The 135056-nt window shown below is 33.6% G+C and overlaps 21 protein-coding genes and 1 non-coding gene across 37 annotated transcripts; 12 read left to right on the top strand and 10 right to left on the bottom strand.

The window, feature by feature from the left end:
* The first annotated feature begins 3216 nt into the window (after positions 1-3216).
* Positions 3217-12505, top strand: LOC107928922 (E3 ubiquitin-protein ligase UPL3). 2 transcript variants are annotated; one of them, XM_016860220.2, is made up of 18 exons: positions 3217-4352; positions 4911-5021; positions 5129-5245; positions 5331-5501; positions 5584-5745; positions 6028-6276; positions 6402-6523; positions 6609-8037; positions 8270-8365; positions 8462-10024; positions 10135-10359; positions 10446-10550; positions 10692-10772; positions 10861-10929; positions 11030-11158; positions 11644-11733; positions 11823-12038; positions 12294-12505. In XM_016860220.2, the coding sequence occupies exons 1-17, from the start codon at positions 3468-3470 to the stop codon at positions 11886-11888; spliced, it is 5670 nt and encodes a 1889-aa protein (XP_016715709.2). In that variant the 5' UTR covers positions 3217-3467; the 3' UTR covers positions 11889-12038; positions 12294-12505. The 2 variants fall into 2 exon arrangements, with proteins under 2 accessions (XP_016715709.2, XP_040942528.1); XM_041086594.1 differs by lacking the exons at positions 10446-10550; positions 10692-10772; positions 10861-10929; ... (2 more) ...; positions 11823-12038; positions 12294-12505 and having other exon boundaries at positions 3238-4352; positions 8462-9896; positions 10135-10324.
* A 2268-nt stretch (positions 12506-14773) lies between these two features.
* On the top strand, positions 14774-17852 carry LOC107928903 (basic leucine zipper 23). Of its 9 annotated transcripts, none has more exons than XR_001692724.2 (5): positions 14823-14942; positions 15474-16333; positions 16940-17058; positions 17443-17502; positions 17585-17852. XR_001692724.2 is itself a non-coding variant. In XM_016860192.2 (3 exons), the coding sequence occupies exons 2-3, from the start codon at positions 15550-15552 to the stop codon at positions 16963-16965; spliced, it is 798 nt and encodes a 265-aa protein (XP_016715681.1). In that variant the 5' UTR covers positions 14774-14942; positions 15474-15549; the 3' UTR covers positions 16966-17243. The 9 variants fall into 9 exon arrangements, 3 of the variants coding, with proteins under 3 accessions (XP_016715681.1, XP_016715679.1, XP_040942526.1); XR_001692723.2 differs by having other exon boundaries at positions 17581-17852; XR_005909131.1 differs by having other exon boundaries at positions 14824-14942; positions 16952-17058; positions 17581-17852.
* A 421-nt stretch (positions 17853-18273) lies between these two features.
* On the bottom strand, positions 18274-20796 carry LOC107928902 (WD-40 repeat-containing protein MSI3). The gene is made up of 6 exons (XM_016860189.2): positions 20332-20796; positions 19829-20155; positions 19581-19724; positions 19354-19478; positions 19061-19156; positions 18274-18690 (listed from the first exon to the last, which is right to left on the bottom strand). The coding sequence occupies exons 1-6, from the start codon at positions 20641-20643 to the stop codon at positions 18462-18464; spliced, it is 1233 nt and encodes a 410-aa protein (XP_016715678.1). The 5' UTR covers positions 20644-20796; the 3' UTR covers positions 18274-18461.
* Positions 20797-21839: 1043 nt separating this feature from the next.
* On the top strand, positions 21840-23355 carry LOC107928905 (E3 ubiquitin-protein ligase BOI). Its single transcript, XM_016860193.2, has 2 exons — positions 21840-22344; positions 22673-23355. Exons 1-2 carry the CDS (start codon positions 22168-22170, stop codon positions 23147-23149), a joined length of 654 nt encoding a protein of 217 aa, XP_016715682.1. The 5' UTR covers positions 21840-22167; the 3' UTR covers positions 23150-23355.
* A 1541-nt stretch (positions 23356-24896) lies between these two features.
* On the top strand, positions 24897-28611 carry LOC107928830 (uncharacterized). The gene is made up of 5 exons (XM_016860108.2): positions 24897-25249; positions 25371-25541; positions 27335-27646; positions 27733-27901; positions 28400-28611. Exons 1-5 carry the CDS (start codon positions 24899-24901, stop codon positions 28546-28548), a joined length of 1152 nt encoding a protein of 383 aa, XP_016715597.2. The 5' UTR covers positions 24897-24898; the 3' UTR covers positions 28549-28611.
* Positions 28612-35652: 7041 nt separating this feature from the next.
* On the top strand, positions 35653-36656 carry LOC107928876 (aquaporin PIP2-7-like). The gene is made up of 3 exons (NM_001327293.1): positions 35653-35932; positions 36014-36450; positions 36537-36656. The coding sequence occupies exons 1-3, from the start codon at positions 35653-35655 to the stop codon at positions 36654-36656; spliced, it is 837 nt and encodes a 278-aa protein (NP_001314222.1).
* A 1172-nt stretch (positions 36657-37828) lies between these two features.
* LOC107928878 (uncharacterized) lies at positions 37829-38643 on the top strand. The gene has a single exon (XM_016860152.2). The coding sequence runs from the start codon at positions 38094-38096 to the stop codon at positions 38499-38501; it is 408 nt and encodes a 135-aa protein (XP_016715641.1). The 5' UTR covers positions 37829-38093; the 3' UTR covers positions 38502-38643.
* Positions 38644-38973: 330 nt separating this feature from the next.
* Positions 38974-46201, bottom strand: LOC107928875 (RNA-binding protein 39). The gene is made up of 14 exons (XM_016860149.2): positions 46062-46201; positions 45182-45743; positions 43615-43696; positions 43458-43514; positions 42961-43016; positions 42532-42757; positions 41600-41683; positions 41289-41363; positions 40919-41008; positions 40595-40659; positions 40272-40518; positions 40110-40198; positions 39668-39782; positions 38974-39242 (listed from the first exon to the last, which is right to left on the bottom strand). The coding sequence occupies exons 2-14, from the start codon at positions 45724-45726 to the stop codon at positions 39198-39200; spliced, it is 1776 nt and encodes a 591-aa protein (XP_016715638.2). The 5' UTR covers positions 45727-45743; positions 46062-46201; the 3' UTR covers positions 38974-39197.
* A 1804-nt stretch (positions 46202-48005) lies between these two features.
* Positions 48006-57978, top strand: LOC107928955 (transportin-1). Its single transcript, XM_016860271.2, has 29 exons — positions 48006-48422; positions 48604-48891; positions 49443-49532; positions 49625-49702; positions 49782-49862; positions 50236-50286; positions 50378-50463; positions 50871-50937; positions 51041-51097; positions 51185-51214; positions 51326-51385; positions 51496-51609; positions 52498-52611; positions 52778-52876; positions 52976-53101; positions 53264-53338; positions 53508-53579; positions 53751-53861; positions 54223-54306; positions 55294-55401; positions 55521-55622; positions 55723-55785; positions 55860-55934; positions 56042-56113; positions 56621-56748; positions 56854-56905; positions 56984-57052; positions 57138-57197; positions 57482-57978. The coding sequence occupies exons 1-29, from the start codon at positions 48234-48236 to the stop codon at positions 57563-57565; spliced, it is 2685 nt and encodes an 894-aa protein (XP_016715760.1). The 5' UTR covers positions 48006-48233; the 3' UTR covers positions 57566-57978.
* A 317-nt stretch (positions 57979-58295) lies between these two features.
* Positions 58296-64299, bottom strand: LOC107928793 (serine/threonine-protein kinase STY46). Of its 3 annotated transcripts, XM_016860061.2 has the most exons (16): positions 63885-64299; positions 63309-63423; positions 63079-63155; positions 62773-62871; positions 62332-62386; positions 61865-61975; positions 61462-61512; positions 60724-60896; positions 60534-60641; positions 60218-60291; positions 59930-60105; positions 59746-59841; positions 59359-59439; positions 59175-59228; positions 58668-58799; positions 58296-58577 (listed from the first exon to the last, which is right to left on the bottom strand). In XM_016860061.2, the coding sequence occupies exons 1-16, from the start codon at positions 64076-64078 to the stop codon at positions 58515-58517; spliced, it is 1659 nt and encodes a 552-aa protein (XP_016715550.1). In that variant the 5' UTR covers positions 64079-64299; the 3' UTR covers positions 58296-58514. The 3 variants fall into 3 exon arrangements, with proteins under 3 accessions (XP_016715550.1, XP_040942523.1, XP_040942524.1); XM_041086589.1 differs by lacking the exon at positions 59359-59439 and having other exon boundaries at positions 63885-64244; XM_041086590.1 differs by lacking the exon at positions 58296-58577 and having other exon boundaries at positions 59315-59439; positions 63885-64246.
* A 7932-nt stretch (positions 64300-72231) lies between these two features.
* Positions 72232-73965, top strand: LOC107928828 (cytokinin riboside 5'-monophosphate phosphoribohydrolase LOG5). The gene is made up of 7 exons (XM_016860106.2): positions 72232-72472; positions 72586-72683; positions 72790-72820; positions 72932-73031; positions 73125-73195; positions 73292-73435; positions 73566-73965. Exons 1-7 carry the CDS (start codon positions 72353-72355, stop codon positions 73668-73670), a joined length of 669 nt encoding a protein of 222 aa, XP_016715595.1. The 5' UTR covers positions 72232-72352; the 3' UTR covers positions 73671-73965.
* Positions 73966-76543: 2578 nt separating this feature from the next.
* LOC107928827 (putative NAC domain-containing protein 94) lies at positions 76544-77773 on the top strand. The gene is made up of 3 exons (NM_001327292.2): positions 76544-76820; positions 76901-77166; positions 77330-77773. The coding sequence occupies exons 1-3, from the start codon at positions 76652-76654 to the stop codon at positions 77612-77614; spliced, it is 720 nt and encodes a 239-aa protein (NP_001314221.2). The 5' UTR covers positions 76544-76651; the 3' UTR covers positions 77615-77773.
* A 3250-nt stretch (positions 77774-81023) lies between these two features.
* LOC107928946 (protein LAZ1) lies at positions 81024-86958 on the top strand. 2 transcript variants are annotated; one of them, XM_041086586.1, is made up of 9 exons: positions 81026-81399; positions 81485-81541; positions 82245-82353; positions 83157-83341; positions 83433-83521; positions 83822-84083; positions 84253-84453; positions 84734-86130; positions 86625-86958. In XM_041086586.1, the coding sequence occupies exons 1-8, from the start codon at positions 81262-81264 to the stop codon at positions 85091-85093; spliced, it is 1401 nt and encodes a 466-aa protein (XP_040942520.1). In that variant the 5' UTR covers positions 81026-81261; the 3' UTR covers positions 85094-86130; positions 86625-86958. The 2 variants fall into 2 exon arrangements, with proteins under 2 accessions (XP_040942521.1, XP_040942520.1); XM_041086587.1 differs by lacking the exons at positions 84734-86130; positions 86625-86958 and having other exon boundaries at positions 81024-81399; positions 84248-84453.
* A 7-nt stretch (positions 86959-86965) lies between these two features.
* LOC107928948 (cytochrome b-c1 complex subunit 6-1, mitochondrial) lies at positions 86966-88867 on the bottom strand. 2 transcript variants are annotated; one of them, XM_016860257.2, is made up of 5 exons: positions 88763-88867; positions 88357-88410; positions 88116-88200; positions 87263-87352; positions 86966-87179 (listed from the first exon to the last, which is right to left on the bottom strand). In XM_016860257.2, coding segments are annotated over exons 2-5 (210 nt in total). In that variant the 5' UTR covers positions 88359-88410; positions 88763-88867; the 3' UTR covers positions 86966-87146. The 2 variants fall into 2 exon arrangements, with proteins under 2 accessions (XP_016715746.1, XP_016715747.1); XM_016860258.2 differs by having other exon boundaries at positions 88357-88406; positions 88763-88854.
* A 1434-nt stretch (positions 88868-90301) lies between these two features.
* LOC107928884 (actin-100) lies at positions 90302-92652 on the top strand. Its single transcript, XM_016860161.2, has 6 exons — positions 90302-90462; positions 90573-90646; positions 90915-90982; positions 91089-91482; positions 91565-92178; positions 92293-92652. Exons 3-6 carry the CDS (start codon positions 90926-90928, stop codon positions 92356-92358), a joined length of 1131 nt encoding a protein of 376 aa, XP_016715650.1. The 5' UTR covers positions 90302-90462; positions 90573-90646; positions 90915-90925; the 3' UTR covers positions 92359-92652.
* A 320-nt stretch (positions 92653-92972) lies between these two features.
* Positions 92973-95994, bottom strand: LOC107928886 (uncharacterized). Of its 2 annotated transcripts, XM_016860164.2 has the most exons (3): positions 94861-95994; positions 93462-93590; positions 92973-93134 (listed from the first exon to the last, which is right to left on the bottom strand). In XM_016860164.2, the coding sequence occupies exons 1-2, from the start codon at positions 95509-95511 to the stop codon at positions 93504-93506; spliced, it is 738 nt and encodes a 245-aa protein (XP_016715653.1). In that variant the 5' UTR covers positions 95512-95994; the 3' UTR covers positions 92973-93134; positions 93462-93503. The 2 variants fall into 2 exon arrangements, with proteins under 2 accessions (XP_016715653.1, XP_016715652.1); XM_016860163.2 differs by having other exon boundaries at positions 92973-93590.
* Positions 95995-96149: 155 nt separating this feature from the next.
* LOC107928887 (pinin) lies at positions 96150-99674 on the bottom strand. Of its 2 annotated transcripts, XM_041086585.1 has the most exons (11): positions 99467-99674; positions 99255-99365; positions 99103-99168; positions 98826-98984; positions 98615-98728; positions 98083-98154; positions 97750-97833; positions 97555-97655; positions 97145-97229; positions 96908-96987; positions 96150-96751 (listed from the first exon to the last, which is right to left on the bottom strand). In XM_041086585.1, exons 1-11 carry the CDS (start codon positions 99542-99544, stop codon positions 96691-96693), a joined length of 1011 nt encoding a protein of 336 aa, XP_040942519.1. In that variant the 5' UTR covers positions 99545-99674; the 3' UTR covers positions 96150-96690. The 2 variants fall into 2 exon arrangements, with proteins under 2 accessions (XP_040942519.1, XP_040942518.1); XM_041086584.1 differs by lacking the exon at positions 96908-96987.
* LOC121214361 (small nucleolar RNA snoR135) lies at positions 96837-96986 on the bottom strand. The gene has a single exon (XR_005909944.1). It is a non-coding gene; the product is annotated as a small nucleolar RNA snoR135 (small nucleolar RNA).
* Positions 99675-101293: 1619 nt separating the features above from the next.
* Positions 101294-105339, bottom strand: LOC107928966 (uncharacterized). The gene is made up of 7 exons (XM_016860280.2): positions 104655-105339; positions 104038-104181; positions 103354-103426; positions 102719-102824; positions 102544-102640; positions 101869-101964; positions 101294-101790 (listed from the first exon to the last, which is right to left on the bottom strand). Exons 1-7 carry the CDS (start codon positions 105225-105227, stop codon positions 101635-101637), a joined length of 1245 nt encoding a protein of 414 aa, XP_016715769.1. The 5' UTR covers positions 105228-105339; the 3' UTR covers positions 101294-101634.
* A 9691-nt stretch (positions 105340-115030) lies between these two features.
* Positions 115031-116406, bottom strand: LOC107928969 (elongation of fatty acids protein sre1-like). The gene has a single exon (NM_001327294.2). The coding sequence runs from the start codon at positions 116352-116354 to the stop codon at positions 115497-115499; it is 858 nt and encodes a 285-aa protein (NP_001314223.2). The 5' UTR covers positions 116355-116406; the 3' UTR covers positions 115031-115496.
* Positions 116407-125072: 8666 nt separating this feature from the next.
* On the bottom strand, positions 125073-126168 carry LOC107928814 (elongation of fatty acids protein sre1). Its single transcript, XM_016860091.2, has one exon. The coding sequence runs from the start codon at positions 126120-126122 to the stop codon at positions 125265-125267; it is 858 nt and encodes a 285-aa protein (XP_016715580.1). The 5' UTR covers positions 126123-126168; the 3' UTR covers positions 125073-125264.
* Positions 126169-132567: 6399 nt separating this feature from the next.
* On the top strand, positions 132568-133390 carry LOC107928798 (uncharacterized). Its single transcript, XM_016860068.2, has one exon. The coding sequence runs from the start codon at positions 132810-132812 to the stop codon at positions 133251-133253; it is 444 nt and encodes a 147-aa protein (XP_016715557.1). The 5' UTR covers positions 132568-132809; the 3' UTR covers positions 133254-133390.
* Positions 133391-135056: the final 1666 nt, after the last annotated feature.

The following is a 135056-nucleotide window of genomic DNA, read 5'->3' as shown; positions in this document are numbered from 1 at the left end:
TTTAGGAACATAACATCAACGAAAGTCATTGTCCTCTGTGACCCATCAATAATACCTCCAGAACCATTTCTAATATCAAATATTACGATTTACACCAGTTCCTAAGGAACCATCTATTTTGATGCATCAAGTCTTATAATTTTGTTCACAAAAGACGCATCGCAATCTAAAGGTAGATTTTATAATTGGAGAAAGAGCCATCAAGATTATTAAGTTTTTAAGGTTTAATTTAGGTTTTAAGGTTGATTTGATAAAAAAATAATTGTTAATATTAATAGGTTTAAATTTTCACAGTTTTGTTAATATTAAAATGTATAACTTTTGTCAAATACAAATATCACATTGAACAAATAAACATAGGTACCAAGGGCGAATACAAGGGCAAGCAATGGCTTTGGCCCTCAAAATGGAAAATTACAATTCTAACCCTTAAAAACGATCAGATTATAAATTAATACAAGGTAAAATAATGTTTCCTCCCAAAAAAATTATTTAATCCCTTTAAGGATAATATAGTTATAAATTAATGCATAATAAAATTTATATTTTAACATCTCAAAATTTTATAATTCAATTTTAGTCCTAAAAATAATTTTATATTTATCCCTAACATATATCTAACAAAAAAATATCATTCTCAATTACTAAATGCCATTTAGAATCAATATCATAATTAGATAACGGATATTCAAGCCGCCATTTAGAATTTTTTAATAAATTAAAGTATAATCGGCTTTTTAATTAAATTAACCCAAAAATTTAATTAATTACATAAATGACCTATTATTTTTATTAAACACGTAAATAACCTAAAATTTACACTAAAAAAAATTTATTTGGTACTTTGACAAACTTTACAAATTCCATGTACGGAACAGATTATACCGGCTTTTTTTATAAAATTAATCTCAAAAATTTAATTAATTACATAAATAATTTTTTTATTAAACACATAAATGACTTAAAATCTACAATAAAAATTGGTGTAACTAAAGAGTTTGACGCCACTAACATGCCACATCAGCAACCAAGATAAAAAAAAAAATTTAGTGGAATCATATAAAATGATGCCACCTATATAAATATTAGAAAAATATTACAATTTTTGAAAAAATATAGAGACTTTAAAATAAATTTTTCCTTTTTTGTGGAACCAAATAAATTGGCCCCGCCAATTTCCAAAGTTGCCACCCCTTTTTCCTTTTAAAATTTTAAATATATTAATTTTTTTTATCTTTACCTATTAAAAAATAAATTAAAATTTTAAAATTGATTATACTTAAAAAAATTTTAATATGTTCAAAATTTTAATATATTTAAATATATTAAGTATATTAAAAATTTTAAATCGGTTATACTCAACATTTTCTTTAACATATTTAAAATTTTAATATATTTAATTTTTTTAAGTTTTTTAAAATTTTAAATATATTAAAAAATCTTCTCTCTTTATCTATTAAAAATATATTAAATATATTAAATTTTTAAAATATATTTTGAATATATTAAAATTTTAAAATTAGTTATACTTAACATTTTTAATATATTTAAAATTTTAAAATTTTTAAAATTTTTAATTTTTTTAAAATTTTAAATATATTAAGAAAATTTTTTTTGTCTTTAAATATTAAAAATATGTATTAAGTATATTAAAAATTTAAATATATTAAACTTTTAAAATTAATTATACTTAACATTTTTAATATATTTAAAATTTTAGAAAAATTAAAAAAAATCATTGGAAACTGGTGGCACCAATTTATTTGGCTCCACCAAATAATAGAAAATTTTTATTAAAGTCCCTATTTTTTCAAAAATTATACTATTTTTCTGATATTTATATAAGTAGTACCATTTTAATTGGCTCCACCAAAAAATTAATTTTTTTATCTTGGTTGCTGATGTGATATGTTGGTGGCGTCAAACTCTTTAGTTACACCAATTTTTATTGTAGATTTTAAGTCATTTATGTGTTTAATAAAAAAATTATTTATGTAATTAATTAAATTTTTGAGATTAATTTTATAAAAAAAGCCGGTATAATCTGTTCCGTACATGGAATTTGTAAAGTTTGGGTTGTTTAAAGGGTGTTACGGCACGTGGATTGAATCTTCTTTATAATAATTCGGCTTGCCAGCCAAGGAAAACGTGCCCACAATTCGCTGACTGCGGATTCAAGTTGCCAAAGTACCCATGTTGTTCAATTAAAATATAAAATTAACATGGGTATTCGTGTCTTTCACTGATAAATCCACTCTACGCCGAAAATAGGATTCCCAAGTGAAAAGGAAAACTCAGTTTCTGGGTGCATCCATTAATGCTATTATATCTATTTTGTGACTTTCATGTTTCCTTTTTCACGTCCACGTGTCGTGTTATTGACCTTCTCAATTAGTCATTGTTGATTGTCCTCGGCCCTTTTTTTGCCATTATTTTATTTATTTTATAGTTAGTTGTAGTTGTTTTTTTTATTTAAATAATATAAAAATTAAAAAGTATTTCTAATTATAGAAGTTCAAGTAAAAGTATGAGGAAACTTTTCTACAAAAACTTTAATTATATTTTGTCTCTTCTATTTAAAAATAAATAAATTTATTATTGTATATTAAATTATAAAATAATTAAATATATGTTATGACATAGTTAATAATATAATTAAACAATGACACAGAACAATTTATATGTACTTCAAGCTAACCTAGGAGGATTAATTTATTCAATTTTTGAGTAAAAAAATAAAATTTAATCTAACTTCTAATATAAAAACTTTCATAATATTTTACCTCATATTTCAAATCTAATCAATACCATGTTTAATAAATTAGGTATTGAAAATATAACTATTAAAAAAATGAAGTAATAAAATTTATTTGGTATATTACTTAAAATAAAATAAGGAGTATAATTAAATTGTTTAATAAAACATAATATAATTTTAAATAAAATAAAATAATAATTACATTTATTCTAGGTAAGTTTTTATCTAATTATTGATAATTTTATTGTGATTATCAAACAAGTTTAAATAAATAAAATTGTTAGAAAAAATATTAATTTCCGAAACTTTTCAACACTTATTAAATTTAAAAAATATATTTTAAATGAAAAGAATTTAACCGGGCGAACCCGGTTTGGATTTAAAAGGAAAAATCGAAATACCGACTCATTAAAAAAAAATAGTAATTAAAAACTTATATATATTCCTATAAAAAGGCTACTGTCAAAAATAAACTTACTTATTTTCTGAACCAACGACCGGTTTCGTTTTGGCCTCTACTTCTTCCAATTCCCTCAATTAATCGTCGAATTTCAACTTTGTTAATAATAATCTTTGGTTTCTTGATTGTTAATTACATTGTTCTATTTCTCCACGACGATAATTTCCTAGGGTTCGGACTTCGGATCAGGACCCTGTCAGATTCTGTCTCGGTGACGGTCCGATTACCAGGGGTGGTGGTCCCCTTTGTATGGAATTTCGGACCCGGAAGCGGGCGGAGGCATTCACAGCTGCCCCTTCTTCTTCTTCTTCTTCCTTTGATCCTACAGTTCGCTCTAACAAGCGCGTTCGTTTGTCTTCCTCCTCTGCCGTTGCTACCACCACCGGGACTCGCGTTTCACGGGCTTCCGGTTTCTTAATGGACTCCGTTACAGCGGAATCTTCATCTGGTTCCCGCGGAGGTTCCGGCGAAGACAACCGAACCGTAAGTGAAAGTCTGAATCTCGTCTCCGATAAAGGTAAGGAAAAGGAGGAGGATTTAAGGATTTCGGATAGAGAGACTGATAGGGATAGTGGAGATAATAACGAGAGTAATTCGAATCATCTTGAGGGAAGCTCAGGGTTAAATATGGAGACCTCTGGAGGCGATGAGGATGATCATAATGACAACAGAGGCGACGTGGGGAGTTTGCAACAGAATCTGACGTCAGCGAGCAGCGCATTACAAGGCTTGTTGAGGAAGTTGGGTGCCGGAATTGATGATTTTCTTCCCTCATCGCCAATGGGCTCATCGTCGTCATCTCATCAAAATGGGAGGTTGAAGAGGATTCTGTCTGGATTGAGTGCTGATGGGGAGGAAGGGAGGCAAGTTGAGGCGTTGATAGAGCTCTGTGAGATTCTTTCAATTGGGACTGAGGAGTCATTGAGCACGTTTTCTGTGGATTTGTTCGTTCCCGTTCTCGTTGGAATGCTTAATCATGAGAGTAACCCTGATATTATGATTCTTGCGGCAAGGGCGCTTACTCATTTATGTGATGTGATGCCTTCTTCCTGTGCTGCTGTGGTGCATTATGGTGCAGTTTCATCTTTTTGCGCTAAGTTGCTTACAATAGAGTATATAGACTTGGCTGAACAGGTTGGTTTATTTTTGGTTATGTTGGAAATCATTGATTTTAGAAAATGATAGTAATTGAATATTTGATTCAACATTAGTTGCTTCCTATGTTTGCTCCAAAAGAACTACCTCTATGACTGGACGACACACATGCCCGACACATATGGGTGTGGAGATATGATTCTCCGGGGACAAGGATCCTAAAAATAGGTGGAAAATAGTTTGAACATGCTTTTGACACATACCCATTTCCGACACTAACACTCCAGTCTGTGTTTTATGGTTTGATTCAATGGTATCTTGCATTTCCTTGCAAAGTAGAGTGCTTCTTTCTAAATGTATTAAACATTGGGTCAAGTTGGCGTGAATCGAGATAAATTCGTGATCGTTGATTAAGCATTTTGCTGGCAACTTGTGTTAAGTAAATTTGCTTGCTCTAACTAACTGTTAAAAATTCACTTTTGAGTTACTTGCTCATGCCAAAGGGTATATACTACATTGTTCATGGCTAAACCTGAATTAGAAAGTTCAAAATGGTATGTTTGGGTTCTTATATTTTGGTTGAAATGCTGGGAACAGTCTCTGCTAGCCTTGAAGAAGATATCTCAAGAACACCCAACTCCCTGTTTGCGAGCTGGTGCTCTCATGGCAGTGCTTTCATACCTGGATTTCTTCGCCACTGGAGTTCAGGTAATTAACTTATTTAAAACCTTTTAGCTTAATGATATACAGAGTGAAGAAAGTTTTCTTTCTGTATATTCTTAATGACCTTGTTTCTATTTAATCCTGTGTTCCAGCGTGTGGCTCTATCTACTGCTGCAAATATGTGCAGGAATCTCCCTTCAGATGCAGCTGACTATGTAATGGATGCTGTACCACCATTAACAAATCTTTTGCAGTATCATGATTCAAAGGTAACTTGAGTGTTGTATTAATGACAATTAGTTCATTGTAAAATTATATTGCTTCTTCATCTTGTACGTTTTGTCATGCTTGTAGGTGTTGGAGCACGCTTCTGTTTGTCTGACCCGTATTTCTGAAGCCTTTGCATCTTCCCCGGATAAATTAGATGAGTTGTGCAGCCATGGGTTGGTTACTCAAGCTGCATCTCTCATTTCCACAAGTAATTCTGGCAGTGGTCAGGGATCTTTGAGCACACCAACATATACGGTGAGTAGATGCTGTTCCTATATTTTAACTATAAGCCAATGCTTTTGCGTGCAATATCATGACATTTGGGCTTTTGAATCAGGGCTTAATCCGGCTGCTTTCAACATGTGCAAGTGGGTCTCCTGTTGGAGCAAAAACTTTACTTATGCTTGGGATCAGTGGTATCCTGAAAGATATACTGGTAGGTTCTGACATCTCTGCTAACTCAGCTGTTCCACCGACGTTAAGCAGACCAGCTGAGCAGGTAATACTATTTATTCAACCTGAAGAGATGGTAATTTTCAGTTCCTTGTTGTTTTTATGTGTAATGTGAAAAATGTTATATTAATAACTCAGGCCGTTATACCCAGTTTTAGAATCAGTTTACGCGAACCTTGCATGTCTTGCTTTTTTATTGTGGTTAAAAGTCACTTATTTGAGCCTATCTGCTTGTTACTTTCACTTTGTTTTATAATAGGCAAGATAATGGCTTATGCATATCACGACTTTTTGTTTGGTGGTCTGTAATTCTCATCTTATTATGTAGATTTTTGAGATTGTCAATCTGGCAAATGAGCTTCTTCCTCCATTGCCTCAAGGAGCCATCTCCCTCCCTGCCAGCTCTAATATATTTTTCAAAGGATCTATTGTGAAGGAGTCTCCTACTAGTAGCTCTGAGAAGGAAGACATCACTGATGGAAATGCTTCTGAGGTTTCAGCCCGAGAGAAATTGTTGCATGAACAACCCGACGTTCTCCAGCAATTTGGCATGGACCTACTTCCTGTTCTTATACAGGTAAGCTTTTACTGATGATTGTTCTTTAGTTTTCTCTTGTTTTCTAGTATTAATGTCTCCTGCCTCTACCATGATTTTCTTTTGGTTTGTTATAACTGATAGTCTCATATCCTTTTGTCAAGCAGATTTATGGTTCCAGTGTCAATACCTCTATTCGCCACAAATGTCTCTCAGTTATTGGAAAACTTATGTATTTCAGCAGTGCAGAGATGATTCAGAATCTATTGAGTGTGACAAATTTATCAAGGTATCCACCTTAAATGAAACATACCAGTTTAAATCTTAATGTAATGTTTGGTTATAGAAACTTACTATGTTTTTTGGTCTTGTAGCTTTTTGGCTGGTATTTTAGCATCGAAAGATCCACATGTCTTGGTTCCTTCCCTTAAGGTTGCAGAGATCCTATTGGAAAAGCTTCCTGCAACATTCTCCAAAATGTTTGTCAGAGAGGGTGTGGTTCATGCTGTGGACCAGCTTGTATTAATTGGTAATCAAAATAACACTCCTTCTCTAGCATCTTATGTTGAGAAGGATAATGACTCTGTATCTGGAATGTCATCGCGTTCCAGGCGTTACAGACGACGCAGTTATAACTCAAATCCTGAAGGAACTTCAGTGGAGGAGTCTAAGAATCCAGCATCTTTAAATATTGGTTCTCCTCCTAGTTCAGTCGAAACCCCTACAACAAATCTTCGTACCGTTGTAAGTGGATGTGCTAAAGCATTCAAAGATAAGTATTTCCCCTCTGAGCCTGGTGCTGTTGAATTTGGTATGACTGAAGAGCTTCTACACTTAAAAAATCTTTGCATGAAATTGAATGCTGGTGTTGATGATCAAAAGACTAAGGCAAAAGGAAAATCTAAAGATTCTGGGTCTCCATTGGCTGATATTTCTGCTGCCAAGGAAGAATATTTGATTGGGGTGATCTCTGAGATTCTAGCAGAACTGAGCAAGGGGGATGGTGTATCCACTTTTGAGTTTATTGGTAGTGCTGTTGTTGCAGCCTTGTTAAACTATTTTTCTTGCGGATACTTCTCCAAGGGGATAATTTCAGATGGAAACCTGCCCAAGCTTCGCCACCAAGCCCTTAAAAGATTTAAATTATTTATCAGTGTTGCACTTCCTTCTAGTGTGGATGACAGAAGTATTGCTCCTATGGTTGTCCTGGTTCAGAAGCTTCAAAATGCTTTATCATCAGTAGAGCATTTCCCTGTAGTTTTTAGCCATGCCTCCAGGTCATCTGGTGGGAGTGCACGCCTCTCTTTCGGATTTAGTGCATTATCTCAGCCTTTTAAGTTGCGTCTTTGTCGAGCCCATGGAGAGAAATCTCTTCGTGATTATTCATCAAGTATTGTGTTGATTGACCCATTAGCAAGTCTAGCAACTGTAGAAGATTTTCTTTGGCAACGAGTTCAACGAAGTGATACTGCTCAGAAGCTCTCCATTTCTGTAGGAAATGCTGAATCTGGGAACACATCTAGTGGGGCTGCTACTTCTTCTCCATCTACCACAACTCCTGCTTCGGACACTCGTCGTCATTTTTCAAGGTCCAGATCATCTGTTAGTATAGGAGATGCAGCCACAAAGGAACCATCATCACAGGAAAACAGCACAAGATCGTCAAAGGGAAAAGGTAAGGTAGTTTTGGAGATGGCACAAGAGAGGTTGAGAGGACCTCAGACAAGAAATGCTGCTTGTAGAAGAGCTGCTCTGGGTAAAGATGATCCAATGAAACCTGTAACTGGTGTCTCTACTTCTGAGGTATTCTTTATGATTCTTATTATGAACCATAACATGGCTGGGCTTATTTGTATTGTGTAAGCTCACATGCTCACATGCTGAAGTTAGTTTAAACGATCATTTGTTAATGTTCAACATTAGACTCTGTATAATTAAATTGTGCTTCCCTTTCTGTTGTTTGCATGGAATTGTAGCTTCCCCCCTCCCCCATTTCCTGTTTGTTGATTATAATTTTGTCCCCCTCTTTTGGTAGGATGAAGAATCGGACACATTTCCTGTGGAGGTTAATGATGTTTGGGGGGTTGAAGATGATGATATTTCTGATGATGAAGAAGATAGGCATGAAGATGTAAGTGATCTTGTGCTTGTATAAATGCAAAGCCCCTTAATGTTTATTGTAAACTTCATTTAATCTTACTTTTGCTTGATGGAATTATTGTCCCAGGTGCTCAGAGATGATTCTTTTCCTGTTTGCATGCCAGACAAAGTTCATGATGTGAAATTGGGTGATTCAGCTGAAGATGGCAAACCTGCCTCGGCCATTAGTGATAGCCAAATAAATACAGCTTCAGGATCTAGCAGCAGAGCAGCTGCTGTTAAGTGCTCAGACTCTGCTGATTTTAGGAGTGCTTATGGCTCAAAGGGTGCTATGTCGTTTGCAGCAGCTGCTGCCATGGCTGGGCTAGGAAGTGTAAATGGTAGACGTATTAGGGGAGGTAGAGGTCTAGAAGGGCAGCATCCATTTGGTAGTTCTAATGAGCCTCCAAAATTGATATTTACCGCTGGTGGTAAGCAGCTCAAAAGGCATTTTACAATCTATCAGGCCATCCAGGGACAGCTTGTGTTGGATGAGGATGAGGATGATGAAAGATGTGCTGTTAGTGATATTTCTAGTGAGGGAAGCAGACTGTGGAGTGACATCTACACAATAACATATCAGAGGGCAGACAGCCAAGCTGACCGATCATCTGTTGGGGGATCAGGTTCTACTACAGAATCCAATTCTACTAAATCTGGTTCTTCCAGCTCCAACTCTGTTCCCCAAACTCATAGAATGTCACTTTTGGACAGCATCTTGCAAGGGGAACTTCCTTGTGATCTAGAAAGATCTAACCCTACTTATAATATATTGGCACTGTTGCGTGTGTTAGAGGGTTTGAATCAGCTTGCGCATCGATTAAGGTTTCAGATATTTTCCGACAATTTTGCTGAGGGGAAAATTTCAAATCTAGATGAGTTGATTCTCACTGGTTCTAGAGTTCCTTCTGAGGAATTTATTAATGGTAAGCTCACTCCAAAACTGGCTAGGCAAATGCAGGATGCCCTTGTTCTCTGCAGTGGAAACCTTCCGTCCTGGTGTTACCAGTTGACAAAGTCATGCCCCTTTTTATTTCCTTTTGAGACACGAAGGCAGTACTTTTATTCAACTGCCTTTGGGTTGTCTCGTGCATTATATCGTCTTCAGCAACAGCAGAGTGCCGATGGCCATGGGTCAACTAATGAGAGAGAGGTGAGGGTTGGTAGATTACAGCGGCAAAAAGTTCGCATCTCCCGGGACCGCATTTTGGATTCTGCTGCAAAAGTAATGAAGATGTATTCTGTTCAAAAAGCTGTTCTTGAAGTTGAATACTTTGGAGAAGTTGGAACTGGATCGGGTCCTACTTTGGAGTTCTATACACTTTTAAGTCATGAGTTGCAAAAGTTTGAACTTGGAATGTGGAGGTCAAATTCTACATGGAATAAGTCATTAATGGAAATTGATGGTGATGAAAAGAAAGAAGGAAAAACTGCTGGTTCCACTACCATTGATGGAGTTATGATTCAAGCTCCTTTAGGGTTGTTCCCTCGACCTTGGCAGCTAAATGCTGATGCTTCTGAAGGTAGTGAATTTTCTAAATTAATTGAGTATTTCCGGCTGGTGGGGCGTGTGATGGCAAAAGCTCTTCAAGATGGACGGCTTTTAGACCTGCCTCTATCAACATCATTTTATAAACTTGTGCTTGGTGAAGTAAGCTGATTGCATTAGATCGCATATTTTAATACCTATAAAATTTAAGTATTGCCACAATGATCTTTCTACTTTTGTGGCTAAAACTGTCATTTTATAATCCATTGCAGGAGCTTGATTTGCATGATATCCCGTCATTTGACTCCGAGTTTGGGAAAATTTTGCTAGAATTACATCTTATTGTTTGTCAAAAGAAATATTTAGAATTGATGGGTGATGACAGTGGTGATGCAATTGCTGATTTACGCTTCCGTGGAGCCCCAATAGAATTCCTTTGTCTGGACTTTACACTTCCTGGCCATCCGGACTACATATTGAAGCCAGGGGATGAAACTGTATATTTCAAATTCTCATTCTATTCTCCCACCGTTTTTTTTTTGCCTGTTAATAGATTATTCTAAGTTTGGGTTAAATACATCAGGTGGATATCAACAACTTGGAGGAATACATATCTTTGGTGGTTGATGCAACTGTCAAGACTGGAATTATGCGGCAAATGGAGGCATTTAGAGCTGGATTTAATCAGGTCCGATTGCTTTCCTAATTCCGGAGTTTTCTTGATTAACCACTCATTGATTTTCATTGTGGATTTCCTTCTTAATTATTTGCATTTATGGGGCTGTGTTAGGGATTTCATTGCCAGGCTAATATATTAGTTAATAAGCAGGTTTTTGATATTGCTTCATTACAAATATTTACTCCGCAAGAGTTGGACTATTTGCTGTGCGGTCGCAGAGAGTTGTGGGAGGTAATGTGATACTCGAACTGTCTGATAATATAGTGCTTAGAACTGGTTGTCTGGTATGATTTAACAATTTTAACTTCTACTTATGTAGGCTGAGACACTTGCTGATCACATAAAATTTGATCACGGATATACCGCAAAGAGCCCAGTGATCATTAATGTATATTTCTTCTTAGCAGTCATTTAATTATTTTGACGTATAGTTACTGGTTTAAATCTTTATTTGATCCTTAATAATGTTTGGTTTTGTGATTTTGCAGTTACTCGAAATTATGGGAGAATTTGCACCAGATCAGCAACGGGCCTTCTGCCAATTTGTTACTGGTGCCCCCAGACTTCCACCTGGTGGTCTGGCAGTGCTGAATCCTAAACTGACCATTGTTAGAAAGGTGACAAGTTAGATTGAAAAAGTTTTCAAGTTTCTTTCCATTTACATTGTTGTTTTGATGTTGACATGCCGTCTTGTGGTCTACAAATTTTAAGATAATTTTGAAAGTTGTGTCAAAGTCGGATTTAAGTATTGATTTCTTCATGCCGATTTTAAGATAATTTTTGGAAGTCAGGTCGAAGTGGGATTTACATATTGATTTATTCATGCCAATTTGTTAAGTGCATAGAACGATTGTGCTTCTTACATGCACTAGCTCCAATGTTTTTAAACACATATGGGCAATGTTATGATTCAGGCCAAGGCATCTTTAACCATAGTCCTGTTAGCCTTTTTATGGTGTCTGGTTCTTAGGAATTGGAAGGTGTCGGTCTACTTGTTATAATTTCTAGCTTAACTGTAAATATTTCATTCAGCCTGTCTAGATCTCTTTTTTCTTTCTTTTTATGTTCATGGTTCTTTACGCTTGTTGTTATGAATTCACAGCATTCTTCGCCCTCGGAATCAGTTGATGACGACTTGCCCAGTGTCATGACTTGTGCTAATTACTTGAAGCTTCCTCCATATTCTACCAAGGTATGATCAGTTAGTAACTAGATTGATCTTTCATGATTATCCTTATACTACTCTTACTATCTTCATTTCAACGGATGCTATCTGAACAGGAAATTTTGTATAAAAAATTACTATATGCAATCAGTGAAGGGCAAGGGTCTTTTGATTTATCATGAATTCGTAAGACAGAGACCTGTGTATACTCTCGACACAATCTGGTCAATTTTTTCACCTGCGATTGTTTGATGTTTCAAAGCGGCTCGTTATTTTTTGCTCAAGCTATGGCTACTCATCGCTGCTCTTCCATATTTTTTCGCATTGGCAAGGTTCGTTGCAACTTTAATGGTAGATCATCTGTTCATACTTCATGCTCATAGTTGCTAGGGATGTTATCATGCCGAGTTACGGACTCAACTCGATAATAACCTTGGCTGAATTTGTGTTTATTTCGAGCTGATGCAAGTACACGTGTCTCGTTTATACTCCAACTCAGAGCCCTAAATGCTGTGTGTAAATGATTGATCTCAACCTTTTTTAATTTTTCCCATTTGTGAGCATTTTTGTTTAAATTGTGATCTCAGGTGAAATGGGGACTGCAACACAAGCACATCCGAGGATTTTTGTGACGCGTTGTTGCATGCAGTTCCAAGAGTTTTGTATATAAATAGAAATTATATTTGAATATATATATTGCATAAATGGTGGAAGGAAAATGAATAAATGAGGAAATTCGATACAATTTTGTTTTTGTTCCGTTAGAAGAAAAAAAATAAAAGGGTGTACATTCCATTTATATGAATCTTGTTCGTTGATATGCTCCGTTAGGTAGTTTTAATTTTTAATGTAGGGTTGAATCTAGGGGTAGGTAGGGGTCTCGGTTTAGACAATTTTTTTTTAATATTAATAATTTAATTGAAGTCTTTTAGTTTTTTGAATAAATAGAAATTTTGTTTTTCTTTTCTGCTACTTTTAAACATTAATTATTAATTTAAGCTCTTTCAAAATAAAATTTTTATTTTGGTATTTTTATATTAAGTCGTATATTTCGTTTTTATCGATGGTAATGCATAAACAAAGCGTTAAAATATTGAAAAACAACCATTTAAATAAATCAGATGCGGTTGCTTGCACTTTTGAGTAAACTACATTCTTTATTAATTATTCAAATTTAAAAAATTATAAAATAATTATTAAATTATTTAAAAAATTTTAATTTTCATTTGAATCATTGGATTCTTTAGAAGTTATTATTAGGACATTGAGATAAGTTTTTTTTCCAAAACTAGTTAGCAAGTTATAAGCGATAATTTGACAATCAATATAGTTTTTCAGTCCTAATTAACAAGTAGAAAATATGTTAGATATAAATTGGTATAATGATTAGTGTCGAAAATTGGAGAAGGTTATTCTTCGAAAGTTGTTTGGATTTTAGTTAGTAGATTTGCGACGTTCGATTGATGAAGGTAGTGTGAATAGAGAAGGTCATACAACAACAAATAATTTAGTGATTACTTAATAAATTTTTAAAATTAAATGATTGAAATATAAATTTACTAATAGAGTAATTTATTGTACGTGGTTGCTTGATCTTCGTGTCTTCAAACCATTATTCAAAGGGCTCAAAACTGCAAATTAGCTCACCAAACACTCTGAAATTAAAATCCATGTGTAGAAAGGTAATAATTTCAGGGTAGGGCAGCTGGGTCTTTGTGCTATTTCTAGGTCAAACAATTAAAAACAACCAGCGCTTTCTCTTTCATTTCTCATTTTATTTCTAATGATAGATTGAAGCATAATTAAAATATGCTTGACTCGCAGCTTTATATTATATGCTATTTCCCATCTACCTTGTTTAATTAGCTCAAGTGTCAAGTCCCACATCACCAAGGAAAGCTATTGTTTCATTATTTCAAAAGGTAGGAGATAATTTAGTAATCGATAATTTATTTGTCAGAACTTTTTTGTCAGCAATAATTTTCAATTAAATTAATTTCTTAAAAAGAATTACATAAACTTCATTAATAAGTGTGAAAGTTTATTTGGCATAGTAGTAGACTTTTTAAATGGTTAATAGTATTCATTCGGATTTGTATGAAAGTCCAACTCTATTGCATTGTTAGAATTCATGTTGTATATTTGAAAGAGGTTGACCTCTTTGCTTCTTTCATGGTACAATCCTCTTCCCGCTGAGCTCCCTTTCTCTTTGGTCCACAGAGGCAAATGGAATGTAGGACTAGGACTAGCGCCAACAGTTAATCATGGAAGAAATGACTCACGGAGGCGGGATCACTAACTAATACTAATCTAATACTAATAGAATAGAAAATACTAATATAATAGGAAAAAAAAGAACTATCTTTTTTGTATAATTTTCTCGGTTCCGTTGCTACCGCGGGCTTTACGCAATCGATTGGATCATATAGATATCTCTTCAACATAAGATAGGTCGTCGAAAGGATCTCGGAGACTCACCAAAGCACGAAAGCTAGGATCTTTCAGAAAATGAATTCCTATTCGAAGAGTGCATAACTGCATGAGATGAAATTAGTTTCTTATTTATTTTTAAAGTTTTTATGATTTTATAAATGAGAATTTTTTATTTAGAATTGAATTACAATTGAAAAAATAATAATTTTCAAGATATTTTTTAAATAACAGATATTAGCTCTATTTCATTTTAGCATTATTTGATTTTTTTTAACAGTATGAAAACTTAATTGATCTATTTAATAATAAAAAGATTAATTCGAGAATATCCATATAAATATAATAGAAAGACCTCCAAAATATATTGATCGGGGGAAATTTTATTGTGATATCTTATTTAAGGTATAATGAACTAAAAAAAACATGACTTGTGAAATTAGTGGGAGTGGGGGCCAAAGACTTTAAACATTCACATTATATAGGGCCCAAAAATCCCCAATTTTCCACAATTGACCCAAAGTTCCTTCGATTTTTCGTTGCCCACAAACAACCCCATCATCATCATTCACGTGGAAGATAATTTAATATCAAACGGTAACAAACCTGAGTTACACCTTCCAATTCATAAACAACGATACACCATAGTATTTCACTGAATATAAATTTTTTAAATTTATAACTAAGTCCCTCAAGTACGTATAAATTAAGAGCAACAAGGACTCCACAATTTCAGACCCAGAAAAAAAAGACAGGGGAATCTCTGCAACTTTCAGCTCTCCATTTCTTCTTCCTTTTTTTTTCCGGTACGTCCATTTTAGGAATCTTTTCAAAATTGTATGAATTTTCCATTTTTTCACCAATATTAAAAGTAAAAAGAACCCCACTCTCTTCGTTTTGTTATTTAGCTTTGTAGTTATTTTCATTATATCTTTTTGTAAAGCAAAGGAAAATGCATAAAAGGGGATGCTGATTATTTTCTAGGGTTTCCGATTTGTCGAATCTATGATTACGATGCTCGTTTTCGATTCATTGTCCTTTTGGCTTCTTGTTGAACCTTAATTATATCGAATTGTTCGGATCATCCCAGGTTGTTCAACTTGCTGTTTTTTTTATATTTTTAAACAAAGGCTTTCTTTTGTCTACTTCCTTTTTGCTGATTATGATTGGTGATATTTGTTTTGAGTTGAAAATTCCTCTTAATCTTGTAATGGGTGCTTTGAAGAATATATATATATTGTATAAAGTATGCATATAGAAATTATTAGGATTTTTCCATTTATATATATATTGGTGTTGTTACTTGCTAATTGGGTGTGAATTATTGTTTGGTTCAGGTTCAAAATCGTAAATTTGTCTCTCCTTCAATAGATTTAAGTGTTTCCCTTTCTTTGGGGGGGATTTTTAGTTGTAATGGACGAAGGGGAGCTCGATTTTTCAAACCACGAAGTGTTTTCTGGTGGCAATAGCATGGGTGATATTCCAAGCAGTTGCTCGATGGACAGTTTTTTCAATGAAATACTCAATGATTCTCATGCATGTACGCATACACACACTTGCAACCCACCTGGCCCTGATAATTCTCATACACACACCTGTTTCCATGTTCATACCAAAATCGTGCCTGCCTCAACTGAAGATGAAGCTGCTGCTGATGACACAGAGGGTTCTAGGGAGAAGAAACCAAAGAAACGATCTTTGGGTAATCGAGAAGCTGTTAGGAAGTATAGGCAAAAGGTTAAGGCACGAGCAGCCTCGTTGGAAGATGAGGTTGTCAGGTTGAGGACATTGAACCAGCAGCTGTTGAAGAGATTGCAAGGGCAAGCTCAATTGGAGGCTGAGATTGCACGGCTTAAGTGTTTGCTTGTGGATGTTCGAGGAAGAATTGAAGGGGAGATTGGTTCGTTTCCTTATCAGAAACCAACAGCTAATAATGTTAACACCTTGAATTTGCCTGGTGCTTATTTGATGAATCCATGCAATATACAATGCAATGATCAGATGTATTGCCTTCAACCCGAGGTCGAAGGTAATACAGGAGAAGCCACAGCGCTGGACGGACATGGATTTAATGGGTGTGAGTTTGATGATATTCAATGCTTAGCAAGTCAAAACACTGGAGCAAAGGAGCTTCCTGGAGGTGGGGTTGGAAGTGCAGCGTCCAATGGCAATTCTTCTGGCACAAAAAGGAGAAAAGGTAAAATTTAGGAGTTCTTTCTCGTAATATATGATAAATATTGGAAAGTTAATGTGTGATATGATATATCCAAACTTTATTCTATCACCTTCTGTAACTAGTATGTCAGCTTTAGTTATTTGCTTCACTATTTTCATGCTTCGAATTTCCAATCCAACATTTTAATCTTCTAGAGAAGATATCGTGCTCGATTTTTGCTTCGTGTACCTTGTTAGGGTTGCTGAAAGTAGTTTTTTCTCCTGTGTGTCTAGAGTTGAGTATTGTTTTGAATATATCATCATCTAGTACACATCTACCATTCGAGTTTAGAATTATTAGTAGAGGAATGGCAAAAGATTTACATAAGATTTAAGAACCACCACGAGTCGCGGATCATTATTTGTATATTTAGGTGTTGACATGGACGTGTTCAAGTCTTTATGGTGTATGAGCTATAATCTAAGCGAGGCCTTTTAACAGATATTTGAACTTGTTCATGCAATATTCCAAATATTATAAGCTGTATTGACCAATGACTGTTTAAAAACGGAATATAGCTGCATGCAATGTGTAACACTGTTTTTGATTATGTTGTGGCTTTGATACTGATATTTATTTTCTTGGGAGGTGTTCGTCCAGCTACAGCAGGTTAAAGAACTGTTGAGGCGAGCATTATCCATATTCTATGGGGTACATATTTGTCTTCCAACAAGCAGGTTTCTTTTGGATCCATCACCCTCCCTCAGGTTGCATTGCTTTTTCATTTTTATCAATTTTCATTTCCCTTTCATGTTAATTCCGTAGTTATGGTTTATCTGAGATGGTTTTATGGTTTTAAAGACGACAAACTTGTAAAGTGGAAACTTCTGGATTATAGCTCGTAGAGTCTGGGAGCTAAACTCAATAAATCTCCTTATCCCTTTTTCCTGCCTACGATGTATGAGATCTATAGCTAATTATGATTGATGATGCTATGCTTTGCCGATGAATTTAAAAAGTTCATAGGTGCTTTTGCGGATTAGTGTGTTTTTCATTATACCATTTTGCTGTTATTGAAGTTTGCCCTCGTTTCGTTGAGTTCTAGTTCCGTCTTTCTGAGCTATATGAATTCTTTTATTGCTGAATTACAGAATTTAAGGTGGAATATCTATGATGTTTCAAATACTGTGAGGTGTGAGCCCCCATAGCAGGTGAGTTTCAAGTTTTCACTCCCTGCAGTCCCCTAGCTTGCGATTGACATTGGTAGCTTACAAAGTTTTTGGTTTTAGGAAGGCCGGAGATGCCTGCTCAAAGAGGGTAAGTGCCATCTTTTAACCGAGGTTTTGATCAATGAATGTCTGATGAAAAACTCGTAGTTGTAGAACGGTGAGGGAGTCGTTGAATGTTACAGTTTTTTCCTGTAACTGCTAACTGTGCCTAACAATAGCCGCCTTCGAGCTTGTTAGTTGCCACAAATATGGCTCTCAAATTGGAAAAAAAGATGGTTGAACTGTTTAGTTGGCAAAGATAAAATGAGTACTTGATCTTGAATTTCCTTTTAGATGTGTCTTGTTCATTGCAATCTGGTACAAGTCCTTTTGTTTTGTTAAAAGGGATTTTTTTTTTGTTATGGGTTAATTAGCCACCCAACTATTCAATTCTATCTTTTTTTTGTCACTCATTTATCAAAAATTTTTGGGTATTTTCACTTTTACATTAACCAATTCGTGACAAAAAAGTTAAAATTGAATAGTTGAGATATTACTTTATAATTTTTCAGTCAGTTAATAACTGAGTGACAAAAAGATTTACTAGTAGTTAAAAAATTATTTTGTAACTTTTCATTTTTGGTAAATTTTGGTAAATAAGAAAAGAGAAATAAACCATAATCGAATGACAACTAATATAACGTAGCCTTTTATATATCCGCAATAATACAAGTTAAATTTAAGTTAGAGGGTCAGCGATAAAACTCAATCAAGTTGAAACCAAACTTCAGTGTCTTAAGTTTTACATCAAATTTAGTTCAACAGCAGGCACAAGGTTTAAATATTAAGTTACATGTTAAAAGACTCCTAAAGCTGTTCACATACAAAACATTATTATAAACTCACAATGATCTTACTTAAAAAGGTCATATCCTTAAAACTCTAAATCCAACTTCTATGGCCTATGGATGGTCTTCGGCAGTTTGAGTGTCATCCTCGTCTCGATATATACTCTCTGCCAATTGCCACACCTGAAGTGTGTTGTCTTCAGCTACACTAGAAATAACCCATGGCTCATTTTTGTTCCACGAGAAATCTGAAATCTTAGCTTTATGGCCTCCATGAGAAAAGAGAAGTTCGGGAGGGCCATCATCGGCATCTAATTCAATTTCTAATTGCTCTTCTCCAATCCTGCAAATCATTGAGAATAAGCCAATTATCGATCCTGAGGGAGAGCACAGAGAAGGAGAAAGTTTATGAATGAAACAATGCTAAAGGTGGACATGATCGAATTCCATGAGAACAGAGCAGTTCGGGAGCATGGTTGAGGATAGGACCTCCAAGGTTCCTCCAAATACATAAAAGAACCATGAAAGTACGAACATATCCATGTTTAACAAAGACTCTGTATCTCACACTCACACTCACACCCAAGTCCGAGTAACATAATGATCACAAAAAGTTTGGAAGCAAAAACGAAGGGAAAGCATAATAAGTGATATATGACAGGCAAAATAAAAGCCTTTAACAGATTCCTAGTATCGATCCAAACATGAACTACCTGTTAAGGTCCCAAATCATCAATCTCCTATCATCACCAGAAGATGCCAGCACTGTCTCGTGATTAGGATCCCATTCTACCTGGAAGACCTCTCCACTGTAAAAGACAAACCCGAGGTTACAAAACCTATTTCAATGATTTCAAGCACCATTTGTGCAGTAAAATATTTCTTTACTAATGGAGTTTGGATGCAGCTAGAACTATATTACTGCATATACTGAAAAAATAGAATCGAATTGTAACTAGCTTTGGCATATAAACACAGGGATCGATCTAAGAGGCAGTAAACTCACCTGTGGCTGCTTAAAACATGCAAAGGTACAGTCAGCTTTCGTACATCAAACAAACCTACGGTGGAGTCGGACGATGCTGTAGCCAGAACCCACTCATTATAAGGATTGAACGACAAATAATTGATCTGAGACCAAAAAACGAACATTTCTTATCCGATGATCAAATGGAAATGGAAACATAATACTACACAAAGACTGTAATATTAGGGTAAAATTTGTTAATTCACCTCTCTATCGTGAGCTTTAACACGATGTTCGGTTTGGTTGGTGCGCAAGTCCCAGATCATTAACATACAATCATCACCAGAAGAACCAAATATATTCTCATTCTTCAAATGCCATGACACATCTTCAACCACACTCTCATGGGCCTACAAGTACATTCAAAGATACTCACAATCAAGTAATAAATGTTTTCAAGGTCAAAAAATCCGAGCATTTCCTATGAAACAAAAGAGCAAAGTCCTATAAATACCTCATAAACATGGGTTGCATCAAGAACCTTATCTTGAGGCCAAGAAGACAAGTCCCAAAGGCATATCTTATGGTCTTGTGAACCACTCAAAAGATAACCCTCCTTAAATGGACTCCATGATAATCCATACCCTTCCTTTTCATGACCCCTCAACCTCAAATCAGCAACACAGTCACCCTCTTGCTCTTTAGCTGCAGCCTGCTTGGCATAATCAAACACGAAAACGTCGGAGCCACTGGTCTTTGCGCCGATAATAACCGGGTTTTGAGGCATACATCTAGCCCTGTTGACTTCCCCATCAACACGCATTTTCTGTGTTATCTCAACCTATCATCAGCAAACAAACTCCAGCTAGTAATTTCATCAAACAATTGGTAGCCAAAGAACACTGCTCATAAACAAGAACTATAATACGATACAATTCAATAAATATCAACGATGACTGAGACTGCCCACGAAATTAAGTAAATGAAAACCTAAAAAACTGAAACAAAATAACAAACCTTAGGGATAACTGGGTCATCATTTTTAGCAGCGATATTGGATTCAGAGGCGAGAGTGGGGAGAACTGCGTCGGCGATCATTAGAAAATCGGGGGCGCCGCCGCTGGTGTGAGTTCCGAGGACGAGTTTGTGAACGTTAAAAGTAGGGTCAGGTCCGTAAGGAGTGGGAGAAGAAGGAACCCAATGGACAGTCAAAGAAGGCCATTCGAGAGGGTGAGAAATGACGAGATCGTAAAGGAAAGGGGTGTTCTTCTTCCATACGCTGAACTCTTCTTCTACCTGCTCTGGGTTCATCTCTGAATCGCCCGCCATGGATTATTCGCAGAGATCTCTCTCCTCTATCCTCCCGCCAAAACTGAAAGCAACCAAAGCGAAGCTATAAGGGTTTTGGATTGTTTTCTTAATTTGTGTATGTATTTATGTTTTAACGTGAGAGGGCTAAGCCTTCATTGAAAGGCACGAAAGAACGCACAGATAGATAGCCCAAAGTCCCATGTTAGAAGCCACAATGGGCTGGATCCTTGTGGGCTCTGTCGGGATCTAATATATTATTAGGTTAAAAAATGTCATATATCCCTCTAACTCTTTACAAATTTAAAATTTAGTCCCTATACTTTTATTTTCCAGGATTTTAGTTCCTCTACTTTTTAAAATTTAAAATTATTCTTCTATTTTTAACACTTTTAAATTTATTGGTGTGACATTTTAAAATTGAGAAAATACTCACCATCCATCTAACTAAAAAATGATGTTATAATGAACGTGAATTTAACAAAATAAGTGTTAACAGTTGCATTTAAGTGTTGAAATATGAAAATAGAGAGATTAAATTAAAATTTTATAAAAATTACAAGAACTTATGATATATTTTAACCTATATATTATGTCGCAATGGCAGATGGGGTGAAAGAAAATCAGAGGTGGATTGATAAAATATTTGTGTAGATTCCTATTGTTTCGAATTCAAACTCTATTATTTGGTTTTTAATTGTTTTATTTAAGTATAAAGACGGTGAAAGACAAAAACATCATTGTTTAAATATTTTATTATTTTCTTAAAAGATTATTTTTAGATCATATTTTTTTTGTATTAAATTGACTAATGACACTAAATTTAACAAGTAGTTTAATTATAATACTAGTTATTATGATACATCGACATTGAGGGCGTAAAAAATTTAATACAGGTAGATTAAAACGAGTTTTGATATTTTTATTCAGGTTAAGTTTGAATAAATTTTTAGAATATTTTTTGAGATGACTCAGAGAATATGAATTGAGTCTAAATTTTTATTAGACACCAGCCCGACCTTGGACAACTTTAGAAACAAACACGTGGGTATCATTTTATGTTTTACCTAAAAAGTAAAACACAACAGTTTGTGAGTTGTTTTGGTAATGTTAATTAAGCACCACTGGATTCCATATAAATAATTGCTATATATAAATAAAAGTTGAAATGTGACTTGGCAGGAGTTGTTATAATAAATCCTTTTCTTCAGGCTTTTCAATTGTGACTTAAACTGACATATTTGACATTTCTATGAGCAATTAGTAGCCTGTCTTTTTCTCTGTCTTTCCTTTTATGTATTTTTTTCAGTTACTTTAATACATTGTGCATTCAAATTTCGTGTATATATATTCATCTTCATATCTTTGACTTCATCACCCTTTTCACTTCCTTTTTGTTCAAAAAAGAGTTTTCTTTGATCCAAGTGAGAAAAAAATGATAAAAATATCTGAGTTTTTTATCTGATTTTGAGAAGAAAAAAAGAGAGTTTGATTTGAATTCTTGGTTTGATTTTTGAGGGAGTTTTGTTTGTTGATTGGAAAAGAATGGCCATACAAGAAGCTCAGTTCTATTCTGACAATGTTTGCTTTGGTGGTGGTGGTGGTAGCGGCAGCGGCGACAATGGTGGCCTTGGAAGTGGCGCGTTTAATCAATTCCGTTTTGATCATCAACAGCAACAGTTGCAGCAGCGACATGAGATTGATCAGTTCATCATATCACAGGTAAAAAAAAAGAAAGTAAAAACACCTTTTCAATTGACATTTCAATTGGTATAATAACAAATGTAATCATCAAAGTTTATATAATCTTTCAATTTGGTATTAAATTAACAAATTTAATATGTAAAATTTGTGTAAATGAGTAAATGTTAAAATTTAAATTTATTAAATCTTTTAAAATTAAGACTAAATTGATAATATATGTAAATATCAAGAGTTAAATTTATTATTATTCTGGTTTTTTGAATTGAAATTGAAAGAAACTAAAAGATGATTTTAGATCTTCATTGTCGGTTTTTCTTTTATGATTTTCTTGTTTCTTGTTATTCAGAATGAGAGATTGCGATTGTTGCTGGAACAACAAAGAAACCAGCAAATTACTATGTTTTTAAACAAAATAGAATCGAGGGCATTGATTTTACTGAATCAAAAAGACGAGGAGATACAAAAAGCAAAAAACAAATTAATAGAATTACAAAATCTGTTGAAGAAACTAGAGATGGATAACCAAGGATGGAAAAAAGTGGCTTATGAAAAGGAAGCAATGGCTATGTGTTTGAACAACAAGCTTGAAGTGTTAAAGGATCGAGCTTCGCGTTGTTTCATCAATGGAGTCGACGATGCAGAATCATGTTGTGAAGATAAGGATACAAGAATGGTTTGCAAATGTTGTAATAGTCGGAGTAGTTGTGTTTTGTTCCTTCCTTGCAGACATCTTTGTTCATGTAAGAATTGTGAAGCCTTGCTTGATTCTTGTCCTGTTTGTAAAACAGCAAAGAAAGCTAGCATAGAGGCGTTGGTTTCTTAGTCAAACAGAAGAATTTCCCGGGGAAAAAGGAAAAAAGTTTCCCATGAGGGGTGAACTCAAGTTACAACAATCAATGTTGATTTGTTTTTTGGTCTTGTTTTTTAGGTAGTCCCTAGAGTTTAAGAAGCAAAAGAACTATGAAATAGACAGAAATTTACAACAAGATGACAATGAATATATATATATATATATAATTTCAGATGTCATGGAAATTATTTTGGGATAAATTACAAATTTATATATGAGTTTTAGTTTAATATGTAATTTTATACAATTTTATATATAAAATTTTAATTTATTGTAATTATACACAAAAGTTTGATTTAGTGTGATTATACACATAAAATGATGCTATATTAATAATTATATAAATTATTTGTGAGAATTGGATGAAATTAAAATTTTATGTATAAAATTGTAGTGAATCAAAGTTCACGTATAAATTACACATCAAACCAAAGTTAATATGTAATTTTGAAATTTATCCCAATAATAATTATCAAATTGGTAAAATAATTGAATATTTGCAATATATATAATCCAATTGTTTTACAAGATATCCAGATTCTTATATGAAACACTTTATCAAGATTTCCTTTTTGTAAGATTATGATGTTGATTCTTCTACCATATTTAAATTGAGATTTAGCCCCTAATCATATATTTTGACTCCCTATTTTTACAATGTTTTAAAAAAAAACAAAGAAGTTTTGATCATTCAATAATCAACATAGTCCACTACATAGAGTGTTCAATATCTTAGGATCATTCAGATTTGGGCAAAAAGAGCACCTAAAATCGAATAAATACTAGCAGCAATAACAACAATAAAAACCTCACGACAGCCACCAAAAGACCATTTCACAAGAACTAGAAAAACTAACAATAAGAACCTCACGACATCAATAGGATCTTCATAAGACAAACTCACGACAACCACGAAGTACCATTTCACAAAAATTGAACCCCAATCAAGCTTATAGCAACTAACACAACTTCTAATCCATATCTAGCGTTGCACCAATCCTAACAAAAATCGGTTTACAGCAGCAAAATAAGTGATCACATAGCAACAAAAATCAAACATATATAGAATCAATACCACACCACAACAATAGTGAGCCTCTACTTTTATAATGTCATTAATTGATCTAAATATTTAAACATAATTAATAGAGATTAACTTTAATTTTTCTTGAAAATTTTGCTCTTTAACTCATTATATGATGGTTTTATTAAATAAAAATATTTTCTAATTTTTTCGAGACATCTTTTCCTGCATATTATTCAATATGTTTTCCAGTGATGGACGAAAGTAAGGTCACTGTTCATTGATCATTGCAGCCGTGCTACTACTGTATTCATCGTGTTGTTATATTCTGGGAGATAGTCAACCGACGTTTCTCTAGCAGCCAAAAGAGCGGCCAAATCTATCTTAAGGAGATTGTCTAAACAGGCCTCAAATACCAGTATAATATTTTGTTTTCTATTTTCCAGTTATATATATATTAATATTGTTACTGTTCTTGTAATTAATATAAAAAAATTTATATTAGTGTTATTTTACTAACAATTGTGGAACAATTTTAACCAATATAATTATAAGTATTAATTAATTAAAGGTATGATATAGAATTTCAAATCATGTGAAATCCAACTAGAAGTTATTTTATTATACTATTCAAATTCAATGACGTATGCTAATAGTTATCCATCTATAAATACCTTACGAGTTTCCCTCACTTTTTTATGATCTTAAGCCTTCGATTTTCGCGATCACTGTTTGGATTAGGGTTTCTTCAACCAACAACAATGGCGTCGACTTCCAAGAAGATTATAGTGAAGAGCTCCGACGGAGAGACTTTCGAGGTGGACGAAGCGGTGGCGCTTAAATTGCAACCTATCAAGTGCATGATCGAAGATGACTGCGCCGACGGCGAAATCCCTATCCCCATCGTCACCGGTAAGATCTTAGCCAAGGTCCTCGAGTATTGCAACAAGCACGTCGATGTTAAGTACGGTGTGGTGAATACTGAATTTGAAGATTGGGAAGCTGATTTCGTCAAAGTTGACCAGAACACCCTCTTTGATCTCATATTGGTCTGTTTTTTCTCTCGTTTTTTTTTTCTTGTTTATGATTCTGCCATTGTTGTGATTCTTAAGCGATTCTGAAATCGTGAATGATAATAATAATTTTTTGAAATTGAAAATTGGATTTCAGGCGGCTAACTTTTTGGAAATAAAGAGCTTGTTGGATTTGACGTGCAAAACGGTGGCGAACATGATGAAGGGAAAGTCGCCGGTGGAAATTCGGAAAACCTTCAACATAAAGAACGATTTCACCCCTGAAGAAGAAGAAGAGATAAGGAGGGAGAACGCCTGGGCTTTCGATTAGGGATTGCATGCATTCAAATCAAAGTGTCGATATTACGATAGGATTGTCGATCTTTTTTTTCTTTTTTGGGGGCCGGCGGCGGTGTTTTTCCAGTAGGTTATGAAGTTTAGGGAAAATCCAGTTAAATTATTGGTTTTTATTTTATTTTTATTTTCGTTATATTTTCAGGGTTTAGTATTTTCTGGATTATTAGAGTATTTTTTTTCTTCAATTTAATGCTTTTATTATTTTCGTGAGTGTGACATTGGTTAATGTATTTTTTTATATACAAACACAAATATGATAACATTTTTTATAATGTATTAAAACACTTTTTTTTAATACTAAAAACAATGTTAAATTAAATATTTTTGTCATCAGAAATACATTTTAAGCATGCTTCTCAAATATTAGTCCATTACATTTTTGTCCGCTGAAAATTATTTTATTATGAATAAATTATAAAAATAGTAACTTAATTATGATTTTTATTCTATTTTAATTATCTAACTATTAATTTTTTTAATTTAATCGCAAAAATTTTTAAAATTAAATAATTTAATCACTCTTAATTGATGTGGCCTTTTTTTATTGGCCTAATAATAAAATTAGACTTCTAATGTTTAGACATTTTATCAATTTGATCCTAAATGTAAAATATTTCAACAAATTTAGCTCATTCTAGTTCTAATTCTAAAGAGTTTAATAAAATTTGTCCTCAATAATGTTTACAAAATCTATCAATTTAGTCTTAACTCTAAAATTTAAAAATATATTAAATTTATTTAGGCCCAAATTGAGAGTTTTATATTTACTAGAATAACTCATTGGTTTGTGAGATATTAAAATAAAAAAAATAAGTGTACCTTTCAAATTATTTACATTAAATTTATTTAGGGGTTAAAATTAAATTTTAATTTTTACGATAGTAAAAATAAAATTTAACCATTTGAATAACTTATATTTTTATAATTTTTAAAGGATTAAATTAATTTTTATCATTTTTTGGGGGTCAAAGTACAATTATATCTTTATTAATTTAAATTTTTTAAAAATTTAAAGGGCCTAAATAAAAAATTTTCTATTTTAGAGAGCAGAGTCCTAGCTAGCCATATAAATAGTTTAATAATTTATACAATTAATATTTTAATAATTCAATTTTTAAATTTATAAATATAATTGTGTTGATTATATTCTATCGTATCGATAGGGAAATGCGTAAAGCAAAGCATGCAAAATACTAATTGCCAATTGTTAGTAAAACAATTGAATATGTACAATATAATAATCCGATCGTTTTTACATGCATAATATTCAAATAAATTTTTTACTATATTAGTGTGTGTTTTTATGTAATATATGGGGCAGTTGTATAAATTAATTTTTTAATAAATTTTGAAAAAATCATTAATTAATTGAAAAGGCAAGTAATTTACAAAGCATTGTTAAATGTATTTAACTAATTTAGAATAAATTATATTAATGTTATTTAATTTTAAAAATATTAATGTTAAAATAATACAAAAATTCAGTCATGATTTGAATATTAATATTAATATTATAATTTAATTAGTTAGTTTTATAGGCCCAAATTGAGAGTTTTATATTTACTAGAATTTACATGCACTTATTTTATTTTATTCATTGTAAAATCCTAGTGTGAGTAGAATTAGGTTCAATTCAGTACGTACGTACGTACGCTAAATCCTTCTATAAATACCATACGAGTTTCCCTAACTCTTTGCATAAACTTTCCCTCAGTCGTTATTAGTAATCTTAAGCATCATATTTTCGCTCTCTGTTTGGATTAGGGTTTTCTTCAACCACCAACAATGGCGTCGTCGACTTCCAAGAAGGTTACATTGAAGAGCTCCGACGGAGTGATTTTCGTGGTGGACGAAGCGGTGGCGCTTAAATCACAGACTATCAAGAACATGATCGAAGACGACTGCGCCGACGGCGAAATCCCTACCCCCGGCGTAACCGGTAACACCTTAGCCAAGGTCCTCGAGTTTTGCACCAAGCACGTCGATGATAGGGACGATGAATTGCCTACTAAATTTAAAGATTGGGATGCCAATTTCGCCAAAGTTGACCAGAACACCCTCTTTTATCTCACATTGGTTAGTTTCTTTCTCTATTTACGATTCTGTCATTATCGTGCTTCTTAAACGATCTTGAATTTTTTAAGTTGAAAATTGGATTTCAGGCGGCTAACTTTTTGAATATAAAGAGCCTGTTGGGTTTGATGTGCCAAACGGTGGCGGACATGATAAAGGGGAAGTCGCCGGAGGAGATTCGAAAAACCTTCAACATAGAGAATGATTTCACCCCCGAAGAAGAAGAAGAGATAAGGAGGGAGAACGCCTGGGCTTTCAGTTAGGGAATGCATTGCATATTCAAAATCAAACTGCTGATATTTTAATAGTAATCTCATATTCGGTTTTCGCCTAAAGCTTTGGTTATTATTATTAGGGTAATTTTCTAGGGTTTTTTTTTAGGTTTAGTTGGGTATTTTGGTTTTTCAATTTGACATTGTTTATTTATTTATTTATTTTTTGAAAGTGACATTGTTTGTTTATATATACATATTAAAAGTTAACATTATAATGATTTCTTTTCTTTACTAATATGCATAAGTGCTAAAAAAAACTTGAAAGCACTTTTATATTTTACCTTACGATTAAATGTTAATTTCTTCTAAAAGGAAATTAAAACTCTATCATTAGTACATATATTAATACGCTAATTGAGTTTATCTCACCAACTTATTTGTATATATAAAATTAATAAAATAATAACAGTATCATACGATTAGAGGGCCCAAAGAATTCGAGTTTTTCTATGGTTAATGTGCTTGGGTAAATTGTTAACAGACAATGAAAGGAAGAGAAGGCATATGACTATCGATGCGAGGTGTGAAGTGTGCGAAGTTGAGGATGAAACTTTGGACCATGTGGCTTCATGGATGTATTGTAGCATCGGTCATTTGGAAGCAATTGGTTTGAGAGGAGAAACTTGTTGAATTCATGACAAAGCAGATTCCTGATGGATGAACGTGAATCTTTCTAATCCTAGTTACGTTGCTCGAGATAGTTTTGGTTGTGATATCCTCTTTGGAGGATTATGTTGGAACCTATGGTAGCGAATGAATAGAATATTCATTTTTTATGGTAATTTTGTGGAGCTTGAATCGGTATTGCAAAGGAGTATGCAACTGCAGCAACAATGTATTGGTGCGATGGAGAATGCTAATAACAATATCATAAGTAGCCGCTCGAGGAATGTGAAATTGGCTTAGTTGGAGGAAACCTAATTCGGGATGGTACAAGTTGAAAATTGATGATGCTTGTAAGTCTATTACTATTTTTTTTTTTTTGAAACAAGTAAGTCTTACTATTTTTTTTTTTTTGAAACAAAGTAAGTCTTACTATTGTGTCTGCTTGTGGGGGTCATATATGGGTTTGGAATAGAGAATGGGTTGTTGGGTTTTCTAGTCTCAACGGCTCATGTTCAATATGGAAGCGATGATGTGGGGTGTGGTTGAAGGACTCATGCTTGCTTGGATGAGTGGACAGCGAAGTATTGATGTTGTTAGCATGCTGACCAGCGATGCTAAAGATGGAGAGATCAATTTAATTCGGAAAGCTCGACACTATTTGAATGAGTGGGATATGGTTATCCAACATGTTTACAGGGAGGGTAATAAACTTGTTAATAGCCTAGCATTGATGGCTTGGGGACAAGCACTGCAAAGTGTTTTCTATTATTCTCCTTCAGTGACGTTTCTTGATCAACTTGGTACTTATGCTATTGGTGTTATGACACCAATTTTTTCTTCTATGACTAAAAAAAAAAATCTTAAAATTTATAATTTTCAAAATTTTAACTAAGACTTAATTTTGTTGTTATATAAGCTTTCTTTTAAAAATATTTTTTTGAAATAACTTTTTTTCATAGTGGATTGGACCTCCAAGAAAATTGTCATTTGAGTCTATTAGTTAACTATTTACTGCTCATTTTGATTCTTTTGGGCCAACCACTAATTTGAGATTTCAATGGGCTAAAATATTGTCCCAATTCTTTTACGCCTCTTATCTAAATTTGGACTGATGGGGCCAAAGTTAATATTAAAAAGAAGGTTTAATATAATGATTGGCTCCTGAACTTGTCAACGTTTCTCATATTGGTCCTTAGACTTTTATTTTATCAGATTGGCCCTTAAAGTTGCCAACTGTTACACAAATGTTGTTTGGCAGATTTGTTATTAACATCTTCAATCCAATTGGGTGATGGTATCATTTAAATATGGTAATATTGTACATCTATTGTAATCATCTTGTTACTTTTATTTCTTGAAAGGGTTTGGAACAAGAGACCTTTCTTTTGTTGTTACAATGCCCATGTCAATCAAGCTATAATTCAATCGGTTTTTTTGTCTCAGTTTGTAGGTTTTATTATTTTCAATATTTGAATTATTTTCAAAGATATTTTAATTTGGATTATTAGTTCTATTTTGTTTTGTAGTATTTAATTTATAATTATAAGTCGAATATAGACTTAATTTATTCCAAAATTGAATTCTTGGATAGAGATTGTGAATAAAATAGGATCTACGTTTGCAAGGCAATAGTTGCTATCATTTGGTCATTAAGGGGCCACAGTCTATCACTTTATTCATGTTTCCAGCTATACTTAAATTTATTTATTCCACATTGATTTATTAATTATATATTCTAAAATTTATCCAATAATCACTTTTTTTTATAACAATTCTATTTATTTATCAAAATTTAAAATTATATAGAAAGTCTCACTAGTTAAGTTCATGCAGGCAACGTAGGATAATACATGATTTAATAAAAAATATATATTAGACAACTTAACCTAATAAAAAAAATATGTAATCGACTGTGAATTTTACAAAAATAAATATATATTAATATGTGCTTCATGTATTTTTGTACTTTACGTTGAATTTTCGCAAACGCCTTCATCCTCCTTTTCTAAAACCATAATGATATTAATTTGTTCTTATATTATTGTTTTCTTTTTCTTTTTCTTTTTCACAATTATTTATGTTGAAAGGCTTCTTATCCTAATTATTTGTAAAAACCAATAGCTAGCTTTTGATTCGAGTTGGACTTTTATTATGTTTTGAAATATTTATTTTAACTGTCGATTAAATTTTAACTCGACTGGCATATGTATTGTTGTCAATGTAGGAGTAATGGCGAAATTAGAGGGGCTACCAGGGGTCCTGACCCTCTTAAAATGAAATTTTTTTCTTATGACTCCTTTAAAATTTTAAATTAGTAAACGTAAAATTACATTTTGGCCCCCTAAAATATAAAAATTTGATTTGATCATTTAAAAATTATAAATATATAATCTATTAAAATGATGAAATTGTATTTCTATCGTAACAATTACAATTTAATTTTGCCCCCTAAAAAAATTTCTGGTTTCGCCCCAATGCAGCTATAGATAGTTTATGGGTTGGAAGTGAATATAGATAGTTTTAGGCATTACGTCAAAAATAGCATTTATGATAAAAAAAGTTTATAATGAAGTTATTAAAAAAATATTTATTTTAACTTATCACAATGAAATAATTTCTTTTTGTTAGAATGCTATTTTCTTAAAAGAAATCTACACTAATATTATTAATTATTTAATTTAAATTAATAAAGACATTATAAAATTAAAAAAATTAAAACTTGATCCTTTTCTAATGTTAAAAATAGACAATGCTGATAGGATTATTTTCATGTATATATGGATTTGATATTATTTTAAAGTAGAACTTGAAAAAGGAAGTGAAATGATATGAGAATCTTTCGATTTTCCCAAGAACCAAGCAGAAGAAAACAGCCTTACAACTAAGTGGGGGAATTGCGGCAAGTCATTTTCCTCACCTGCATCAAAGACATTTTTTATAAAGTTCTATCAATATACATGAAAATAATTAATGTATTTTTAGTATAATCCTAAATTATCGAGTGGTTTTTTTTAAAAAAATTAATTTTATTTATGATTTTAAAAAATTATATTAAAGTATGCCTCGTTTTTATTGTGACGACCTTAATGACATTATACTAAAAAAACCAATTAAATAAAAATAAATAGATTAATTTATTAATTTAAATGAAAATTTTAAATAAAAATAACTTTTAAAATTTCAAATGAAATCATCAAAATATAAATATAAACTTAATGAAGAAATGATAACCGGGTAGTATTCCAATTCAAGAGGTTTAAAATTTAAGAAATAATGGATCCACGATTTAGACGTGCTAAAAGCTTATATAATGAAATTTGTAGTTGCAATAACCGTTGTGTTGCTTTAAAGCGAAGGAAAACGGGTCCCCCATCCCTTTTCTTCCCGTTATTCCAACGGCTCCAACTGAACAATCCGGAAACTTACACCCGTTTTCATCGGACTTTGCTTACGTGGCAGATGATTTGACTAATACCAAACTACTGCTTCCCTTTCCCGACTTTGCTTTTCTTTTTCCCGTAAAAAGTAGAAGCTTCTGGATTTCTCACAAATCTTTTTTTTTTGATAATTTTCAGGTGAAAAAAAATTCATTATAATTTTTAAATAATTTACTTTTAGTGCAGTTAATGTATAATACGAAAAATTCAATATAATTATTGTAAATAGTTTTATTTTAAATAAAATTTAAAATATACGTTAAACAATTCTTTTTATAAAAGTTGATAATATAATATTGAGATAAATCTCAAAATTATACATAAATTTTTGATTTATTATGCAATTTCATATATAAACTTTAATTTGGTGTGATTATTGTTTAAATGTATACCTGAAATTTTAAATTTGATTCATCATATACATTTAAATAAATAAATATTATATTGTATAAACATAATTAATTATGTATGTAATATATCAACATAAAATGATGTTATTCGATAATGACACAAGATTAAAACTCATGTTTAAAATTACACATTAAACTAAAAATTATATATAGTTTTGAAATTTATCTTAATACTAATGCAAAGATCGTATTTATGAAAATTGAGCTAGACGGACGTTTTGTAAATGTTTATTAACTAGAATAACTCAACCCTGATTGTATCAATAAAATTGAGATTTAGAAATTTTAACGTTGAAGTTCAAGTTACATCACGTGCAAATTATATGTGTGGTTTATTTAAATTTATTTCGAGTTAAATCATTCTATATTAAAAGTCTATTTAAACTCTAATGTTATTTTAATTTATGTTATGCTTTTTAATAATAATTAAATATAATTTTAATGATTTATATATATTTTATTTATATTTGTCAATTAAAAACTATTTAGCTTATTTTCATTTTGACAAAAATAGTTTTTTTTTTAGTAAAATAAGTTGTATTTGGTTAAAAGAATTGGTTGGAAAATAAACGGTCCTAGCGGAGGAGCGGGTGGGACCGTGACGTGTCCTTTTGTGTACATTACAGGTAATAAAGATGATAAGATCAATGGAAAGAAAAATCCAGAATGATGCCGCAGCATCATCCATGATACTCTTTTTTGCCAGCTGTTGCCACGTTATTCTTGATTAATCCAACTTACACCGTCTGATTTTATCAACGGACCCCACAAAAGTATTATGTTTTTAACTTTAAATCCGAATGCAAAACCATCAAGTTGGCATCCTACACAAAAGTTGGCACAATTTTTTTGAAAATATTTTTCAGGTCTATTTTATGGTTTATGTTCGGGATTTATGATTGTTCTCTTAATAATGTCGTCTTTAAAATGTAATTTAAGTCTCTCATTAGAAATGAAATGTGCCTTATCATTACACTCGATACATAAATGATAATTAAGTTGTATATTCTAATTAGAGTTAAAATAAACTTTCATAATTTTAATAGCTTATATTAATTTAATTTTTAAATTAAATAAAAAATTTATCACTTTTTAGGTAAAATGTAAATTTGTTATATACTACCTTAAAATTTTATCAATTTTAAAGGATAAAATTAGATTTTCTATTTTAGAAGGTCAAGGTCCTTGTCAATCATGGGCAAAGTCAGAAGTTTTTTAAGGAGACCGAAATTAAATTATAATTTTTACGATAGTAAAAATGTGTTTTCACCATTTTAATGGTTTATATCTTTATAATTTTTAAAATATTAAATTAAATCTTTATAATTTTTAAGAGAGATTAAAGTGTAATTTTATTTTTACTAATTTAAAATTTTAATTTTTTTAAGAGGAGGAGAGCTACCAACCCCTTGATACGTCCAGTGCCAACCTCTAATATTGCCCTTCATTATGTATTCATTATTCATTATCCGTGACAATGATTTTATTTGATTGCGCATTTAAAGGATCTTTTAAAAGTGATGCGATTTAATGAGTATTTATTTTTAATATGAGGATTTCAAATAAAATAATTATTTTCGCAACTGGACACTAATTTTTATTTAATTTTCATTTGTTATTTCAATCACTATAACGAAGTTTCCATTTACGTAATTTAGAGTTAACGTAAGAACTTAGAAAATATTCATCTTAAAGTAAAAGAAATTAATGGTTTTCTTCCAAGTATGCATATATTTATTAGTTCATTTTCAAAATAACTAGAAAGTTAAATAATTCACCTATTTATCTTATATTTATATACTATATATATTTTGTCTCATAAATTTTATTCTTATATTATTTTATGATAAAATTTATTGTATCAATTTTAAAGTCACAATAAACTGAAAAGAGAAAAAAGGAAAATTGGATGTGAAAAAATAAAGGGTAAATTCTACCCAAGGTTCATGTGTTGGTCATTTAACTTCAAAAAGTTACAAAATATCACTAAATCATTTAAAAGTTTTCATTTAAGTTATTAGGTTATTAAAATCGTTATTGTATGGCTTTTTTGTTTACATCGGCAACACTAACCAAAAGCTCTCATTTCATTTCATTTCTACAATCAAGTTATTTTTTATTAAATAATTTTGAACGTCATGGATTTACGAACTAAAATAAAAACTTTTAAATAGTTTAACTATCAATTTATAACTTTTTGAAGTTGAATGACTAAAATGTAATCATTATATTATTTGATTATTTATGATTAATTTATTGTATCAATTTTAAAATTAATGTAAACTAAAAAAAAGGGAAATTGAAAGTTTTAGAAAAAAAAATCAATTTTTGGGGCTTGGCAACTTTTTTCAAATTTGATTTGAATTTTTTTGTCTAAGTTAAGCCCTGAATTTGACAATTATTCTTACATTGAGGTTTAAATTTTTTTTTCATCATGTTAGCCCTTGAAATCTTGGACAAAAACAATTGTCTAGTCCAAGCTCTAATATGAGAACAGTTACCGAATTTAGGGTTTAACTTAGTTAAAAGAAATTAAAGCCTCAATATGAGTAATGTTACTAAATTCAGGTCCAAATAATAATTGAACCAAAAAGGGAGGAATGAAGTGTCACAAGCAAAGGAAAAGGGGAAGGAGGGGTTGCCCAAAATGGAGACATGTAAGGGACAGATGGGGAAAATGAGGAAAACAAATTCGTGGAAATTTTATATTTTTAAAAAAGACAAGAAATAACCGTTGAAGGGAAGGGGGTGGGTACGGTTGGATGACAGAGCATTGAACCCTACATACAGAGAAGCATAGCTCTCACACTCACATGGTCTCGCTGTACACCCCTTTGTCCCACTCTGTCCTTCATTATTACCCACTGTCCCCCCTTTCTCTTTTTTCTTTTCCCTTCAACAAATAAAATACCATTAAAAAAAACACTAAAAATGTAGTCTTCAATTCAATTTTTATATCATAAAAATTATTTTTTTAAAGTTAAGAACTTAAATTCCTTTTATAAAAATATCATTACACCTAATATTTATTGATTTATTTGTCCAAAATATAAAGTTATTATTATTTTTATCTATAAAATTGAAAATGGTTTATAATACTAAAAAAAATGATCATATTTGTTCCAAAAGTACCCTTTATCTTATCCGAAAATGCACAACTATGGTGGCATTGAAACCAGTTTATAAAAGGGAAGTGAGCATATCCCAAATAGACGGCAGTACCATCAACTCAGAACAGCTCAAAAAAGCTTCCAACATTTTGAAGAAACAAAGAATCAAACATGTCGAAGGAAGTGAGTGAAGAAGGGATGAGCCGAAAGGACTATGTGGATCCTCCACCGGCACCGCTCATCGACGTGGCTGAGATCAAGCTTTGGTCTTTTTACAGAGCTCTCATCGCCGAATTCATCGCTACTCTCCTTTTCCTATACGTCACCATAGCCACCGTCATCGGCCACAAGAAACAACACGATGCATGCGATGGTGTTGGTCTTTTGGGTATTGCTTGGGCTTTTGGTGGCATGATTTTCATTCTTGTTTACTGCACCGCCGGTATCTCAGGTACCTCCCCCCCCAAACAGTGACTTTATTGATATAGCCAGTTAGCCATTTTTGTTGAATTTTGGTTGTTTTATGATGCAGGTGGTCACATTAACCCGGCGGTGACATTTGGGTTGTTTTTGGCTAGGAAGGTGTCGCTTATAAGGGCGGTGGCTTACATGGTAGCTCAATGTTTGGGTGCTATTTGTGGTGTTGGGTTAGTTAAGGCATTCATGAAGAGTGAATACAACTCCCTTGGCGGCGGTGCTAACACGGTGGCGACTGGTTATAACAAAGGGACTGCTTTGGGAGCTGAGATTATTGGGACATTCGTGCTTGTTTACACTGTTTTTTCAGCTACTGACCCTAAAAGAAGTGCCCGTGATTCACATGTACCCGTGTTGGCTCCACTTCCTATAGGATTTGCAGTGTTCATGGTTCATTTGGCTACTATTCCCATCACCGGAACTGGTATTAACCCTGCTAGAAGCTTCGGCGCCGCCGTTATTTACAACAACGACAAGGCTTGGGATGACCAAGTAAGCTTCTTTTTCTAAAAAAAATTTCAGAGTGTATTTTGTTCATTTAGTTTGAGAAACTAACAAAAATGGTGACGAATGAACAGTGGATATTCTGGGTTGGACCAATGGTGGGAGCACTTGCGGCGGCAGCATATCACCAGTACATCCTTAGAGCGGCGGCTATTAAGGCTTTGGGATCTTTCCGGAGCAACCCCAGCAATTAAAAGCTAAAAAGAGAAGAAAACCACAATATGTTTGTCTCATTGTGTTTATAATGTTTCTTCATTGTTGGTTCCTGTGTTTGTATTGTATTATGATTGATGATTATTAATTCAGACCTTTTTATTTATAATTCTTTATTGTTATTAGCCTTTGCAGCTTCTATTATTGTCCTTTTGTGGTGTTGATATTTTAATATTGTTATTTCAAGTCTTTAGGATTCTTTCTTTCTTTTTCATCTTTGGGCCAAAAAACATTAGAAAGAATCTCAATTTTAAGGTTATTATCTCTTTTTTAACTTTAAAGGTAAATTATAAAATTAATTATTTTTATTTGTTCTAGATTACATTTTAGTCACATTATCGTTTTATTTTTCAGTTCAAGGTGTAATTTAAAATTTTTAATTTAATTAAAAATATATTCTCGTCCCACTTGAACATTCAAGTTGGCATTTAAAATCTATTTTGACTGCCACATAAGATTTTCGTTAGGGAGGTAACGACAGAGTGACCACTTCGTAAGAAAACGATAACGTGACTAAAATGTAACCTTTCAAATATAAGTGATTAAAATGTAATCTGAGGTAAATAAAAATGACTATTTTTATAATTTACCCAACTTTATATTTGATTTTATCTCAAATATCATAACTTTATTTTCTAATAACACTATGATTAAAAAAGTAGAAATAATATAATATAAATATTTATTTTAAAAATTATGATAATTTATATTATAATCAATAAATATTAAAAATAAAAAAATTTAAAATAAATATGAGTTAATATAAAACTTGAATTACTTACCTATTTTTAAAATGATAGAGAACTTAAGTATCGGTAAGTTATGAAATTTAACTATTTAAAATCTTTGAAATTATATCAATATGTTTATGATTTAACAATATAATGTCTAAACAAATATCAATAGTCTAAGAAATTTAATTTTATTACGTTTGAAATTTATCTGAATGCAATTTTTTTAATTGACAACTCAAGCGAATAAATATAACACTTAATTTCTATAAACGAAGTGAACATAACAGTTAATATGATATTTTATAACATTCACTTAACTTTTTCAATATGATTCACGAAGTTATGGAACATTCACATTCTGCTTAATATTTTTTTTAAAATTATGAATGGTAAATTAAAAATTCGGACACATTTAAAAAAACTAATCTAAAATATTATATATGTTGTATGTAATTAAATATCATTAATAAGGTGAAATCTAATTAAATAATTTTGAAAATTCCAAATGAACAATGATAGGGCAAAAGGAAGAGAACGATGAAATGGATCCATCAAAGCATAGCAAGTACGGCCCAAATGTTCTCTAATCTCCATAGCTAAAACCAGAAACTTCATAACAGCAAGCGAAGCAAAAGGCAAAAGCAAGTGAAAGTCCAACCCTAAACGCCTCCACCCACCCCAAAAATGGCTATTCTCAGTGGAAGCCGATTCAAGGAGTTTGTCAAGAAATACGGCAAAGTAGCACTGGGTGTCCACTTCTCAGTTTCCGCCGCTTCCATAACCGGTCTTTACGTAGCCATCAAGAACAACGTGGACGTCGAATCGTTGTTCGACAAGTTCCATCTCCCTGACTTTTCCAAAGGCCAAAACCCACCTCCAGGATTGACGGACCCAGATGGGTTTTTGATCGATGAATCGACGGTGGAGGAGACGCGAAGAAATCGAACGGCTGAGCTTGCTGCTTCTACCGGCGGAGCTCTTGCATTGGCTGTGATTTGTAACAAGGCATTGTTTCCTGTCCGTGTTCCGATTACTATCGCGCTTACGCCTCCGCTTGCTAGGTTTTTAGCTCGGAGGAGGATCGTTAAGTAGTGTATGATTTCCATTTCTTTTAGTTTTAAATCATCTATTTTTCTCTTTGACCGCCTTTGGAATTAAGAAATGGATCGAGAGCCTACGCTTTTTTGTACTTAAAATGGAAATAATAATGATTGAGAAACTGAGATTGGACAAATGTTGGTGATTAGCGTCCTTCTAAGATCTGGTTTGGTGCTGATTTTAACACGAATTTTTTGTCGCAACCTAAAGATGTCTGTGAGATTAGATTGACTGCCTTAGGCTTACTAACAAATTGGAAAAAAACACAATGATGCCCATCCTCCTAACTACCCCAATTATTGTTGTTTACTCTTAATTTTTATAAAATAAACTTGGCACTATTGTAAAGCCAAATACTCAAATTAAGATTAAATTGCTCACTTTTAAACCCATCATATAAGGATCTATCCCCTAAAAAAACCTCAAATAAATTATAGTAAAATTCGATAAATGCTCAAAAAGAAAATGAGAGAATCACCTTAAATTAAAACATCCAAAGACCTTATAGGTATTCCATTGTCATGGCATGTATTCCGAGTTATACAAGAAAAAAAAAGGGTACATAAGTGGTGTATCAAACATGGCAAAATAAATCTAAAACTAGTAGCAATAATGCCATCTAATTTTAACAATAGATGTTTAAAGTTGCGAGGAGATTTTGATTTTAAGGTTGAACGAAACATCATCCAACTATCTGTTGCTGCTTGGAAACTTTGCCTCGTAAGTTTGTGGCACCTGTGAACCCCATTTTTATTTTTATTTTGAAAGTTACAAGAAAATTATTTAGGGCAATTTCTATTAGAGTACCATGAAGGCCCTTGTACTAAGATTTGGATTACTTTTTGCCCCCTATACTCAAGAAATAGGTAAATTAGTCCATATATGTTTAGATCAAAGAGCAAACTAATCATTTTGTTAAAATTTTATCCATTTCTATCGTTAAAAACTGGTCACTGTCAACCTGTTCCATCAACCACGCCAGTTTTTAATAATATAAAATGATGAAAGTTTTTACACAAAGGATCAATTTGCTCTTTGATCTAATGTACGAAGACTTGAATAAAAGGGTAAAATGCAATCTAACTCCTAGTACAGAGGCTTCCACGGTACTTTTACTATACATATATAAAGGATTAAACTAAAAGGAAATGATATTTTACCATGTATGTTGCGGTGATCATTTTTCCAGCAAACCATCTCCCATGTAGGTTCCGTTGTGCATTGATTGCACCTTGTGCATCTTCAAATCGTAAGTACACAAAACCAGCACTGTCCCTGTTTTAACCAAATAAATCAGCCACGCTATCACAGTCATCCAAGACAATAATAATGAAATTATGAAGAAAAAAACTAGGCAATGGGATCATTCTATAATATTTGTGTTTGGAATTTGTATCAAATACAATTTGGACATATGTTACAAAGGTTAAGCTGTTTTTTTTCCAGATGCATGTCCATATTTGACACTTGCACTCAGTCTGAGCAACGTAGAACAAAAGTATGATAACAAAAATAAATGACATTGATATCCACAAAAATCAGACAAGGCTGCTGCCAGAACTAACAAAGACATAGCAGTAGCTGGTCTAACTAGCAATTTACCTGTCCACGTGTATATGCTTCAATTTTCCAAACTTGCTACATTCTTCCTGAACATCCTCTTTGATATCCAAATCAAATTCTGGTTCCGTCTGTCACAAGAATATGATACAATTAGACAAAGACATGAAAAGGAAAGAACACACTTTGTGTGCAAGCACCAACCTCCAGGGTTGGATCAAACATATTCTTTAACAATAGGCATTCGCTTGGACTTCCGATTGTGTCAATAACAGGGATGCCATTCGTAGGGAGTTGAAGACCACCTGGAAGTCCAGGAATGGTAGAAATAGAGGTCGGTATTGTAGGAGGAACAAGGGATGGCAATGAAGGTGCAACTCCAAGAATTGGTGCTGTTGAAGCAGTAAGGCCAGTGCTATTATTAGCAGGCATGCCTACAGAGCCAGCAATACTGCAATAATGGAGGCAAATGCAGTTTCAGTCAGAAAACTTATAAATTAAAACATTACAAGATTGATGAGGCAAACCTTGATGCAGTGCCACTGCGATCCAGCTTTGCCATAAGAAGTGCTCGAGATGATGAATTCAGAGACTGGAATTCACAAGAATGTGTTATCAGCTTACTAAAACGTCAAGAAAATGCAAATGCCAAAACTATATTTCACCAAATACTGATAAAGCCAAGCAAAACAAAAGACAAATGTGAAACTTAAGCAGATGAGAAAGTTACATCTCTCTTCAAATGCAATGTCAAACAACAGAAGCCATTCTTTTACCAAAATGATGCATCTTTTAGAAGCATAAAAGAAGTTTGGATCATAACAGAAAAAAGGGCCATGGATGATACTCACCAAGCCACCACCATCATCATCATCAAGATCAGCAGCAGAAGCATTTGTTCCAAAATCTTGCGATACACCTTGATCAGTAACAGTCGATACCTAAACAGATAGGAAAAAGAAAATAATATATGTGTATATATGAACACTCTTTGTCAAGGCTGTTTGGCAGCTAGAAAATTGATAGATACATGGTCAATCGATCGGGAGCTAATAGAGAAGTTGGTGGCAAAAGAATATTAAAGGTCACATGCTTAAAGAATTGCAGTCAATTAATTTACTTCAGTAGTAGAAGGGTCAAATGCAGTAGGAACCCTAAATCAGAAATCAATGAAATAGGCATACGCCGATACAAAACTAAGACAGCAACACCCATTAGTACCTTGATTACTCGACCCCCAATCTCCAGCTGTCCGTTCAAATTCAATGCATTCTTTGCATCTTCCAGACGGGCAAACTGCAAAAACAGTTAGTTCAATATCTTTTCAAAACAGAATCCTTGCTGTCAAGAATAATTGAAGGATTATACCAACTAAAAGGCCTATTTGATTACAAACAGTTGATTGTAGTTAATCAACATGTAGGAAAAACAGAGTGATCAAATTCCAAAGCAGAACATTCTATAGAATATGGATTAAGGATTTGCCAAAGAATAATCACAGTAGTTTCTCAGGTTCCTTTACTAAGTATTACCTGGACAAAACCAAAACCTTTAGAATGACCAGTTTCATCAAGAGGCAACTGAACGAGCTCCACAGAACCAAAAGGTTCAAAAACCTGAGCATTTTAAACAAGTAAATGAGAAATATGAATCCAGCAAAAAGTACAAGGATCCCAAGGAAATTGGAAAAAGAGATATTATCCCAATTAAGAGGACCAGACAGAGAAAGAAAGGAAAGAACGAGGGACATATAATCCTCATAAAAGATGACCAAGAGCAGCTATGTAATAAAAATATCTCCAGGGTAAGTGGACTAGCAAATATTACATGAAAATCATCAACTAACAAAAGCACATTCAAGAGCTTATTTCATATTGCTTACTAAATTATCTGATCACTCCAATCCCAGTGAATAATCATTGATGCATTTTTTCAAACTGATACAAATAAATGGAATCCTCCTTATCTCTCTAGAAATGGAGAAAACTTTGAGTTGAAGAGCTAAAACATTGTCATCAGAAAAATTGCCAAGACCAACTTGGTAAAGAAACAAGAAAAGGAGCAGTAATTCAGTTTATGTGAAGTGTCCTTGTGGTGAGTAATTTCTCTCCAAGTCCAATTTGCAGCTAAGGCATTACCATGTCTAAGTGTGTTTCTCAAAACTATTTAAGAAAATCCTTCGAAGCCCACATGTTATTGCAAGGCATCTAATGCAATACCTAGATTGGAAGTTCAAAATCGCATGAATGCTGTCTCTAGGTTTTGCCCTCTCATATTATTGAATGGTTTGCTCCTTAAATATTTAATTTAACTACTCTTAAACTGGATTAAGTGTTATTTGATTCCTTAAATAAACCTTTCAGATTAAATCCTATCCCTGAGTGATTAAAAGTTAACAACATTCAAAACCAATAAGCAAGACCCAACTCAAACATAGAATGTTCAGCGGTCCCTACAATTTTACCTGACGCAGTTGATCTTCTGTAATGTTGAAATGTAGGTTACCAACATACAACTTTCTACCGCCAGCAGCATATGGACCAGTCTGTCCAGCTGATGCAGATGTAGTTGATTGAACTAGATTCTTCTCAGCTTCAGATGGTTTCACCATCACTGGTTGACCAAGAAGAGGCTGTCCTGAGAGTGCTATTGCCATAGGGACAGACATAACATCATAGAACTCAATATACCTGCATTAAAAAGTTATAATAAGATCCATAAGGACTCAGATAGAAAGATGCAGGCATAATAACCAAACCAGCCTTGGACCTCTTTGTCCAAACAAGAATTTAAAATTTTAACAATTTTGCGTGATGTTTTTAACTTCACCAGGAAAAAACACAACCAAATAACACCTAAGAAACAAGTTATAGTCAGAAGTTTTAGCACTCACCCAACCCCTTTAGAACGTCTTGAGTTTCGATCCATTATGAGGCGAACATCTCGTACCTGAAAATTTTGATCAATAGTTATTCAGGACCCAAACACACACAAAAAAATCATGTGAGTATCAATCTGTATTTGCCTGCGTCCATGATGATTTGCATAAAACCAGATTAAATAAGGGATCATAAGCAATTAGAATGCATGATTTGTATTATTACTAAAGCAAACAACTCCAGCCCTATAGAAACTAATAACAGTAGAGAACTAGAGCACAACATTCTGGAAGTTTACCTCAATTTATATATTTTCATACAGATTACAACTGCTAAAAAACCCCTAAGCATGAATAAAATAGTAACTAAATGAAAATGAGTTCCACCATAACGTAAAATGAAATCTTAAGCATCATATAGATGACATTTAAGAACTAAATGAGTCTTTGCCTAATGTAATCTGTATAGAAGAAATTTTGAGATGGGACCATGAAATAAAAGTAGAGCTCACCTTGCCAGCCCTAGAGAAGAATTCATAAACGTCTCTTTCACTAGCCTTCAAGGATATCTGTTGAAAATTTTGCAAAATATTTCACACCAGCAACCATGAGGAGAAATGTGAGGGCCACAAAAACATGATAGAACAAGCATTCTAAATGCATCCTTACCTGATAAGCAAATACAGTTCTCTGATCCCTTTCTGGATCAACCTCAGGCTCTGCCGCATCTTCCTTTTTGTCTTTATACCTCCTGTGAAAAAGAGGAAAAACATAAAAATAACCATTTATATCATTTGAAAGATAATGAGTTAAATGGAACCGCTCAGAAGTATAAAAATATCTGGGAAAAAGAAGGGAAAGGTAAGTAGAAAATATATATTTGCTTCTGGAAAGTGAAGAAATCTCTCAAATGTATGCTTCATGCAATCACTGCAAAAACACAAACAAAAAAGGAAAAGAGCAAAATCCAGCATTAAAGTTTCTCTCCGACATGCATAAAAATGTCAAACCCCTGTTACATGGTCCTGCAGGGAACTAAACAAAGTCAACATAAGACCTTGAGTCTATAAAGCGAATCAAACATAGACTCTATAACAGTGAAATCAAACATAAGACAATGGAAGTAAGTACTATGGTTACCTAAAACCTAAAACTTCAAGACAACATTTTAATGATTATATCCTGCAAAAAGAAAAAAGTGTGGCCAATCTGGCATCCATTGAAACAAAGATGAACTGGAAGCTTAAGCAAAGCCCATATCACCCTCTAGCATTTCTGCAACAGAATAGATACGATTAAGCAACTCATCTTTTAAAGTTGGAGGATAACGGAAATCATAACCATGATATCACCACTCAGGTCAAAACCTCCAAGATCGAAACTCCATTCTTGCAATGCAAGCTTTCATATATAGTCTAGGAAGAAATATTTAAAACCCATGACCTGAGATCCAGTGCCTGGCCCAATTGCCAGAAAGACCATCTGAAGATTGCTCTAGCAAATCTGCGAGTTTCCAGAATCTAATGTTTAATATTCAGAATTGAGGAGACTGAATAAATTGAACAACCATATGAAACTTAAGAGCGGGAGAAAAAAATGTATTTAGGTAGCCGTATAAAACCCATTAAGCAAGCAAGAATTCCACTAGGAGGAAACAATTGATAGAGCCTAGCTATGGCAGGAAAAAGGGTTGATTATCTAGATATTCTATGTGGTTACTTGTGGAAGGCAGGAGCTATGTTGAACGAGCTTGACAGATAGCAAGGCCAACCTTTGGAAAGCTTTTTGGGAACAGGACACCAAGTACAGGGAGAAAAATCCACATCCAAATTGACCACTAGAGCGACACAGATTGCAGAAAATGAGCTAAGAAATTATTGATTCACATCGCAAAAAAAAAAAAAATCACCACCGAAATTACAACTCTAGGCTGAAACTTGCCATCAACAATACAATTACAATCTAAAAGTGAACCCATATTACATCCAAACCAGTACTGTATGAGAAACACTACGATAACACTCATCATATAGTGTACACGCTCGCAAAGAAATAGAAAAACTGCATGTTAGAATTACGTATAAAATGTGAAAATTTACCAGCACCATAATATTGTCTCAAATTAATGATTGCAACTACGCATCAAAGTAATCCTCAAGGCAAATATGACAAGAACAACATGCACCAAGAAGCCAAAAGCTAAACAACCCGAAGTGAAAATAATATGCAGGGGTACCTGATTCCTCTGTCTCGTTCCCTTGGTTCTCTCTCCTTTTCTCTTTCTCTGAACTCCATGTCACGACTCTTGTCTGGTTCTCTTTCCGATCGGCTCCTGCTTCTCCTTGACCGCTCTCTCTCCCTTTCCCTTTCTCTATCCCTCTCACTTTCACGATCACGCTCTTTCCTATCTCGATCACGTTCCTTCTCTCTTTCCCTCCCATTCCTATCCTCCCTATCCTTGTCCTTGGACCTGTGCTCTCGACTGCTTCGGTGCCTATCCTTCTCTCCATCTCTAGACCGTGACAGCTGAGATGAGCCTAGTTCCTTGCGCTGGTCATGATCACGTGATGACTCCTCTATCGACTTCGAGTGTTTGGAAGGATGATGATAATCGTCAGAACCATCAGCTCTCTCGTCCCTCTTATGCTTCGAACTCCGACTTCGATTTCTCTCCTCAGATTTGACAGTATCAACGCTGCCATTTCCATTTTCTTTCTTTGCCTTTTGAGGCTCAGGATTCTCAACTGTGTTCTCTAAATACTCATATTCATCAAAATCCATATTGAATCCCTACTAATCTGCAATCAAACATTAATGAATCAAACAAATAAATAAAAAAAACTAAACTCAGCTCAGATAAGAAAATAAAACATTAATCAAACAAGGAAAAACCACTAGTTTCACTGAATTAACCAAAATGTTGCTCTAATTTGAAACAGCTGATTTTCTTTTTTTTTTAAATCGAAAAACAGGACGTCAAGAGAAATTAACAAAAACGCTAAATTTTTCAAAAAAAAAAGCCCATCAAAATTGAAATTGAAGATTTACTTTCTCGGCCGTCGTAATTAAGCAGTGGGAAATGGAAACGATAGTGAAAAGGGAATCTGTGAAAATACCTGTGGAGAAGAAAGCAAATTCAAAATATTCAAGGCGAGTAGCTAGAGAGATTTTTCAGATGTTGGAATGTACCGCCAATACTAGGGCTGACTGCAGTGAAATTTTGGCGTACGGTAATTTATAGTTACTCGAATTAGTGGGTGTCTTTTTTTTTCTCGGATCTAATTTTAGTTGTGTATGGATTTGGGTTAAAAAAATTCCACGGCCCATTCAACTTTTTTATTGGCCTAACATTTAATGTAGGCATAATTTTAAATTTAGCCTTCAATATTTACATCTTTTATCAATTTGACCTTTACTCTTTTCTCTTAACTAATTTTGACCTTCAATCTTTTAAATAAATTAAATTAAATTTGACCATCAAACTTTCAAAAAGAGCTTAATTGTTGTTTTCAACAGAAATGTTGACTAAAATGTTAAAATTTTAAACAAAGTAGCTCGCATGGCAATCCACATGTAACTCATGCTTTTTTTTTAAAATTCGTGAACTTTTTTATACGTTTCCCTTGAATTTTTATTTTTATTTAAATATTTTTATAATTTTTAAATTATTTGTTGACGCGAGTCAAGATAAATATTGCCATGTCTGTATAAAGTACATGAGGATTGACACACCAACATCGTTAATAATTTAATGTTTTAGTAAGCATTTTCATTAAAAAATGTGATTTGCCTCTTCTTTGAAAGCTTGAGTGCCAAAAAGAAATTAAGGCCAAATTGACAAAAGATGTAAACATGAAAGACTAAATTTGATAGCGTACCTTTAATTTACATTTTAAATCCTTCTGTTTGTTTTATTTTAAAATGCGGATTGAAAATTAAATTATTTCTCAATTTCATGCTTTCCATTGTTACACAGACTCTATTCTAGAGGAAGATTATGTTTCCTAATAATTTTGAGCACAAATATAATTATTGATTGACTAAATTTTAATTCGATTAGTACCATTATTATTATAAAAAATTAAAAAGTTGCTGATTTAAATATATCTAAACGTGTAATATGCTAATGCTACAATGTATAAAATATTACAACTTTTTGGACTCTATCTCGTATTCTAAGATGGTTGCAAGCAATTGTGGGTATAGATGTTCCATTGATATAAAACGTGAAAAAGGATGTTTTAGTTTGGTGGGGGATTTAATTTGCAATTATGAATATTAGTAAGTTGTAATTTATTTGGATTATGAATATAACAAATATTATGATTCTTCAAATTTTTAGACAAAAATAATCTGATTGCAACAACTGTTGTGAGATTAAATAATTTGACAACATTTTTTTAGGTGAAACTACCATCCAAAGACAGCAATGGCCTTTTGTTGTGTTTCAATGAAATGTTGTGTAATGATAAAAATTTGGTCATTATATATCCCATGTTGAAGGGCACGAGTACCGGTTAAAATTAATGCCCAGAAAATTTGCTGGGCCTGGGCTGGCTCATTACATGTTCCCCCACAAAACAACACAAGATCTGGCACTGGTTTTCACCGAGTACCTTGTTCCACGTACAAAGGCCGAAGGGTATAGCTTACTACCCACACACATAATAATTCTTTGCATGGACCATGCAGGCTTCATTCAAAGACAAATATTTTAATAAAAGATGAAAAATTTTGCAATGGAGGACAGCAAAAAACCAAGTTTCCTTAAGAATTTGTGGTGCAAATGGATTCCCTTTAAACAATCCACTGATCTCATCTACTTTATACATAGTTTGGGTTTTTTATGTTTTAGCCCAATTCTGCCTTAGCTTTGAATGCTAATAATAATGCTTGCTTTGGGTTTTCTATTATATTTTAGACCCAACTTTAATGGAGAAACTAAAATGGCTGAAAAGGGAAACTCGAAGAAACCCAAAATCTGTGTTATTTTGCAAAAGTATAATGGCTTTCGAATATTGCTTTTTACCTTTATATAATATTACTACTACTTTATTTATTGTTTTGCTTACACTTCGAAGCAAATTCCCGTCTTCAGTCTCTTTTCTTCTCTTTTTGTCCTCTTGTCCAAAATACTTGGGAATTTCCTTGAAGTAGTGCTGCCTTAACTGAAATTAGAAAAAAAAAAACAGCAAAAGACCATAAACTCTGTTATCTTTGCAAATTAATCCATTGGAACTGAGATCAAAGAAGTTGGATTCTAGTAGAATTATATTCTGGTTAATAGAATGGCGGCGGCTGGGAGTGCTTCGTGGCAGCCACAAGAAGAGGGGTTAAAGGAGATCTGTGGATTACTAGAACAGCAGATTTCGCCATATTCTTCAGCTGATAAGTCTCAGATTTGGCAACAGCTTCAGCACTACTCTCAGTTCCCTGATTTTAACAACTATCTCGTTTTTATTCTTGCTCGAGCTGAGGTTTGTTTCAGCTAGTTTAGTAGAAATTTTCTCTTATTTCTATTTGAATTTACGTGTTTCTTGAGGAACTGGATTTCTATGTACTTTGATCAAACATGTCTACTATGATGTAGTTTTGCTCATATATTAGGTGTTTAATGCACTAGCATATTACCAACACTTGTCTACTTTCTATATGCAGGGAAAATCAGGAGAGATTCGACAAGCAGCTGGTTTGTTGTTGAAAAATAATCTCAGGACAGCATACAAGTTAATGTCGCCTGCACACCAGCAATATATAAAGTCTGAATTGTTACCTTGTTTAGGAGCAGCTGATAAACATATTAGGTCCACAGTTGGGACTATTGTAACCGTGGTTGTTCAACAAGGGGGAATTCTTGGGTGGCCTGAGCTGTTGCAAGCTCTTGTCAATTGCTTGGATAGCAGTGACTTAAATCACATGGAAGGTGCCATGGATGCATTGTCAAAGGTATGCAATGCGTAATCTTCTAATTTCTATCATCATTGAATGGAAGTCGTCATATTGGTAATTATTGAGAACCTTAAGTTAAATCAATGAAAACATGTCACTGTAATTTAGTCTATAAGCTATTTGAAAATATTCAGCATCTAGCAATGTAGCAGATGATGCTTTGACCTTTTAGAACTAGATTCACTTACATATAAACATGTATTGTCAGTGGAACAAGATTCTTGATCTTACATTGCACCAGAGTTGGTGCCTACAAGTTCTACTTATTTATTTTCCTAGTTCCGGTCTTCTCTTCTTAAGATGCTTATAGCTTATGCACAAAGTTTCCTTATGAAAATCCATGATATTCTAAATATTGGAAACCTGTTTCAAGTACTAAGGTTCTTTTGTCACTCAAATACAAGAAGCTACGAACCCTGGATACTGCTTTCCTATGATCAAACTTTTAATCTAGCTGAGAAAAGCTCCTACAGCAAAGACATGTTTCAATACTAAGTATGTACCATACTACTTACACTTAATTCATCAACCATTGTTTTGTAAGACAGATTTGTGAGGATATACCACAAGTGCTAGATTCAGATGTGCCTGGGTTAGCTGAAAGGCCTATCAAAATATTCCTTCCTCGTTTATTTCAGGTTAAATGTAGTTCCTTGTATTAAAATTCCATCATGCATTTATAAATACTCTATTTTTGTTGCTAATTATTATTATTATTTTCTATGAGCAGTTTTTTCAATCTCCACATACTTCTCTGAGAAAGCTTTCATTGGATTCTGTAAACCAATACATTATGTTGATGCCTTCCGTAAGTTTTAACTTGAAATTTTGTATTCTTACTGATACTTTTGGGGCAGTACTTGATACTATACATTAATATCTTGCAGGCTTTATATACATCCATGGATAAATTCCTTCAGGGTTTATTTGTCCTTGCTAATGACCCTGCTGCAGAAGTGCGGAAATTGGTGAATTGTTTTTCTTTCTCCTCTTGTATTCTTTTTTATAGTTATAATTAAGTCTTTTGCATGGAACTCTTAAATCTGTTGTTAGCATTGATATATAGAATGCAGTATTAGAGTTAGACATGTTTTAAAACTAGTCTTTGATGTTAATGGTGCTATTTCTTTTTCCTGCCATGAGACTATAATCTTGCTGGACTCTGCTAATACATGTATTAAATGGGATACTACACCAAGAACTGTTTGTCTCCTACTAAATTTTCTTCTGTATAAAATTGGCTATTTTTAGTATTTTGAGTCAGTGATGACTACAAAATGCAATATTGTTTTTCTAAGATTAAGCATATTTAGATCAATGTTTTTTTTGCCAAATGGTCAGGTTTGTGCAGCATTTGTCCAGCTAATTGAAATCCATCCATCCTTTCTGGAGGTCGGTATATTTTGTTGTTATATTTTAGTCTATATGCAATTGTCTTGTCTTCTTTTGCCAATTCACTGATGTGATTTTCACTATTTCTCAGCCACATTTGAAGAACGTAATTGAATATATGCTGCAAGTCAGTAAGGACACTGATGATGAAGTAGCACTAGAAGCATGTGAATTTTGGTAAATTTCTACTTTATGCATTCCATGTGCAAATCTCTGATATGTAGACTAGGAGGTATTGTAAAACCATATAATTTTGATTGCTTTGGCATATTGACAACTTCTACTTAATAGTGCCATAATGTGAGTTAAATATGTCAGAGATCTTGGAGGTGTGCTTACTCCTGCATGTCTGCCTCTATGTGCCATTTATGTTGTAAATTGAACTGTAGTTTCCAAGATTTTGAATATCATAGCCATTATCCATCATATTCTTAATCCTTTCTGTTAGAAATGTAGATTCATTTTCTTGAATCTGCACAGGGACAGGAACGAAGGCCATGGATTTAATTGGATTTAATTTTACTAGCTTTAAGCCCCCCTTCCCTGCCAAGTGTTTATGATTCAACATTGATCGTGATTGGCAGGTCTGCATATTGTGATGCACAGTTACCATATGAGAGTTTGAGAGAATATTTGCCACGTCTAATTCCGGTATGCTAATACTTTGCTGTCTTTCATATTTTGATTCTTTTTCTCTTTGCATAACCATACAATGTCCTTATGATTGGTTTTCATGTATCTGTTTTTTTTGTAGATTTTATTGTCAAACATGGTTTATGCCGATGATGATGAGTCACTTGTTGATGCTGAGGTTATGTCTTGTTAGCTTCGGCTTTCAGATTATTTGACTTGGCAATTATAATTTGATAACTTACTTGGGAACCGTTCATTGTTGTAGGAAGATGAGTCTCTTCCAGACAGAGATCAGGTTAATATAATTTATTTTCAGCTCTTAGTTTTCTAGAATTTGTCACATATCTGCATTCTGTCTTGCTGAAATTGCTTCCTAATATATCCTCTCATGGCATTTCCTCTTCAGGATCTAAAACCTCAATTTCATACACCGCGATTTCATGGTTCTGATGATGCAGAAGATGATGTAAGCATTTTTTTTCCTTTCAGCAACTAACATAGCTAAGTTCTATATGTCTGTTAGTTTTAGAAAAATCGGTTCCTTAATGAAACTGTTTCCTGGATAATTCGGTACAGGATGATGACTCCTATGGCATATGGAACTTACGGAAATGCAGTGCAGCGGCTCTTGATGTTCTGTCAAATGTGTTTGGAGATGAAATTCTTCCTGCTTTGATGCCTATTATTGAGGTAACTTACCTATTGGGGATGTCAAAGTATGATCATGAAAATTGTAACTGTTTTAACGTTTCCATTTATGTTATTGGCCATCCATCATCACCAATTGGCATGTTGCATTATGTGTTCATCTTGGCCAAAAGATTTTAGCTCAGTTTGTTGCATGAACATTTCAGAAGATCAGCTTGTTTCTTTCAGAAGAATCTACAAACTTGAGTAATTTGCTATGATATGGATATGCTAGCTTGAATCACAATGTTATTGCTGTTAACAACAAACTTTTCTTGTATGTGTGCATGGAAATTAGTTATGGAAAATAGTGATATTTGAAAGTCAGTTGACTTTTGTTGAGGGGGTCGGCTCTCTTTTTGTGAGAAGTCTTTGAAGTGTCGTCCATTGAACAATCGACCGGACCTTCAAATAGTGGAAGTATTGTGCCTAGGATATCTTTACTCGGTTTTATCCCTGAGTGTTTGTCTCCTGACTTTGCGGAGAGCCCTCGATGGGTTCACAGAGTTTAGTGGGAGCGCCTGGTCCACCAAGGAAATGTTTAGTGTTTGGCCTGGTGGGGTTCAAACCCATTCCCTTATATGGCATTGGTGGGTAAGAACACTACCACTTGGTTAGATGGTGGCGAGGTGCTCCCCAAACTCCGTTAACCTGTTGGGCTCTCGTTGGAATCGGGAGAAAAAACTCGGGGATAAAACCGAGCATAGACACCTCGGGCACAATACCTCCATTGTTTGAGGGTTCGATCGGTTGCTCGACGGACAACATTTCAAAGACTTCTTCTGAAAGAGAGCCAACCCCCTCAACAACTTTTAATAGGAGTTTGCATTAAAATCTATTCTTTTGGTGTTGAGCTATTTAGTTACATGGTCTTAACTGTTGAATCTGCAGGCCAAGTTATCTGCTAGTGGTGACGAAGCTTGGAAAGATAGGGAAGCTGCCGTGTTGACTCTTGGTGCAATTGCTGAAGGTTGCATTAATGGTCTTTATCCTCATTTGTCTGAGGTAATTATTGTTTTTGTCTACGTTTTTGATTCATCTGTTTTCATTAAATAAAATTGTGCTCTTAAATTTATAATCACCGCTTTTAGCAATGGTTTTATTTTACTCCTATTTGTCATGCTGCTTGTTGCATACTTGCATTGATAGAAAAACATATTTATATGTGCAGATTGTAGCATTTCTAATTCCCCTTTTAGATGATAAGTTTGCACTCATAAGGAGTATTTCTTGTTGGACACTTTCTCGATTCAGCAAATACATTGTTCAGGTACAGATGAAATCTTTTTGGCTATTATTCAGCTATTGTTCTTGGTGCATATCACTTCACAGAATTCTGTGGTTGTGACTAATGTTTCATTTATCTCAGGATAGTGGTAATAAAAAAGGGTATGAGCAATTCGACTCAGTTCTTACGGGTCTCCTGCGAAGAATATTGGATATTAACAAGCGGGTGCAAGAGGCTGCTTGTTCAGCTTTTGCAACACTTGAAGAGGTTGTTATGAATCTGCTGCATGAATTGTTGGTTTTAGGATTTAAATTCTTATCGATATCTAATAGCGTAGTTTATAGAGGTTTATATCAATAAATCAAGTGGAGTCATTTCATAATCCTCCCATTACTTCAATAATATAAAAATTGTTTTATTTATTTTCAGGAGGCTGCTGAAGAGTTGGCACCGAGATTGGAAGTAATTTTACAGCATCTTATGTGCGCTTTTGGCAAGTATCAGGTTTGTTTGATGGCCACTACATTATAATAAGCTGTTTTTAGTGTTGCAATTATGACTTATATGAGACCTGGTACTGTCAGTTGTTGCCTTCCTTTAATACCATATGCTGCTTTATCATCACCATCGGATAAAACTTCTTGCTTACTTATGTGTGTATAAACATTTACAGAGACGGAATCTTAGAATTGTTTATGATGCTATTGGAACTCTAGCAGATGCTGTTGGAGAGAAATTGAATCAGGTATTTCAGTATGCTACTGCTAAAGATGATAACCATGTTCCTCAAACTTTTGTCTCTTCCTTCTAATCTATATTAGCCTTGTTATGCTCAAAAGTTATTTCACTTTTTGGTGGGTTTTATTTGTTTGTGGTAAGATGATTCTCTCCCATTGACTGGCTTTATCATTTGCAGCCAGTTTATCTTGAAATTCTGATGCCACCACTCATTGCGAAGTGGCAGCAGGTTTCAAATTCTGACAAAGATCTCCTTCGACTGCTGGAGTGCTTCACGTCCATAGCACAGGTCGGTTAACTGTTCTTTCACCTTTTCATTTATTTATTTCTTTTATAAGTAGTTATTGCCTAGATGGGCAACTAAACATAGAAGTGAGTACAAACAATCAGTGTACGTAATTCTTTTAATCTGCAATCAGCTAATCACCATAACTTTTCAGAACAATTTATTATTAGGATATATCACTCCGGTTTTATGCATTTCTAAGCTTTATTCATCGATATACTGATATTAGCAGATATATTTTGTCCTCCTTGTTCTTGTAATCTAATCCCTTGTTTAAGAAATTTGCTATATTTTTCAACAATATGATGTCTGTACAAATTTTTAGTAGAGTTACCATTAGGATTAATGTATTTTACTTTTTCAGGCATTGGGTACTGGATTCTCTCAATTTGATCAGCCTGTATTCCAGAGGTGCATAAATATCATCCAGACTCAACAACTGGCCAAGGTTTTTATAAATCGACTGTTAATTTCTACTAATCGACAATCATGTTGAATTAGTTTTTCATTTGTGTTCTCTGCCCTTCATGGTTGGCCAATGATTTCCTATATATTTTTTACTCAAATGTGATTGATCTCTTCCATTAAGCAGTATATTGACTAGTGCCTTGCGGAGTGGCTTGTTTTCTGTTCCGTTACCTGGTTAATTTTATTGATGATATAACGGTAGCATGTGTTTGCTTTTGATGTATAGATGTTTAGACAATGCATGTGAAATTACATTTTGTAGTATATATATTAAGTACAGTGGTAAAAGTACCATGGAGGTCCCCTCTATGAAAAAAATGGGCAAATTAGTCCTTGTATGTTAGATCAAAAAGCAAACTGGACATTCTGTTAAAAATTCTTTCCATTTTTACTGTTAAAAAACTGGTCTATGTACGTCAGTATGAGGTGCACGTGGCATGCCATGTGTAACTGTTTGGTTATTTCGTCAACCACATCAGTTTTTAACAGTAGAATTGGATGAAATTTTTTACAAAAAGGACCAATTTACTCTTTAATCTAACATACGGGGGCTAATTTGCCCATTTTTTGAGTAAATGGGCAAAATGCAACCTGGCTCTTAGTATATGGGCCTCCATGGTACTTTTACCTAAGTACAGAACCTTTCTTTCAACTTGTGCTACTTCCATCTAATTAGCATTAACAGTAAAGATACTGTAGATATTGAGAGAAATTAAGAGCATCTATCCGTAATTTCAAACATGTCCAACAGCTGAAATTCTTTTTGCATAATGCTGTTGTTAAAATCACTAGTTCTGATGAATCAGCTAGAAAGTTACTACAATCTCTATCTTTGGAATCTTACCTCAGAACAACTACATGATCTGCCATGCAACATACTATTCTATTTGCATAATAATGTTACTACAACTACCGTTGTTTCTCCGACATAGTTTTTTGAAGACATTGATAGAAATTTCTATTGCAGGTTGATCCTATTTCAGCTGGAGTTCAGTATGATAAGGAGTTCATTGTGTGCTCACTTGATTTGCTCTCTGGACTTACAGAGGGCCTTCAAGGTGGAATAGAGAGTCTGGTACTTGCTTTCTCCTTTGCTCTTGATGAAAAAAACATGTGGTCTAGATATTGGTAAATATGTTATATTACAATGTGAACTGGTATGTTTTGTGCTGTTCACGTAGACCTTATATGCAGGTTGCACAGAGCAATTTGAGGGACCTGCTTTTGCAATGTTGTATGGATGATGATTCCGATGTGCGACAAAGTGCCTTTGCACTTGTTGGGGACCTTGCAAAAGTAAGTTCAAATCGAAACCACCCTTTTTTCATAATCCCCCCTCCCCCCTTTTGGCGTGGTCCAAGCTGATCCACTTTATTCATATGTTGAATTTGATTAGGTTTGCCCTGTTCATTTGCGTCCTCGTTTGTCTGAATTTCTTGATGTTGCAACTAACCAATTGGTAAAGTTTCATTTTGGAATTCCATATCTCAGTTTACCATCATTATAGTGTTACATAGTATATCCCCCATGCAGACCACTCCCAAGTTAAATGAAACCATTGCAGTGGCAAACAATGCATGTTGGGCCATTGGAGAGCTAGCAATTAAGGTATGTGTGCTCTTCATTCACCTTCTTGAGTTTACACCCCCCTTTGGTTTCTTTGATGTCTTGTTTTCCCTCATTTATCGTCACTGACTATTCGACTTTAATTTCAGGTTCGTCAAGAAATTTCTCCGGTTGTCATGACAGTGATCTCATGTTTGGTTCCTATCCTTCAGCATGCAGAGGTAATCTTCCCTTTTTGTTGGTGAAATTTGTTGGCTTGCATGCCCATATAAACATAACTATGGTAAAAGTATCATGGAGGCTCTTGTACTAGGAGCAGGATTGAATTTTACCTATCTACTCAAAAAATGGGCTAATAAGTCCCTGTACAATAGATCATAGAGTAAATTGGTCATTCTGTAAAAATTTCATCCATTTCTACTTCTAAAAACTGCTCTCTGTCGTCAGCATGAGATACATGTGGCATACCATATGTCATTGTTTGGTTATTTTGTCATCCATGCCAATTTTTAACAGTAGAAATAGATGAATTTTTTAACAAAAAGGATCAATTTGCCCTTTGATCTAATGCATAGGGCTAATTTTCTCATTATTTAAGTAGAGGAGGCAAAATCTAACCTGACACCTAGGATAGGGTCTCCATGGTACTTTTACCACATAATTACGTGTTTGTGCATTAGTGCCTTGACGATCATGTTGATACCATTATCTCATGTGTGTATGATCAGCAAGGGGTAAACAAGTCAGTTGTTGAAAATACTGCAATTACTCTAGGGAGACTTGCATGGGTGTGTCCAGACCTTGTATCACCACACATGGAGCATTTCATGCAACCATGGTGTATTTCTTTGTCTATGTAAGTATCGATTCATTTCCCTTATGATTTCTTTTCTTGATGTACTGTTAAGCTACTCTCGTGGTGCGGTTTAGCATTGTCTTTATATCAAACAATTTGTGGCAGGATACGTGATGATATCGAGAAAGAAGATGCCTTCCGAGGTCTATGTGCAGTGGTATGCATCTCTTGTTCTAATCATCATCATTAACTCAAAATAATCTAATTTTACCTGGATGACACCCAACGTTTTCAGGTCCGAGCGAACCCATCAGCTGCTCTGAGTTCACTTGTTTTGATGTGCAAAGCTATTGCAAGTTGGGATGTAAGGATGCTGTTAATAAATGTTTTAGAGGGTTGTATATGTTAAACTGAAGTTGGAGCTTTTTGACATTGTTGTATGCCTGTAGGAAATAAGGAATGGAGAACTACATAATGAAGTTTGCCAGGTCTTGCACGGTTATAAACAGGTGGGGGGTTCTTTGTTATTTCCTGAATATTTTTGTCTTTATATATATATGTATATGTTAAAATGCTAAAAATCCTTTAAATATTTCTGACTGCATGTATTACTTCATTTGGGGTAAATGCAAACACACACCTATTTAGCAAAAGTTGTCTTTTTCTATAATTTGATAGGATATCTTAATTGCAGTGAATTAATATTCATTCGAGGATGATCTATATTTTGGTGTATTTATAGAAACAAATTATATTATGCATTAGACTAAGTTCATTCACTGAATTGTTGCAGATGCTAAGGAATGGGGCATGGGACCAATGTATGTCTGCATTGGAGCCACCTGAGAAAGACAAACTATCAAAGTATCAAGTATAAGATCTCGATTATCATCCATACTTGTCAGTGTTGTACGGTCTCTGTTGGTATATTTCATGCCTTCACACGGTGGTACTGGCAAAAGAGATGTTTTTTCCAAGGCAAAAAACATCACTGCTCTTCGCATTAATTCATTGAAGCAAACTCATTAAGAAAATTTACACGTGGAGCTTGGTTTCAGCATTTGAGGTAGGCAGGCAGGCAGCCCCCAAAGCTTCATTTGTTTGGTATTTTTTTTTTTGTAATTGAAGGATTGATTTTTTTTTTAAAAGCATCATATTCAAGCATTGCATCATTGTTTTCGATTGATGAAATGTTGGTGTTTAGTTAGATAGGGTTTTGATCTGTGAATTCTTACAGGCTTTTTTTGTACATGGGCTTTGAATGTTGATATTATTAGAAGTTCTGGGGTCTTTTTCTTTTTTGCATACTTAATAAATAAATAAATACTTAATAAATAAATATTAGGTGTTTTGAAAAAAGCCTTATTTTCTTAGGTACTCTATTTTTCTAATTATATGTTTAAATTTGTATTAATTATTTTTTATTTTATGTCTAACTATTTTAAAATATATGTGTTAAATATTACAAAATATTAAATAATGTGTTAATAAGTAGGATGGTAGACACATGCTAAGTTAATAAATAAATAAAAACTCTCACAGCAAAAATAGCAATTTATTGGGTTAAAGCAGATCCAATACTTTATCAGTAGATGTGGACAAATTCATCAAAAACATGACCCATTGTTATTCGAAATAAAGAAAACAAAATTGGTTCAGAAAAAGAAAGAAAAATACTAACTGTAGAAATAATCATGTCACAAAAGCTCATTTTATACCAGCAAAAAATGGGTTAAATAATGGACAATAATGCTGTACAGAAGTGATGAAAATGCTGGGAGGGAATCGCCAACATAGTTGAAAAGCCTATGTTTCTATAACTTTATCTACTTTGCTGCCTTTCTAAGAGCTGAGAAAAATCCTCCAGAAGATTTCCCTTCATCTCCTACCTGTTTTTATAAAATTCGATATCAATGTTCATTTCGTTCGAGTTATTGCAAGTATATAAACTATAACATGTGCACAGAATGAAAACAGACCTCGGAAATTTGCTGTAAAATGCCTATGATTTCAGAAAAATCAGGTCTTAGTGTTGGATCTTGTTGCCAGCATCTCTCTAGCAGTTGAGTGAGCTTCGGGTTAGTGTTCTTTGGGACTGTGGGACGTAATCCCTGGAATCAATGTCAATGACAAATCATTACATTTATAGGTAAAAGTATCATGCTCATCTTTGCATTGCATTTTGTCCCATTTACTTAAGAAATAAGTAAATCAGTTCTTATACATTAGATTAAAGAGCAAATTGATCATTTTGTTAAAAATTTCATCAATTTTTATTGTTAAAAATTGGCCCACTCTTTTATCTAACATATAAGGACTAATTTGTTATTTTTTTTAGTAAAGAGAATAAAATACAATTTAACTTCTAATACAAGTCCTCTATAGTCCATAATACTTTTACCACTTTTACGTGATAATAATTTTGTTCTCAACCTATGCTATGAAAAATCATTATCAACATTGCATTGAGAAAAAAGTTGACGAACCTTTTGAACCACTCCTACAGCTGCTTGTAATGGGGTTAAGTATTCATATGGAAGCTGACAATGGAAACAAAAGCAGCAAGGTAACCATGGGATTCAACAACCCAAAACAAACAAAAACACATATCTTAATGCATGCATACCTTAAACATATAATCAAAAGAAAAGATAATTGATCCAGCAATACCTTTCCAGTTAACAACTCCCATAACATGATTCCGAAACTGAAAACATCGGCCTTGTGATCATATGGCTTATGTTCAATGACCTTCAATGCAAAACAAAGTGTTGTAGGATATCCAAGATGACAGCAATCTCAATTCAAATGATCGCTACTAGCTACTACCAATTAATTATCTAAAGATGAAAATAAAAGCAACAATGAATAAAGAGATATCCAAGAGGCAAGTAAACCGGTTCCCTAATGTATGTTTAGTGTAGGGTTGTAAATGAACACGGCGTTTGATAAATAATCCAAATTTCTGTTTGTTTATCAAGATAAATGAACAAATATAAATAACATTTTTATAATCATTTTTATCTCGAAGAACAAAAAGTAGGGTTAAGAGCACACCTCTGGAGCCATCCATCTATATGTTCCAGTTTCAGCTGTCATAACTCCAGATTGAACTTTCACTCTAGCAACCCCAAAATCAGCAACCTTAACCACCTGTAATATGAAAAGCATGCCGTAGAATCACAATGAGAGGAACTTGGAAAAAGCTGAGGATAAACTTAAGTAAATTCTAGGGACTGACTTCATTTTCATCCATCAGAAGATTTGCAGCCTTCAAATCCCTGTGGATTATATCATTTTGGTGCAAGTAGTTCATTCCTTTGGAAACATCTATTGCAACTTTAAGCAATGATGGAAGCTTGAAAACACCCTTCTGTTTATGAAGATAGTCATACACACTTCCACCACACATAAATTCTGCAGAGAGAAAGAAAATGAAAGAACATTTAGAAAAGAGTATATCCAAGGATGAAAGAACAATAGTCTTAAAATTCACTTTCATCTAGTCAATAAAGAATCATCAGAATACCTGTTACAATACACAAGGTTGGAGGCTTGGTACATGCACCAATAAATTGTACTACATTTTTATGCCGAACTTTCCTGAAAATTTTGAAGGAATTTTTTATTAAAGGAGCAAATTAATAATGCAGTCATCCAAAAGAAGGATTCTATTTTGATCAAGTATTAAAAAGCAGTGGAGTTCATGATGAAAGAAAGGTAAAATATTTGAAAACTGATCAAGGATGTCAGGCAAGTAACTGCTTCCTAAATGGACACTGGTATGCATCTATAAACATAAAGAACAGCAATTAGAGAAGCCTGTCATTTCAGCCAATACAAACCTCATAATAAAGACTTCCTGGGCAAAGTCTTTCTGTATATCAGTATCTACACGCTCTGGCTTGAGGACCTTAATAGCCACATCCTGACTACAGTAAGTACCTTTATACCTGAAACAGGATAACAAGGACAATGTTATTAATGCTCAAAAGGGAGAAAAAGGATCAAATAGAAAGTAATTAATTCACTTACAGATCCCCATATGACCCAGATGCAACTTTGTTCTCAAACTTTAAGTGTCTAGGATCAATTTCCCAAACATCACTCCCATCATTAGGAATTGCAACATAATTCTGATCACCTTTGGTCCTAGTCTCCTGGCCCTTTGTAGGAGAAGTGGGAAGTTGTTTCAGCCAAGATTGCTTCTGCATAAAAACCAGTTGAAAGTAAAGTCTGATTAGAGTTGCTCATAATATAAAGCCCAAACTTTCAGTTAATAAATTCTGACTCTCACATCAACATTTCCATTTCTTTATAAACATTTTGCATTTAAGCATACTGTTAGGATTGTAGTAAGAATTATTTTGTCACCAAGCCTGCCAATCATAAAATTAGTTAAACCTTTGTTTAGCATTGGATTCACAAATTAGAAAGAATTATCATGCAGAGGGGGCCGTTTACAGCTGATCAATTTTATAAGCATCATCATCCAGTGCTTACTTGAAAAGATAGACAAGACGAACAAAGGCCAGGAACAAAAAAGTTTCATGAAATTAGTCCTAGTAACCAGTACTTTAGCATAATAGGGCACGACAAAATGATGAGTACATTCAATGCAAGTGAACTGTAAGCTTTGCAGATAGAACTAACACCATGACATTCCATAATCACTTTAATTGTGGGAAGAAACACCTTAGCAAAAGGAGAGATCTTTCACTCAAAAGTCTCACACGTAATATAACACACTTTAAAACTGCCGTAATGAATTACCTCAATTTTTAAGAGATCCTTTTCCAAAGCATCTTTAAGCTGCTCCGTTTCCTGACAATTTCATATCATAAGTCAAGCAAGTCTAAAAAAATTATAATATTCTGATAGGTCAATGTTTAAGCTTAATCCTTCTAATTGTGCAGCAATCATGAATCATATAGTTCCCCAACGGAGTTTCAATGACTCCCAAGAAAACAAAAACAATTACCATCTAAACTAACAAATGACAGAATTCATAAATTGGGAATTTTGAGCTATAATAAGGATACTTTGTAGACAGCTAAAATAAAATATACAAAAACCGATCTCCAGAGCTGTTATTCTTTCTTTTTTAGTTAAAGGGTCATTGTAAAAAATAATTATGTCCTTGGCTACTGAAGTAAGATATTAAAATGAAAAGTACCTCATATGGCCAACCATCAACAACAAAAACATCTAAGGAATAACCATCAACTGTAGAAAATGCATGTGCTTCCTGGATGTTCAGCCCAATCTCAGCAAGCAATGCTGTCAACTGCAAATATTGCATGGTTATGGCCCAATGGAATTAGAAGTAATATTACATAGTCAAAAATCTAAAACTATGTGCACTTCACATGTAAGCTCATAGACTCTCTAGAGGAGTAATTCAAGCATGGGTAACAATATAATGATTGTAGTTTTGACATGAAAAAAGACTAACCAGTAGCCAGAGAACAATAAGCTTCCAGTTACTTGTACCAAGGACCCAGACAGACCCTAAGGCTTACTTTTTTATCAACAACTTCATTCCTAAATAATATAAAAGTCTAACCATCTCGATTTCATGAAGCATCAAATTCAAAATAACAAGTATATTCTTGTAATTCCACGAATAAACATATACTTTACCTGACTGAGAAGTTTTGGTTTGTCTTCTGTTGAAAATGTAATTTCATGCATGGGCCTGCATCAGCAACAATTGGAAAAGAATGCAATTTTGACCATCCAAAATGATAGAAAGTATTTACAAAGATTCACCAAAAAATTATCCAAATATCAGTAGAAAAATAAGCCAGAGGGACAGAAGCTGAACATGTCAATCACAAATGTGCATAAACAACTCAAACTTAAGTCAATAAAAGATAGCACGTGTGAAGCACAGCTCTGAGGTAAGAAAACTTGGTCCTATACAAGAGTTTGTCCATTAATGTGCTCCTGAATATTTAAAAGAACCAATACATGATATTCAAAAATGGTAAGTTTATCAAGTACAAAAACAAAGCTACCACTAAGACACTAACTTAACCAATCATCGCTTGCATAAGGACATTTTAAGACATAAATAAATACCTGGAAAAATGTGAATTGCCATGTTCAGAATTATCTCCATCTTGATCAGCAAGGGATCCGAGATTAGGGGAGGAGCCAAAGGCAGGTGGCGGATGTATGCTGACAATTGAAAAGCCAGTCAAGAGTTGTTATCATCATTAACACCAGCCAATGTATAAAATGAACAAGCAAAATATTGAAAGAAAAATATCAAGAGGCAAATAGATTATACAAGCCTTAAAAACAAGTAGACATATGAGAGCTGTTTCTAAGAAAGTAATACATGTAAATTATGGTATGTATCGTAAAAGCTTTTCTAAAGCATACCTTTGTCTGTTAGACGATTTCCTAGAACTTTGAGCAGATTCCTCACTTGGAGAGTTCCCATCAGAGGTAGATTGCACCTACACAAGCAGGTAATCATCATGGTACATTTGATTATGCTAATGTCTAGGAATACAAATTTTTTCACCTATACTAAGAACGTAGAGAAAATCTTAGTTCTTAGTTATGAAATGTAACTAAAGAAAAAAAAAGAAAGAGGAAAAACAAGTCACCTGCACGAGACGAACTTCCATTGCTAGTCTAGTGGCATGATCATGAGCCAAATGCAGTAATCTTTGGTGCATAAGAACATCTTCTGCTCTTTCCACATTCACATCCAAAGCATAGCTGCAATATATAATCAGCTCAGCTTAGTTCAAACAGCTATTTATAATTTGTTCAAAAAATGGATTTTCTGATCAATGAAAAGAAAAGCAAACTATCAAATCTGCTTCAGTTATTACTTGATTCTGATATCATCAACAGCAAAAGAAAAAAATACGATATTAATCCACTGATCGAAACTAACAACAAAACCGTAACATATAAATTTTCTTATTAACCGCTAGAGAATTTTAACCATAATTTTAATCCAAACAGTTCCTTAACTCCAACGCTATCTATAATTCTAAGCACGAAAGGCAAACAGGAAAAAAAGAACGCATCTGAGATTCAGTATCTCGATTAAAAAAATCATAATTACAAAAAAATTATATAAAAATAAAAAAGACTGAATACGTTGCCTTATTTCAGGTCGTATTTTATGCATGTAGTAAATTATGAAGAAAAAAACATATATACTATTATACCGAGTAGGAAGGCGATCGAAGTGAGTCCAGAGTTGGTGGTCAAAGCCGGGCCGATCAGCCTCTTCTTTATCGGATCGTCGAAGCCGTCGGAGCACGTCATTGTAGACGTCAAACTTTAGCCGCTGTTTCTGGCTTTGCAACGGCGGCGTATCGTTAGCTTTGCTCCCGCAACTCTCGGTATCCTCCATCACCATTGGTTTGAGAAAAAAAAAGCGAAAGCAATAAAGAAAAGCGTGAATGTGATTGTGATTGCGATTTACGTTCAGTTTATATCATACATGGAGACGCATATTTAAAGAAAAAGAAGAAAAGGAGAGATTTTACTTTTTTGGTTTTATTTCCTAATTGTTTTATTTTAGTTCCGCGGGTAAACTGTATTAACAAAACAAGCTGAGGTGGGACAATACAATACCATAACCTGATCCTTTTTTAGATATTCTATTTTATATTTGCTTGGGGATATTTAATGGATAAGATTTGAGAGTACTGTCGGTAACGCCCACGTATCTCATTTCTGGAGGATTAACATTGTGTTTTAGAGTAATCAGTAATTAATATAAGATTATCAATATCTTTTTAATTACTATCTTATACTCAAATCCATCCCCCATTCCGTGTGAAATATAATGGATTTGTATTTTCATTTTATAATTTTATTAATTAATTTAAATACTTAATATAATAAAGTTTAATGCAATAATCCACATATTTTTGTGTGCCAACTACATTCTTAATCAATAAAGACACTAATTAATCACTTGTTATTTTGGATAGCTGACTGTTTAAAATATTAAATTATGCAAGGACACGTGGTTGGAGGAGAGGGGAGTTAGACTCTCAAGGACGCATTTTGATAAAGGATTATTCCAGTCTGATGAATTACTTGACGTGGCAATTTGGCATTTAGACCTCACCCACCCTCTTTATAAATTTTTATGATCACAATTTGGAAAACGTAAAACATGCTAATTAATTGGATCAAGGTTTTATAAGGAATCAATATATATTCTCCTCCTTTTAAAACTTCATAAATATTCGTTTTGATTTGATAATTATTTGATCCAAATTCAAATTTGGTAATAATTGATTTGAATGAATTAGGTAATAATTGATTTGAACTATCTATAAATTTTATTGAATTTTTTTATTTTTGATATTTTTATTATTAAATTATATTATTATATTTAATATATATTATTAATTCTAAATTTAACTATTGAGCAAAAGTAATTTTAAGTATAAAAATTAATAAATGTACTTAAAAATAAATATTCAAAAAGAGTGAAGACCATAGGAAAATCCGAGCAGGCCAGCGACACTATAGTTTAGCCCAATTTGCAGCATTTGGGCAACTCATGGGTGAACAATGTTCGGAAAATGGCGGTAACAATCAATTGAATAAATTATACTAAAGTGATTAAATTTTTAGTATATTTATATTTTGGTTATTTATTTTAAAAAGTTATAAAATAGTCATTAAATTATTTAAAAGTCATAAAGTATTCATAAGTTTTTCATTTAAATCATTCAGATTTTAAGTTCTTTTTTTATAAAATGTTTGGTTACGGAGCTTTAATAAATTTCGTAACCAAAATGTAAACTCAGTAAGAGTTTGGCGACCTTAAGTGTAATTGACCCTAATAAATTTCGGGGACAACATGGAGCCAGCCAGTGTCAATTAATGAAAGCAACTCGTCTCCAATCTTCTTACCACAACCACGATCACTTGGAACCCAAGAAGCAGGGAACACAGTTGAAGCAAGCATTAGCAATGAAGTCAGCAAAAGCATCGGCAGTAGAGCTCTACCGGGCAGGGAAGGCATGGAATATTTGATAGAATGGAAAGACGATGATTCGGCCTCTTCATGGATTTTATAGTCAGCCAAGAGACCCATGGAGGACAGCGGCTGAGCGCAAGGCTTTCTTTGGCGGCAGGGTATGTAAAGCCAAGCTTTTGTTAGATCCTAATGTGGAAGATGACAGGGGTTTGAGTCACACCATTACATTCATTAGCTTTAGCTAAACAGATTTTAAAGGGGCTTGTGTTGGTGCAAGAGGCAGCAGCAAGCTGATTTCAACTTTGCTTAAACAGCAAGTCTCGAGGCTTGCAGCAGAAACAATCAAGGAAGAAAAAAAACTTACAATGGAAAACAGAAAAGAAAGAGAGAGATTTGAATGAAAATGAGCTGAATTTTCATTAACATTTTAAGAAGACATGATGCCAATACATATAAGGGATTACAATAGCAAAACAAACAAGTTACCACCTAATAACTTACCTAACACCACTAATTTGCCTAGTAACTTGGTAAACTTGTTTAAATACATAAACAGCTACCTAAACTTGTCATTCATCACTTAGTTACATCAAAATGCAGCTACCAACTAAGTTTGATCCTAACTAAATACAAAACATTCATTTAAAGAAACTAAATGAGTAGCTTCAGCTTGCTGCACCAATTTGCTGTTGAAGCACGTTCCCTGCATGGTCACCTTTGCTGCTGCATGGGAGCTGACTTCAACACTCCTCCTCAGCTTCTATGCAGCAGACTCCTAGTTCCCTCTTTAGGCTTAGAAATCTTGATACACCAAGAGACTTTGTGAAGATATCAGCAATCTGATTTTCAGAGCTGCAATGAATCAGCTCAATTTCTCGAGCTTGTTCCATCTCCCTTATCACATGCAGTTTAATATCGAAGTGTTTTGTCCTACCATGGAAGACAGGATTTTTGGCAATAGCAACTGCTGACTTGTTGTCACAATGTATCACAGTTGCTTCATTCTGCTGTAGGTTTAAATCACTCAAAATTTTTCTCAGCCACACAGCTTGATTAACAGCATTAGCAGCTGCTACATACTCAGCTTCAGCTGTTGACTGAGCCACCATTGTTTGTTTTCTTGAGCTCCAACAAATCATTGCAGAGCCAAGTGTAAAAGCATAGCCAGAGGTGCTCTTCATGTCATCTTTTGAACCAGCCCAATCGCTGTTTGTATAGCCAATCAATTTCAACTCCTTGACCCTTTTGAAACATATACCATGGTTCAAGGTACCTTTGATATACCTCAGAACCCTTTTTCCTGCTTTGTAATGCTGCAGATTACAGCAATGCATGAATCGTGACAGCATGCTCACAGCAAATAGAATATCAGGTCTTGTTGCTGTCAAATACAACAAACAGCCAATAAGGCTTCTATAATCTGTTTCACAGACAGATTCATGTTCCTCTTGGCTCGATAGCTTCATGCCAATAGCCATTGGTGTGCTCATTGGTTTACAATTCTCCATTGAGAATTTAGCCAGCACTTTCAAGGCAAATGTCTTTTGTTTCAAGAGGATTCCTCCTTCTACTTGATTGACTTCCATTCCTAGGAAATATGTCATCAATCCCAGGTCTGACATCTCAAACATTTCCTTCATTTTTGTTTTGAAGTCAGCCAACATGAACTTGTCTCCTCTAGTCACTAGAAGATCATCAACATACAGTGACACAATAAGCTGTGTTTCAGCTCCATTCCTCTTAACATAGAGTGTTGGCTCACTAGCGCTCCTTTCAAATCCCAAACTGACCAGGTATGAGTCAATTCGAGCATACCAGGCTCGAGGGGCCTGTTTTAGGCCATACAAGGCCTTTCTTAGCCTATACACCAAATGTTCCTTACCAGGCACTATAAAACCTGGGGGTTGCTCGATGTATATCTCCTCTTCTAAGAATCCATTGAGGAATGCAGACTTGACATCCATTTGGTGGATTGTCCACTGGTTCTGAGCAGCAACTGCAATCAGCAATCTGATTGTATCGAGTCTGGCTACTGGAACAAATGTTTCCAAGTAGTCCAGACCATACCTTTGACTGAAGCCCTTCACAACTAGCCTGGCCTTTAGCTTGTTTAAACTTCCATCTGCATTGTGCTTCACTCGATAGACCCATTTTACACCAATGGTCTTTCTGTTGGCAGGCTTTTTAACCAACTCCCATGTCTGGTTCTTCACAATCATGTTGATTTCATCAACCATAGCCTGTTTCCAACCTTCATCTGCTTCAGCTTCTTCAAAACTACTAGGTTCTGCTATAGCAGCTTGTGCTCTTTCATAAATCTCATCTAGGGGTCTTGTGCCTCTCACTGGCGCATCATCAACATCCATTTCAGGACCAAGGTGCTCGAGTTCAGCTTGATTAGGCACCAGGTCTTCTGAAGCAGCTTCTGGTTTACTCTTTTCCCAATTCCAGCAAGCCTTCTCATCGAAGATGACATCTCTGCTCACTTGGACTTTGTTTGTCAAAGGATCCAGCACCCTGTAGCCCTTCTTGACTGAGCTATAGCCTATAAGAACACCTGGTTGAGCTCTTTCAGAGAGCTTGTCTCTGTTTGCTGTTGGTATTTGTGCATAACACAGGCAACCAAACACTTTCAGATGTGCCAATGAAGGCTTGAAACCGAACCAAGCCTCAAAAGGTGTCTTGGATGCAAGAGCTTTGGTAGGAAGCCTATTTTGAAGGTAGACAGCAGTGTTTACTGCCTCAGCTCACATGGTCTTGGGTAGTTTCTTCTCAAACAGCAGGCACCTGGCCATATCCATCAAGCTTCTGTTCTTTCTTTCTGATACCCCATTCTGCTGAGGTGTGTAGACATTTGAAAGCTGGTGATTGATACCAGCATCATTGCAAATGGCTTGAAACTGAGCTGAAGTGTACTCAGTGCCATTGTCTGACCTTATCGATTTCAGCTTGCAACCTGTTTCTGTCTCTACTACAGTTTTAAACTTCACAAACACTTGAGCTACCTCAGACTTGTGTTTTAAGAAGAAAATCCAGCAAAACCTTGTAAAATCATCAATGAAGAGGATGAAATACCTATTTTTGCTGAGTGATTCAGTCCTCATCGGGCCACATACATCAGAGTGCACCAGCTGCAGTCTTTCAAAAGCTCTCCAAGCTGAATTTTTAGGAAATGGCAGTCTTGCCTGTTTCCCCATTTGGCAAACTTCACACACATCATCATGCTTTACTGAGCTGGTAAAGTTTTCTGCCAAGCCCTCTTTGGCCATTCGAGCCAGTGATCTGAAGTTGGCATGTCCGAGCCTTTGATGCCAAAGCTTGGAATCATCAACAGAAGTTGTGTATGCTGACTTTGAGTCATTTGGCCAGTGCACCTCAAAGCATTTGTCAGTCATTGTGACTTTCATAAGGCTTGATCCACTTGGATCAGCAATCTGGCACTGTTTGTCCTTGAACACAACAGAATAGCCTTTCTCGAGCAATTGAGCTATGCTGAGAAGGTTTCTGTCAATCTCAGGCACCAAAAGCACATTTGGAATAATCTTGTTGCCTGTAGGAGTACTTATCAGCACCTCTCCTCTTCCTTCAGCCCTTATGAACTGACCATTTCCAACCTTGACCTTGGTTTTGTAACTTCTATCCAAGGTTTTAAACAAGGAGGCATCTGGTGACATGTGGTTAGTGCAACCACTGTCCAATAACCAACCTTTTGAGCATTTCTTCTCAGCAGCTAAGCAAGACACAGCAAAGACCTGCTCTTCTTGGTCATTACTGTCCTCAAGTACTCGAGCTTCAACCTTTGGTTGTTGAAATTGGCTCTGCCTTGGCTTGGTTCTATTTTTGCAAACCCTTTCAACATGGCCTTTCTTCTTGCAGTATTGGCATACTGCATCTGGCCTGAACCAGCATCTGCCTTCTGGATGACCTGGCCTTTTGCAATGTCTGCAGGGCTGGTCATTGCTCCTTGCAGCATCAGGCTTAGGTCTGCTTTTCCAAGGCTTTTTTTCTTTTGGAGCATTGATGCTCGAGGCTTCTCTGGCCTTGGCATTGAATGCACCTTCCTGGTTGTCTTCAGTTCTGCTAGCTCTCCTTTGTTTCTGAGCATAGAAGGTGTTGATTAGCTCAGTCAAAGAGATGGTAGCAAGGTCTCTTGAGTCCTCTAGAGAGGATATCTTGGCCTCATATCTCTCAGGCAAAGTGGAGAGGACTTTCTCCACTATCCTTGCCTCATCAAAGTGCTCACCAAGGAGCCTTATACTGTTAACCACCGCCATGATTCTGTTTGCATACTGCTTCACTGTTTCTTCTTCCTTCATCTTCAGGTTCTCGAAATCCCTTCTCAAATTCAACAGCTGCTGTTGCCTTGTTCTTTCAGTGCCTTGAAACTCCTCCTTAAGCTTATCCCAGGCCTGTTTTGGAGTCTCACAGGCCATGATTCTGGTGAAGATGACATCTGACACACAGTTCTGGATGCAGGACATGGCTTTGTGCCTTTTGGTCCTCTCATCAGCATGTTGCCTGATCTGAGCTACTGTGGGATTAGCCCTCAGTGGTGCTGGCTCAGCATCTGTGTTGACAACTTCCCACAGATCGAAAGCCTGTAGGTAAGTCTTCATCTTGACCAGCCATATGTGAAAGCCTTCTCCATTGAAGACTGGTGGGGCTGCTGGTGAAAATCCTGAAGAAGCCATCAGGTTCCTTGGTTTGAAGCAACAGGTCCACTAAGACAAGGGCTCTAGATACCAATTGTTGGTGCAAGAGGCAGCAGCAAGCTGATTTCAACTTTGCTTAAACAACAAGTCTCGAGGCTTGCAGCAGAAACAATCAAGGAAGAAAAAAAACTTACAATGGAAAACAGAAAAGAAAGAGAGAGATTTGAATGAAAATGAGCTGAATTTTCATTAACATTTTAAGAAGACATGATGCCAATACATATAAGGGATTACAAGAGCAAAACAAACAAGTTACCACCTAATAACTTACCTAACACCACTAATTTGCCTAGTAACTTGGTAAACTTGTTTAAATACATAAACAGCTACCTAAACTTGTCATTCATCACTTAGTTACATCAAAATGCAGCTACCAACTAAGTTTGATCCTAACTAAATACAAAACATTCATTTAAAGAAACTAAATGAATAGCTTCAGCTTGCTGCACCAATTTGCTGTTGAAGCACGTTCCCTGCATGGTCACCTTTGCTGCTGCATGGGAGCTGACTTCAACAGCTTGAAAGTGTAATAATGAAGGTTTTAGAAGACTAATTAGTAAACAACTACCTACCGGTAAACTGAAATTTTATTGCATTAAAGAACCTACTACAACACTATAATTACTAATTAAGGCTTTGCTCATTTCATAAGGATATCGAAATATGACATGAATAATATTGTAAGCAAGTCCTTGAGACATAGAAAAAACCTTCCTCTGACATTAACAATTAAAAAATTTCTTGAACTAACAGGACGAAGAGGGAAAAAGAAAATTACATTCAATATAATGTCATTAAGGTTGCAGGAAAATGTGAAGAGCATCAAATAGTAAGTAGTAGATGAGAAGAGAAAGGAAACAGGGCTAAAGAGCTACTGGCTAATGCAATGGAAGGTTCAACAACAGCAATGGCCTTGCTGCAATTTTCTACCTTCAGCTGACAAATGAACATAATGGAATGGATCTTTGATTTGCCATTACTTTAATGGCCATTAAAACACAAGGTAGAAGTGAACTTTATTAACCGCCTGTAAAAACCCAACAATTGTTAAGTGAGAAAAGAGACCTTCCCTTACAGTTTATGCAATCTAAAAAGTTGTGTAGTAAATCATTATGATGATTAAGGATATGATGTAACCCTTACCACCCTATTTAATGCACAAATGCACATAATTTATGCTTCTTTCTTTTTTTCTTTTTTGCTTTGGGGTTTCATTTCTGTGAAAAGAAGGATTTTTCATATTGCAAGCTGCCATTTGCATTATTTGGGTAATGGAAGCTGCTTTTGATAATACAGCTTTGAAGGGAATACCTGAAGCTCTCAAACTTTTAACCTGAAACAGCAATATGCATTTTGCTTTAGTCAGTGGAAAACAAACAAATAAATGCTGTTTTAGCAGCAAGATCGGCTTTTTGGCTCTTTTGTAATGAAAACAAAAGGAACCCATAGCTGCAAAAGCACAGCAAATATAGCTAGCACCTCTTCTCTGGCGAATGCTTTATGATGAACTTATCAGAATCATCAGAAAACCAATCATCAAATAGGTTATAACCTCATGCCTATTCCCTAAACATTGGTTCTTGAATTTTATGATTGAAAATGGAAAATGAATCTTCTGAGTTAAAATGTATGATATTAATGATGATACATATTGTTCCAAATCTTCATGTTTCTTGTATGATATCTATTAGTCCATTATTTTTAGTTTATTAATATGGGTTTTCTTTTTCATTTTTTTTGCATGGGAATAAATTGTAAAATATGGTACGTTAAATTAATATTTTTATTTTTTTTAAAATATGATTTTTGAGAAGAAGAGTGAATTTTCTTTGCTTATAAAATAGGGGCCCGTAGCCTGTTTCATTCTTAATTACTTAGTCCAAAGTGAAGTAAAGGAGCTTGCTTGTCCCTTTTATCCTCTCTCTAGAGCCCACTTTTGGTATAAGAGTAAGCAAACAGGGGAAACATCTGTGGAGATATGGACATGAAAGGGGAAGTTTTGAAATCAAGATTCAAGAGGGTATGTGTGTTTTGTGGGAGCAGTACTGGCAAGAGGAAATGTTACAGAGATGCTGCTGTTGAATTAGCCCAAGAATTGGTATACACTTAAAACATTAAAGCATAGCCCTTTTCTCTTTTGATCACTTTGTTGTTGTTCTTTACTTGTTTTGTTAATGTTAGTTTAATGGGGTTTTGGGTTGTTTTTGAAAGGTGGCAAGAAAATTGGACCTTGTTTATGGAGGAGGGAGTACTGGGTTAATGGGTTTGGTTTCACAAGCTGTTCACCATGGTGGAGGCAATGTTCTTGGGTACACTCACCACTCTAGTGCTCATTTAATGTTTTTTTCTTTTTCTGGGTATTATGTGATTTCAATGCATGGACCGTCAAATTTTTTTTATGTTTGTTGTTAACAGGATCATTCCTAGAACTCTAATGAGTAAAGAGGTGCAAATCAGATACTTTTGTTTTCATTTTTTTAACCATTCTTTTTAAATATTTAATCTTTAGCTTTCCAATGATGTTTTGAGAATGTCTCATTGGGTTGTGGAGCCGTAGATAAGTGGTGAAACTATTGGGGAAGTAAGGGCAGTAGCTGACATGCACCAAAGAAAGGCAGAAATGGCCAATCACTCTGATTGTTTCATTGCCCTACCAGGTCCCCCATTTCACTCTTAAATATTATTAAAAGCAAATTCTGTCCCAAAACATGCCCACATAGTGCTAGTTTTGCTTTCTTGTTTCATTTCAGGTGGCTATGGAACTTTAGAGGAGTTATTAGAAGTCATAACTTGGGCTCAGTTGGGAATCCATGACAAACCTGTAAGAAAAACTTTGCTTTTTTATTTTTTTAAAAAGGAACATACTTTTCAAGGTTATGTCTTTAAAAAGTTGAAACCTTTTTTGGGTATCCAACAGGTAGGTTTGCTTAATGTTGATGGCTATTATAACTACTTACTTACTTTCATCGACAAAGCCGTGGATGATGGCTTTATCAAACCTTCCCAACGCCATATCTTTGTCTCTGCACCAAATTCTAAAGAACTGGTTCAAAAGCTTGAGGTGAGTTATTCATATATAGAAATAGACAATATGGAGGTTTAAAAAAGCAATCTTTACTACATTGGTGACATGTTTTATTGTGTCTTGTTTTGTTTGTAAAAAGATGACAGTGTTTTTTGTTTTTGATTAGGAGTATGTGCCTGTCCATGGAGTCATTGCTAAAGCAAGTTGGGAAGCTGAACAGCTGGCTTTCACTGCTACTACTACTACTTTACAGACTGAGATCACTCTATAAAGGAGAGACATGAAAATGGAATAACATGGAAAAGAAGCAAAAAAAAAGGGTGTTTTAGGCTCTTAGTCTTAGCTTTTTACTTTGATTTTTGGGTCATTATATATATATACCAACCATGCCATTAACAATATGGTAAGGTTTGATTAATGACAAGAGATAAAGAAAGTTGACAGAAGTGGTCTTGTTTTGGTATTAAAAGAGGTAACTCATTTTCTTGGGCATTTAAGTTGTATTTTGGTTATCTATGGTGATGTAAAATATCATATATATAGAAAGAATAGGTATGCTTGCATTACTTTTGATGAAAGTTTTACATATTTTGTTCTTAGTTCGGTTGGGATCTGAATTTCAGACTACAATACTACCATTGCTACATTCTCCAGCTCATTTGCAGGGACAGTGGTATTTTTGAACTATAGCCGCTGATTATGATGTAATTGCTAAACTAGACTTTGACTAGTTCAAGTGGTAAGGTGAAATCACTAGCCATTTTGCCCTGATATTGATGTGTTATTTGCATTATATGATATTAATAAGAGTTTTGTTAGCCTTTGGGGATTGGGGGGACTTTTGCTTGAACATAAATGGAAAGCTTCATATATTATCTTATGATGTGATAGTTTCTACCATGTACATGCATTTCAATGAACAGCTTCAAGAAATCAGTCATTCATCCCTTGGAACTCATTTATTTGATGATTTTTGAGTTCTGAATAAATGGTTAAAAAAATTGTAACTTAAAAATGAGAATTAGTTGTAAATTTAACCAAGTATAATAACATCATTTCATGGCTGCCTGGTCCTACTCCTATAGCAAGGAACAATATAGTACAAAGGTATACGGCCATTGGTTGCCTAGAAGAAGCATGTTATCATCAGGTTCAGGTCATGGGGCCGGAGAATCTGACAACTGTTGCCGACCGGCTTTTAGTTTTGTTTTTTTGTTCTCAGTTTCTGTCTGCTTTTGTGCTGCTCCGGTCCTTCCCTACGCAAAGGCATAACGGTGGTGTGGTGGCCGCCAGCTGCTGCTCATCAACATGAACCACCTCTTTGATTTTGTATTACTAGTGAAACACAACCCAGAATATTTAATTTCTCTCAAGTTTGAGATATTTATTGTCATGTGTCTCATGTTTATATTTTTATATTTATTAAGTGTATTATTATGCATTTTTAATAGTTTTTATTAAGTTTTAACATTAGTGTTTATTCCAAGAATTTAGTCCTTAAAAGTCTAATCATAATTGAAATATTTCATTAAACTAGATTATATTGCAATTAAAAAACAAATTGTACAAATGGTCAACGTTACACATGTAGAAGATCAAAAAAACAAATAAAAATGTTAATATGATCTTATAAATCCTTTTTAATTACTTTATAATCTAATTTAATGAAATTCCACTGATAACATTAAACTTAAATTATTAAAATTCAAATACTAAAGTAATTAAATCTTTTAAATTAAAAAAAAAAGATTAAAAGAGTGCCAGAACTAATAGCGCAAATACACCTATATTAAAATTCATTAAAATCAAACCATAGTTTTTTAATTTTCATTAATATTTTAAAGAGAGAAATAAATTTATAAGTTGTATTAGAATAAAAGTGTTATGGATATATATTAAGAGTTATATAGTTTTTTGTCTTTTCTGTTAAAAATAGATAAGTTAAACGACTAACTTTTAATAATAAAAATAAATAGAATTTTTAAAATTAAATTAATTTTTTATCTAAAATAAAAAGATAAAATGCAATCCTATACCTTGACCCGATCAATTCAGTCATAAACAACTCAACTTCCAAGTCGAAAGCATTCTTCAAAACCACGAAATTTCTTTATTTGTTTCCTAATTAAACCGATCTATAAAGACAAAAATGTTTTTTTTCTTTAAATTTAATTATAAAAGAACATATTTTCAACGTTATAAGTCAAGTCTTTGCCAGAAGATATTAGAAAACAAAAATGAAAAGAAAAACAGAAGTCAAGTCTTTGCCAGTTTCCTGAAAGATGTTATCATTTAGAAAATAATATCCTGGAACATGCATACAACTTTCCAGAGAATTTAGTTATTATGACCAATTCAAGATTCTGGCTTGAATCTGCATCAATCTTAGCTCATTTGTTTTAAAAATCAAATTATGTGGCACAAAGTTACTTGGAAAAGAAAAACCCCTACCGCTCTTGAATTTCCAAGTAAAGAATGTCCAAACAAATTATGAATTTAATCTTTAAATTTTTGTTTGATCATTTTTAATATCTATATTTTTTAAATTGGTCAATTTTTAATTTTTTCATTTTTCAAAATTTAAAATTTTAGTCCTCGTCCAAACAATAATAGTTAAGTTCGTTTGGTTAAATCCAATTACTAGTCTTGTACCTATATTCTCTAATTGGATCATTCTAAATTTCTACACTTTTTCAAATTTTAAAATTTCAGTATGGACCTAAATGCCTGTCATTAATCCATTAACAGAAATTTTAGTGAGAAATATATAAAAATAATAAGTTGATATAGTATTATTACACATATGATAATATCTAAATGGTGCATCAGATTTTATTTAATAAATTTAACTGTTATTGTTTGGTGATAACTGAAATTTTAAAATTTGAAAAATAAGTGATTAAATAAAAGTAAGTGAAGCTTAGCTGAAGCAAGAAGCCAGAAAATGAAGTGGGTGTATACTCACTCAGTCATTGGCCAGTTATCTAAAAGCGTGTGGGTTCCATTGAAAGACCATACTCTTTTTCTTGCAAATTATTTTCGAACACAAGATCAAGGACTTGCTTTTGTTGATGACTTGGTCTTTAGAGTGTTCACTGTCCAAACATTTATAAACCCAGCAATGCTTATCTACCATCCTTACAAAATATCAATCTCCCAAGGCTCAGGCTTTTGCATGCACATACAAATATAGCTTTGATTCAAGCTGACAGTAAGCAAGACAAGTGTTTAGTGACACTAAAGCTAACCACAATGAGCTACCAATCAAACCCAGAGGTTGAACTTCCTGGCTTTAGATTCCACCCAACGGAGGAAGAATTGCTAGAATTTTACCTTAGAAACATCGTTTATGGCAAGATGTTGAGTTATGATGTAATTGGATTTCTCAACATCTATCACCATGATCCTTGGGACCTGCCTGGTATATATATATATGATTTTTCATTTGCTGGATTAATAGTGATTATTTATGTGAGTTGTTGATTGATAATGTTTTGATAGGGTTGTCAAAGGTTGGAGAGAGAGAATGGTATTTTTTTGTGCCAATAGACAGGAAACATGGGAAAGGAGGGAGGCCTAACAGGACTACTAAAAATGGGTTCTGGAAAGCCACCGGTTCTGATCGGAAAATTGTGAGCTTATCGGATCAGAAAAAGATGATTGGCTTCAAAAAGACACTTGTTTTCTATAAAGGGAGAGCTCAACGAGGATGCAAGACTGATTGGGTTACGAATGAGTATCGTCTCCCTGATGCTACTTTGCCCAAGGTATATATATGCACAATTTCTTCAAGTTAGAAAAATCACCCACCCTTCACCCAATTAACAAAATGAAAATTTATTAAAATTAGCTGACTAAAATGAAAACACCTAGTTTGCAAATTTTCTATTTTCATGGTCTGATTTATATCTGCGTGGTTGGTGTTTACAGGACATAGTGATGTGCAAAGTATATAGGAAAGCAACATCCTTGAAAGTGTTGGAGCAAAGGGCAGCAATGGAGGAAGAGTTGAAGAACACATCTCTTCCTTCATCATCTTCATTCTCATCCATGGACACCATCTCTTTCTGCACACCAAAACAAGATTTGGTGGTCTTCAAGAAAGAAGAAGACGAGGAAGCAATGGTGAAAGAGAAAAGATCAGATGGAATAGCAAAGGAACAGAAGAAAATTTCTTCTGCATCTTTGCAATTAACATTAGGCAATGAAAAATAGCCCTTGGTTCCAAAATCTTACACCCTACGTTGCCAATATCCTCAACTTTTAAATCTAATGTTGTACATAAGCTTGTATTAGGTCCCTCTTACTCAAGTTTTGTCAATGAGGGTTTTTTTTTTTCATAAATCTCTCATCATGAAAATTTAGACTCAAGTTAAAAGTACTTAGGAGTTCTCTCTATTATAGTAACTAAATTAAATTAGTCCTTTCTATTATTAAATATATCAATCTAGTTCCTATACTATTAAAAAATTAAATAAGTTCAAATTATAACTGAGTTGACATTTAATTTATTAAAAATATCTTGAAAATTAATTTTTTTCAACTGCAGTTCAATTCTGAACAAAATATTTTATTTACAAAATTATAAAAACTTTAAAAATATTATTTTTTACACAATAAATAATATTGTTTAAACAATAAATATTAAATCTATTCTAATTTAGCCTTATTATTATTTAATAGTATAGAAATTATATTAATTTATTTAATAATAAAAGGATTAATTTAATCAAATCCTTATAATAAAGGACCTATCAAATATTTTCACCCTTATACCATGGATAATGATGCTAAGACAGTCAACATGCACAAATAAGCCTATGAATGCAAAAATAAGCACCAAAAATTCTCTGTGAAGATGATTAAAATCTATCCCCAGAAGTAAGAAAAGAAAGGAAATTTGTGGGAAAAAAGACCATGAAATTTTTATTTAAGATAAATATACATTTTGATACCTGAAACTTAACTTTAAAGTTTAATTTGGTACCTAAAGTTTATCTTGGCCTAATTAGGTAATTGAACTTAATTTCTTGATTCAAAAAGGTATTTGAACTTAGCTTTTTAGTCTGAATTAGTAGCTATGATAAATGACTTACTTGACCAATTTGGACTATGGAACCAAGTTCAAGTACTAATTTGAAGAAAAAAAACAAGTTTAGATACTAATTTGATAAAAAAAAACCTTTGGTACCAATTTGAGCATTGAGGTCAAGTTTAGGTATCAAAATGTGTATATACCCTTTTATTCATGTCAGTACTTGAGAGCAGTGATCCAAGCTTTGATTAAAAAAAAAAAAACCATTGTTGAAAGGAGAGGTGTTAAATATGGTTTCCATTTGTTTCGGATTCTTTCAATGCCTTGCATATATGTTGAAGATAGAGAAAAAGGCCTGCGATATGCCACAAAGGTGGTTGTGTGAAGGGAACACTTAACACTGTAAAACGTGTTTGATTTTTATACAAAATACTGAATCTTTCATGTTAATAGTATGGGATTTGTCTGCTTTGATCCAAAATCTCAAAATCTGTGGTGTTGGCCATCGCTGATAATTTTTCTTGAGATTTGTTTCTGCAACTGCACGAGTGGCTTTGACTGAGAACAATGCAAGCCAGCTTGGGCTGTCTCCTCCTGCTGCCACGCATCTTTCTCAATTGGCAGTAGTTTTTACCATTTTTATGACTGAAATTTTAATTTGAAAACAGGTTACTTTGGTACTAAAATTACAGCCCGAGAAAAGAAAATTGAAGAAATCAGATTCCTAAACAACATCAAAATCTTTAAAAAATTCTATATCAAGGAAAATTTGTACATTCATTCATATACAAGGATTTGATTTTGAGGGCATTGTTTGATCTAGTGATTAAGGATATTAAGAAGGGTGACTCCGGTTTTAATCAAATCTCTGTGCAAGCATTCCAGTTATTGTTCAACATCTTCAAAGCTCAACTCCAGTTTTCCCAATTCGGTTTGTAGATTCTGGTTACTATGTTTCTCTGCTTTATGATCAAGCAACACGTCAATGCATCATCTACTTTCTCGAATTCGTTTCGATCCACATGTTTCGACCGTATCAGATTAGAAACCAAACTCCACATGCCAACCTTTGACTGTGTCTTGAATCCTGTTATGTACAATAGCAGAGATTTGAGTGTTGTGAGAACGACTTGTTGGATCTGTCTCGACATGTCTGCCGTGGCCATGGTGTTGTCGTTGCCGGCTTTGTTGTACGAGGTGGAACAGCTACGTTTAGTGTTTAAATCTTTTGAGACTTTGTGAATCAACTTGTTTGATTTCTTCCTGGAAGCCAAGTAGTGACTGATCTCCTTTGTGAGCTCGAATTCGTTGGCTTTTCTTCTTCGAAACATCGATCGGAGTCCTCGAATGTGTTCTTTGGATTGCAACAACACATCCTTAGCAATGCCGCATACGTCCAGTAGCAAAACAAGTCCGTCAAGCAAGTCATCAGCCCATTTTTCATTACATCCTCAGAGTAAAGCTTGTTGTGTCTGTGACAATAACAATAACTCGTCGAAAATTTCGAGCAGATCTCGAACACCACCGAGTTTGGTGCTGATTTCGGACATTGACAGAGAGACAATTTCAACAGGCTTTAACCTGAAAAGAAGCTCTTGTATTTGAAGAATTTTGGGGTTTGATCGAGAAGGCAAGCTGATAGACCGAGCATGTGAAGTAGCCATTATTGGGTTCAAAGCTGTAATGGCCGTCTTTGCCATATGGATATTATATATATCAGGTGAGGTATGAGGAATCTTCATTTCTCATCAAACACCGAATAATTTTTCTGGATTTGGGGTTTAAATGCAATATCTGCATTGTAGATGCAATGTCTCCTTACAACTCACGACACATTTATTTTGAAGTTAAAAAGATTGGACATGAAATTATGTGCACGAATGGCTTGTCTTGTTCTGCAATAAAAGACAAAACTTGTTAGTATTATAGGATTATGATTTGAACGTGCAGATTAAATTGTACTATTTTGGCTTAACTACCAAAGATTTGGCAACGGGTGAAAGCTGCCAAATTGAGTTAATCTGGATCTATATTGTATTGCTCCCGACAAACCAACCTGCAGCCCATTTCATCATCTTTTCTATTCGAATTAAACATGTGAACCTCGTTCACGTTTTATCAGTGTTTTAATGATAATTTGGACCGAATTAATTAACTACACCTTGATTTTGATAAAGTCTATCTATTCATCAATTTTTTTTTATATAATTATGATTTGAATTCATGTTATTTCTAAAAAATATGAATATTCAATAGAATAAGTTACAACTTAGGATAATTTTGTCCTCAGTGTTAATAAATTACACTACCAACAAATTTAAGAACCATTAGAAACAAATATAAATTTTATACTCTTTACATTTCTAATTGACTTGCTTAAAAGTGCATTAATTCAAAAATAAAAAAAAAACAATTCAATGATATTACAATATCGTTATTGTTACAACATTGAAGAGAACCTAAATTTAAGCAGGTTAAAAATGCATACTGGGTTGGGTTAGAACAGGGCTGTATTAAATAAAACTCTAAAAAGGGTATTATAGTAATAATCTAAGAGATAACAGATAAAACGGATCCACGAGCAGCGTCCGTGCATGCCTCAGTTTCATGTTCCATTCGAGTCACCTTCTGTGGCTTTGGCTTTTACCTCCATATCTTTTCCTAGGGATTCCAATTCTTTTTTTTCTGTTTATGTTCAATTAAAATTCTTTCTGATTTTGAATCATGGATTAACGATGATTATCAGTTGACTTTTAACTTCTTTTTCCCGGAAAGTGGGAATTCAGTTATACCGATTTACCGCCAAAAGTGTAGTCGCTAATCGCTGATGAAGATTACAGATTATCTATTGGGCTATTCGCCACCTATTTGGGCGACTTTGATAGCTGGAGTGTTTGTAGTCGTCACGCTTTCGCTTTCAATGTATCTTGTCCTCGAACATCTCTATTCTTACAAGAATCCTGAGGTAAGGTTTTCTTTTTAGACATTGTAGGCTCTTTCCCCATAATCTGTACTATTTTCTGACTTTGCTTGCGCTTTTGGACCGGCAGGAGCAAAAGTTTTTGATCGGAGTCATTCTTATGGTTCCTTTGTATGCTGTAGAATCGGTGAGTTCTTTGATCGGGTTTTTTGTTTACTTGTTTTTTCAGTTTATAGGGAGTTTTCAATCCGAAAACTTTTGCTAGTTGTTTTCATGTGGTTCAGATCGTGCAAATCCTAGTGTCTTGCACCATTTTGTAATGTGTTTGATAAAAATAAGTGTTTTTTGATACTCTAAGATTAAAATCATTACCATGCCTGGAGCTCAGATAAATTTCTTGTAACAATGCTCAAAGTTTTTGTCTATTATTGCTCAAAGTTCTGCCCTGTTGGGTGGAATTTGGTCTTTTGGCGATTATGGAATGTACAACTGTGAAATCACTAGCATAAATGTTTTACCTTTTTGTTGAAGATGCTTACTGTAGGAAATTTCTGTTCCTAGATTCCTGAATTTGGAATATCATACTTGACTTTTGAAAATTTGAAGCAAAAAGTTGGTGTTTGAGATTACTGAACATTCCTTAAGAAATTGTGTAAAATCATTGGCACAAATCCTTTATGTTGGTTTTTCACTTAATTTCAAGCGGTGTGTTTGGATGAAGTTTGACTTATATTCAGCTTAGGTTAAAATTTTGAGTTTGGTATGCCTTTAGTATGCGAAACTTTTATGGTATAGCTTTGGCAGAGTACTTCAACATGATATTTTGGCAACAGGTGTCTGATTCAATGGTATGTTATCTTCTATCTTGCTTACCCAATTACTTTTAACAGTTTATATCATTGGTGGATCAATCAATTAGTGTTGATTTTTCGATACTACGAGATTGCTACGAATCATTTGCCATGTATTGCTTTGAAAGATACCTTGTTGCTTGCTTGGGTATGTCCATTTCTAGAGCCTCAAAGTTCAACTAAAAATTTTATTTTGTAATTCTGGTTTACTGTTTCTGGAGTGCCATCTTATTTGTTTTTTATATAAATTCTTCTGATGTCTAATATACAATGCCCCTGATTCATTCTAGTTATATTCTAAAAGAGAATATGCTCTACTCTGTTGCTTTTACTCAAGCAAGGTCCAGGATGTAATTATTTGCAGGCCTTACCTTTAGCACTGATGAGAAAATCTAAAGGCTCAACAGTCCACATTCTTCACGGGGGCTGTAGGCTATTTCCAATAGCCTGCCAACTGGTAGTTTTATTGTAAAGTTATCTGGGGCTAAAAATATCATGCATTGAGCTATTGATGACATGACACCCATATGAAATAAACCACACAGACATGCACACACACTAAGGAAAAAGGTACTATACACAACATATATTTCCTTTAAGGGGTGCCAAAAAGTTCTGTCAAACTGAGTATATGTGCTAGTTTATGCATTTGATATTACAGACCTAAAATTCTAATGATAATTTCTATCAAAATATTTAGAAAATTAACACCTTTGCATAGCATGCATTTTTGGCTTATGGACTTTCAAAGGTCCATATAGCGTAAATGTCAAAGTGCAACACTAGTTTTTGAGGTTTGAAAACATAGGCTATTTGTTAAATTACTGATTTGGCAATTTTCTTCTCCCTTGCATTTTTTAACGGTCTTCATTTTTCAGAGTAAACCAACTGTTTATTTTTATGGCTAATGTTGAGAAAATTTCTGTTCTTTACTGCAATTCTGCTTTTAAGGTGGTGAAGATAGGACTATCGAATTCATGAAAAGATTAGGGCGTGCAAGTTCTAAAACTCCACTATTGGAACTTGATTATGAAAAGGGGACTATTAAGCACCCTTTTCCTATGAATTATATCCTTAGACCCTGGAAACTTGGTCAATGGTTTTACCAAGTTGTCAAGTTCGCCATTGTCCAATATGTAAGTGATTTTTAGCTTGAAAAAAATTAAGTATTACTTTTGTTTCTATTATTGTTCCCTGTTTTAACAAAGTTTTATGCTTTGGTGGCAGATGATAATCAAGTCATTAACTGCTCTTTTAGCAGTATTTCTTGAAGCTTTTGGTGTATATTGTGAAGGAGAATTCAAATGGGGATGTGGGTAAGATGATCTTAATGTTGCTTATAATAGCAAGGATTGTGTGAGTTATATAGAAAAAGTAATCATCAATGATTGTGATTCATATTGATGCCTCCTTTAGTGCTTCACCTGCTAAGTAACAAACCTCCTAAAATCAGAATATATGTTGTTGTTTTACTTGCGAGCACAAGTGTTTGTTGAAAATATTCAGGGACTTCGTTGTTTCATTTAAAGTTAACATTAAATACTGAAAACGGATTTTTGCAAATGGGCCCTCTTAAGAAAATTTTCATTATCTTGGCACTGTTTCCTGATTTTCAGGTATCCTTATATGGCAGTGGTTCTCAATTTCAGTCAATCATGGGCTTTATACTGTTTAATACAATTTTATGCTGTCACAAAAGATGAACTGGCGCGCATAAATCCGTTGGCCAAGTTTTTGACATTTAAATCTATAGTATTTTTAACTTGGTGGCAAGGTGTGGCAATTGCCCTTTTTTATGCTCTTGGTCTGTTCAGAAGTCCAATTGCTGAAGGCTTGCAGTTTAAGTCAAGTGTCCAAAACTTCATCATTTGTATAGAGGTAGTTGTCTTCAATCACCAACAAATTTCTTCTTGGTTGAACTCCTATTTATCTATGCCTATGTAAACTGGAATATTGCCCTTTTCGGTCATCTAAATAAAAAAGCTAAATTTTATGGGTCCTTTACTAATATGAAAGTTTGGAATGTTGTGATATTCCTCCAGTACAGATGGGCCTTGCTTCTATAGTTCACCTATATGTTTTCCCTTCCACACCTTATGAGTTAATGGGAGATCCCATTCCTGAAAGTGTTCCAATCCTTGGAGACTATGCATCGGTTGATTGCCCTCTGGATCCCGAAATGAAGGCCGGAAGTGGAATGACCATCAAAGAAAGTGTGAAAGACGTATTTATTGGTGGTGGTGAATATGTAAGTCTTCAGATTATACTGATAATCTTTGTTGTTGGTCCTCCATGATAGCATCTCTTCAGGAGTTCAAGTGGGTAGAATTGATTAAGTTGCTAATTAACATCCACCATCTATCGTTAAAAACTGAAAAGTGCAATCAATGATGCACATTCTTCCACTATGTTTGTTGGGGGCCTTTTTTATTGTATGCAGATAAATCTTTTTAAGACCACATTCTTTTACTTTTTCTTTAGTATGGTGACATTAGTATTGTTGAAAGAATCTACCTTTCCTGGTGCAGATCGTAAACGATGTAAAATTTACAGTAAACCAAGCAGTTGTGCCTGTTGAGAAGGGGATCACGAAGTTCAACAAGAAACTACATAAGATCTCTGAAAACATAAAGAGGCGTCGCAGACACAAAAGGAAGACAAGGGATGATAGTTGTATTCCAACAGCTGCACAGAGGGTAACTCGTGATATCGACGATCCACTCTTAGAAGGGAGCATGAGCGATAGTGGGATTGCAAGGAGAAAGAAACGGGATAGAATATCAGGATATAGCAGCGTGGAAAGTGTAGGAGAAATCAGCAGTGGTGATCAGAGCAGTCGATATCTGATTAGGGGCCATAGAAAGGTTAAAGTCGAGATGAAATATTAATTTGTGGGTGGCTACATCAATGAAAATAAGACATGCTGGTGTGAGAGATACAAAGAGACTTCTCCAGTACCAAGCTTGATTGACATTGACATGCTCAAGGGCATAAATGAAATCATTGCCCACAAGTTTTCATCGTATAATGGCTGTTTCTTTTCTTGTTATGAATATATATTTTGACACTCACATTGCAGTGTAAAAAGTATACATTTTTTGAAAAGAAAAAAGAACCAATTTATTTGTAATATGAAGCTTAGTTAAACATTTTATGATTGGTTATATATGCAAAACTGTGATTTTCAATGCAGGTAAATTTGATGCAGTATGCATCTCTGAATTCTCTCCTAATAAATGCTAAATGCTTAGATGATTTTATGCTATGGGATCTGTCTTTTATTCTGTATAAGCTCATCCTCAGCTATTATGGTGTTATAGGCATGTTAAGGCTACTTCTCAGTGGATACAATATCAGATTGTTTGATATTTTCAAGTACTATTTTGACTGTGAAGTCACCTCTCTTTTTCTTTTTTTATTTATTTCTTGCTGCAATTGCTAGCTTTTACAGCAGTTACTTGTGTTTCAGCTCAACCAACAGCAATCAACCCAGTAAGCGATTGTATCTATCTATTAAAATGGCTTTATGATTCATTGTTTTTTTGTTCACCATTTGGCTTTCTTGCAGGGCTACAGACCAGGGTGGTGTTACTACAGGTACATGATAAAAATGAGTACAATTTGTAGTTCTGAACTTTCTCTACAAAGGGCATGAAGAGTAGTTGCTCGAACAATCAATGGCTCTCTCGAACTTGCTTTAGGACCTTCCTCTATCTTTCATATTTTTACCCTTATTTTTCGTTTAGTTGCAGTTTCAGGAGCACCTGATACTGCTGGTCTGATGGTAAGCTCCATGTGGAAGAAATGTATGCCACACAATTATCACAACTCCAAGAAATGGGTTTCTATGACACAAGAGAATATAAGAGAACTACGTGTTACTGCTGGAAATGTCCATGCTGCGACTTGTGGGAAATTCCAGGCAGTAAGTCCTCAGAACTTGATGCTTTTGGATTTGATCTCATGTAGAGCACGTAAAAGATTAGTTCAGGATCATGCATACTTGCGCTCCTTTACGTACATACGCTTAGAATTATTGTTGTTTTTTTTTCCTTTTCAATTTTAACAGGTCTAGAGGATGCTTCTGGTCTGCTTTGTATTTTTGTTTCTCTTCACGTCTCAAATATATAAAACTGTAAATCTTGCTGCCATTGTGATTCTCGTTTTCTATTCCTGTTGAACAACACAACTTGCAGCTGTTTAAATGTGTGGCATTGATCACGTTTAACCAATAAGGTGTCGTGTTTGCTATATTATATTATTTTGGCATTAATAAGAAATATTGCATCTATGTCTTATTATTGATGAGTATAATAACAACGAATTATAATTTGTTCAAACTAGAATTAAACCATTGTTTAGCATATGAATGTCACCCGGAGCGACTCCGGGCCCTGATGACGATCCTTGTTGATACAGGTTAATGGTGCAGCACTGCTGCCATAAGAGCCAATGCGGTGTCAAACTAGGGTTCAAAAAAGATGAAATTTTGGTTGGAAGCTAAGTTTACGAGAAGATAGTAAAGCTGATGGTGCAACACTTGCTGTAGATTCAAGCCTGAAGTGCGCATAAGAGGTGCCATTGGAGAAAGGGCTCAGCCCCTGTTCAACAATTCAATGATTCATCTATCTTCTTCATATTATTCTCCAGCTTTTACCTCTCTGATTCGAGGGTGTTGAAAAATAGAAATACACATTTTCTAAAACTCAATTTTCTGTGCACATCAACACAATTTATAGTCAATATTTTTGCACTCAAACTTGTCATAACACTTGTGATCCTATTCCCAAGAGGGATGTATCCCAGGATCCAAATTTATTTAAATGCTTCCAAAGTAACACAAAAAAATTTTAACACTTGTCAAGTTTATGGAGCCAAATTGTCTGAAACAATCATTCAACAGCATGACATGATGCTACCGTTGTACAACTCTGGCCCTGGTTATTTCAGTTTTGTGAATAGCGATGGTGCAACCTACATTCCACCAAATTGATATCAGGACAAGTTACATAACAACATTAGCCAAACTGAGGCTCTAAGCAAATAAAGCTACTTACACATTTATCAACACAAGACCAATAGTCAAAATATTGACCAGTGCAATGCTTGTGCCCACTTTCATCACCTTGGATTCTCTTAACACATGCCTGCAGGAAAGCAGTAACTTATAAGTTGCTGCGCAATTATTCATCATAACAGGCAATGTTCCAAACAAGAATTATCAATTATTTAAGACAAGAAACAGAATTTCTCAATAGGACACCAGTCTAAATATAAAATTTAAGGATTCTAGAATTCATTAACAAGAAAAGATAAGTAAATGACCAGTTTAGTCAAACACTGGCATACCACTTTGAGAGTAAATATATATGCATGTGAGGCCTAGCATTTTTATCAAGGAATTTATGTTGTCAGATTTTACTTTAATATTGGATTTTAGTGAAATACAGAGTTAGGTCTGGTTCAAAAGAAGAAAACAACTTGCATTACAAAAAACTTCACATATATCCTCAATAAGCTTATTATTCCTTTAAATATTAGGATGACCAGTTCGTCAGCATCAAAGAAAATACGACTTTAGTCTCCAAACTAAAAATTGGGGTAGCACTTCTTCAAAAAAGTGACTAAAAATGCTAAGTGCTCCTCTAACAAACATACAATAACTAGTAAAACAGGAAATGAATCACTCAAAAGAAAGAGACAGGGAGATATTACTATATTAGAATTTTAGACAACTCAAAAAGACAATAAATCAGCAATCTTCAATGAATCCCATTAATATAAGTAGAAAAAACCACCCCAAGAGCATATACTTATATCAGCAATTATCAAAGTCATATAACTGAAAGAACGGTAAGAACATTCAGAAAATCTTGCTTCTAATTCATAAACAACCGGTTTATTACCAACCTCATATGAACGAAGCTGTTTCACACATTTAGGCTTGCAACCATCTTCAAGATATTTTTTCTGATCAACAGGTTCCTCGTCCGCCCTAAAATAATTATTTAAAGACAATTAAGTGAAATATAGACTTGGTACTGGAAGGCAGTCAATTAATCACTATATTTTACAGATCGAACAAAAAATAATCCAAGTAGGAACAAGCAATAAGAGAGATATTTATACATGAGAAAAAAGATAAACTTACATTGCAAATGAAGTAGAGAACTCAGCAAAATACAGAGCTTTGGAGATCAGCTAACTATCACACAAATAATTAGAGTCTACAAAATCTAAAGCTAAAACAAAATCTAAAGCTGAAGGTTAGCAATCAAGTAAATTCTCAAAAAAAAAACTGAAAAATGAAATATTGAAATATTGAAATTAAAAAAAAAAGAGATAAAGTTTCTGGTTTTGAATAAAAACAAGGAAAAGATGAAATCTACTAAACCCTAAAACCCTAGATTTACAGATCAAGAAAAACAATTGAATGAAGAATTCATTATCAGTTATTATTAAAAATATATTACTATTCCTTATGGAATATGATATCACCTTCACATAATATATTTGACCAAAAAAGAAAAGAAAAGAAAAGAAAAGAAAAAGAGTACCTTGAGACAGGAAGACGAGATCTCGGCTATGGCGATTGGCGAATCCTTACTTGCGGAAAACGCATAGTATAAGAGTGAGCTTAAAGTGCGCACAACTGCCGCCAGAATTTATGGGCTTACCTCTATTTTTGGATCCAATTTTATGGGCTTTCCTAAGCTTATGGCCCTTCGTACTAGTGTGCAATTGGGCTGAAAACTAACCTTTTAAAAGTCGTCCGGCACCGTTTTCGGGAAAAGGGCAAAAGGGAACGTGTTTATATAATAAGAGTTAATTGTACTAGACATCCTCAAACTATAACCCTCCTTTTAAATTGGTCTCCAAACTTCAAAACATTTTAATTACATCCTCAAACTATCAAGTAAATCTCAAAATCAATACTTTTATAACATCCATTTTTCTTTAAAATTTCTATTTAAAATTATGTCACGTAAGATCTGATATCTCATTTAAGGGTTAAATTATAGATTAGCTTTACTATTTTAACTTTTTATCAATACTATTTTCATATATGAATAAATTTAATATTATCTTATTTGAGCGAAAATGTTGTTAGTTAATTATAATAATTATTCCTTGAAATGAATAGTTGTGGCTTTCCTTTGATTAGACTTAAATATAAATTCGTTTCCGTTCTGATTAATATTATATTTGACTTTTTAAAGTATTAAATTGATTGATAGAAACAATTAGGAATATTGATTAGTTATTTTTCCAAATCAAATTTGGTGAGCTGCTTGGTCTTCTTTGGGTTGCGTAAACATAATTAAACATCAACTTCCCCCACTATCAATTAATATAAACAACAAAAAGTTTTTAAAATTTGATAATTCAAAATTTCTTTGATTTTATACATAAAATATTGATTGGATTTGGTTTTTAAAATTCTCTGACAATATTTTCTAATCAACATAATCATTTAATCCAATATAAAAATAGGTATTATGTATTAATTTCTTTAAACGTATACATTTAAATATAAATTTGATATTTATTCATTAAAACAAAGGAAAAAAATATAGTTTAGCACTCAAAGGATGCGAGGAATTTGGAAAACTTCAAAACTACTAGAGGGTGTTCGACTTGTTAAAAGATATGGTCTTAAATTTTTTATTTTTAACTATAAAATGCATATTTTCTTTTAAATAATAACAATTTTTTAGTACAATTAAATTATTTAAAAAATAACACGTTGCATAACTATGAATTTTCAATATTTTCCTTAGAATTCTAACTTTGAATAGTTTTCCCTACTTTAAAAAAAACATTTTGTCAAAAAAAACCCAATCGAATAGGAAAAAGAAGAGAAATAAAGAAAATACCAATCTAGTGTAGTTGTAATTTTAATTATAGAGGGAAATGGAAAGGAGGTGAGTGGGGGCCATTGCCAATGCCACTGCCAAGTGCCAACCAATATAGAAGCAAGCATAGATAGACATGGTCGGCAAGAGACACCACCGCCCACCCTAACTTTAGCCGCCCTTTTGTTGATGTCTCATTAATTACATTTTAGGTCTTAATGTCTACATCATACCTGACTTAACTCCACCATTTGGATCTTGGACGGCTTTTGTTTGGATTCCGACATAAGTCCAGCAAACATCCTCTGGCACGCTCTGTGTGAGAGATTCCCTTTTCCCCATATGAAGCAAACCTTTTATTATTTTTATTTTTCTCAGCTGCCAAACAAGGCTTAACTCAAGTTGGGTTGAATTCCATTTGCATCTCTCTCATTTCTGCTATATATATATTAATCAAGAGTCTTTTACTATATTATTAACGATCTAATAACATTTCTTTTCTCCTCCATAGGCTATATAACTTCAGCTTCTCTGTTATTTTTTTTTCATTTTCAGAGAAGCTCAGTGTTTTTTTGCTTAAACAAGGTATTGGTTATTTTAATCTGTTTTATTGTTATTATTGCTTATCCATGCGTAAATATTTCTGGGTTGACATCTATTTACAATTCATTCTGCTTGGTGTTTGCTTGAGAACATCAAGATTCTGTAGATTTTGTTGTAATATGTGTTTTAATCCTAGAGCTGTTTCAGTTGTATGTTTTTCTTCAATGATTCATTTTGTTAGAAACTTATTTGATTCCTAGTTCAAATTTTGATCCAAGATTTAACTTAAACAATCCATTTCCTTGTTAAGGCTAATCAGAGATGGCTGATGAGGATATTCAACCTCTTGTTTGTGACAATGGAACTGGAATGGTCAAGGTTAGTTAATCATCCATAGATTACAATGAAAAATAGACTATGATTTTAATGCAAATACACACATACACACAAGTGTTGAAACCTGTTTTGTCCCTTGTAATTGCAGGCTGGTTTTGCTGGTGATGATGCCCCAAGGGCAGTGTTTCCTAGTATCGTCGGTCGACCACGCCATACAGGCGTGATGGTGGGAATGGGTCAAAAGGATGCCTATGTAGGAGATGAAGCTCAATCAAAGAGAGGTATCCTTACCTTGAAGTACCCTATCGAACATGGCATTGTCAGCAATTGGGATGACATGGAAAAGATTTGGCACCATACTTTCTACAACGAGCTTCGTGTCGCCCCTGAAGAACATCCGGTACTTCTTACAGAAGCACCGCTTAACCCCAAGGCTAATAGGGAGAAGATGACTCAGATAATGTTTGAAACATTTGATGTGCCTGCTATGTATGTTGCTATTCAGGCAGTTCTTTCACTTTATGCCAGTGGTCGTACAACAGGTAAACTGGTTTTGCTTGGATTTTAATTAGTGTGATGCTATGGAAATTGGCATGATGATGATTTTGTTTTCTTTGAATATAGGTATTGTGTTGGATTCTGGTGATGGTGTGAGCCACACTGTGCCAATTTATGAAGGCTATGCTCTTCCCCATGCCATTCTCCGGTTAGACCTTGCCGGTCGTGATCTTACGGATTCCTTGATGAAGATCTTAACCGAGAGAGGGTACTCTTTTACGACGACTGCAGAACGGGAAATTGTTCGTGACATGAAAGAGAAGCTCGCATACGTAGCTCTTGATTACGAGCAAGAATTGGAGACTGCCAAGAGTAGCTCTGCCATTGAAAAGAGTTACGAATTGCCCGATGGTCAAGTGATTACAATCGGAGCGGAGAGGTTCCGTTGCCCTGAAGTATTGTTCCAACCATCTCTGATCGGAATGGAAGCAGCCGGAATCCACGAAACTACATACAACTCCATTATGAAGTGTGATGTTGATATCAGAAAAGATCTGTATGGAAACATAGTGCTGAGTGGTGGAACAACCATGTTCCCTGGTATTGCTGATAGGATGAGCAAGGAAATCACTGCACTTGCACCTAGCAGCATGAAGATCAAGGTGGTTGCACCTCCTGAGAGAAAATACAGTGTTTGGATTGGAGGTTCCATTTTAGCTTCTCTTAGCACCTTCCAGCAGGTAACTTTCCGATTTCATTTTTTCAAATTCCTCCCCTCTAAATATTCAACATATTCCTGTCATACACGTATTTCTGCAACAACTTACATTTATTTTTATTTTTGGTATGCGCAGATGTGGATTTCCAAGGCTGAGTACGATGAATCAGGTCCGGCTATCGTTCACCGGAAGTGTTTCTAATTTGGATGATATGAATTATCAAGTCTACATTTATCGGCCCGTGTCGTTGCGAGTTCAGTTCGGTTGCCTCCGGAAAGCTTTTTTTTTTCTTTAATCAATCTGGTATATATATATTATATTATTGTTGGCATTGAGTGGCTTGTAAATTGTAATGCTTTGGTCTATATTTCGTTTAGGCCAGAAAGTCTTCATTTTGGGAATTTTCCGTTAGATCATTGAATGATTTTTTTTATTAAAAAGATTGATTGCAAGATATATAATAAGAATCAGAAGTATGTTTTTTGTTTGATTAAATTTTAATTTCAAAAATGTTTTATATCTTTTCCGAGTGTATTTTAAAATCAAAGTTATTCACAAAATATTTACACACCAATAATATTTGATGCATTATGAATGCATAACATTCATGATGCATATCAATGAATCACATTAAATCATTACATCAATGAGCAAATAATAAAATATTTGAAGACTTATAAATAAATACAGATAAGTTTATTTAATTATTAATTACAAATTTTATTTTCTAAATTCCTTCCTTACATATGGATAAAAAAAACAATGGAATAACTATAAATTCCTTTGGCTAAAAGATCAGGTGTGAATATGATAAGTGGAAAAAAACAACAATTATTTTAGCAATGAAGTAAAAAGCAGAACAACACATTGATTGGGCAGAGATGAATTTTTAGATCCACGGGGGCGAAGGCACAAACAAAATCGCGCGTGGTTTACAACAAGGCCCATCTGCCATTATGGCTGAGAGGCACCATCCACTGCACAAGCACAACGATAATTTGGCAGCATTACACATGCTACTAATTTTACAATGCCACTCCAAAAAATTGAATCTTGGGCTTGGGGGGAAACCGACCAACAATTTACAATCTTCTTATCATCGTCTTGTCTTTTCCCAACGCTTTACTTTTTTATATTATAATAATAATAATACACTCCATCCATCCACTTCTATTTCTTCCTTCCCCTGAATTTTACCCCCCTCTTTTGCCTTTTCTTTCCCTTTTTTTTTATTCCAAATTCTTTCACGATCCCATTTGGGGACACAGAATAATAGAGAGAATAAGCAAAAAGGAGGAGAATACCTTTCACCATTAAGATTTTATTAGGCAATGTGAGTTTGAACTTTAAACACTCAATCCATCGAATCCACATTGCTTGTCGGTGATAGACTGCTTCCTTGGACTGATCACTATTGCACAATCCACCGATACCTGCCATTGCCAACCCCATTTCAACACAACAAAACACTAGCTAATCTATGCACCCCAACATATATCTTGCACTGATGTGAGTGAATTGTCAAAATTGGTCATAAACACCAGAGAAAGGGGAATGATCATCAAAGTTTTCTTAAAGCATCATGCCGCAATTTATTGTACATTATCAAAACTGCTTCACGGCTAAGAAATGCTATACTATGGCATCGTGGCAAGAAGAAGCCACAATAATGTATGTTCTCATTATCTACCCCAACAGCTAATAGGGAAAAACATTTTTACCCCACTTTCCTTAAAAGAGACCCTAAAGCATTAAAAAATACAAATCATACAAGAGAGGATTGGAGTTAGAACTTATGGATCACACAAGATAATCTATAGGTAAATGCCGTGGATCCTACATTGTAAAGAACAAAAAAAAGTGAACTCCATATGCAGTCAGCCTTTGAAAAAAAGACATCAAACAAACAACTCAAAGGTTTAATATATATAAATGAAAAATAAATAAATCTCAACATGCAATCATTCTCTTTTAAGAACTGAAATCCATTAAATTGGGTTCAAATCTCAACCTTGTTTAAAATATTGAAAAGAAAAAAAAAACACTAAAGATGGTCGGGTCAGAGTGATAGTCCAGGGGTGAGAAACGAAATAAAAGACATATTTTGGGATATCAAGTAAATAATAATAATCAAAACCCAAAATTATGACATTTATTCACTTCTGTCTTTACCACAATACCACCATGCTACAACACATATCAAGTTATCAACTACTGCTTTCTGTCTCAACTCATCCCACACAAAAATTTCCAAAAACAAAGAATAATAATAATGCTCAATCCAAATTGATAAATAAGTACACAAAAGTCATTGGATCGAGTAGGTAAAATCCAAACCATGGCATCGACTAATTCACAGTGAAAAATGAATATGCTCACGAATTTTCAGAGGTCAAATGATTGCAATTAATAGACAAAAGAAAGCATCCAAGAGGGGAAAAATAAACACGCTTACCCTTCCCTACTAACAATTCTAAGTATCCAAAGAGTGGTGCCAGTTAGTAAAAACAAACGAGAATAAAGTGGAGTGGACAGCGACTAATTGGGGGGTGGGGTGGCTAAGGCAGCCAGTGTGGACACCACCACCTACGCCGCTCCCGAAGGAAAAGGAGTCTGAAACTAAGGATTCTAAGAGAGAAGGGGGGATGAGGATAATGCTGTAATTAGAAAGTTTAAAATAGAAGTGAAAGGAGAAGAAGAGACCTGAACGCCAGGAGAATCGAAGTCCAAGACGCGGATCTTAGCGCCAACATCACCCAAAACTCTAAGCTGAACACGGTCACTAAGTGAAGCATCTCTGATTAAATCAGCTGCATCAGCTTGCATTAAGTTAGCTCGATCAACGGCGATGGTAGCTTCCACATTCCGGGTGCTGTGAGCTTCTTGGTAAAACCCAGGGACGGAAGCTTTTCCCAAAGGAATCCCACGGTACATAACGGTGAACCTAGACTCGCCGTATTTGATGCCGACCTTATTGGGATTCACCGCAGTGAAAAGCAAGTGGATAGTTAAGGACAAAGAAGCGGTTGTTGGGGAAGGCGAGACAGCGGTGCTAGTGCCATCCAAGGAGGAAGGATTAGAAGTGGAGATACCCATGTATTGAACCCCTACTTGTTGGAGATCGAACTGGGGTCTCTCGGGTTTAACAGCGAGGAATATTATGAGAAAAACAGCTAGGACGAGAAGGAGTAAGAAGGAAGAGAGAAGGAAGAGGCAGCAACAGCAGCCTTTGAAAGAGGCAGAAGAAGAGGAAGAGCGAGGGTAGTAAGCGAGAGGTGGTGCGGCGGAGAGGCCGTGACGGCGGTGGTGGTCGCCATTGGGGGTTGGACGTATTTCTCTGGCGTGGGGTGGCATTTGCTTTTTACTCTTTTTAAGTTTTCAAAGAAAAAGCTCCTCCTCTCTCACTAACTCTCTGCTTTCCTAGATTGATTTTGGAACTACACTTGCTTCTAAGCTTCCAGAAGAGATGGATAGATATGGAGAGGGGACTGAAAGTGGGAGACGACTCAGAGAGGGGAGTGTGCTTTTCCGGGGGTGAAACTTGAAGGTGTACGAATATATGGTATTTTTTAACTAAATCATTAATTTCAATTTCATACTTATTTGAGTGTAAATCAAATGGAAAAGCTAGTTTGAATGTAGATTTTTGTAACACTGATAAAATAGAAACTTCGATTATAATCTTTTTCAAGAATATAGATCTTTGTAATAAATTGTAAAAATAAGATAAAGCGACAAAGCAGAAATTTTAACTTAGCTTGATTCGGTGAGGTAAGTTTTTAACTCACGCCCTCTTTCCACCTTACCACTTCTACCTGATCATGGCGCTATAATAAATGGTAAATACTTGGTAACTAAGCAAGTAAATTTAACTTTCACGCCAACTTCACTTTCGAGGAAATACAAGCTTTTTATTCACTTTTTTTCTTATTAATTATTAGCCTGCCTTCTTTTTAACTGACTGCAAAAATGACTTCAACACGAATTTCTAATTTCTGATAACGGCTATTGTTATTTAGATAATAATGTTAAAAGTATTTGGGCATTATAATAGGAAAACGCATCTAAAATCTAATCTAGTAACGGGTTAAAGGAGAAACAAAAAGAGGAATCATGCCATGCCAGCCAAAATGAATGCTAAAACAACCAAAAAGAAAAGACCTACTAGTAAAGATTGACCTGACCTACGGCCTAAGGTTCAAAGCTGATCAACATTATTATCAGGAACTGGACTAGTGTTATCGGGCTCTGCTTTCGCTGTTTCATCTCCCCTCCTACCATTATTATCATCAACACCCAACACATCATCCATCATATCATCTTCCCCAACATTGATATCTTCCACATCTTCCTCATCTTCATTGTTGTTTCCACCTGGTATCTTTCTCTTCTTTGGACCATGCTCCAGTCTATGGCTATCCAATTCTTTGTCCATTGTTTCTTGTAGGTTCATGTCATTGTTTGCTTTCCTAGCTTTCCGAGCATTTTGCCACCTCTCCAACTCCTTTTCCACGTTCCCTACATATTCTTCTCCTATCTGTTTCCGATATTCAGACAGTTCCTCCCTCCTTGCTGTCTTCCATTCCAAATACTCCTGTTATGCAATTGCAAATATATTGATATCACGAGTAATTAGCATCACACGATAATAAGACAGATTGTTAATATTAGTAAGAAAGTGATGTCTGGCAGATGATTGTTGATATTTCTAATTATTAGGATGAAATACAACTGCCCATCTTCCTCTTACAATTGATTTTGCACGGAACTCTTTCGGAAACAGAGTGCATTAATTGTAGCACGATGCTGATACACAATATCCCTGCCACTCTAAAAGACTGAAATTTGAAAATTTGAAATAGCATCCACAAGATAGTTGGAAAGTCCATGAAAAAATGGCACCTTTTTCAGGAATTCTAGCTTTTGACAACAAACTAGGGAAGAAATTTGGTCTTCGTTTTAATAGCATGAGACTTAGACAACTTACTTGTTCTTTCTGCTGCTCATATATGGCTGCATCTTCATGCAATGGTTTAGTTGGTAAATAATATACTGGAGGCTCAGTTTTCGTCCTGAAACACATTCCAAGAGCAATCAAGATGAGTACAAAATTATCCAAAAAATAATTGTTGCAGTCTACCTAGATCCTAGAAAGCAGGAACATTGAAGTCTTCAGATGCTTCAACACTACTATGCACTTGAACAGAAACTTATCTTTGTCTCAATAAAATTGTGAATATGGACACTACTGGACCAAAGTTAAAATTAACCTGCAACAGGCGGAAAGGGTGTTAATACTAGAGCCATTCGTAGCAAAAGCAACATTAAAGCAGAAAATGTTTTATGCCTGAAAGGTGCTGACACCATATCATACTAAAATTGATATTACATATATACCTTATAAAATTGCTAAGCTTTTTGTGGTGCTCACTCCACTGAAGAAACAACAACTCAAACTTCTTTTCTTCAGCCTTGGCAGCCACACGAGCCCTGAGAGTCTGAAAAACAGAAGGGGAAAGCAATAATGATCATTTATTTCTACATCTAACAACTTTTAACGTCAACTAACAGCAATAATGATCAATGACAAACCAGATCTCTCCTCCTCTTTTCTGCTATTTGTTCACGCTCTTGTTGCCTCAGCTTCTCACTTTCTTCGCGAGCTCTTTGCTCAGCCTATGAAGAAATTCAAACATTTAGTGACCAGCAAAATACTTTATCATAGTAAATCCCCAAACTCTACAATGATTATTTCTTTAAACTTTAGACATAGAAAATTAGGTCTCATGGGAACAAAGTCATCCAATGTTGCTCATTTTGTATTCCCTAAGACTTGTTAAGCTAATCATAAGAAACTAACAATAAGAAGTTACTCGATTTACAAATGAAACCAGAAATTCATAATATGAAAAAGCACAAGCTTACTCTTTGCAAGGAATTTGACCGTCTCATATATGCCTCTGTCCCTGAAAGTTGCTTATCTTCTTTCCTGAATCTCTGCAGAAATGAAAACAAAAAAAGATATGCTGTTATGAATCTACAAAAGCCAGCAGGCAGAAATAGGTAATACCAGCATTATGTACAAGGAAATGATATTTTTTTTCCTTTTTTTTTGTGTGTGTTGGTGAGGGGGCACAAATGGGGGCTTTACAACACAAATACCAAAATAAATAGCTTGTAGGGGTTCTAAATGATTGATTTTCCTAGTTCCGGACCAAGAAGCTATTTATTTAAATAAAACCATTAAAACTGGAGATGGGAGGCTGAAATAGAAATTATCCACGAGAAGGAGCTCTACATCGCAACTATTGTTAAACTTCGCAGCTTATGGTTTCTGTTAAAGCCATTTCTTTAGATCCTTGCTGTACTTAGTAAGCTGGTGTGGTTCTATGTCAATCCAAAGTAGGAATTTCAATGATTTAATATTTCACTAAGACAGAAACTACGACATAAATACCTCCAAAGTCCCTAAAAGTTGACCCAACATTCTTTTATTCCTATTAATCAAGCTTGGGTCCTCATCCTTGGGCAAAATCCTTGGAACATGCTCAGCAACCGGAACTTCGGCATCCTAACAACAAAAAACAAGGATAAAAAGAATGTCACAATTCATGGACCTAAATAATCCCACAGCTCAATAAAAATTTAAATCTAGAGTACAGAAAAACCTTCTTCAGTGGTGTTTGATTTACATCCCTTCTAGACCAACCACTTTGCTGCTGAGTCGAAAGCTTTCTATCACTCTCATGTACTGCACCAGATCCTTCGACAGCCATGTCACTGGCATCCTTTGCTACTTCATCATCAACAATCTCTCCATCTTCAACCTTCAGTCCAAAATTAACAAATTAACAATATAAAAAAGAGCATAAGAAAGGCTAGGTGAATCAATAGACTTTTAATAGTTACTAATTGTTAACGAAAATCGAGCAAGAAATGGTTTACCTTGACAACAGCTGATGACAATCGCCTCTTAGCCGGAGGTTGATCTTCTCCATCAATCCTATCCGCCTACAAGAAACAAAAAGAAGAAAACTTAAACCCTAAAAAAGGCGAAAAACAGCAAAAGCGAGAATTAAAGAGAAACAGAAGCATACATGTCGAAGAAAGCCACGCTGGCGAGAACCATTGGCGGCGAAGTTACGAGGACCGATGCCTGACAGTCCTCCTCTTCGGAGTCCTCGAGGATCTCTCAGCCTCTCTGTAATCTATATAAAGCATACACAAATTAATAAAGAAAAGAATGTAGCTTAACAGTATTCGTAGAGTCGTATTTACAAGAAAAAGAAAGAGAGAAAGAGATAGAAACCTCGCGTTGCTGGCGATGAAGCTCATCAATCTCTCGCTGAAGCTCTTCTGCTGTCTTCTCGACGGCGGTGCTTCCCATTTGGAATTTACTTGTTAATTTGATAGAAAAGACGACCAAGGTTAACTCGAAAACCCTCGCGATGGATATATTTTGGTCGAATTTCTTTCTTCTTTTTTTTCTTTTTGGTTTAATTTTATAAAGGGTTTTTAATTTATTTTAGGATTATCAACGTACATAAAATGGTCGATATTTGGACTGATGAGGTTTCTGTTCCGGAAAAGCCCATTGAAATCAAAACCCCATTCAAATCACAGCCCAAAGTTTTTATTTGTTATTTTCTTATTCCTGGTACAAAATTTAATATTTTCAAATATAAATAAACATTTGTATTTAGGCTGTGGAACAAAAGATAATTGGGCATGATGCTTATAACTAATGCATTCGCTTCTTCAATAATAGAGTAACTGAAAACTCAAACGTAGAATGAATGTGTTGGATAAAAAAAAATTCAAGAAATAATCGAATAACGAATGGTTATTTAATCGCAGCTTAAAGTTAAACGAGTTGTTATTCTCTTCGCAATGATCATCCCACATGGAGTTTGATTAACATAAGAAATTCCCTTGGCTATGGTTATAGTCTAATTTTGATCTATATTTGACCTCCAAATTACCAAATGCACGTACTGCATGCCATGCAGCAGAGCAGAAGAAGTATATATGTGTCGATGACCAAGAAGAGGGCGGAGACAGAGTGCGGTTCGCATGGTGATGAGATGTTGAGAGCCAGTATATGAGAGGATAGAAGTATAAAGCATGCAAGAGAGTTCATGGATCAGAAAAAATATATATGTTAAAGAAACGTACAGATCAAATTTGTGAACAAATTCATGGATCAGAAAACTCCAACCCAAGGCAAAATCTGGATGAGATATTAGGTAACGTTAGTTTTCCACCTGAGAAAAAAATGCTGAAGAGATGACCAAAGCAAGTTTAAAGCATTGCCAGCAAACTGGATTCAATAACATATTGAAGAAGAAGAAGATAATACATATATATGCAAGAAAAGATAAATATTAGGGTGTTGGAATTGGCATTTCCAAGACTACATGATATAGTTGTACCCCAACAGATGAAGACATGATGGTAAAGGGGTATTTCATTAATTTCTCTTGGGGTTTCTCAGTGACAAATTTACACTGCCTGTTTGACATACTGACCACCTCCACTACCAAGAATTATTGTTGGAGGTGGACAGAATGCCAAATTGGCTCTGCAACTGCGCCTCTCAAAATCCCCCATAGAGCTGTTACAAATATGTCAGAAAGGGTTTTGTTCAGTTGCTGGAACTTGACAAGATTAAAGGATAGATTTGTTCCTTCTACTGCAAAGAAGAGAAATATCTGGTTTGAAATAAGAAGCCATTTTCGATCATGTCGTGTTTGTTGTAATCAACCAAACAAAAAAATATTCTCTGCCTGTCATAATCGTCCCTTGCAAAGTCAGAATGAATTGAAAAAGCAACAGTCTTAAAGACCGCAACCTCAACAAAGCAAAGCTATGAGATGTGTCGTTGACCACGCCATATGCGGGGGCTTCATGCATCTCTTCAATACCTTTTGACTTGCTGCAAAAGGAGGATACAAAAATGTGGGACTGTTTCTGTCTGCCACTCACCCTCTAATTGTCTGTCACAACTCACTCCTCAGTTCAAACTCTTTCAAATCTGTAATTAAGATTTTTTTTTTTTGGTAAATGATTAGTGCTTTCCAAGATTACTACTTGGATCATCCATAAAAACGAGATGATGTTTAATATGATCCAAGAGTGAGCAACTGCAGTTTTACTGGTATTATACAAAGAAATCCTCAGATTACAAGACAATGGAGAACATGAGATGGATAAGGATGAATGGATTTTGACATCATCCCAGAGTACAATATTATATCCTTATCCTAAATTCTACATTTCAATTCCTTTCTTCCTCACTTACTGTACCTATGACATCTCATGGTCGTTTGACAATTTCATACCATATAAACTTTATATAATCTTGGCTACTATATCTATATTTTAGCCATGGTCTAGCACTCCAAATGAAATTCGATTCTCCTACTTGCCAGGGTTGAGACAGAGTTACCCTGAAATGCTATCCAACCATCTAAGTATTTACTTGGCAGAACCATTCCCAACAAGGGGACTGTTATCTGCAACAATGTCCTTGACAGGGTTCTGCTCTCCCCATACGGCTGCATCTAGATATCCAAACTCAAAGAGCCTATCAAGAATTTCATCATCTGCTGGCTCCAATGCCCAATTGAAAAGCTGTGAGGAGTTGGCAACAAGAGTTCAGAGGTTTATACTTGAGGGAAACAATCAATATTTGCAGACCTATGGGATTACCTCTCTTCCACTAGCCCTATTCTCAGGATTGCAGTCTGGACTAATCCCAATTCCTTGCAACCCCAACTGACTGGCTGGGAAAGCACAGACTCGGACCTGCAAAGACAAATCAGCCATCATATCACCATCAGGAGTAAGTTTGTGTAATCATCATTGCTTGGTATTAGGTCCAGTGGAATAGGATACTACCACTTTTTACCTATCTCAAAGTCAAAAGACTTCAATTCCACAGTTCACTGCAACTGTAAAATATCGGATAAACAAGAGTAATAACACTACATATAAACGCAGGCCAATCTCGTCCTTGTAAATCTTGACCAGTGATTAATAAACTATGGTGAATTACTATACAAGGCTATTTCAAGTCTTAACAATAATCACATGTAAAGTGATATGTGGATCTTAAAACAGATTTGACAGAATCCAAGCTTTGTATTCGACAGCTACAAAGCACTTCAGTAACTTTTGAGACCACATATATTATTGTAGTGCTAATCAGAATATCAAAATGACACTCAACAGCTAGCAATTCAATTCAAAACCATTTATGACTAAATATTCTTGTTTCAAACCTATATCAGATTGCAAATTTCAGTAAAACAGAATGTCTTGGGACAAATAGTTTCCCGGAATTTTTGGAGGCAGGTTCAGTTTTAAACGATCTCAAGAAAATACCGTTTTAGAAGCAGATGTTGGGGGCATAAATAATGTCAAACCCCCATCAATGCATAGACGATTTCGGAACATTGTTGCTGGGCGAGGAGCAAGATACCTGCAAAGATGTTTTGTATCAGGTTCTCGTAACTTCATAGCAAGCGTTTCAATGCAGAACTATGCCTTAACCAATTACCCAGGAATGAAGGAAGATGTAATGACTGCATTGATCAAATCTTCTTTAGAATCAAATTGATCTACCAGTAAACCCCTAGGCCTCCAAAGAATCTGAGTTACAGCAACTGACATTATAGTTGCACAATAAAAGAAATGTTAATTGCTCAAAGTGGTGGAGATTCGCAAGTCAAAATCAGACATCAATGTTATGCAAATTGCTTTATAAAGAATGTCATACACAAAAAAGAGAGAATTTATCTTGGCACAGAGAAAGGTAGATTAGTGAATCTAGTGTAAAAACAACTGAAGTTATAGTAACACCCTCCACCGTCTTCATAATGTGTTTGTAGCTACTTCGGTATTTTAAAAAACAATCTAGACCTCAGCTAGCATCTCTCTAACATTATGATTTGACCAATGCTTTGCATGTTACTATCCCAACGCCTATCTACCTTTTCCTTATTACCAGCTTGATCTGAGCAGCTATCTCAATGTTATCATGATCTAAATGTGTCATTCAAAGATTACAATTGTAGGATGATAATATTATTTTCTCATATGCTTCAAAGAAAATTTAATTATCAGCTCTATGTACTCCCAGTATAAAAGAATATACATACAGTTTCTAGTTTGTTTTCAAATTATCATACTCACCACGAACCCTCCCATTGGACCTAGTATGAATATCATCAGGCAGAAACTTGTCAAGAATATCTCGGAGAACAGCCTGTCGGTTTTAAAAAAGCATAAGTTAACATAAAAGTGAAAACTTATCAGAAGCTGATGCAGAAATATGAGTTCTTTAGTGAGATAATAAGCAAATGGCCAAAAAAAGTAAATGAGATATTAAGCCACTAAAATATCAAAGCTGATGAAATCAAGATCCTTTAAAATCATTAATGATTAAATTCAAATGTTAATCTTTGCATCCGTTTGTGTTGAGCAATTAGATTGCAAATATACATGATTATTAGCAATTAATGACCATCAATCATACACACTATAAAAACATAAAGAAACTAAAATTTATAAAACAAAATAATAATGACACGTGTGGTTACTAGTATAATAACATGAGAAAAATGTTTATTTAATACATGTGTTAAAATCGTTAGACTTAAAATAAAGAATAATTAGTATAAATTTAAACTTGAAGTTAGAAAGATGAGTAAAAACTATAGTAAAAAGCAAGAGCTAACCAAAATAAGCAAAAATTTTCCTTCTCTTTGCCACAAACAAGTCATGTGAGTGGCTAAAAGTTACCAATTGAAATTAGTTTATTGCTAACTCTAAGTGCATTAAGCCACAAATAAGTCACTGTGCTAGGCCTAGGCATACCCCAAGACGAAATGCAGTCCCTTTAAGCCGGCAATCATCCGCCAGGTCCTTAGTAGCTTTTAAGGCTTCATCCATGCTAGCTCCAGAAGCAATCACTGCACATATTATGGCACCAGCAGATGAACCAGCCAAAGGTGTGGTTTCCTGCATCAGAGTGGAAAAAAGGAAATATTAGGTATGGCCAGAGTGGTTCATGATGAAATATTACAGCACAGAGTCATATAAAGAGTTTGTCAGTGTTCTCAAGAACTCAAAGAGTACTCAACATCCAAACTGGACCATGTACATTCGTTAAGAAAAAAACCAAGGTTAACAGAATAGTGATCAAGTTTAATTATGTTTTCAAATTGTTACTTTCTAGAAAATATACGGACTACGGTATCTACTTTAAAATAGGCACCATCAGTTAACTTCATATGCTTGCTTATAGCATAAAATTAGAGCTCAAGAAAGCCAAGATTCTTCAATTCTAGCTTCTCTCAAAAGAAAGAGATTTCTAAATGAATTTCCCTACAAATAAACAAGAACCTGCCAGTTAACAGAAATCAAACTGAATTGATGAACAATCATACAATCTACTTCTGTCAAATGAGGGGGGGGGAAGCAAAAGATCAAACCTTTATGTAACCCTTTTCAATGAGGAACTGGGCTACTCCAAGATGATAAGGAAACAAGAGGCCAGCAGCAGAGAAGCTAAAACCAGGGCTAGTAACCACTCTTCTTTCTTTTTCAGCTTCAATATCCTTGACTCGTTGTTCCCATATCACCTCTGGCTCAATTTCATCCTCCATCACTAACCCAATTCTGTCCTTATCATTGTTTCCAGCCTCACTCCTATTGATTCTCTTTCTGGGTCTGCTGAAAACAGGGATTGTAGAGCCTGAATCTTCATAATTGGAACTGCTTTTAATAAATCTTGACGCAATTCCCAAGAAAAGCTCCCCTGTTGCAGCGGCGAAAGACACTTTTCCTGGAGAAGAAGAAAAAAGTTGATGATTTTTATGTTGTGAAGGTGGAGTAGTGTGGTTTTTGTTGTTTTTAGAGCAGTTAGTGAAGGAAGTGAAAGAATTGAAAGTGTGGGAAATGAAAATAGAAGAAATAGAAGGAGCCATTAAAGGAAGAAAAGAAAAAGGAATGAAACAAACAAACGAATGGTTGCTTGCTTCTTCAATCTCATTTCTGTTTTTCATGTTATATTTGGGTTAATAGTTTGGAAACGTTTAATATGTTGTTTTTGGCCGAACGCATACCCCAGTTTTGGTGCCTTTGTTTTTGTTTTTTCCATCACTCTTCGGCTCACACAAAATGTCAACATGTTGTTACCCCCAAAGTTAAATACAAAAACTCCAAACATAAACTCCTTCACAATAATATATTCGGTGAGACTTAATATTGATACAAAATAAAATAATTATTAGGGTATAAAATATTATTTGAAAGGCTAACAAATATATAAATAATTTATTTTTTAAATTTTAAATAGTGAAATATAAATGAAATTATATTTTTTAAAATAATATGAACATAAAAAAAGATAAGAGAAAGAGAGACAAAAAGAAATTGGTCTCCACTGACTTCTCTTTTTATTGGGGATTACACCAAAAAGCCTTCTTAAAACCTTTTTAATGTATGAAATATATTGGTTTCAATTTTGATATGTAAATTATATAATGAATTTAGATGTGATTTAAACCTAATATAAACTCCTAAATTATTATTTATTAAATAAAATTTATTTTATTTAAATTTAAATATGAAATATTCATAAAAATATTTTTTAAAATAAAAATGAATAGTAAATTAAGGCAAATAAACAAAAATAAATTTAAATGGAGCCCATGATGGTAATTAATGTATGGTTGTCGAGCGACAAAATTTTGAAGACAACAATTGTCAATAACAATAATAATCATAGTTAAAAAGCTAGACTATTCCTCTAAACTCGAGCACCCTTCGAAATATGGAGTAACTAGGACTATTGCGAGGTGAGTTAATAATATTTATTTTTATTTTAATATTTTAATATTATTACATGTGTGAATTTATTTATTTATTTATTTCATGTACAATTAAATTGAAATAAATAATACAAAATCAATGCTTTTAATTTCTACCTAATAGTGAAACGATAATTAAAAGCATAGCCGGATGAGAGCTCAATTAACCCGAGATGTTATTGAGCTTTCGTAAGTTCATAATTAACGCGAAAATATTTATATAACATGTTTTATGCATGAGAGGCTCACATATAGATTTTTATTGTCAAATATCGAATATAATTGTTTGTAGTTGTTTCAACAATGAATATGATATCTTATAGTTCGAACTCGACGATTGGGTTGGGTATGGGGTGTTAAAAACTATAACACTAGAATTTTTTAGAAACAAACCAAAGATGTATCAACTTGATTAAACCACTGAAATTTGCATCCTAGCCTCGCCATCATCAAATTAACCTGACGATGAACACCGATTGACCAAGAAAAAATTGCCAAAAATACCAAACGACCCACGCATTAGTGATGCACAAAAGGCCAAGTCTCAGATGACCTTTTCTCCTTATCATCATCTCAGATCTATCTTATCACTATGATCTATCATGATAATACCTTTCAAGAACGTTCCTAATAGGTCTGGCGACACCCTTATATTGGCAAATCTCACATATACACCAAAACAAGATCGGCAATAAAAAGCCTTTGAACCGACTGTAATGGGATTTTTTTTGGAAAAATATACAAAAATAATAATAATAAACCGAGACTTCAAAGGTGATTTTTCCCTTATTTCTCTGTTGTTTTATTTTACTTTCATTGATTTTTATTTGAATTTTTCCTTAAAATCTAATATAAAAAAAACAAACAGAGTTGAGACATACCCGTCTACTTGTGGCACGCCACCATCATTGGTTCCCTTTGTGTGCCAAAGCCATAGATACCCTTTAGGGTTCCGTTTAGGCTACACCAAAAAAGGGAAACGAGTTAAAGAGGGGAAGATTTGAATTTTTTTTCTTCTTTCCGACATGACGGAGCTGTAGCGGGGCTACGGCGGAGCCACCGCGCGAGCTCACTGGCGTCATGGTCGGATTCCATGAGAGGAGGAAGTGAAAAAATAGAGGTTTTTCAACCTTTTTTTTTAGAGATTTAAGCAGAAATGTTTTTTTTAATTAGTTTAAATAGCACTTTGAAACAACGCCATTTTGGAAGGGTCAGGAAAGCCCCAAAAAGACGTCGTTTTGGGCTCCTGACCCAAAACCCGACCCAGATGCCCTCAGGTACGCGTGCTTTTCTACGGAAGGGCTAATTACACTTTTAGCCCTTCCGCTTTTAAATGCTTTTACAATTAAGTTTTTTTTTTAAATTGTACCCCAGAATTTGTCACGTTTACAGCTTAGCCCTTATTTGAACGGCATCGTTTTGGAGGAGAAGGGAAAATTTTCCTTCCAGTTCCCCCATGTTATTCGCGCGTTCAAATAAGTCCTTTCTTTTCATTTATTTTAAATTCGCCCTATTTTTTTGTTTTTAGTTCAATTTAGTCCATGTTTTTAGCTATTTTATTATTTAATTAATTATTTTAATGTTATCATCATTATTGTATTATACCATTAATCTTTTATTATTATTATTTACTTATTTATACATTTTAAATTTCAGATTTTGTTATATTTATATGCATGCATACATTTTTATAATATACATACATATTTTTTATAATATATATATACATACTTATATATATTATTATATCTTATAATTTATATATATGTACATACATATATCTTTTTACATTTTTATAATTTTATTTATTTAATTATTTATTTATGTTTTCATTATCATTTTAAAATAATGTTTTACTTTTACTTGCTTATATACTTGTTATTTTGTATGCTATTGATTTGTCCTTTTTATTTATCTTATTTTCGTTGCTATTTCTTGTATTATTTTTACACCATCGTATTCATTATTGTTTTGTTATACATATCAACAATGTATTGTTTTCGCATTCTTTTTATTACGACATCGTATTTTATTTTACTCGATATATCAAAATTTGTTCTAAATAAATAGCATTTCGTATTTTGAGATTCGGAAAAGTCGTACCCTAACTTACGGGGTTTTAATTTTCTCGATAAATCCAAATACACGAATCTTCTCAAACATAAATTTTTTAAATAATCTCGGGAATTAATAAAAGATCGTGTTCTTACGGAATATGATCTTTTTTTAAACCCAGATCATCGAATATCTTTCGAATAAATAAATTTTTCGGCATGTATTCTCGTATCGGGAATTCAAGACATTGTGTCCTAACTTAGGGGACATAATTCTCCTTCTCGATTAATGTGAAAAATACCCATTTTCTCAAAAAATTTTAGCATTTTAATAAAGGATCGTATTTTAAATCTCTTCAAAGTTTTCAATTTTCAATACTAAGACATTAATTAATCAACTAGGTACCAATTTTGGGCGTTACGAGGGTGCTAATCCTTCCTCGTACATAACCGACTCCCAAACCTATTTTTTTGAATTTCGTGGACCAAAATCGTTGTTTTAATAAAATCAAACCGCTTATTAAAAACAATCACTTTTCGAGGTGATCCGATCACACCTCATCAAAAAAGATTGGTGGCAACTCCCATTTTCGTTTTCATTTTCAAAATCCAAGTCGACCCACTTTTATAAAAAAAATGGTTTCGACAATAACCATTAAAGCTTTTCTATGAAAAAAAAATGACAAAAACTTACTTTCATGTATTGTTTTTATATATTATTTAATTTAAATATGTAATACTTTAATCGCTAAAAAAAATATGTATAGCTGTTTATGTTTGAAAAACTAATAAAACAAGTATTAAATTAAAAAATATGTATAGCATATTCGTGAATATAAAATCCATACACTCATTCTCAACTCAAGTATGCAACACTCTATATTAACGACAAAATGTAGTTGATTTTTGTAAATACCATTAAATTGTTTTTATAGTTAAATTAAATTAATTGTTCTAGTAGTACTTCATCAATGTACAAAGGCTTTTTGATTAAGGGTCCCTTTGGATCACCAGTGGCCCCTAGTGCGATGAGATTTTGGCCTAAACGCACCATTTTTCTGCCTTTGGATTACATAGCATCAGCACGATTGGAGCACTCTGATCTCACTGGACCCTTATATTTTGACTGAGGGTTTATGTTGCAGTAGAGAAGGTTCTTTCTCACCTAATTTTTAATTTTTAATATATATTTTTATTTACTTCCTATTTTAACCTTCCTTCAATTGTTGTCTTTTAATGTCTTCATTTTATTTTAAAGATTGTAGTTTTATTTATTATTTATTAGTTTTTATTTAAGATCTTAAAATAAAATTTAAAATAATTTAGATAATTTCTATTTTAAATAAATCACTATACTTATTTAATACTTTTTATTTTAATAATATTTAATTTTATATAATTTAATAAATATATGAAAAATAAGTAGAAATATAATTAATAAAAATTACACGTAAATGAATAGATGTATGAAAATAAACAAAAAATATAGTTAATAAATAAGTACAACTTTATTTTTAAAAAATAGATAAAATTTTATTTTATTATATATAATTTAAATTGATTATATAGTTTATTAAAATATTTATAATAAAATATTAAAAGATACATTTTAATATTTTATTAAATTAATTTATAAATTCACATATTTTAATAATTTTATAAAAGTAAAATAATTAAAAAACTTCTATTATATATCAATTCTAATATGATGTCCTTAATAGTAATTTCTTATTCTCACCTCACCGCTACAGCTGCGTTTGAATCCAAACACACACTCCACCATTGTTTCTAATCTCACTGCTACAGTATCCAATCTCACCGCTACAGTAACTAATCTCACCGCCACCGCTGTTTTTAACCTCATCGGAGCTAAACACACCGCCTATCCAAACTAAGCCTAAAATAATATACCCTCAATTATTTATCAAAATGGCATGGAGGGTTGGCCGGGGTGGGCAAATCGGTACCTCATATCACGATTTGGAGGTTTTGGAAATTAAAAGAGTATGGGGAAGAGGGTTGCCAATGAACCATCCCATCGGTTCAAGTTTCGGACAACCCAATTTTGATAATGTACATTGTCGAAACCATTTTTTATTTTTGGAAAAAAAATTAGTTGTCGACTTTAAAAAAAAACAAAAATTGGGAGTCGCCACCAATCTTTTATTAAGGTGTGATTGGATCACCTAAAAACGACCCTGGTCTACGAATTTTAGAAAAACGGGTTCGGGAGTCAGCTACGTATGAGGAAGGATTAGCACCCTCGTAACGCCCAAAAATTGGTACCACGTAGATTAATAAATATCTTAATGTCGAGAGTTAAAAAATATGATCCTTAATCAAATTAAATTATTTATTAAGACTCTCATTTTGAAACAGAAAACATCACACCCAATGCGTTAGGGCACGATATTTTATTTCTTCAAGATGAGTTTATCCAAAAGATTTGTGTGATAAAATTTAAAAAAAAGATTCAATTGTTTAAGATTTATGACAAAGCCGTAGCCCAATACGTTAGGGCACAATTTCTCAACATCCCAAACATTAAATATTTCCTCTATTAATATATATATTTAAAAATCTTTGTCTCGAGAAATCAATACGTCACATCCAATGCGTTAGGACACAACATATTAAATTCTTAACAACAAGCTTTTTCATTTTATTTTTGATCAAAGAGCAATTCTCAATTGTTAGGTTTAACGAAGAAAATCAGAACCCAATACGTTAGGGTTCAATTTTCTTGAAAATCCCAAATACCGAATATCGCATTATCTTGAAAGCCTTTGAACAAAAATGATTTTAATGCTTTGATAAAACCAAATATATTTTCTTTAAAAGTATGATAAAATGTTAATGTATAACACAAAACAAATACTTTGATATGAATTATATATGTATATGTACAATATGTATATATAATAATGGAATATATAGAACAATAAAAATGTTTATAATATGAAAATGTATATATATACTATAGAAAATGAATGTATATTTTAAATTATAAAATATGGGAAACATATGTATATTCTAAAATGTGTATGTATATTTGTGTATATATATATTTGTAAAAAAATATGAAAAAAATACATAAAATACATATGTGGAAATACACGTACATACATATTTACAAAAGTAAAAAAGGATGAAAAAAATTTGAAACTAAAATATAAAAGTATATATATACTAAAATATGTTTGTATGTATGTATTTATAAAAGTTTAAAAATATATATGTTATAAAAATACATATATATTATGAAATGCGTATAAATATAGAAATAATAATAAATGATAATAAATAACATAATAGTAATGATAAAAATAAAAATAAATAAAAAACGAAAAAAAACACAAAATAACCAATAAATGAAATTAAGATAAAACGGAGGACCAATTTGCCACGCGCGCATTATATGAGGGGGCCAAAATGGAAATAATCTGTCTCCCCAAAACGATGCGCAGCGATGTGGGCTGAAGTGAACAAAGGTAGAAACATACGGGCCAAATTAAAAAAAGAAATGGATTTAATTAAAACGCGTTGCAAAAAGGAGGGCTTAATGCGCAAATTCCCCATTCAAGGCCCGAACGCGCGGACCCTGGTTGCGGGTCGGGTCGATACGCGGGTATGGCCCTTTCAAAATGGCGCTGTTTTGTCTTTCTTTAAATTAAACAAAGCTGAAAAAAATATTAAAATCATTCTATTCCTTTTTTTTTAAATACAGTGGCTCTACTAGGGTTTCTTTCAACCGCTCTCTGCGCCGCCATTCAACCGTGCGCCAAGGCTCCGAACGTGACGGAGGTGGCACTGATTCGACGACTCCGGCGAAAGAGGTAAGTTTCCCTTCTCCTTTTTTTTATATTTCAAACGAAAAATAAATAAAAAATAAAAAGAAAAAAAATAACAAAACGAAACTAAGAATGATGAACACTGAGTAAATAAAATGGAAAATCACCTTTTGTATTCAAAAAAAATTTATATCACTCTCCTCTCAGTATTTTTTTTGTATTTTCTTATTTTTTTACAGTGTTTTTTAGTGTGCTTTTATAGCAAACAATGAAACAAAAAAAAAATGAAAAGAAGATCCATTCATATCTGCTTGATTCGCGATCTTCTTGATTTTCTTGCCATATTCGTTGCCTATACTGCCTTGTTTCTTTTTCTTGCTGTGCAGGTGAAGATACGCACGTGGGGGGCAGTGGCTCATGCAGATCTTGGCTGCGACGGCTGAAGATTAGAAACCCTAGGGTTTCTGATGATTTTGGGCCACTGTAATTTGGGCCTTTGTTTTATTTCATTTTGGGCCATATAGGCCCGTTTGTAATTTGGGCTCTTTTGACCCGGGCCAAAATAGAGTATTACATACGTAATTAAATTGACCATTCATAATCATGTGGGGTTGCAATTTTGCAGCAAATTGGCACGATTCGAAATAAGTTAACACTACTCAGCAGTTTCGAGGATTAGGGGTGTGCAAAATTCAGATAAAACCGAAAAAATTCGGTTAAATTGACTGGATTTGGTTAATATGTCGGTTAATCAAAATTTTTCAGTCGAGAGTCGATTAATTATTTTTTTATTTTTTGGTTAACGGTTAATTCGGTTCAAAACTGGTCGGTTAACCGAATTTTTTCAGTTTAACTAAAAAAATTAATAAATAAAATTATAATATATAAATAGGCCCACTATTCACCTAAACCCAATCCAACCCAACCCAACATAATTACCCAACCCAACCCAATCATAAAAATTACAAATAATTTAATAAAAATTACAAATAATTTATGTGTTAATTTCAAGACTTATGTAATATTTTTAATATGTAGTGATTCAATTCGGTTAATTCGGGTAATTTGGGTAATTCAGTTAATTCAGATAATTCGGTTAATTTTTAACCAAATATAAAAAATATATAATTCATGTCCTTATCTTTTGTTCATATTGGTGCAAATCCTCCGTGATTTTGGTCATCTCACGGGTTTTAGACGTAATCCTTTTTCTAGGATTATATAGATTTCAGGGGATGCGAATTCTCATGTCGCTCTATTTGTCATTAGCTGAAACTCGTTCTCTCAAACTCACTTTATTCTTTTAGGTTGTACACTTCGTCGACAAATTGATAGCAATTGGTTGATGATTGACACGTGCAGTGACGGCGTGGCAACTTGGGTAGCGGAATTTTTGAAATCACTCATAATTACATTATCTATTCAAAAGATCAACACGAAATGACCTAGGCAGGATGCTTGCCCAAACGCCAACAAATTCAATCACATGAAAGGTCTGATGGACGTCAAAGTATAGTTGAACTAACATTTTGTTTGTTTTTATTATGTTCACAACCATCGCTTTCCTTCAATCCTCCGAGTAAATGTTCCCTGCCTCTATTTGTTTTTGCTGCTTTGTACACATCAGTGGCACCAACACGACCAACCTATAGAGCATTGTCGAGAATACAATTGAAAATGGTAGATGACGAACTCTTTTAAATATGGAGTTTATTGCCTTTGCTAAATTTGTGGCCATATGACTGTATCGAGACCCATCGTCACGTCAAAACTTTGGGCCCATTGGTAATTGATAATGTTCCGTAGAATTGAACCAATCAATTACCCTTGGCCAACTTCTCCTTAAAGCCTTTCCATCCATTGGTTACACTGGTGCCTTTGCAACTCATAACATGAAAATAACTTCCACAATGACGGGATATTTTTCGTGTCAATCTTTCTTCTTAATTCATCAATCTTAGTATCATGGCTGAACCTTACGCCGACCTTTTGATTGGATTTAAAAACAAAGCCAACTTTAGACCGATAAATTTGGCCTTTCTAGTATACATATGCAATGAAATCATTCTCCATTTTTGCAAGTGGTACTTTTTTTTTTCTCTGAAGATCTTCACAACAGATTTTTTTTATTAAAAAAAAGGGTTGTTTTGAATACAAGCTATTCTTATTAACCAAAAAGTTGTTTTTACTTTTGGATTCTGGCATTTTTTCCCAAATTCCCACAATGAAAGGGCTTGTCTCTGTCAAGGGAGCAAGGAACCCATGCACCGATTAAGCATCTCCCTGCTCCCCTGACACATATAGGCCAATTTGCCCACCCTGGTGAACCCCCATTCCATTTCGGTAAATAGTACATTTGATCATGGGATGGGCTGGATTGAGTCGGTTTGGGCTGTAAATTTAGGCCCAAGCTCGAGCTCGAAAAGTGAACTTAAAATTCTGCTCAAATTTTATCTAAATTAAAAATGTTAAATTTTATTCTAACCCGACTGTTCGTATTTTTATATTATTTTTATATAAAAATATAATACATAAAATACACTAAAACATTAAAATAAATATTTTTTAACAAATTAAAAATGTATTAAAAAAGTCTTTATATTTAAATAATATTAAGATAGTTGCAACTTAGCAAGTAAATGCATATAAAATAGTAATAAAATTAACAATAAAATAAGAGTTATATAATATTCAAACAATTACAATAAAATAGTAACAATATAATAGTAAAATGATGTCAAAACAACAATATAACAATAGTAAAACAATGATATAACAATAATAAAACATGTAAAGAAGTTTAGGCTTATTTAAGCTGGGTTAAGCCGAACCCGAACCAAAAATTTTTTCCGAGATCCGACTTATTTAAAAAACGAATCTTATTTTTTTATCTAAACTTTTTTTTAATTTTATTCCACTTACGGGTTTGGCCAGGTGGCCTTGTCGATAATAAATTCTAATAAATAGTTGGGGTATATTATTTTCGTCAAAAAGCCATATACAATATGGACATTTATTTTTGTTTATGGATGACGGCAGACTTATCACTGCCTTCCACTGACACAGGAAATCTTGTTGGTAATCATTGTTTCTATCTTAGGTAACCAATGAAATAGATGTATAATAAAGTAACGAGTTTTTGGTACTAACGTTTTTGAATAAGTTATAGTGAATTTATTGATAAAAGGATAGCATCTGCCCTTACAAAGATGAAAATACAAGCAAAATCGAAGACTTCAGAGATCATCCTTAAAAGTTGAACACAAAGTTAACTTGAAATACCAGCTAAAGTGATAATAAAACTCGACCATAGAATTTCGGAAACTTCGAAACATTCACCAAATAAAACCGTCCCTCGAATTTCAACTATCAAACAGTAAGGCTCAACTCACAAAAGCCTTGGAAAGAGGTACACAAATGTTTTATCCTACTTATTCATTCAATCAATAAAATAAATGGAACATGAACTCCATCCTCCTTGGTTTGACAATACCAGCTTTCACAATTAAGATTCTATACCAGATTCATGAGCTTGAACGGAATCACTCTGAAACAATTACTACATGTAACAATGGAAACGAAATGGAAAAACAAAAAAAAGTTGGTTTAATTAATTATTAGTTACCCTTGAAGACCTTGGCATTGGTGGAGTAACTCTTGGCATGAAAGTCTGAGAACAAGTAGAGAAGAGAGACGTTGAAGGCTCCATTGAAACACCAACTCAGAATCCCAGAGCAGCCAGAAGCAGTGAAGTGGTAGAACACAAGCATGGCCATGATCAAAAAGCTTAACCGGAACTGCACCAGTTGAAAATCCGTCACCATTTTCTTCCACTTGGGGTGCATCCCCAGGGTGCACAACAGGTAATAGGAGTACATTACGACATGCACCACGCAGTTGGTGATCAGCACCATGGGTACGGAGGACTGAGCACTGTCTAAGCAAATATAACACATGATGACCACCATGGAGTGATGGTAGACGTGAAGGAAGGATAGCCTCTTCATGGATCCGCTGAGGATGATCAAAAGGGTGTCCATGAATTCAACAATCTTGGAGAGGTAGAAGATGTATGCCCAGAAAAAGAGAGGGCCCGATGGGGATGTACCCCTAGGGAAGCAAACGAGGGTGTTGAAGTTAGGCACCTGGGAGAAGATGGAAACGAGGCAACCCAGGGCCATGATGAAAGAAAGGGTAAGGAGGAAGATGTTGTGGACGGCTGCGATTGATTTGAGGAGTGGACGTGAAAGTGAAGGGCGAGATAGTTGGGAGAGAACGAAGGTGAAAGAGATGTAAGACAAGACAGTGAGGGTGAGGAAGCGGTGAGAGGAGGCTGGTGTTTGGCCATTTTCCCATGAAAACTGGAGGATTTTGGGATGCTTCACTAGCCAATCCTCCAAGGTTGAGAACAAGGCTTGTTGCACCACCAAGCCTTTGATACAGGAGAAAAGGGTTGGGAAAAAGGGGACTTCCATCTTGCTGCTGCCTTTACTACTCTAGCACTACGTCAGTTAATAAAGCTGCAGCAAAAAGAAGGAGGGGAGGGGGATTGCCTTTAAAAGCACTGAAAAGTATGACCCAATATTTTCTCTACCTCAACTGCCTACCGGTACTGGATATCATTGATCCATCCACTTCCACTGCATTCCTGTTTATGTTTATTCATTTATGGATAATGGTCCGCCAGTAATGAATTCATTTATGGATAGGGGGTAATTAGCCTACCCCTCTTGTAACTTGTAAGTACATAGATTTTTGGGTAAATCAAACTATTACTCACTGAACTATTAGTAAATTCTTCAACTATTAGTAAATTCTTTTTGTTCACCCAAGTATGAAAAATTATAAAATTAATATCTAACTATTAGTGAAATTTTTTGTCACCTAATTATGAAAAGTTACAAAATAGTTACCAACAATGTAACACCCTCATATCCGACCCAAACATCGGGTCAAAGTACTGAGATGTTACATTAATTGCCGAAGCAACTTCGACTATTTCACGTCAACTAATCATTATAAAACTCAAAATATCAAAACACTGGCAATAACTTGTGTACATGTCATATTCTATAACCAAAATATCAAATTCGTACTCTCTTCAAACCTTGGTTATGAGATGAGATGAGATGAGTTGAAATCTCAACCTAAATCTAGAGCTTTAATTCGATCTTCCATCTACGTGTTTAAAACACACGTTACACTTGTAAAAGCTTAGTAAGTACCCAGGAATAATCTCTTTTTTTTTTTTACCTTAAACTCTATATATAAAAAATTACTACTATTATAATTCTTGAACATATCTTAATAAAGCATATTTTAATAATTAACAGATAATTCCATATTTATATGATTCATTATTACCATAATTTATTACTTTTATCTTTTCATGGATTGACAAGAACAAAACTTTTACCAAATTAATTCACTACATTATCACTTCCCACTTTAATAAAAATTGTTATCAAAATCCATTACTTGTCATCTCACTATGTAATAGGAATTTTTCATCAGAACTTGCTTTATCATATAATTTTTTTATTTAGATTAATTAGAGTTTCATTAGAGTTATTAATTGAATTTGTTGTGATTTTTGTCTCAAATGGTTCAATTGGACACTTATTCATCTAGCCATTATATCAATCGATTTTTTAAACCACTTTTTAATTTTCGTTTTATTTATTTATTGTTTTAAATCTTTATTCTTTGTTCTTAATTTTTTTCTTTTAGTTGTTTCTGTATTTTTTTCTTTATTATTATTTTTAAATCTATTTGACTTCTTCTTTCCAAGTCAATTTTGAAAATTTTTAATCGAACAACTCAAATACAATCTTCTTCCATTGCCTCTTTATTAAGAATAGAGCATATTTCATGATTAATCGTTTATCTCTTTAAAAAATACCAGCAAAAAAATTAGTTACTACTATCAATAATAGATATCTAAAATACAATTTTACCTTATATAGAAAATTGTTATGATTTTATAAAATATGCCATCAACATGTCAAATCATATAAATGAAATATACCCAATTTAAATATAGAATGATATCCAAAGCTGGGCGGTAGCACCAATAACTTTTTCACGTGCAACAATAAATATTGAGAATAACAAAAGAGTAAGAAAATTGAAAAGAGAAATGCTTTATCTAAACTTCAAACAATAAAATCCTGATTTTTCCCTTGCATGGAATTATTATAAAAAAATATTAAAAATGGACATAAAAGGAAATCTTGTAATCTATTTTGGATATATATTTGTATAATATTAGTAAATAGTGTTATTAATGGATTTTTAATTTTTTATGTTAGAATACGACGAAGACTAGAAAAAAAATTATACTCTCAATTTAAAAATAAAAAAGTTTTAGACTCGAGCTTGACATTGAAAAACAAAGAAATAGATAAAAAAAACTAATAATTTATTTAAAAATAGCATGTAAACACGTGTATCCATTTAAAAAACTAACCTCTTAGTAGAGAAAAAAAATTAAAAATTAAGATAAAATTACGATCAAACGAAAATTAGGATAAAATAATAAGATGGAACAATATTTATACAAAAAAAAAACTTGTAACTGAAAAGCTAATTAATATATCAAATATTCTTAATAACAAATATTACCATATACAAAATGTGTAGCTGAAATTAAAGTTCAATTGAAAATTTATTAAATTTTTTTATAATAATATATTAAGTAAAACTAAAGAAACTAACCAATTTAAATTTAGAAGAAAACAAAAGTAAATATGATATTAATACATATAGATACTGATACTGATACTGATACTGATACTACTGCAGATATTATCTTTTGAATAATCTTAAAAATATTTTATTTTTTACTCACCTTTTCCTTTAAAAACATCAACTTACTATCTAAATTTTTTATATACATTTTGGTATGTAAATTCTTGGAATATAGATTTTTTATATTAAAATAAAATTATTAAATTATTAAAAATTTTAAAAAAAAAATTTTGGTAAAAGATTAATTAATTAAGCATAAATAATTTCATTTGGACTTAAAAGAACAATTTAAATACAAATAATTAAAATGGAATAAAAAATTTTAAAATAAGTAATTAAAAAATTTCAATTATCTAAACTTTTAATGTCTAAATTGTGCTTATTAATTCCTAATTACTAAAAGGGAGTTAGTTTTATTAAATTTTAAAATAATTATTTTTTCCAAAATATATAATTGTCTTTAACTTTTACTACCAAAATTATCCTTATTAATTCCTAATGACTCCCAAAAGAATTTGATTTTATATAATAAATAGATTTGAATAAAATTATGAAGTTTAAAAATAGTTTTAGATAAAAATATTAGACTCATTTAAAATATGAATCGAGCTTGAACTCTAATACTCAAAACTTAAACCTAGTTTAGTCCATTTTTTTACTTTGTATTTTATATATATTAGTTTTTAGCCCCACACGCGTTGCACATTATTATTATTATTTTTAATTTACTCTTAATGTTTTAAAACATTTTATATTGTAAATATATTTGCAAGGTTAGTATTTGTTATAGTGGTAGTGTATTTTTTTATTTATTTCACAAACAACTTTAAAATTTTGTTATATGACTCTTTTTTTTTAATATTTTACTCTATCCCTATAACTTGTTAAACTCTCTAACTTTACTTGTGAAAGTTAAAAACTTCACTGATGTACTAAATATTTTCTCATATTTGTATTATAAAAAATAATGTGATTAGATAATCCTAATGACAATCAATATGCAATTGGAGTTAATTAGAAAGTGTAATTTAATATTTATTAAATTTCAACTCATTTTAATTTACATTTTATTATTTTAATATGAAAATAAAATATTAATATAAGAAATGCATCCCATTTTAACACTTTGATTTTGGAATAAAACTTAGAACAATTCTATTTTTATAATTCATATATATATTAAAAAAATTATTTTGAGCATAAAGTTGATTTAATTTGTAATTGTACATTAATAGATAAAATTATTTGGGATTTTAATATATTAAAATTACCAAATTAAATATTAATATTTAAATTTAATTAAGTTAAAACATTAATTTTTAATTTTAATATTAAATCTGTCTTTTTTTACTTTTTAAATATATTTTCTAATTTAAAATCATATAAATATTTTATTAAATAAAATTTAAATTCAAATTGGATCAAATTTAAAAATTGAAGTTTTTCGTATTATGCAAACTAAAATCAATAGAGATTTATCTAATGTTTAATTGAAGTCGTCTATCAGATTTGATGAAGAAAAACACGATGAATTGATTTGTCTTGATTTTTTTACCTTTTATAACACAAGTCATAAGTGATGAAGGTTATAATTTTTTCATTAATTTTGTGTACAACCTTAAGCAAACCTCAAGCAGCAGAGGTTATAATTTTTCATTAATTTTGTGTGTAACCTTAAACAAACCGTAAGTAACGAAGGTTATGAAATTTTAAAATAATAATAAATAATAAATAATTATCATTATAAATTATAATTACAATATGAATTAAAAATAATATAAAGTAAAATTATAAATCTGATAAGATTGAAGCTTTCATATTAAAAAATATAATAATATGATTTTCGTCAAAGTAATTTTCATTTTGAGTAAGATCTCTCCAAACAATTCTAACTTATTAATCTCCAATTTTTTTAATGATTGTTTTAGATGTTACTTGAATTCACCATAAACATTATAATTTTAAAAACTTCAATTTCATTTGATTTGATTTTCATATAAAATTTTAATAAATATATATATTTTTATATAAATCTTATTCGTGTGTCATAACTACATTTTGAATGTTTTATAATTTAATATAGGAAAAATAATTCATTTGGTTGACCTGTTGTCTCTATCAATTTCATAATCAATTACTTTATTTTATTTCCAATTAACTTCAATTGATTAAAACTAATCAGTAGAAACAATACATGTGATAAAGTAGTGTCTTAGGTTTACATCATTTGCATAATTTATTGTTGACCTTATAACCAAATTAATTTGAAATACTGGACTATAATTTGGTGCCCTACTCTCAATTTTTTTTATTACCAAATTTATTTCATGTTGTGTATATATGACACTGGATTTTCTTAATATTCTCTAAGAAAAAAAAAACTTATATAACGCTAAATTGGAATTTAATGGATGAATCATGAGGTGTTGTTCCAAAACTTACTAGACATAAAATATTGGTGTAATGAAAACGACAAAAGCATGCAATATCTTAAATAATACATATGACGATAAAAGGGAGAAGTTAATTTTTGGTGAGGACCTGTCAAACTTATTAACTCACCTGCTTACCATATTTAATGTTGACTGCGACAACAATTTCTATGTCCGCCTTGATTTATTTTTCTCATCAACTTTTTTTTTTTCACTTCACGGTTGTTCCATTTTCTTCGTCATTAGAAACGATAATATAATACAATTGCATGCAGCAGGTGTTGAATATTGGCAATATCCCACATTAGGAAAAGATAGAAAGGGAGGGGGTTTGGTTTGTTATATATAGAACCCTTCCCCCTTAGGTTTTATCATCCCAAAAATCCAAGTAGCTAATTGTAACTTGGTGTTGATCTTCTCTATTGTAATATTTCTAGAGGAAATATTAATTTGGTAGTGTCCGAGGACGTAAGCTAAATTGGCCGAACCTCGTTAAAACTCTGGTATTTTATTTCTTAGTTATTTGCTTATATTTAATAGCTTTATGTTGGTTATATTTATTTAGTTATTATTGCTATAAATATCTAAGTGAGTTCTGTCTAGTTGTTGGGTTTTAAGCGGGACCATTTGTGACCCCTCCAATTTAACTGGGAATTTTCTTAGTATAATTGTCGGCATAATAATTATCTAAATATTTTTGATAATATTGTTATTAATATTATCGTCGCTTCTGCAACAATTGGTATCCGAGCCAAGGTTTTGTAGTATGCTCTGTGTTTGCAGCTTAGTCTGATCTTACACATCAGAAACATTTCCTAAAGCTTGTGGGTATTCCGCATTTGGTGGCTATTAAATAGAAGCTATGGCAAAAATGACAGAAGAAAAACCATCCATATCAACAACTTCCACTTCGTACATTTTGTCGAGGGTTGGAACTGCAAATACGAGATTTGCAGTGGAAATTTTTGATGGAACAGGTCATTTCGGCATGTGGCAAAGTGAGCTTCTAGATGCCTTCTTTCAACAAGGTCTAGATATTGCCGTTGAGGAAGAAAAACCAGAAGGGGTTGATGATAAAGAATGGAAGACCATCAACCGATTGGCATGTGGTACAATTCGATCATGTCTTTCCAGAGAGCAGAAGTATATATTCAGTAAAGAGACTTCTGCAAGTAAATTGTGGAAAGCATTGGAGGAGAAATTCCTGAAGAAGAACAGTCAAAATAAGTTGCATATGAAGAAAAGACTGTTTCGTTTCAGTTATGTTCTTGGTACCACGATGAATGAGCACATTACCAATTTTAATCAGCTGGTGGCTGATTTGCTGAATTTGGATGTGACTTTTGAAGACGAAGACTTGGCGTTTATGTTGTTGGGATCGCTTCCAGAGGAGTTTGAGTACCTTGAAACTACTTTACTTCATAGAAAGTCGGAAGTAACTTTCAATGAAGTAACTGCTGCATTGTATAGCTATGAACTACGCCGAAAGGATAAGTTGAAAGGTTCAAGTGAAGCAGCAGTGGAAGCATTGTTAACAAGAGATCGTCAGGAAAGTCAGTCTAAGAGGAAGAGAAGAAAGTCCAAAGGTCGAGCTGTTGCCAAAGATGAATGTTCCTTTTGCAAAGAAAAAGGACATTGGAAGAAAGATTGTCCAAAATTGAAGAAAAAAGGGAAGACTCCGCAAGATGCAAATGTTGCAGAATGCAATAGTGAAGCAGAGTCAGACTTTTCTCTTAGTATGACATCTTCAACATCACATGCAGATGAGTGGATCATGGATTCTGGTTGTTCCTATCATATGTGTCCCATTTGGGAATGGTTCTTTGAATTTCAAAAACTAGATGGAGGGGTTGTTTACATGGGTAATGATAACACATGTAAAATAGCCGGGATAGGTTCAATTAAACTGAGGAGTCATGATGGATCTACTAAAATTTTGCGGGATGTACGATATGTCCCAAAGTTGAAGAAGAATCTCATCTCTTTGGGGTCGTTAGAATCTAAAGGCCTAGTTGTGACAATACGAGATGGAGTTCTTAAAACAACTTCAGGAGCATTGGTGATGTTGAAAGGCATAAGAAAGAACAATCTGTATTACTACCAAGGTAGTACAGTGGTCGGGACAACAGCAGCAGCAATTTCGAGTACCAAGAAGGACGCTGAGGCAACACAGCTGTGGCATATGCGTTTGGGCCATGCTGGTGAAAAATCCTTGCAAACTCTAGCCAAGCAAGGATTATTGAAAGGTACAAAGACTTGCAAACTTGAATTTTGCGAGCATTGTGTTCTGGGAAAACAACGAAGGGTAAAATTTGGCACTGGGATTCACAATACTAAAGGTATTCTGGATTATGTGCATTTTGATGTATGGGGACTGTCCAAGACTCCATCACTTGGAGGAAGACGTTATTTTGTCACCTTTATTGATGATTTTTCCAGACGAGTTTGGGTGTTTCCTATGAAGAACAAAGATGAGGTGCTTGAAGTTTTCCTTAAGTGGAAAACTAAAATTGAAAATCAGACAGGAAGGAAGATTAAGGTTCTCCGATCAGACAATGGTGGAGAATATAAAAGCGATCCATTCCTGAAGATATGCCAAGATTGTGGCATAGTAAGGCACTTCACCGTAGGTGGAACACCGCAACAGAATGGGGTGGCAGAGCGTATGAATCGAACGCTTGTGGAGAAAGTTCGATGTATGTTATCTAATGCTGGATTAGATAGAAAGTTTTGGGCTGAGGCTGTGACGTACGCTGAACATCTCATCAATCATTTGCCATCATCTGCTATAAATGGCAAGACTCCTTTGGAGAAATGGTATGGAAAACCTGCTACTGATTATGACACCTTGGGAATTTTTGGTTCTATTGTATATTATCATGTGAAAGAATCAAAGTTAGATCCAAGAGCAAAGAAGGCTCTATTCATGGGCTTCAATGCTGGTGTTAAGGGGTATCGTTTGTGGTGTCTAGAGGCAAAGAAGACGATAATCAGTAGGGATGTTACCTTTGATGAATCTGCCATGTTGAATAAGGTAAATCCAGAAGGAGTGAGTAGTACTTCGCAGCAGGTGAAGTGTACTCCGCAGCAGGTGGAGTTTGAGCAGAGAGTGGTAATTCCAGCAGAAGGTACCACTAGTGATTCTTCATTGGCAGATGCAGAGTCAGATGAGGAAGAGGTTTCTACCCAAGAACCTCAACAGCAATCAGAGCCAATTGCAGTCAGAAGGCAGAGACGAGAAATTTAGAAACCTGCTCGTTTCACTGACATGGTAGCTTATGCACTTCCAGTTGTTGATAATATTCCATCCACTTACACCGAAGCCATTCAAAGTTTAGAGAATAATAGATGGTTAGGTGCAATGGAAGAGGAAATGCAATCTCTAGAGAAAAACAAGACGTGGAAACTGGCACAACTACCAAAAGGGAAGAAGGCGATTGGTTGCAAATTTGAAGACACTATTGAAGTTTGTGTTATGAGAAGATGTTCGAAGATGTGGAATATCGCCAAGGTGGAGATTTGTTGAATATTGGCAATATCCCACATTAGGAAAAGATAGAAAGGGAGGGGGTTTGGTTTGTTATATATAGAACCCTTCCCCCTTAGGTTTTATCATCCCAAAAATCCAAGTAGCTAATTGTAACTTGGTGTTAATCTTCTCTATTGTAATATTTCTAGAGGAAATATTAATTTGGTAGTGTCCGAGGACGTAAGCTAAATTGGCCGAACCTCGTTAAAACTCTGGTATTTTATTTCTTAGTTGTTTGCTTATATTTAATAGCTTTATGTTGGTTATATTTATTTAGTTATTATTGCTATAAATATCTAAGTGAGTTCTGTCTAGTTGTTGGGTTTTAAGCGGGACCATTTGTGACCCCGGGAATTTTCTTAGTATAATTGTTGGCATAATAATTATCTAAATATTTCTGATAATATTGTTATTAATATTATCGTCGCTTCTGTAATAGCAGGAACTGTTTAATCATGCATTTATAGTAAAAACATAAAATATAAATTAACAATGAATCTCTTCAATTAATTGATATTAAGATACATATGCACACCGAAGAATTGAAATCGTAAAAGGAATTTATGACAATTATGTTCATTTTTTTCTTCAACTGATGAATCACTCTGAAACAATAACTACATATAAAAATGAAAACGAAAAGAAAAGAAAAGAAAAGGTAGTTTAATTAATTATTAGTTACCCTTGAAGACCTTGGCATTGGTGGAGTAACTCTTGGCATGAAAGTCTGAGAACAAGTAGAGAAGAGAGACGATGAAGGCTGCATTGAAACACCAACTCAGAATCCCAGAGCAGCCAGAAGCAGTGAAGTGGTAGAACACAAGCATGGCCATGATCAAAATGCTTAACCAGAACTGCACTAGTTGAAAATCCGTCACCATTTTCTTCCACTTAGGGTGCATCCCCAGGGTGCACAACAGGTAATAGGTGTACATTACGACATGCACCACGCAGTTGGTGACCAGCACCATGGGTACGGAGGACTGAGCACTGTCTAAGCAAATATAACACATGATGACCACCATGGAGTGATGGTAGACGTGAAGGAAGGATAGCCTCTTCATGGATCCGCTGAGGATGATCAAAAGGGTGTCCATGAATTCAACAATCTTGGAGAGGTAGAAGATGTATGCCCAGAAAAAGAGAGGGCCCGATGGGGATGTATCCCTAGGGAAGCAAACGAGGGTGTTGAAGTTAGGCACCTGGGAGAAGATGGAAACGAGGCAACCCAGGGCCATGATGAAAGAAAGGGTAAGGAGGAAGATGTTGTGGACAGCTGCGATTGATTTGAGGAGTGGACGTGAAAGTGAAGGGCGAGATAGTTGGGAGAGAACGAATGTGAAAGAGATGTAAGACAAGACAGTGAGGGTGAGGAAGCGGTGAGAGGAGGCTGGTGTTTGGCCATTTTCCCATGAAAACTGGAGGATTTTGGGATGCTTCACTAGCCAATCCTCCAAGGTTGAGAACAAGGCTTGTTGCACCACCAAGTCTTTGATACAGGAGAAAAGGGTTGGGAAAAAGGGAACTTCCATCTTGCTGCTGCCTGTACTACGTCAATTAATAAAGCTGCAGGAAAAAGGAGTGGGGATTGCCTTTTTAAGCACTGAAAAGTTACTTATGATCCAATTTGTTCTATACCTCAACTGCCTACTGGTACTGGATATCATTGATCCAGCAACTTGCCACTGCATTCATGTTTATGATTGTTATCATTTATGGATAAAGGTCCACCAGTAATGATTTCATTACCGGCTATAGGGGGTAATTAGCCTACCCCTCTTGTAACTCGTAAGTATATAGATTTTTGGGTAGTAAATTTTTATTTATTTATCTAAGTATGAAAAGTTATATAAGTATGAAAAGTTATAAAATTAATATTTAATTATTGGTGAAATATTTTGTGACCAATTATGAAAATAATAGTAATTTTAACTCTTATGATTTATTTATTGTGTCAATTTTGTCTTAACTCTAAAAAAATTAACTCTCAAAATTTACACATTACGTAATTTGGTCTTAGAGTTTTGCTTTTATTTATGTCCCTTTCAACTAAAATGTTAAAAAAAGACACACTTATGAAGTAAATTTGATTAAAAATATACAAAAAAAAAACTAAAAATCTAAAATAATAATTTTCAACTTTTCTTGTTCTTTTAAAATTAACACTAATTTATAAATGTGGAAAAATATACAAAGAAAAATAAAAGTGCAAAAAAAAGATAGAGTCATAATTACACAATGTGGATTTGTTGATGGTTAAATTCGTTTTAGAATCAAGATTAAATTGACATAATTTATAAATGTTGATGGTTAAATTCGTTTTAAAACCAAGAATAAATTGACATAATTTATAAATGTTAACAGTTAAAGTTATTATTATGTCAATTTTAAAGTTTTCGCTATTAGTTAGATGATGACAAAAAAAAAGAATAGTTGAGTAACTATTTCATTGAGCAATTGAAAAATATATACTAATAATATTTGAGTAAACATTTTATAATTATTAAGTAACAAAAACATATTCCAAGCCATTGCTAGTGTAGTTTTGCTATATTTTACTCAGTAACACCTACCATAGTCTCAACTAGTAGAGACAATTTTACGCAATTGAGTTCGTTCGGTCAAAGAGACTCAACTTGGTTAGATTATTGTGAAATTAAATATGTGTTTTAAAATTTAAAATCCCTTTTAAAAATTCGAATTAAGCATTAATAATTAACTATAAAGTTGAATATTAAAATATATATATTTATACATACAAATACACTAGAGCTCAACTTATACCTCTAAAAATTATATATGTATAGATTTTAAATTTGCCTACAAATTTTAAATCGTTTTAATTGAGTTATTGAAGTTCAATGTTGTATAAATTAAAATTTTTCATTGCTCTTGTCATTAGTTTTGAGAGTTAAATGTTATTTCAAATCTAATATGAATATATTTAAAACATATGAGTAAAACTATAAATATGTGTGTACCTATTACATGAATAATTTGAAGATATTAATAAAAAAAATACTTCTTTTAATTATTTGTTGTTTTAACAAACTAGATCCAAGCTATCATATATATATATGAGATAGGTACAACACACGTGTACTTAGAACCTACCAACCAGCAAGGTACTACCCCTTCTCTTGGTTGTGCTCCATAAGCGTTGTGAGCATAATACAAATATCATCCTCTTTAGGCATCACTGGCACGTCAAAGTTTTGTAACTTTAAGATGCATCTCCTTAAGTTCGAACTCATAATCTCTCTATATAGGAGTCCTTTTTGCAATCGTGGCACGTCCCATTATCTTGCTGTAAAAGTTGCCTTTTTATGTCTTGATCCGTCGACCGATATATACTAACACTTCGTTGAGTCGGATTACTCTAGCGTCATGGCATAATACAAATGTTGTCATCTTCAAGTGTCCACCAATCCTTCAAGATTAGCTCACCCGAAGGTATGCCTCTTCAGATTTGAAATTAAAATTTTCGAGTCAATTCTCAATTATGGCACCATTTGATCTAACCTAGGTTGTGAAAAACACTCATATGTAGCAGGTCTTTGTTTCAAACTTAGGAGGCGCACCTTCGGGTGACAAAACTTTGAGAGGCTGAGAGGCACCCAAAGAATAATATTAGTATTATGTCACTACCGTGACGCAACTTAAGTAAGTGATAGTACATTAACGACTGACAGGTCGTGACATATATTTTTAATTTGATATTTAATACATAATTTAGATACACAATTAAAAATTTTTAATTAAAAATTTAGAAATTTGTTACTATTCAAACCACTGTTACATCAAATATATTTGGAGTAACAGGGTTTTTATAAATGGGGTTTATTCATGATTTTGACACTTCTCAATCAGTCAAGGTATATAAATCAAAGTTACAGAATATATATCACTATTTTAATCGGTTAGATATCCCTGCCACATTTAATGTTTTTTTCTTTCATTTCATTATCAAAATAAAAGATATGTCCGATTGAAAGCCTAACCATACATCTATATATATTATTAAACGCAAAAGCTGTAGAGTTAAGTTTAAAAGGGTTTACAGTCTTCTTAATTTCGCTTTACTATTAGGATATTTTGAAAAGTATGATTTGGAGGCTAAAATACATTAAGAGTTCTAGTTCTTACTTCTTCTTTTTTTTGAGTACTAATGTTTTTTCTCTCCCTTTCCTTGTTGATTAAATTGTGCACTTACACTTAAGTTTGCAAGTAGTACTTTTCTTACCAAAATGAGTTTCACAAATCTACTATTATATCCACTATCTTCATAACTTCTCCCTAATTACTCACTATAAGAAACATGAATGTGATTTCATTCACTTTCAGTACCCGTTATTCTTAACACATTCTTGTGACTTAACCTATATCTCTCCCACATCCTATCAAATATGCCACTTGTTTCATTTGAGGGGACTTTTGAATCGTTTGGCAAACTTGAATGCTTTAAAAATTCTCTGTACAACTTTCTTTCTACAATCATAATAACTACCGTAGCTCTCATCTTTTTTAGCCCCTAATTGTTTCCATCACCACTACCTGCCACTATACTTGTTTGTTAGGGTGTGGAGATAAAAATAAGTTTATGAGAAATTAATAAAGGCTTCAAGGCATGTATCAATGTCACTTTCTTTAAGGTTCTATTTGTCTCAACCTATATTATGGTGTGCAAAAGAGTTATGGGCAAATAAGCCTCGAGGATACAATGAAGTCCAATGAATGTCTACATTTTGCAGTAATAGAAATAGTCCGTTGAGCACTAAGCAGAATACAGGAAGGATATCAATTTTTATAGAGAATTTCTAAAATAATTCTTTATATAGCAATCTAGAAATATAAAAGATGGTGGGAAAATAGAAAAAAAAATTTGTTTCAATGTTTTTGGGTGTTTCATACCAATGAAATTCTACTCCTATTTATAGGAGGTCTCATGTCTCTTTATAGGGATAAAATTATCTAAATGGATAGTAATATCTTTAGTAGTAAATATAAATTATTCAACTAGATAGTATTTATTAATAATCAAGTAACATAACTATTGAATTTAAGAAACATAACTAATCACTATAAATAATGATAGCATTTGATTAATAACATCTCATTTATAATTATTGGAACACTATAGATATTTTAAAAATGTTCCAACATTATTTTCCAAGTTTGATCCAATCTTCCATTTTGTCATCTCTCAATGACACCTTATTTTACTGATATGTAATGTTTCCTCGATTAACCAAAAGAATCTTTTACAATATGGAACATCATTTTTGTGTATTTGTCATACATGTTAAAATGTTTTTGTCCGGAAAATTTTGGATTAGTTCTTACATTATTTTGAAAATTTTAAATAGCAGTTGAGAAGATTAGGTCATGTTGAATATCAATCAAACACATATTATGTGTATAGAAATCTATTGTTTGAAAATCTCAAAATATATCAAAATTTTATTTATTATTGAAGATTTGAAGCATATTTCAAAAGAAAATTTTAGTGATAAGAGTGATTTAATTAATATATAGAAATAATACGTTGAGTTTAAAGTCTAACTTACACTTTAAATAATGTCCCCAACTGCATAACAATCACGAATTTCTTTATCCATATCTATTTTACTTTTTTTAATCAAACGTGCATTTCACACGCAATTTCAACTTGTTTTTCTTTTTTTCTAATCATATATAAATTAAAAAAACCCAAAACAAAAAAGGAAGTCGATCCGGAACTGGCAACGTAATAATAATATTGGTATATATAGAGAAGCTATCAAACAGTTGGGACTTGAAACCGTAAAATAAATACTTTGTCGGGAAAAAGCTGAAAAAAAAATGAATGTTTCGCTTGCCCTTTGTCATAACTCATAGTGATATAATTGCTCCATTCTCATTAAAATAAAAACGGAGTGAAATTTATCAAATGGTTTAAGATCTTAAAAAAATATACATACACTATGTTTGTTATATTATAATGGTACTTTAATAAAATATATAAAATGTTAGTGTAGCATGAATGAAAAGAGAAAGGAGGGATAGTTCTCGTCCCCTTGTTAAGTTAGGTTTTAAATAATTAGTTTAAAGATGAGGGAGGAAGAGACGCTCAGCCTCCGTCCCCGTCTGCACATATTCCAACCAATGAAGAAATTCTGAATGATGTCGGCCAAGGGAAGGATAGCATGCAGAGAAGGGCATGTGGCCCTTTACCCTACATCATCTAACTAATATTCGACATTACATTTATAGTTGCTGAAAAACACACAAGTAATTAAGATGCCATTGCCTTCAAGTGCCAACTATATAGCTGCCTTTGGCCACACCACTTCATCTTCCTTCCATCTCTACTCTACGTTGCTTGCTTTGCCTCTTGGAAAATGATACATTTGCAGGTGATCCGCAAAAACAACGTCCGCACCTTTCAACTAGCAGCGATATATTAATTAAACGGAAAACGAAGAAGATTCAAAAACATGGTATATCGACGTCGAAATTAACCACCATTCACAAATATATAATTAAATGCTATACATAGACTGCATGCGCAAGTGGAGCAGAAACTGGCCCTTCCCTAATGTCCATACCCTGGCCTGATGAAAGTCACTGAAAATAATGCCTAATGGTGGTGGATCCCCGGCCACTCTGTAATTTATAATTATAATGAGATGCTTGGAGGTGAAGGGGGAGATTCATAAGATGATAAACAGCTAATGCTTTCCAATCCACTGATTACCCTACCCTAATTTAAAATACAATATCATTCTCCCATGTATATTTTTCAGATGTCTATCTATGACCGATATAAAATCTGCACCAAGTTTTAGCTCATTTGATCTTCACCGTCCATTGTGATTGTTGCACTTAATCATATCCCTACAAACTTTGGAATTACTCAATTAATGCTCACGTAATTATATCTAATCCCCTTGCATGGCATATCAACTAACTCCATTCAATTTGTTAAATGTCAACATTAATTGCACTGGCTTGTAACATAAAATTAGAAATTGAGAGTCGGAAAATTTCAAACCCAACAACAAACAGTGTATTTGGATGCAATGCTAATCCTTTTTACGTTGTCGATCGACATCCAACTTTCACATTTGCAGTGAAGACATTGAGTTATTGCCTTGTCATACAAGTCTCTAATTTCAATACCAGCCGCCGACACATGTACTGTAGACAAGAGGAGCTGCTTGTTGTTTACTATATACTACTCCATTGCTTCCTGCCTATTTCATCGCCTCAAGCAACTTCAGCTTAGAATTATTGGACATTAACGACTGTTCAAATGAAGATATAGCGGATGGACGCGTCTGTGAAATGTCAATGTTTTAGAAGGGGGCCGGGACATGAATTAGAAAGCAAGCCCAAAAACTGAAACCTTAATCTTCATTTGTTTCGGGGCTTTAAACTTAGGCACAAAATCATGGGCGGCCTTTGATCGAAAATAACCAGATCCGTACGTACCTCTTCGTTTGATTTGGGTGTTACAACGGCCACCCAAATAAAGTCCAATGTGCTGATCAGCCTTCTTCCAAAATCATACACCTAAAAGTTTAAATTATTCATAACTATCGAAAGCTTTACTATTGGCCATGGAATTTTTTATAAAGGCAACAGAGTTGAGGCTTGACTATATGAAAAGTGCATGGCCCTACTTTTCACTATCTTAAGATTCCTCCTATCCTCCATTGATTTTCAGATGAGGAAAGCCATCCAATCCCTACACTATCCGCAACCCTTAGCTAATTTGGTTGGTAAAAAGAAATAAATATATATTTTTTATTTTAATCCTCGAGAAGGCAACATTTTAAAGATAAATTTTAATCATGGATTATTATTTAAAATAAAATAAAATTTAAAATCCATCCATGATTCTTAAACTCTTTCTAAAAAATTCTTTTTATATATTTTTAATGTATGTTATATTATCTATATTTAAAATTCATATAATAATGTCATTTTTAAAATACGAATTTATATTCGAGAATGTATGTCCACTAGCATTTACTTTTATTATCTTTAGAATAATTCAACCTAGTTAAATTCGGGATTTTACAATTAATTTTAGTTGTAATTTTGAGCAGACATGGCATATAGGAGTAAAGTAGACATCTTTTATTCCACTAATTGGTTTTGTTTCTCATTCTAACATTATTTGGTAGCTAGATCTGTGCTTGTGTTCACACCAAGATCCCCTCCAAAAAAAAAAAATGGAAGCTCTGCTCTCTGAATTCACCTTCCTCTCAGATCAAGCATTACAAGACAAGAACTTTGATCCATCCAACATAGAAGACCTAATGAAGCTGTTTGAGATTGAATCATACAAGGCATGGGCAGCTATGGAGCTTGAACAAGAAGAGGAAGTGAAAGAAGCTGAAACAAGCATGCAGCAAGCTGAGGGTTATCTTGACTCAGTCATGGAAGCTGCGATGGATGAGTTTAGGCGGTTGGAGGAGGAAATGGAACGCATGGCAAAGGCTGAACTGAAGGACCTGGAAGACACAGCCGACAAGGCTAGAAAAATGGGAAACCTAATGGAAAAAGCTGCCGCTATCGCCTCCAAAAAGTACGTTGAGGCTGCACTTAATTCTGCTACTGCTTCTATGAAATCTGCTTGGAAAGGACTTTCTTCTAAAAAGGTTCATCCTTCATGAAATGAAGCTCTTGTTGTATCTTTCATATAATATAATTGAAAAACCCCTTGTTCTGGGTTTTCTTTCTTTCATGTCACAGTATGTTTTTCATAAAAAGTAATTAAAATCCATGAACTGGATCTGGATTTCTCCAGGAATACGAAAACTGGCCGCAGGCAACATGAAGCTTAGAAGGCTATTTCCTTCATTGTTTTTTGACTTGAATTACTTGATGAACTAGGCTAATGTCACTCACAGATTCTTCCAATATCTTAATTAAAAGCTGCAAAAAGAGGGTTTGGATACAGTACTGTATCTAGATTCCCCTGTGCTTAATTAATACTACATACTGTTTCTTCAGTACTCAGATCATTAGATCTTTTGAATTGATTATACCCTAAAGGTTGTTACTCTATGATTATGGAATGCTTTTTCAGAACCAGTAATCCTCCATTGAAATCCAAACTCCAACCCAAAGTCCGATTAAGAGTTGATTGAACCCATTCTCATATCTTTTAAGCAACACAATTGAGGATAATTTTTTTGGCTTTTCCAACTCTTTGGATGCTTTTATTTTGCTTATTAATTAAATGATAGTTTGCAGGGATCACTTCCATCTCTTCCTACACTTTATGCTTTATTCGCACACCCCCTACCCTACACACACTATACAGCTGAAAGAAAATATATGTATAGAAAGAAATTAATGGTCTTTTTTGAAGAAATTGTTGGATAATTTGCTGTCATGTAATCAATGTGTTAAGAATGGATGAATCTCGGGGATCTAATAATCGTGCATGAAAGTATTTATCTAAGATGCATGTATGTACTAGATACACATTAATTATTAGATGCATATATTGAAATTAATAATCACATACAACAGTTATAAAGGTTGTAAGTGATGAAACCATTATGAGAAAGTACAAAAGTAAGAGATAAAAAAAATATGACATGAGAAAAGTATTCATTCCATGTTTAGTGTTTCTTCCTTTCACTGACTCTAGAATCCTCTCCAACTAAACGGTATCAATAGCTAGAGGTTCCTGTAATGTGAGTGTGTGTGTGAAAATAAAATTAATCATGACTTCTACATGCACAATCTACAATAATGTTCAAGTTCTTATCATCTATGGCAAAAATTGTGATTTTTGAACAGTCAAAATAGATACATTATTCACTTCCTTGAATATATTGGAGTAGTCAAGGAGGGCTATCAAGATCCAGAAGATGAAGAACAACTTGAAGAATTAAAGAATGAGAAGATTACGAATGTCAGAGTTCTCAAGATGATCTAAAGAGGAGTTTCGCATGTCATATTTCCCACAATCATGAGAGAGAAAAAAAACTAAAGAAGCATGAAATAGTCAACAACAATAATTCAAAGGAGACACAAAAATTGAGAATAGTTAAACTTCAATATCTCAAAAGAGATTTTGAGAAAGAAAAAAAATGAAAGAGCATGAAAGCATAAATAAGTATTATAATAAATTGTCCAAGTTGGTGAATCAAATGAAGGCACATGAGGACATTATTGATGATAGAAGAGTTGTTGATAGAAATCTAATCAACTTGACGAAAAAATTGATCCTATGGTGATAGTTAATGAAGAAACTAAGGATTTGTCAACCATGACTATTTAAGGGTTGATGGGTTCACTAAGATCCTATGAGTAAAGATTATTACGCCATTTAGATAAATCTGTTGATAGCATGTTTCAACAATCCAAGCTTATCATTGATTTCAAGAATGGTGAGAAATCTTTAATACAAAACAAAGGCAAGCCTTCTAGAGGTGGCAGATTTGGAAGAGGTTGAGATAGAG

Source organism: Gossypium hirsutum, chromosome D01 (genome assembly GCF_007990345.1).
Source record: "Gossypium hirsutum isolate 1008001.06 chromosome D01, Gossypium_hirsutum_v2.1, whole genome shotgun sequence".
NCBI classification, from domain to species: Eukaryota; Viridiplantae; Streptophyta; class Magnoliopsida; order Malvales; family Malvaceae; genus Gossypium; species Gossypium hirsutum.
This window is presented reverse-complemented; position numbering and strand designations above follow the sequence as displayed.

Bases quoted from the DNA above. Each gene is read 5' to 3' on its own strand.
- LOC107928827 (NM_001327292.2), top strand. From the start codon at position 76,652: ATGAGCTACCAATCAAACCCAGAGGTTGAACTTCCTGGCTTTAGATTC. The intron at 76,821-76,900 runs GTATATATATAT...ATGTTTTGATAG, and splicing joins TGATCCTTGGGACCTGCCTG to GGTTGTCAAAGGTTGGAGAG. The intron at 77,167-77,329 runs GTATATATATGC...TGGTGTTTACAG, and splicing joins CTGATGCTACTTTGCCCAAG to GACATAGTGATGTGCAAAGT.
- LOC107928793 (XM_016860061.2), bottom strand. From the start codon at position 64,078: ATGGTGATGGAGGATACCGAGAGTTGCGGGAGCAAAGCTAACGATACG. The intron at 61,976-62,331 runs GTAAAGTATATG...CAATATTTGCAG, and splicing joins AACCAAAACTTCTCAGTCAG to TTGACAGCATTGCTTGCTGA. The intron at 60,106-60,217 runs GTATTCTGATGA...TTCTCTCTGCAG, and splicing joins AACCTTGTGTATTGTAACAG to AATTTATGTGTGGTGGAAGT.
- LOC107928830 (XM_016860108.2), top strand. From the start codon at position 24,899: ATGATCTTAAGCCTTCGATTTTCGCGATCACTGTTTGGATTAGGGTTT. The intron at 25,250-25,370 runs GTCTGTTTTTTC...ATTGGATTTCAG, and splicing joins CCCTCTTTGATCTCATATTG to GCGGCTAACTTTTTGGAAAT. The intron at 27,647-27,732 runs GTTAGTTTCTTT...ATTGGATTTCAG, and splicing joins CCCTCTTTTATCTCACATTG to GCGGCTAACTTTTTGAATAT.
- LOC107928828 (XM_016860106.2), top strand. From the start codon at position 72,353: ATGGACATGAAAGGGGAAGTTTTGAAATCAAGATTCAAGAGGGTATGT. The intron at 73,196-73,291 runs GTAAGAAAAACT...GGTATCCAACAG, and splicing joins TGGGAATCCATGACAAACCT to GTAGGTTTGCTTAATGTTGA. The intron at 73,436-73,565 runs GTGAGTTATTCA...GTTTTTGATTAG, and splicing joins AACTGGTTCAAAAGCTTGAG to GAGTATGTGCCTGTCCATGG.
- LOC107928902 (XM_016860189.2), bottom strand. From the start codon at position 20,643: ATGGCGGGCGATTCAGAGATGAACCCAGAGCAGGTAGAAGAAGAGTTC. The intron at 19,725-19,828 runs GTATTTATAGGA...ATGTACTTGTAG, and splicing joins ATGCAACCCATGTTTATGAG to GCCCATGAGAGTGTGGTTGA. The intron at 18,691-19,060 runs GTAGTTCATGTT...AATGATTTGCAG, and splicing joins ATGATTTGGGACCTTAACAG to GATTGGAGAAGAGCAATTAG.
- LOC107928887 (XM_041086584.1), bottom strand. From the start codon at position 99,544: ATGGGAAGCACCGCCGTCGAGAAGACAGCAGAAGAGCTTCAGCGAGAG. The intron at 99,169-99,254 runs GTATGCTTCTGT...TGTTTCTTGTAG, and splicing joins AGCGTGGCTTTCTTCGACAT to GCGGATAGGATTGATGGAGA. The intron at 97,230-97,554 runs GTATATATGTAA...AATGTGTTTCAG, and splicing joins AAGCTTAGCAATTTTATAAG to GACGAAAACTGAGCCTCCAG.
- LOC107928875 (XM_016860149.2), bottom strand. From the start codon at position 45,726: ATGGATTTTGATGAATATGAGTATTTAGAGAACACAGTTGAGAATCCT. The intron at 41,684-42,531 runs GTAAAATTGTAG...TAAAATGCTCAG, and splicing joins CAGAAGATCAACTGCGTCAG to GTTTTTGAACCTTTTGGTTC. The intron at 39,783-40,109 runs GTAAATTGCTAG...TGGTTAAAACAG, and splicing joins AAGCATATACACGTGGACAG to GGACAGTGCTGGTTTTGTGT.
- LOC107928876 (NM_001327293.1), top strand. From the start codon at position 35,653: ATGTCGAAGGAAGTGAGTGAAGAAGGGATGAGCCGAAAGGACTATGTG. The intron at 35,933-36,013 runs GTACCTCCCCCC...TTTATGATGCAG, and splicing joins CTGCACCGCCGGTATCTCAG to GTGGTCACATTAACCCGGCG. The intron at 36,451-36,536 runs GTAAGCTTCTTT...ACGAATGAACAG, and splicing joins ACAAGGCTTGGGATGACCAA to TGGATATTCTGGGTTGGACC.
- LOC107928903 (XM_016860190.2), top strand. From the start codon at position 15,550: ATGGACGAAGGGGAGCTCGATTTTTCAAACCACGAAGTGTTTTCTGGT. The intron at 16,334-16,939 runs GTAAAATTTAGG...TTTTCTTGGGAG, and splicing joins TGGCACAAAAAGGAGAAAAG to GTGTTCGTCCAGCTACAGCA.
- LOC107928946 (XM_041086586.1), top strand. From the start codon at position 81,262: ATGAAGATTACAGATTATCTATTGGGCTATTCGCCACCTATTTGGGCG. The intron at 81,542-82,244 runs GTGAGTTCTTTG...TACTTTTAACAG, and splicing joins CTTTGTATGCTGTAGAATCG to TTTATATCATTGGTGGATCA. The intron at 84,084-84,252 runs GTAGTTGTCTTC...CCTCCAGTACAG, and splicing joins ACTTCATCATTTGTATAGAG to ATGGGCCTTGCTTCTATAGT.
- LOC107928948 (XM_016860257.2), bottom strand. The intron at 87,353-88,115 runs GTTGGTAATAAA...GCTTTCCTGCAG, and splicing joins AACAGCTTCGTTCATATGAG to GCATGTGTTAAGAGAATCCA. The intron at 87,180-87,262 runs GTAAGTAGCTTT...GGTGGAATGTAG, and splicing joins GGTCTTGTGTTGATAAATGT to GTTGCACCATCGCTATTCAC.
- LOC107928922 (XM_016860220.2), top strand. From the start codon at position 3,468: ATGGAATTTCGGACCCGGAAGCGGGCGGAGGCATTCACAGCTGCCCCT. The intron at 5,746-6,027 runs GTAATACTATTT...CTTATTATGTAG, and splicing joins TAAGCAGACCAGCTGAGCAG to ATTTTTGAGATTGTCAATCT. The intron at 11,734-11,822 runs GTATGATCAGTT...CTATCTGAACAG, and splicing joins TTCCTCCATATTCTACCAAG to GAAATTTTGTATAAAAAATT.
- LOC107928878 (XM_016860152.2), top strand. From the start codon at position 38,094: ATGGCTATTCTCAGTGGAAGCCGATTCAAGGAGTTTGTCAAGAAATAC.
- LOC107928798 (XM_016860068.2), top strand. From the start codon at position 132,810: ATGGAAGCTCTGCTCTCTGAATTCACCTTCCTCTCAGATCAAGCATTA.
- LOC107928886 (XM_016860163.2), bottom strand. From the start codon at position 95,511: ATGCCACCCCACGCCAGAGAAATACGTCCAACCCCCAATGGCGACCAC. The intron at 93,591-94,860 runs GTCTCTTCTTCT...TGGCAATGGCAG, and splicing joins TCGATTCTCCTGGCGTTCAG to GTATCGGTGGATTGTGCAAT.
- LOC107928905 (XM_016860193.2), top strand. From the start codon at position 22,168: ATGGCCATACAAGAAGCTCAGTTCTATTCTGACAATGTTTGCTTTGGT. The intron at 22,345-22,672 runs GTAAAAAAAAAG...CTTGTTATTCAG, and splicing joins ATCAGTTCATCATATCACAG to AATGAGAGATTGCGATTGTT.
- LOC107928955 (XM_016860271.2), top strand. From the start codon at position 48,234: ATGGCGGCGGCTGGGAGTGCTTCGTGGCAGCCACAAGAAGAGGGGTTA. The intron at 51,098-51,184 runs GTTATGTCTTGT...TCATTGTTGTAG, and splicing joins AGTCACTTGTTGATGCTGAG to GAAGATGAGTCTCTTCCAGA. The intron at 57,198-57,481 runs GTGGGGGGTTCT...GAATTGTTGCAG, and splicing joins TCTTGCACGGTTATAAACAG to ATGCTAAGGAATGGGGCATG.
- LOC107928966 (XM_016860280.2), bottom strand. From the start codon at position 105,227: ATGAAAAACAGAAATGAGATTGAAGAAGCAAGCAACCATTCGTTTGTT. The intron at 104,182-104,654 runs GTTTGATCTTTT...ACTCTGATGCAG, and splicing joins TTGAAAAGGGTTACATAAAG to GAAACCACACCTTTGGCTGG. The intron at 102,641-102,718 runs GTAATTGGTTAA...ACATCTTTGCAG, and splicing joins ACATCTTCCTTCATTCCTGG to GTATCTTGCTCCTCGCCCAG.
- LOC107928969 (NM_001327294.2), bottom strand. From the start codon at position 116,354: ATGGAAGTCCCCTTTTTCCCAACCCTTTTCTCCTGTATCAAAGGCTTG.
- LOC107928884 (XM_016860161.2), top strand. From the start codon at position 90,926: ATGGCTGATGAGGATATTCAACCTCTTGTTTGTGACAATGGAACTGGA. The intron at 90,983-91,088 runs GTTAGTTAATCA...TTGTAATTGCAG, and splicing joins ATGGAACTGGAATGGTCAAG to GCTGGTTTTGCTGGTGATGA. The intron at 92,179-92,292 runs GTAACTTTCCGA...TGGTATGCGCAG, and splicing joins CTCTTAGCACCTTCCAGCAG to ATGTGGATTTCCAAGGCTGA.
- LOC107928814 (XM_016860091.2), bottom strand. From the start codon at position 126,122: ATGGAAGTTCCCTTTTTCCCAACCCTTTTCTCCTGTATCAAAGACTTG.